We start from the raw sequence: 144,179 nt of genomic DNA on the forward strand, positions 1-144,179 counted from the left end.
AGTCTCCGGCGCTGCATTCGCTGTAAAGCAGCAACTCTACCGCTGCGCTACCGTGCCGCCCATCCTAAGGAACTGAGGTTGAATGAGCAAAAACTTAATTCAAAGTTAAGCAAGTGTTATTGAGGTTACATGATATCAAAGGTAAATCTGAACAAAGTCAATAAACATAATAAAGGAAATAAAAACACAAAGTGTTGGAGGAACTCAGTATCTGAAGAAGGCTCACCACGCAAAACGTAGTCTGTCCTTTCCCTCCACAGATACTGCCTGACCTGCTGAGTTCCTCCAGCACTTATTCACAAAATGCTGGAGTAACTCAGCAGGTCAGGCAGCATCTCAGGAGAGAAGGAATGGGTGACGTTTCGGGTCGAGACCCTTCTTCAGACTGATGTCAGGGGCTTTTGCTCGGGATTCCAACATCTGTAGTGCTTTGTGTCAAATATATTACTGTTGAGGTTTACCTGTGTGGCCACAAAGTAATGATGAAGGTTGTTGTTTTTAACCATCGACAAGAGGCAAGCTGAGGCGCTTTCAGGATTTTTGAAATGTGCACAGTTTCTCATTTGAAATCGTTGAGCTATCAATTTGGCGCCGTACAATTCTTTCCCAAGTGATTCCAACTCTTTCAGGACGCAACTAGAAAATTAAAAATAAATAAATATATATATATATATATATTATTCTTCGTGAATTACAAGACAACCAATAAACGGCAATAAAATCTTGAAAATGCACCCAATACAAAATTCCCCACACTCCATCCACATCCAATACAAAATTCCCCACACTCCATCCATCCACATCCAATACAATTCCCCACACACTCCATCCATCCACATCCAATACAATTCCCCACACACTCCATCCATCCATACCCAATACAAAATTCCCCACACACTCCATCCATCCATCCATCCATACCCAATACAAAATTCCCCACACACTCCATCCAACTTTAGCATGACATGGATGGATGGAGTGTGTGGGGAATTTTGTGTATTGGGTATGGATGGATGGAGTGTGTGGGGAATTTTGTATTGGGTATGGATGGATGGAGTGTGTGGGGAATTTTGTATTGGGTATGGATGGATGGAGTGTGTGGGGAATTTTGTATTGGGTATGGATGGATGGATGGAGTGTGTGGGGGATTTTGTATTGGGTATGGATGGATGGAGTGTGTGGGGAATTTTGTATTGGGTATGGGTGGATGGATGGAGTGTGTGGGGAATTTTGTATTGGGTATGGATGGATGGATGGAGTGTGTGGGGGATTTTGTATTGGGTATGGATGGATGGAGTGTGTGGGGAATTTTGTATTGGGTATGGATGGATGGATGGATGGATGGAGTGTGTGGGGAATTTTGTATTGGGTATGGGTGGATGGATGGATGGATGGATGGAGTGTGTGGGGGATTTTAGCAGCTAAAGTGATCTGCAATGAAGGAGACACTTACGACGTTGTGCACATCTGCACCTCCCCCATGAGGTACTTGGGCATCTGCTCCTTGATCTGGATCTTGTTCTTCAAGGCGGCCTGACAAAATGTCCCGTCCAGAAGCATCTGGAAAGGTTCTCGGAAGCCATAGTTGTGCTTGTAAAACGAAATAAGCTTCCTTGCGGCTTTCTGCCGTTTGATTTTCATTTCCCGCCGGTCAGGAAAACGACGTCGAGGGTTGTATTTGCGGGAAACAAATATAACGAGGAGACAGAGGCCGGGCGGGCGGCTCCAGTCGTGGATTTGTCGGGCCCAACACGCCTGGTGTGGGAGGGGAAGCGGAAGCGGAAGCTCACATCCACATCCAACCCGCCCCGGATCCGAGTGCAGCAGCACAACGTCTCCCCGCACAGCAACACAGCCACACAGGCACAAAAAGCTGCAGCAACTCAGTCGGGGACAGGCAGCATCTCTGCAGAGAAGAGAAGCAATGGGTCGAGACCCTTCTTCACACCGAGAGTCAGGGGGGGAGAGGGAAACGAGAGATCATAAGCCATGCATAGGAGCAGAATTAGGCCACGTGGCCCCTCAAGTCCACTCCACCATGGCTGATCTATCTCTCCCTCCTAACCCCATCCTCCTGCCTTCCCCTCATCACCCATCCTAATCAATCAATGAATTTCTATGGGATATGGGGAGAAGGCAGGCACGGGTTACTGATTGTGAACGATCAGCCATGATCACAACGAATGGCGGTGCTGGCTCGAAGGGCCAAATGGCCTCCTGCACCTATTTTCTATGTACCCCATTCCCCAAGCCGTACTAATCAGATATGGACAGTGATGTAGAGAGATAAAGAACAAATGATTGAAAGATATAGGCACAAAAAAGTGACGATGATAAAGGAAACAGGCCATAGTTAGCTGTGGGCGAGGTGAGACCGTTTCCCTCTCCACTGACTCTCAGTCTGAAGAAGGGCCTCGACCCCGAAATGAATCAACTATTCCTTCTCTCCACAGATGCTGCCCGACCCACTGAGCTGAGTTACTCCAGTTACTCAAGCCTTTAACTCTGAGGCTATGTGATGTCTAGTCCCAGGCTCTCCCACTAGTGGAAACATCCTCTCCACATCCACTCTATCCAAGCCTTTCACTATTTATTTAGGATTATGGGAAACGTGCATATTAGTTGTTAAGATCATATTTGCAAAGGTCTATCCGGCATTTTATTCTGCCTTTTATCTATTTACACAAGGAAAGGTGCATTTTATAGTGTGTAACTGCATCTGGCAGGTACAAACTCGAAGGACGATGATTATATTTCGTGAACATTTTGTTCATGACATCTGTAGAAGCCGCAAACACTATCTTGACAGGCTTGTGTGTAGGGAGGAACTGCAGATGTCGGTTTAAAGTGAGGGTAGACACAAGATAAGCGAGGGGACACACTTATAAAAGGACTGGACAAGCTAGATGCAGGAAAAATGTTCCCAATGTTGGGGGAGTCCAGAACCAGGGGCCACAGACTTAGAATAAAGGGGAGGCCAATTAAAACTGAGGTGAGAAGGAACTTTTTCACCCAGAGAGTTGTGAATTTGTGGAATTCTCTGCCACAGAGGGCAGTGGAGGCTGATTCACTGGATGAATTTAAAAGTGAGTTAGATAGAGCTCTAGGGGCTTCTCTCCAGAGATGCTGCCTGCCCCGCTGAGTTACTCCAGCACTTTGTGGGGAGAAGGAGCGGGTGGTGTTTGGGGCGGACACATTGTCGCGGCTCGCTGGGGCGGGGGACGCCGTTCCGCTGCCCGCTCCTTTCCGCTGCCTGTCTGGTGCAAGATGGCGGCGCGGAGAGAAGCAGGCGCGGCGGCTGCGGCGGCGACCACCACCCCCTCCACGACCACGACCACCACCACCCCCACCCCCACAACAGCGGCGGCAGCAGTGGCGGCAGCAGTGGCGGCATCAACAACAACTGCGGCGGCGGCGGCGGCGGCAGCAGCAGCGGCGGCGATTGACTCTCCCGTCAAACAGGTCCAGATCGACGGACTCGTAAGTAAAGTCGCGGAGGAGCCAACGTGCGCGAGTGGAAATGTGGTGAAAGCTCGGTGCCGGGCCGCGCACAGCCCGGGATAACCACGTATCAGGTGTTTGCGCGGTGATCAGCCAGAACCAGAGCCCGCGGTAACCGGGGGGCGACCGGGGGCGAGGGGGGGGGGGGCGTTAAAACAAGCCCCATGGGCCATGGTGGTCCTGGGCTCCGACCAAGCAGCGCGACGTCGGGGGCATGGAGCCTGGTGGCGGTGGTGGGAGGGGGCATGGAGCCGGGTGGCGGTGGTGGGAGGGGGCATGAAGCCGGGTGGCGGTGGTGGGAGGGGGCATGGAGCCGGGTGGTGGGAGGGGGCATGGAGCCGGGTGGTGGTGGTGGGAGGGGGCATGGAGCCGGGTGGCGGTGGTGGGAGGGGGCATGAAGCCGGGTGGTGGGAGGGGGCATGAAGCCGGGTGGTGGGAGGGGGCATGAAGCCGGGTGGTGGGAGGGGGCATGGAGCCGGGTGGTGGGAGGGGGCATGGAGCCGGGTGGTGGGAGGGGGCATGGAGCCGGGTGGTGGGAGGGGGCATGGAGCCGGGTGGTGGGAGGGGGCATGGAGCCGGGTGGTGGGAGGGGGCATGGAGCCGGGTGGTGGGAGGGGGCATGGAGCCGGGTGGTGGGAGGGGGCATGGAGCCGGGTGGTGGGAGGGGGCATGGAGCCGGGTGGTGGGAGGGGGCATGGAGCCGGGTGGTGGGAGGGGGCATGGAGCCGGGTGGTGGGAGGGGGCATGGAGCCGGGTGGTGGGAGGGGGCATGGAGCCGGGTGGTGGCGGTGGGAGCCGGGTGGTGGCGGTGGGAGCCGGGTGGTGGCGGTGGGAGCCGGGTGGTGGGAGGGGGCATGGAGCCGGGTGGTGGCGGTGGGAGCCGGGTGGCGGGAGGGGGCATGGAGCCAAGCGGTGGGAGGGGGCATGGAGCCGGGTGGTGGTGGCGGTGGGAGGGGGCATGGAGCCGGGTGGTGGTGGGAGGGGGCATGGAGCTGCGTGGTGGGCGGGGGCATGGAGCCGGGTGGTGCTGGTGGGAGGGGGCATGGAGCCGGGTGGTGGTGGTGGGAGGGGGCATGGGGCCGGGTGGTGGTGGTGGGAGGGGGCATGGAGCCGGGTGGTGGGAGGGGGTATGGAGCCGGGTGGTGGTGGCAGTGGGAGGGAGCATGGAGCCGGGTGATGGCGGTGGGAGCGGGTATGGAACTGGGTGGTGGGAGGGGGCATGGAGCCGGGTGGTAGCGGTGGGAGGGGGCATGGAGCTGGGTGGTGGTGGTGCGAGGCAGCATAGAGCCAGGTGGTGGCGGTGGGAGGGGGCATGGAGCTGGGCGGTGGTGGTGGTGGCGGTGGTGGGAAGGAGCCTGGAGGCGGGCGGGATCTGCCGACCTGCTCCCCATCCTGAAGTCGGACACGTGAGGCTTCGCTTCCGCCCCTGGCCTGGCAGCAGCGCCATCGCTCATCCCCTGTTGGTACCGCTCAGGGTAATTCAGAACACGCCAGTGTTAACAACGCAGGAAACGATGGGGAGTGGGGGCAGGGGTTAACCATTGGGTCCTCTCCACCTGCTCATCAATTCATCAAGATCATGGTTGATTTGTCTCAGCTCCATTTCCCAATGCGGTAACAAATTATTCTTAATATCCAGATCTCTCTTTTTCAATTCGTCGAGTACCGATTCCCTCCATGATATTAAATTGTAAAGATTCATCATCCTCTGAATGAAGAACTTTCACCTCACTGATTCCTAAATAGGCAAATCAGCCTCTGTAAAAATAAAATGGTATAAGATAGAATTAGTGTGAACGGTGATCAATGGTTGTGGTGGGCTGAAGGGCTTATTTCTATTCTGTATCTCTGAACTAAACTAATTATGAGAAACTGATTCATATTCTAGAATCATCAGCCAAAGAAAGTGTCCATCATTAGGTAGGGAGACCAAAGATGTACACAGAACTCCAGGAGCCATCTCACCATAATCTTATCATTGCATAAAATACCTTTGCTACTGAACTCAAATCTTTTTGTAATAAAGATCTTTCCCAATCACCTGCTGTAACTGCATGGTTAGTTTTCAATGACTTGTGTTCAGGCACACCAAACATTACCATTATCCAATTTCTCATCATTATTCTGTTTTATCAGTTTCATGTATCAAAGTTGATAACTACCATATTTTCCTGGGCCTCCTCCATTGTCAGAGTGAGGCCCAGTGTAAATTGGAGGAAAAGCACCTCATATTTTGCTTGGGCAGTTTACACCCCAGCGATATGAACATTGACTTCTCTAACTTCAGGTAGTCCCTGCTTTCCCTCTCTATCCACTCCCCTTCTCAGTTTTCCCACTAGTCTTCCTGTCTCCTACTACATCCTATATTTGTCCCACCCCCCTCCTCCTGACATCAGTCTGAAGAAGGGACTCGACCCGAAACGTCACCCATTCCTTCTCTCCTGAGATGCTGCCTGACCCGCTGAGTTACTCCAGCATTTTGTGTCTACCATATTTTCCTACCATATATTTCAAGTTACCTTGATGTTGCCGATTACCTAGATGTTGCCTGTATGAAGAGTCTTGACCTGAAACATCACCTATTCCTTTTTTCCCAGCGATGCTGAGCAATAAAACACAAAAACTCCAGTTTTTAATGTTTTATCCCCTTGAAGCCTTCATACTAACAATCTCTGCTAGTTTTGCACTATCAGTAAATTTGCAAGTGTGCCATTTGGGCCTTTCATCAAATTAATGATAGACTGAATAATTGAGGTATAAATATTGATCCCTACCAGAACCTGTCAATTATGGAGAGATCCCTCTATTCCCACATTATTCTTTCTATCCAATAACATCCCCAGTTCTGTTTGTTCTATCTTTATTGCTTAACCTCCTGTGTGGAACCTAACCATGAGCCTGGAATTCTAAACACACACCTCATCAACTTTTTTCTAAATAAACAAGAATGTTAGAAACATTGAACAGGCCAATCAACGTCTGTGGAAAGAAATAGATAATGTTTTAGGTTAAAGAACTGATTAAAGCTCTTCAACCTGAAACATTATTAACTCTCCTCTTTCCACTGGTTTTTGCCTCACCAGCTTAGTATTTCCAACATCAGCAGTTTAATTTTTTTTAATTTACATCTACTTGCTCCTCTTTATCGATTCTACTGAAAGATTAATCAGAGTAATCAAAATGATTTTGCTTGAATAAATTCATATTGATTTGGTTTAGTATTACAGTTATTGAAGGTATTGGTTACATCTTCGGCATTTTCTGTACCACTGACATTCAAGGAGTGGGTTCACTTCCTGTCAGTGGTGTTTCCATTCAGTTGATATTTCAACCAATTCTCATTACTAATTATGATTAGCAGGCTCAATTTTAAATAATCTTGACTGTCACTGATGTAATATATATGTTCAACATTGGTATGAATTGTTCAATATTTTTTTCCTCATTTATATTGGGGATGTTTGATTGAGAAATCTCATGTAAGCATCCAGCAATCCCAGGTCTGGAATTGCACAATCATACTGAAAGAAAACTAGGCTGAGACTGTCCATCCAGGAATCCCCACAATATGCAAATGATTACCCTATTCTTTTGGGATGGATATGAATTTGTGTCCCTGGGAAGAAAGGGTAGTATCCAACCTTTTGCTCACTGTGTTATCTTTCTGCCTTTCTCTACATATGCCTTATTTCTGGTCAGTACATAATACTTATGGAGTGTGGACATCATGCCACTTAGCACACAAAAACTGTTTTCTTATCTGAAGATACATATAGGCAGGTTTCCTATTGAGTCCATTTTGTGTCTCGGCACAATCCTATTAAACAGAATAATGAGCACATCTTTGGGATGTAGGAGGTAAACTGGAGCACCACATGGGTACCTGTACAGCCACAGGGAGAAAGTGTTAATTTGACAAAAATAGCACTGGAGGTCAAGATAAAACCCAAGGTGGTGGGACTGTAAGATGCCTGCATTGCCCACAGTATCGTCATCACCCTCACTGACAATGGAAATCTACTTTGTAAAATATTCAGTGAACTTTTCCACCTCTGACATGATGGGCTGTTGTCCTTTCAAGTAGTTTGGTTTGGCCAAAGACACTGCCATAGAATCATTGAGCACAGAAACCGACTGTTTAGCCCAACTTGACCATGCAGAACAAGATGCGCCATCTAAGCTGGTCGCATTTGACCCTAGTCTCTCTCAACCTTTCTAAGCCTTGTACTTGTCCAAGTGTCTTTTAAATGTTGTTATTGTACCTTCCTCAGTTATCTCCTCTGGCAGTTTATTTCCATATACCTGCCACCCTTTGAGTGTGAAAATTGCCCCTCAGGTCTTTCCCCTCTCACCTTAAACTAATGTCCTCTGGTTCTTGATTCCCTTACTCTGGGTAAAAGACTCCACGCTTTTGCCTTGTTAATTCCCCTCAGAATTTTAGAGACCTCAAAAAAATGACCCCTTGGCCTCTTGCACTCCAAGGAATAATGTCCTAGCTTGCTCAATCTCTTCCTATATCTATGGCACTTGAGTTCCAAAAATATCCTCGTAAATCTTCTCTGCACTCTTTCCAGCTTAATGATTGCCTTTCTAGAGCAGGTTGATTAAAAATGAACACAGTACTCCAAAGCGGTCTCTCAGTGCATATTTATTTGTTGGTTTGAAGATAGACACAAAAAGCTGGAGTAACTGAGCGGGTCACACAGCATCTCTGAAGAAAAGGAATAGGTGACACAGAGCTGGGTGGCACTGTGAGCTGCGAGGAGAATGCTATGAGGCTGCAGGGTGACTTGAATAAGTTGGGTGAGTGGGCAGATGCATGGCAGATGGATCAATGTGAGATTATCCACTTTGGTGGCAAGAACAGAAAGGCAGATTATTAGCTGAATAGTGTCAGATTAGGAAAAGGGGAGGTTTTACTTGGTGTGCTTGTACATCAGTCACTGAAAGTACAGCAGGCAGTGAAGAAAGCTTCACTGTCGGCCTTCATTGCGAGAGGATTTGAGTTTAGGAGCAAGGAGGTCCTACTGCAGTTGAACATGGCCCTGGTGAGACCGTACCTGGAGTATTGTGTGCAGTGGAGCATCCCGAGATGCTGCCCGATCTGCTGAGTTACTCCAGCATTTTGTGAATAAATCGTATTGTGTGCAGTGTTGGTCTCCTAATTTGAGGAAGGACATTATTGCTATTGAGGGAGTACAGCGTGGGTTCATCAAGTTAATTCCCGGGATGGCGGGACTGACATATGAAAGAATGTGTCGACTGGGCTTGTATTCACTGGAATTTAGAAGGATGAGAGGGGATCTGAGAGAAACATTCTTAAAGGATTGGACAGGCTAGATGCATGAAAAATGTTCCCGATGTTGGGGGAGTCCAGAACCAGGGGTCACAGTTTAAGAATAAGGGGTAGGGCATTTAGGACTGAGATGAAGAAAAACATTTTCACCCAGAGAGTTGTGAATATGTGGAATTCTCTGCCATAGAAGGCAGTGGAGGCCAATTGATGTTTTTAAGAGAGAGTTAGATTTAGATCTTGGGGGCTAAAGGAATCAATGGATATGGGGAGAAAGAAGGAACGGGGTACTGATTTTGGATGATCAGCCATGATCATATTGAATGGCGGTGCTGACTCGAAGGGCTGAATGGCCTACTCTTGCACCTATTTTCTATGTTTCTATGTGACGTTTTGTGTCGAGACGTCACCTATTCTGTTTCTACAGCGATGCTGTCTGACCCACTGAGTTACTCCAGCCTTTTGTGTCCATCTTCGGTTTAAACTAGCATCTGCAGTTCCTTCCTACACTTTATTTGTTGGGCTCTGTCTCTATCACAAAATTCATTTTAAAATGGCACTGTTTACATGCGGTACCAGTTGTTCCTGCAGGAATAATGTTGTAAGGGCTTTACGTATTTATTGTGTGATGTAGCATTTCAGCTTTCAGAGGAGAAGCAGTTAAAGCTCCTTGCTCTCAAAGATGAAAGAGCGGACCACAAACTTGCAAAATAACTGTCCTTTGAAATGCTGATAGGGGAGAGGGCCAGTGTATCTCTTTGAAGATGGCAGAAATTGTGAAAGATTGTGAAATTTGTGAAAGGAAAGTTTAACTTGACCAAGTTAAACTTCCCCTTCGCATTGACCCATCTCCCTTAGTGCTTTTGTTCCACTTGATCCAACAACACCTGAATACTCTCTTCCCAATGGTAACATAATTATGTTAATAGACAAATAATCTGGCAGCCTGGACAATAACCAGAAGAACAATGTTCAGATATCGCTTCAGCAACTGGAATGAATTGATTCCATTAATGTGGAGTTAAAGAAAAATAAGTTATCTGTATGTATACCAAGTTACTGGATTGTAAAATCCCACTTGGTTCATCAATATCGTGGGAAAGCAACCCACTGACTGGTCCGACCTGTATATGATTCCAGAGCCTGAACAATGGAGTTGACTCTTAGTACTTTCTCAAATGGCCTAGTATTCAGTTTAGAGATACAGGGCGGAAACAGGCCCTTTCAACCCACCGGGTCCGCACCGACCAGCGATTCCTGCACATTAACACTATCCTACACCCACTAGGGACAATTTTTACATTTACCAAGCCAATTAACCTACAAACCTGCACGTCTTTGGAGAGTGGGAGGAAACCGAAGATCTCGGAGTAAACTCACTCAGGTCACGGGGAGAACGTACAAACTTCGTACAGAGAGGACCCGTATTCGGGATGGAACCTGGGTCTCCCGGCGCTGCATTCGCTGTAAGGCAGCAACTCTACCTCTGCGCCACCGTGACGCCCTGCTGCGCCGCCGTGCCGCCCTGTTGTAATTCAGTTGTAATAAAGGCAATAATGAAACAATCAGAATAAAACTTGCATCAAAGTTGTGAACATAGACAAGATAAATGGTGACCGTGCCCATTTAATTCTGTACTGTCATTCTCACAAACACCTGGTGGCATGTTGAAGCTAGGAGAACTGTTTCTCAGAGTAGTAAAGCATGTTTAAAGATTCTTGCTTTTGAACTATTCCATTACTATCTCTGGGTATGACCCACTTAGGATAGTAGAACAGGGATAAATAGCAGAGAATAATGCTGCGAATACTGAACATTGACTCAAAGCAGGAGAGGCATAAAAACGGAAACAGCCTAACTCGTGTTTCAGCCTAACTCGTCCATGCCAACCAAAACGCCCCATGTAAGCTAGTCCCGTTTGCCTGCATTTGGCCCATAAGCCTCTAAACCTTTCCTATCCATGACAGACATGAAACATAAGTTGGGAAACCTGCTGATAAGTCAACGCGTGACCTTTCACCACCACACATGTTCACTCCATTCCTGCAGACTGTAACTCCAGGGTATGCCATCAGCAAGATGCAGTGCAGGAACTTCACAAGTTGCTTTGACAGAACTTCTCAAAGCTGTGACAACTTGTGTTAAAAGCAATAATGAAATAATCCTAATAAAACTATCTAGCAAGGTTATGGGTGGTGGTAAGAGCACTGCCTGCAAGTTTATCTCCACATGTGTATCACATGACTTGGAAATTACCACTGATTCTTCATCACTACATTTGGAAACGCGCCAATATGTCATTGTAGAGACTTTACCAGAAGGTTCACAGAGACAATTCTGCAAAATCTCCTGAAGGGCATGTGAGAGAAGCAATAAAGACTGGCCTTCTGTGGATAGATTAAAGAAAATAACTGCCCTTTTTACTGCCATTTTATTGTGTTTCTATTCTAGGTTGTCCTGAAGATCATTAAGCATTTCCAGGAGGAGGGGCAGGGGAATGAAGTGGTCCAAGGTGTACTTCTTGGACTTGTGGTGGATGATCGGCTTGAAATTACCAACTGTTTCCCCTTCCCTCAGCATACTGAGGAGGATGCTGACTTTGATGAAGGTAGGTTGTGGATGGTGCTGTCTTTGAGTATTTGAATTCCATTTCAAGTTCTTGCACACTGTGAATATCCTGGTTGTTGTCCAGCAGTCGATGTTCCAAATGAAAACTTCTGTTTAACTGTTACATTGCACAACACATTCTTTCAGTCACTGCAGATGAAAAGGCAGAACTTTCTGGACTTGTTCTTTTAATGTTACGGAGTCTTGTGCTTGTATCACATGATTGCACGATTTAACAGTCATTTATAGTGCACGGTTTTGGTCTCTATCTAGAAAGGACAAACTGGCATTATAGGCAATGTAAAAGGGTTAGATCCTGGGTTCAATCAACAGTTGTTCTATCATGAGTGTCTAAAGAAACTCGATTATTTTCTTTGGTTTCGAAGAATAGACAATAGACAATAGGTGCAGGAGGAGGCCATTCGGCCCTTCGAGCCAGCACCGCCATTCAATGTGATCATGGCTGATCATTCTCAATCAGTACCCTGTTCCTGCATTCTCCCCATACCCCCTTACTCCGCTATCCTTAAGAGCACTATCTAGCTCTCTCTTGAATGCATTCAGAGAATTGGCCTCCACTGCCTTCTGAGGCAGAGAATTCCACAGATTCACAACTCTCTGACTGAAAAAGTTTTTCCTCCTCTCAGTTCTAAATGGCCTACCCCTTATTCTTACACTGTGGCCCCTTGTTCTGGACTCCCCCCAACATTGGGAACATGTTTCCTGCCTCTAACGTGTCCAACCCCTTAATAATCTTATACGTTCCGATAAGATCTCCTCTCATCCTTCTAAATCATTGAAATGTGGCTTTGGGAGGCATGGAAGGGGAAATGTTGATATGTTCACACTGGTGGGGGAATCTTCAGCAAGGAGGCATAGTTACAAAATTAAGAGGCTGTCATTTCAAACTTGGGTGCATAGGAACCTCTGGTGATATCTGGAATTCACCACAGAATTTTAGAGGATACAGCATTAGGACCCTTTAAGATTGAAATAGATCAATTTTTGAAAAATCAGAGCATTAGGACAGTGGGGAAAAAAGACGAGACCTGAGGCAGATCAGCCATGGTCATAAGTGGGTCAGGTCTGAGGAGCCAAACAGTCTGCTACTTTGGTTTTTTAACGTTCTCGTCCTTGTTTATTTGTATAAAGTTTGCAGGTTGTTAAATTCACCCTATCGATATCCCTTATGATTTTATACACCCCTATAACATCACCCCATCAGCATGGGGATGTTGGACGGAAAGGCCTGTGTCTGTAATCTTTCACTCTTATCAGCCTCCAAAGAATAAAGTCTTAGCTTGCCCAACCACTCCCTATAGCTCAGGCCCTTGCGTCCTGGCAACATCCTAGTAAATCCGCTCTGCACTCTTTTCAGCTTTGTGGCATCGTTTTTAATAAAAGGGTGACCAAAACTAAATATAATACTTCACAACAAATGCATCACCAATGTCTTGTACAATAACACAACATCCCAACTTCTACACTCTGTTTTCTGACCTAGAAGGCCACCATGCCAAAAGCCTATCTACCTGTGGTATCACGTTCAGGGAACTCTGTATTTTTACTCCAAGAACCTTCTGCTCACCACCACTCCCCAGAGGCCTACCATTCACTGTGAATACCCTGTCCTGCTTTGACTTTCCAAAAAGCAACACTTTGTGCTATCTGAATTAAACTCCATTCGCCATTCGTTGGCCCACATGCCCAACTGATCAAGATCCACTGTATTTCTTGAATACCATCTTCACTGTAGATGACACCGTCCATTTTTGTCTCATCTGCAAACTTACTAATCATGCCGTTTATTTTCTCATCCAAATGTTTGATACGAATGACAAACAGCAATGGGCCCAGCATCGATCCCTGAGGCACACCGCTGTTCGCAGGCCTCCAGTTCGTTAAACAACCTGGCACCACCACCCTCTGTATTCTACCATGAAGCCAATTCTGTATCTAGTTAGACACAAAATGCTGGAGTAACTCAGCGGGACAGGCAGCATCTCTGGAGAGAAGGAATGGATGACGTTTTGGGTCAAGGCCCGAAACGTCACACATTCCTTCTCTCCAGAGATGCTGCCTGTCCCGCTGAGTTACTCCAGTATTTTGTGTCTACCTTCGATTTAAACCAACATCTGCAGTTCTTTCCAACACCCTCTGTAGCCAGTTAGTTAGCTCTCTCTGTGGATGCTTTGAAATCTAACCTTCTGCAGTTTATCATGCAGAACCTTAAAGGTATTGCTGAAGTCCATAGAGACGACATCTACGACCCTGCTCTCATCAACCTTCTTGGTTACTACTTGAAAAAGATAAATCAAATTCACGGAGCACGTTTCCCACATACAAACCCATGCTGACTATCCCTAATCACCCGGTCTTTCCAATATCATCCCACAGGGAGGCAATGCACCATCCTGGAGTCCTATTTGCTGCCACAGAATTCCTGCCTGAGCCATGATCTAATGCATCTCTAATCATTATAGCCCCATCTGACTTTACCCCAACCCTGCTCTGCTATGCCTCAGTGCAGTCCTGGTGCCACAGACCTAATTACTGCTGCTGCATTCCTCTGAACAATCCTCCACCCAAAAGTGAATGCTTGTTTTTAAAGGGAACTAGACCAATTGAGCCCATTGGGCCCAAACCTCTCTTGCATTGGTGTAGCACCCTCTCCTCCCCCCCTCCCTCCGCCCCCCCCCCCTCCCTCCCCCCCCCCTTTTACTCTACAAATTGAGAGGGAGAAGGGTAAATCGGAAGTGTCAGTATTACAGTATAGCAAAGGGGATTACAGAGGCATGAGGCAGGAGCTGGCCAGAATTGACTGGAAGGAGGCCCTCGCAGGGAAGATGGTGGAACAGCAATGGCAGGTATTCCTGGGAATAATGCAGAAGTTGCAGGATCAATTTATCCCAAAGAGGAGGAAAGATTCCAAGGGGAGTAAGAGACACCCGTGGCTGACAAGGGAAGTCAAGGACAGCATAAAAATAAAAGAGCAGAAGTACAACAAAGCAAAGAAGAGTGGGAAGCCAGAGGATTGGGACTCTTTTAAAGAGCAACAGAAGATGACTAAGAAGGCAATACGGGGAGAAAAGATGAGGTACGAGGGTAAACTAGCCAATAATATAAAGGAGGATAGTAAAAACTTTTTTAGGTATGTAAAGAGGAAAAAAATAGTCAAGGCAAATGTGGGCCCCTTGAAGACAGAAGCGGGAGAATTTATTATGGGAAACAAGGAAATGGCAGACGAGTTGAACCGGTACTTTGGATCTGTCTTCACTAAGGAAGATACAAGCAATCTCCCAGATGTTCTAGTGGGCAGAGATCCTAGGGTGAAGGAGGAACTGAAGGAAATCCACATTAGGCAGGAAATGGTGTTGGGTAGACTGATGGGACTGAAGGCTGATAAATCCCCAGGGCCTGATGGTCTGCATCCCAGAGTACTTAAGGAGGTGGCGCCAGAAATTGTGGACGCAATTCCAATGTTCTATAGATTCAGGATCAGTTCCTGTGGATTGGAGGGTAGCTAATGTTGTCCCACTTTTTAAGAAAGGGGAGAGAGAAAACGGGAAATTATAGACCAGTTAGTCTGACATCAGTGGTGGGGAAGATGCTGGAGTCGATTATAAAAGACGAAATTGCGGAGCATTTGGATAGTAGTAACAGGATTGTTCCGAGTCAGCATGGATTTACGAAGGGGAAATCATGCTTGACTAATCTTCTGGAATTCTTTGAGGATGTAACCAGGAAAATTGACAGGGGAGAGCCGGTGGATGTGGTGTACCTTGACTTTCAGAAAGCCTTTGACAAGGTTCCACGTAGGAGATTAGTGGGCAAAATTAGAGCACATGGTATTGGAGGTAGGGTACTGACATGGATAGAAAATTGGTTGACAGACAGAAAGCAAAGAGTGGGGATAAATGGGTCCCTTTCAGAATGGCAGGCAGTAACTAGTGGAGTACCGCAAGGCTCGGTGCTGGGACCGCAGCTATTTACAATATACATTAATGACTTGGATGAAGGGATTAAAAGTACCATTAGCAAATTTGCAGATGATACAAAGCTGGGTGGTAGTGTGAACTGTGAGGAAGATGCTATGAGGTTGCAGGGTGACTTGGACAGGTTGTATGAGTGGGCGGATGAATGGCAGATGCAGTTTAATGTAGATAAGTGTGAGGTTATCCATTTTGGTGGTAAGAATAGGAAGGCAGAGTATTATCTGAATGGTGTCAAGTTAGGAACAGGGGATGTACAACGAGATCTGGGTGTCCTAGTGCATCAGTCGCTGACAGGAAGCATGCAGGTACAGCAGGCAGTGAAGAAAGCCAATGGAATGTTGGCCTTCATAACAAGAGGAGTTGAGTATAGGAGCAAAGAGGTCCTTCTGCAGTTGTACAGGGCCCTAGTGAGACCGCACCTGGAATATTGTGTGCAGTTTTGGTCTCCAAATTTGAGGAAGGATATTCCTGAGGTAGGTTTACTAGGTTTACTAGGTTAATTCCCGGAATGGCGGGACTTTCATATGTTGAAAGACTGGAGCGACTAGGCTTATATGCACTGGAATTTAGAAGGATGAGAGGAGATCTTATCGAAACGTATAAGATTATTAAGGGGTTGGACACGTTAGAGGCAGGAACCATGTTCCTAATGTTGGGGGAGTCCAGAACAAGGGGCCACAGTTTAAGAATAAGGGGTAGGCCATTTAGAACTGAGATGAGGAAAAACTTTTTCAGTCAGAGAGTTGTGAATCTGTGGAATTCTCTGCCTCAGAAGGCAGTGGAGGCCAATTCTCTGAATGCATTCAAGAGAGAGCTAGATAGAGCTCTTAAGGATAGCGGAGTCAGGGGGTATGGGGAGAAGGCAGGAACGGGGTACTGATTGAGAATGATCAGCCATGATCACATTGAATGGTGGTGCTGGCTCGAAGGGCCGAATGGCCTCCTCCTGCACCTATTGTCTATAGCACAGCCTCGGACACAGCTGCTGCCAATAGACTGTCCCTTTTCTTCACCACTTTGGAGGAATCCGTCAGGGGTGGTAATGGCTGCTTTTTAAATCTACTGCGCTGCTGCTCCTTTCAGCTACTGGCTGAATTTTAATTATACTGCAAATACACTTGCTAGTTATGTTCCCTGCTCGTGTATGTTGCATGTACAGATGCATCCAAGAGAATTATAACATTAAAATAGCAGACCTGTAAACAATTTCATTATAAATGAAGGGTGTAAGCAAATAATGTGCCCCGCTGTTGGAATTGGTATAAAAAAAATTCTCTTCCTAAGGCTATGTTAGAGCAATATGGAGCTGCACCCTGATTAAAGTCAGTATATCACAGCATCCCCTTGAGAACTTAGTGAACTAATTCATATCAGTAGGTACTGTGGTTGTTATTTTTCCACCAATATGAGATGATGAATTTACAACTTCCAATGTTTGGTGTAGTCATATCACGTACTGCATTTCCATTGATGAAGAAGCAGTTTATCCCATTTACTGCATTGGTTAGTGATGTAGGATAATGTTTGGAGCTCTGAACTGCTTTATAGTGATGGAATCTACTCTAGAGCTATTGACCTATGTTTGTCACACTGGCACATTCCAGCTGTTCTGGAAAAGTCACCATTTGGTTCTGTCATCGTCAACGTTCATGAATATTCTTTAAAATTGAGCTATGTCTCCAACTGTTTTTTCAGTTCATGCATTCCCATTTCTAGATCCTTGGGGACATTGACAGTTTTTGGCGTGGGCTGCAATGTCATCTTGTTTGATAAATGTGGCACAGTGTCACAGTTGGTAGAGCTGCTGCCTCACCACACCAGAGACTCTGGTTTGATCCTGACCTTGTGTGCCGTGTGTGTGGAGTTTGCGTGTTCTCCATCCGGGTGCTCCAGTTTCCTCCCACATTCCAAAGACTTGCAGGATTATAGGTTCAAAAAGCTGGAGTAACTCAGGCAGCATTTCTGGAGAGAAGGAATGGGTGACGTTTCAGGTCAAGACGTCTGAAGAAGGGTCTCGACCCGAAACGTCACCCATTCCTTCTCTTCAGATATGCTGTCTGTCCCGCTGAGTTACTCCAGCTTTTTTGTGTCGATCATCAGTTTAAACCAGCATCTGCAGTTCCTTCCTACACAGGATTACAGATGCTCCTCGACTTACGATGCTTCGACTTACGATATTTCAACTTTACGATGGTGCAAAAGCGATACACATTTAGTAGAAACCGTACTTTGAATTTTGATCTTTTCCCGTGCTAGTGATATGTGTTTTTGACTTACAATATTTTTGATTTACAATGGGTTTATCAGAACGTAGCCCCATCGTAAGTCGAGGAGCACCTGTATAGGTTGATTGGTTTCTGTAAAATTGGCCCGAGTATTTAGGGAGTGGATGAGAATGTGGAATAACATAGAAGTAGTGTGAATCTTTAGTTGGCAAAATCTTTCAAATAATCGAAGGTGGAATGCTTGGCCTGTATGATTGTAGCATTCAATAAAATCATAGCTGGTCTTCTATTTCATTTCCAATTTGTTATACTACACTTGTGTCTCTTCATTCCCTTACTATAAGTAAAGTGTACAAACATGTATCAATATGGAATATAATCAGTGCGCCTGCCTCCATTTTCTCTTGGATATTGTAATCTAAAGAATCTTCCTGCTCTGGGTGAAGCAATTAATGCACAAATTGGCTAAATATTCAATCCTTATTTAAGACAATGGTTCTGGACATTCATTCTATCTGCATATTCTCAGATGTTCTTTCTGCAATGTAAAAACATGCTTGCCGTCTCATTTTTCCAGTTTTGATGACTGTTCCTTGACTAGAAGTGTTAACTCTGTTTCTCTCCCAAGTAATGCCACCTGGCCTGTCAACATTCTGTTTGAACATGATCTAAAAATGGCATTTGAATTGTAACTGTTTTATATAAACCTTTTGCAATAGTCTTTTTAAAAGTTTCCATTAATTTTAAGGAATGGGTAATTATAAATAAACGGGAGAAACATAGTTCTTGAGAATTCTGAGTGAATTATTTTGCTGCTCCGAGAGTCATTCAGGAACGACACCGAAGATTCGGCCCTACTCATCCTGGCCGACTAGTTATTACAGAAGAGTCCCATTTTAATGTTTTTGGCTCAAAATGTTTTCTTTTCATGTACCTGGTTTAATGCATTTTAAACATCGGCATTTTACCAGCCACTACAGCTTCTTCAGGCGGCTTGTTCCCTGTGTACACCATCCTTTGCATGAAGAAATTGCCCCTCAAATCTCTTTAAAATTCTCCCCCTCTCACCTTAAACCTATGCCCTTTTGTTTTGGCCTCTTATACCTTGGAAAAAGACTGCGACCATCACCGTATCTATGATTTGTATACCGCTGAGGTCACCACTCTGCCTTCTACACTCCAGGGAGAAAAGTTCCAGTCTATTCAGTCCCTCCCTTATAACTCAAGCTCTCGAGTCCTGGTGAATCTTTTCTGCATAGTTTCCAGCTTAATTATATTTTTACTATAGCAAGGTGATCAGAACTGCATGCAATGACCTAAATGTGGCCTCATTTACGTCTTGTACAATGGTAGCATGACATTTCATCTCCTATGCTCAGTGCCTTCTGATCAAGATATGTGTGCCAAATGTCATCTTCACCAACCTGGCTACCTGCATTGCTGCTTTCAAGGAACTGTACACCTGTCCCCCTACGTCTTTGCTATACATCACACTCCAGGGCCTTGCCATTTAATGTGAAAGACCTACCCTAGTTTGATTTGATAAAATGCATCACCTTGCACTTGTCAATGTTAAATTCCATCTGCCATTCCATGGCACACTTTCTTAGTTGATTGATATTGTTTTGTGAACTTAGCTTTCCTCATTGTCCATTATGCCATCCATTTTGGTGTCATTTGCATATTTATTAACCACATTAGCTACGTTGTCATCCAAATCGTTAATACGGTAAACTCGTTATCACGGGGGGGGGGTTGAAGGAATGGTGTCCGTTATTGCTGATTACCTTGTAAGGGTTTTCCCCATTGACATCATTGCCTGGGCACCGGGTTAGAATCCTGGAGCCCCGTTACTGAGAGACCAGTGGGACCTCCCTCACCACACAGAGTGCAGCGGCCCAAGAAGGCCGCTCGCTCCACACCACCCTGTCCAGCACAGCTGGAGAGCTGCAATAACTGCCGGCCTTGCTGCTAAGTCCCGCATTCAGAAATTGAGAGTAAAATGGGAGGTTTGGGGCATTGGGATGGCGGGGTGTGGAAATCCTGTCTCGCTCCAAGTGAAATTCCCACAACCAACTACCCAGGGTGAAAGGCCTTAAATGTTAACTCAGTTTCTCCTTCCAAAGACACTAACCTGCTGAGTGTAGTTTTTTGTTAACAGCTAAAAATGTTCTAAAAATTTATTACTGCAAGCTAAAACTACCAAAACCTGTTACATTGTTCAATAGAGTTAAGTATCGATCGAAGCATTTGCTTGTCAGTTTCAATTACCTCCACAGTGTATCTAGCAGCCTGTGTTCTTAGAGACAGTCTGCTATGACCAAAATCTGTTAAAAAGAACTGTAATAATGAGGATTGATTGTACAGATAACAAACAGTGCACGATCTCTGTGATATGCCACTGATCACAGGCCTCCAATCAGAAAAACCATTGTGCAGGACACCCCTGACTCCTTCACCTCAGCCATTTATAAATCTGGTTGGTTAGCTCACTCTAGATCTTTTTATGGTAGCCCACCATGTGGGACCATGTTAAAGATCTTGCTTAACTCCATGGAGCTGACATCAACCACCTTGCCCTCATCAATCCTTTTGAAGACTTCAAAAAGCATTATCACATTTGTGAGATTATTTCACACACACGCACACACACACACACACACACACACACACACACACGCAGAGAGACACACGCGCGCACGCACGCACTCACACACGCACACGCAGAGAGACACGCACACCCCTTGTCTATCCAAATGCTAGTAGGTCCTGACCCTCAGAATCCCCACCAGTAATGTATCCACCACTGGCATCGTGCTGACTGCCCTGTACTTCCCTGGTTTGTCTTTGGTCCCCTTCTTAAATAAAGGCACAACATTAGCCATCCGCCAGTCTTCTGGTGCCTTTGGTGCCTACTTACATGACGATGTAAGTATCTCTGCCAGGACCCAAATAGTTTCTTCCCTAGATGCCCACAATGTGTGAGGATGCATTTGGTCAGGTCCATCTTGCTATTCTTTAAGATTGCTGACACCTCATTTGTAATTTGGATATAGACCAACGCATCACTACTCATTTCCCCCAATTTCCTTGCTTCACTGATTATCTCAGTATGTACAGATGAGGTATTAATTTAACATCATGCTGGAGGAACTCAGTGAAACTCAGCATCTGTGGGAGGGGGCAAAGGAATTTATGGCATTTAGGTTGGAGACCATTCATCAGGACTGAGAGTGAGGAGGGATAGCCAGTATAAAGTGGAGAGGGAGAGGGGTGACACATGAGCCAGTAGGTGATAGGTGAACTGTGGAAGGGTGAAGGATGATGGTTGGATTAAGCCACAAAGGAGCTAGTTATCGATTTCAGGAAAGATGGTGGAGTACATGTCCCGATCATCATCAATGGTAGAAGCGATTGAGAACTTCAAGTTCCTTGCCGTTAATATTACCAGTGATCTGTCGTGGGCCAACCACATTGAAACAACAGCCACGAAGGCACACCACGCCTCTCCTTCCTTCGGACATTCAGGAAACTTGGCATGTCTTCAATGGCTCTTACAAATCTCTGCAGATGAACCATAGAAAGCTTGCTGTTTGGATACATCCCACCTTGGTTGGGAACAGCTCTGGCCAAGACCGTAGGAAATTCTAGAGTTCTGAATGTTGCCCAGTCCATCCGACAAACTAGACTCCCCACCATTGACTGCCTCTACACCACACTGCCTTTGAAAAGTAGCCAACATAATTAAAGACGTCCTACTCCTGTCATTCTTTCCCCTGTTCCCATCAGGCAGGAGATGTGGAGCTTGGAAGTGTGTGCCACCAGTCTAGGGACAATTTCTTTCCATCAGACTTCTGAATAGACCTTTAATAAGCTAGGGTGGTGACCAATTTTCCTCTATCTCATTGTGGGCATTGGACTTTATCGTTGGAATTCGTACACTGCAGTGCTGAGAACGACACCAATCAGCCAAAACATTATGACCACTGACAGGCGAAGTGAATAACATTGATTATGTTGTTACAATGGCACCTATTAAGGAGTGGGATATATTAGGCAGCAAGTGAACAGTCAGTTCTTGAAGTTGATGCAGGAGAAATGGGCAGGATTAAAGACCTGAGCGACTTTGACAAGGGCCAAATTGTTACGGCCAGACGACTGGGTCAGAGCATCTCTGAAATGGCAAGGCTTGTGGGGTGCTCCCGGTCAGCAGTGGTGAGTACCTACCGACAGTGGTCCGAGGAGGGTCAAACCACAAACCGGTGATAGGGTGTTGGGCGCCCAAGGCTCATCGATGTGCGAGGGCAACGAAGGCTATCCCGTCTGGTCCGAACCAACAGAAGGTCTACTGTGGCACGAGTCACATAAAATGTAAATGGTGGTCACGGGAGGAATGTGCCACAATACACAGTGCATCGCACCCTGCTGCGTATGGGGCTGCACACGGAGGACCAACAGCATATTAGGCAGGTGGTCATAATGTTTTGGCTCATCAGGTCATAATGTTTTGGCTGATATATTCTCCACTCTATATCTCCCCCCTTCTCTACCTGTAGTATTCTAGTTCAGCTTGATTGTATTTATGTATAGTATTATCTGATCTGATTGCACAGCATGCAAAACAAAGCTTTTCACTGTACATGTGACTATAATAAACCAGAATGGGGGAGTTGGAGCCAGCTGGGTGAAAGGCTAAAATATATAAGGAGTAAAAGAGCAGATGGAATCGGTTTGGACAAGGAGGGTTGAGGGGAGGAGTGGGTGAATGTGGAGGCTGTTGCTTTGGTGATAAGCAGGGACACCTCTCTACAATGTAATCTGCAAACAACACCACCAGTCACTCCAATCCCCCCTTCCCTCTATCTTCCCTTGCTTTGCTCCACCTTGACTCTCATCCATTTCCCCCCTTCCACCTATATTTCTTCGTCTGACTTACCTCTTCTATCCTTATTTCACACCTGTTGCCTTTTCATATCTGGCCTTCGTAGAACCATATGCCGATCAAAACCCCCCTTTATTGGTATCGCCTATCGCTCAACAGGCTTTGTCCTGCCATTCCTCGCTTCCAACTTTCTCCCCTGCACCCCCCACAATCAGCCTGAAGATGGTTCCCTATCCAAAACGTCACCTCTCCATTTTCTCCAGATATTGCCTGAGTTAGTCCAGCACTTTTGAGCTTTTTTGTCCCTTTTTTAGTTTTATTCATGGGCTCTAATTCAGATTTAGACTAATATAGTCAATTGGAGACATGAGGAACTGCCGATGCTAGTTTACAAAAAAAAGTCAAAGTGGTCCTTAGATGCTGGCTGACCTGCTGAGATACTTCAGCATTTTGTGCCTTTTTTTCCTAATATAGTAGATTGACAAGACTGCACTAAGGTATCGTGTGGAGGAGTTGGATATCTGTCAGTTTATTTTTCAAAAGTAATGACGACTCGATAGCCTTGCTGCTGTTATTAGAGTAAATATGGATTATTCAGTAAATAGTGCCTTTTCTCGCTCATCCTCGCGCTTCACTTTGTCATAAATATTTGTGTATCACCACCTCTAGTCAACTGAATTAAAAAAAAAAAAGATGTGCTGCATATACACCCCGTATTTATGGATAATTTCAGCTTCAAATTTCTTCCATAATGGACAGTTCAGAAGGTAAATGCAGTTTAAATATACTGCATTTCTTAGTCTGTACAAATGGATTCTGTTTGGACATAATTCAACACATCTTTGGTTTGTCTTTGGTAAAACCTTGCCTTTTAATCTTTCTTTTGTATTTCATCTGAAATTTTTATATCCAGCAATATTTATTTTGCAGTTATGACAAGCTGCAGGTGCATTGTGATGATTTTAACGTGTAACAAGATGTCTAATTTTGTTTTCTTTTGCAATCTGTTTATAAATATGTTTCGGTTGGCTATTGTTGCATTTTTCTGCTCATTTATATTTTGCATTTTCTTTTGTCTTTCAAATATTTTAGTTACATAAACTTAGCCATGAAGAGCTAGGTTCCACACTCTTTCACCTCAACCCCTACCCCCAACTTAGAATATTTCCTGCTCGTTAGAATACGTGATTGTTGGGAGTGATGAATTATCACTGTAAATTTTTGTCACTGCTTGTTTATTATCTTGTTTGCTAATATATTTACTCGCTTCACTTCAGCCAACTATATACACATTTCTTGAACCTTTATTTAAGTTTAACACTGTTGGTTCACACTCAGGTTCTCTCCAAGCTGATTGATTAATTCTGTCTTGGTCTGATCAATTTATCCTTGGGATTGGTTTACTCTGAGATCATTTATTAAACCTCCTTTCATTACACGCTTCACTTCAGCCTGTTCCCTGTTTTGGATCCATAACTTCATACCCAATGAAACTTTCTCAAAAGACCTCCATGGGTACCCATGATTAATGCACGACCCATTTTACATGTACCTTTCCTACAGCATGGCTACTGTTATGGCACCTCTATACCAGACCAACTACTGATTTCTTCCCTTGCTACTTTCTACTTGCCTTGACATCCTCTAAACCTAGATTCACTTAGACATCGCTCAGAACTATCACATCATGTTTTCTTTCCTGCCTGTCTTTCCTAAAAGTCAAGTATTATTGACTATTGAGTTCCCAGCTTTGACTTTATAATCTTTAAATAAATATATAAACACTAAGTAAATATACATGTAGTCAGACATAATATCACTGACGAGCTTTAATATACTAAAATATCCTGCACTCTTGTAGTTTTTCGATGTATTAACAGAGAAGACCAGAGGAGGTCAGTACACACTGTAAAAGTAGAATAGAAAACATCTGAAGATTTTCTCACAAAGCTCTCTTATTTAATTCTAATTCCTTACTTTGAAAAATATCATAAATAAAAGTCAATACGGTACTGCATAACTGATCATCTTTTTGCCTCATCTAAAAGCTGACATGCACTAAGATGGATACATACGTAATTGCCATGTGTGCTCAGATCAGATTCTACTGTAGCTCTTAAAGTTGTCACTTATGTTTAAAAAGACTGGTGCCTTGTTTGGATTCCTTTTCAACCTTGCAGTGTGCATTTGTCCTTTGCTAATGCAGCTTTGGTGCAAGTTTTGTTCTTTATAGAGCAGGTTTTTAATCATGCTTGATGTGTTGTAGCCTTTATAAAAAGCAGAATATGCAAAATTAGAATAAAATGATTTTATAGTCCGATTTTAAATTTATTTTGTTTTCTCCAACCGGATGTAGATTTAAATTCTGCAATTAAACTGTGCTAATCAATTAATATAAGCATGACAATTGATGAACCAGAATCTTTACAACAACATGTATGGAAAATATTCCAAAGGTCAAGAATTTTTCAGCCTATAATTTGGTTAATGCTTAAAAGCTGTAAAATTAGATCTTACATTGAGGAGTTTTGAATTGAACAGTGCTTGGTTATAATGGGACGAACAAATAACAAATGTCGTTTGCTTAACCATTTTGTATCGTTGTCCCTATTGTTAGTATTTGAAATCTTTTGTTAATTTTTAATTGTTTTTTGATTTTATCTTTTTCCATTAACTTGTCTTCCAAATGTGCAATGACCTCATGTTTTCATCCATCCTATGACTAAATTTTTAATTTTTTAATTACTTGTTTTGCCGGCCTGCCAATTTGCCAACTTTGTTTACTGCCAGCCAAATTGTAACTTGCCATAATCTAATTACCTGTCTTGTTTTCATTAATGAATTTTGCTCCCTCTATGTAGTAGCATTTTTGCAATTAAGAATCTTTACTGGAGTCAAATTATTCTGATGATAGAAAGCTTCACTTGTGCTTCTGCATTTTTTTTACTTCATTTAATTTCATGAAATTGGTTAGAAATGAAAATAATTCATCCCAGAAGTGCAATTCATGTGACTGCACTTAAATGCGTGTGCAAAACATTTTGTATAAATTATTTGTAAATGATCTGATCAAATGTTTTAAGTTTAGAATGTAGACCATGATTATTTGTGGTTGGTCAAATTAGGTTAATATGCATGTTAGAACAGTTGATGTCATCAGAATTAGGTCATAAATTAAGATCCATCAAAGGAAAATCCACACTTGTATTTTGATAGAATTAATAACTGTAGCGTCTTTGTATTTTGATAGAATTAATAACTATAGAATTAATAACTGTAGAGTAAGATTTCAATAGACAATAGGTGCAGGAATAGGCCATTCGGCCCTTCAAGCCAGCACCGCCATTCAATGTGATCATGGCTGATCATTCACAATCAGTACCCCGTTCCTGCCTTCTCCCCATACCCCCTGACTCCGCTATCTTTAAGAGCTCTATCTAGCTCTCTCTTGAAAGCATCCAGATAATTGGCCTCCACTGCCTTCTGCGGCAGAGAATTCCACAGATTTACAACTCTCTGACTGAAAAGGTTTTTCCTCATCTCCGTTCTAAATGGTCTACCCCTTATTCTTAAACTGTGGCACCTGGTTCTGGACTCCCCCAACATTGGGAACATGTTTCCTGTCTCTAATGTGTCGAATCCCTTAATAATCTTATATGTTTCAATAAGATCCCCTCTCATCCTTCTAAATTCCAGCGTATACAAGTCTAGTCTCTCCAGTCTTTCAACATACGACAGTCCCGCCATTCCGGGAATTAACCTAGTGAATCTACGCTGCACGCCCTCAATAGCAAGAGTATCCTTCCGCAAATTTGGAGACAAATAATGTTTCAATAACTAACATTATTTGTCCTCACCCAATATATTTTTGGGGGGTTTAATTTAGGGGTAATTTGGGGGTAATATTTGATTTTGACATTTGAGAGACAGACCCTTTGCAAATTTTGATGATTGTCATTCAATTTTGAATTCTTATTATTAATTTGTTTGAAGAGGTTTTTTGAGGATATTTTTAATTAGCAAAGATTGAAGTTACAATTGCTGAGAAAGTGTATTTCCATGTTTTACCTTGTTGGGAGGACTCATCTTGAATACCTTGTGCTACTTTAAAGCTTATAATTTGGCCCAATCAGGGCCCATAAGCTTGCAACTTCAAACTTGAACTTGTGGAAAGAAAAGCAAGAAAGACTTAATTTTTTTTACCCTTTTTATGGCTCTGGTTGTCCCAGTTATTGGAGTAATTTTGAACTGTGGTCTGCTTTATAATGCAGGACTCATGGCAGCCATTTTCTGCAGAGCAAAGTTTCACAAGCAGCAATGCTTTCATGACCAGATAATTTGCTTTTGTGATATTGATTGTTGGATACATATAGATCATGTACAAGGGATAACTTGATCTAATTTGAAAGACTGTGATAAAATAATTTGCTTGCATTTGAAAATGTGAATGGTAACTACCTGGATCGTGTAGCACTCCATTTGTACTTAGTTTGTGGAGTGGGCTTTGAACCTGCAATTTGTTAATTTGGAAATAAGAATGCTCTCAGTGATCTGACAATTGTGATATTTTTTAATGGAAGCTTTAAGCAGCTGAAATTAGTCGTGTTTTTATTGCAATACTTACTTAAAATCTTCCGGTCCTTTTGCTATTGGTCTCTGGATCGCCAGATATTCCAGCTCTCGCCCATTAAGTGCACCTGTGTTGATTACATTCTTGATTGATATTTAAGGCATTTGAATCAAACAAATATGTTTGGATTAGCATGTTTTAGAAATCAGAGGACATCGAGTAGAAAGACCCTCACAATATTCATCGATGTTGGATGTGAAGCGTGCCTAATCCAGAGTTACTGTAGAGATTCCTCAGAGCAGTGTCCTATGCTACCAACCAACTTCAGGTACTTCAAAAATCACATTCCTTTCATCCCAATGTTAGATGTACAATGGATGTTGTTGATTGCTTTTTCAACCCCTGAAAATTAACCTGCCTTCTTCTGGCAGGTGCCGCTCAACATTCAGGCGTGTGTTGATGATTGGAAAATAATATTAACAGCGCACAAGTGACCATCTCTAGTAAGAGAGAATTTAATAGCCAAACCACGATTGAAATTCACCCGCCACCACCAACACGGGAAAGGGGTTGGTGGGGTTTGGGTTTGCAGGGATTGACTTAATTAGCAAGAAACTGAAGTGGGCCAACCACACACATCCGTTGGCTGTGAGAGCAGGTCAGAGATAAGGTTTCACGTGGCAAGTGGCTTGCCTCTTGGCATGCAAAAACCTTTCCACTTGACAAGGCACAAGTCAGTAGTGTCATGGAAAACTCTTTGCCTGCATGAGTATTGGTCCAGGACAAGACAAGGGAATCAGCACTCTTCATGACAAATCGTCCCGCTCTATTGGCTCCATATCCACCCCAAGGATTCACACTGTTTTTTATTAAAACTGCCAGATTGCAGGTATTCGCAGAGGCTACTCCCAACAGCATTTTCCAAGCCTACATCTGGAAGGGCAAGGATACCAGATACATGGAAACAACTCCCTATGGGTTGCCCTCCAAGTTCCACAGTCTTGATGTAACAGTGTTGAATGTTGGCAGAGTTCCTACCTGACAGCATTTTGGAAGTGCCATCAAAAGGACCTCCTCAAATCAACAAGGTGAACTTCAACTATCACCTTGTATAGGAAGGAACGGCAGATGGTGGTTTAAACCGAAGATAGACACAAAAAACTGGAGTAACTCAGCTGGACAGGCAGCATCTCTGGAGTGATGGAATGGTTGATGTTTCCGGTCAAGACCTGCTGTGTTACTCCAGCTTGTTGTGTCTATGTTCAACTACCACCTTTTTGTTTACCCAATGCTCTATTTGAATACCTTCACTAAAAGGACTAGCAGTTTAACATAGTGGTCCACCATCACCTTCTTAAGAGTAATTAGAGATGATCAAATATTCCTTCCTTTCCAATGATGCCTACATGGAAAATTAAAAATGTACACTTTGTATTTGTGTTAGATAATTCCTAACCCCCCCCCCCCCCCCATAGTCTTTATTGTGAGGCCTTCAAACAAGAGGTAAACTTTGTACTTAAGTGTTTCGCTTGAATTGATTCCCATCTGGAATGTTCCAATACTATACAATACAATATCTTTATTGTCATTGTACAAGTACAATGAGATTAAGAATACCACTTCCATATCGATGCTATAAAATACACAAAACACGGCATAAACAAAAACAACTAAAGAAGGGGGAAAAAAAGAAACAAGGTAATGATGCAGTGCAACGATATTACCTTGGATATTCTGTGCATCAGAATTATGTGATGTGAGCGATGGGGATACTGGACTGCAAATTAAGGAGGTTCAAGATTGAGTTGTAGGACGGGTTGGTTTTAGGAATGACGATCCAGAAACCTTTTGGAGAGGAAGAAGTTGTAAACGAAGAGACCATCTTTAAGGATAGACGAGTTGAGTGAAGATTTTTAAGAAACTGGATTGAAGTAGTTTTAAAAATGAAATGGTGCATGTTATCATGGAACAGAAGTGTGCTTTAACAGGCATGGGGTCAATGAAGAACGAGGTGGATATCCAACAGCAGCGTATTTTTGACTGGGAATGGAAAGAGTTGAAAGGAACCTGAGGTAGATGGAGAGGCTGTAAAACAGATAAATATAAATCGGTCATTGATGAACGACGGTCAAATAAATGTATCCTGATCATAAACGTAATATGGAAGAAATGATATGAGGAATCTCATTTATGATCTGGGGTACTGTAGTGTTTTTTACATTTGTAAATGGGTAGATTCTATATTCAGCTAGAAGTAACATCAAAATGGTCAATAGTGATAAGAGCAAGATGGATTAGCAACACTTGCTTGACGGAAGATTGTCCTATGCCTGCAGACTGATTTATGACTAAGTGATCTCTATTCACTGGGAGACTGTATCTGTGGTCAATAACTAAGGATCATCTTCATGGTTCAGGATGATAATAGAGAGTGAGCTGTTGTTCAGACACCAATAAGGCCGAGTACTGCTTGAATACACAGACCTGCAAAGATGATCTGATTATGAATGGGAAGAAGACAATGTGCGAAAAACATTACGATTTTGGGTTAGGAACCTTGTTTGGACTGATTGGAATAGGGATGGTACAAAAGCTGGCAAGTGATAGGTGGATGCAAGTCAAGAGAGGTGTGATTGGCAGATGGTGGAGTTATTGACAATGGCTAGAGGTGTAAAGGTGTCGAAAGGGTCAGATAAGGAAAGAAGAGGGGGAGTGAATTGTAATGCCAGAGAGAGAGATAGGCGCGGGGGGGTGATGGAAGTGGAGAAATGGGGGGGGGGGGGGGGGGAATAAAAGAGAATTACATGCATAGGTTTGGGGTGGGGGAATAGGGTGGTTATTAATTGAAATTGGAGATTGGGTTCTAGGATACCCAAGCTGAATATGAGGTGCTGTTTTTCCAGTTTGCACGTGGCCTCACTCTGACAGTGGTGGAGTCCAAGGAAAGAGAGGTTGGTATGGGATAGGGAAGGGTAGTTTAAATGGTTAGCAACCGTAGCTCTAGCCAGTCTTGGTGGACAGAGTGCAAGTGTTCGGTGAAACAGTTGCTAGGTCTACAATTGGTCTCACTAATGTGGTCTCCGTTACATATTTCCCATTTTATCAACTCTCTTTCCCCTTCTCCCTGTCCTCTTCCACCCATATCCCCCCTCTGGCTTTGCATTTCTCGTCTTATCTGACATCCTTTTGCTCTAAAAGCCTCTATCACTTTCTTCATCTCCCAATTGACAATCCCCCCTCCCCATCCTCCCACTTCACCTGTATCCACCTATCACTTACCAGGCCATGTCCCAACCGCGCACCTCTTCCTGCTTTCTCATCCCATTCCAATCAGCCTGGAAAAAGTCCTGATCCAAAATGTGATCTGTCTATTCCTCCACAGTTGCTGCCTGGAATCCTCCAGCACAAGATTCCAGCATCTACTATTTCTTGTCTCTCCATTCTACACTGCACAGTTGTGCCCTCTCTAACTTGGATCCCCACACTTAACGTATATGGAGTTAGTGCAGGCAGAGAATTTTATTTTGTCCTTTATGTGTGCACAATTACAAGAACTTCACCAATTGTTTATAAATTTCGAAGATCTCTGTAAAGGCCAAAACTGAAGATGGTACTCCAGCAATCTCACCAAGATCATACACACCCAATATTACATAAAAGGACCAACATAAAAATAACATTTTATTTGCTTTTTATAATTGAATTGCAGATCCTAAACTCTTAATGACCTATTTAGCATAACTCACAGTTTGGTTTACCTCTTGCATTAAGAGATACGGCGTGGAAACAGGCTCTTCGGCCCACCGAGTCTGTGCCAACCATACACTAGCCTTATGTTACGCATTTGGGACAATTTACTATTTTTACTGAAGCCAATTAATGTACAAACTTGTATGTCTTTGGAGTGTGGGAGGAAACCAGAGTACACGGGTAAAACCCAGAGGGAGAACGTACTAACTCCGCACAGACAGCACCCATTGTCAGGATTGAACTGTAAGGCAGCAACTCTCCACTACGCCTCCGTGCCATTGCATTATATAACCATTGTACAATTACTTACGTGCCCAATACGTCTGGCTACCCAGCCTTGCCTTGCAGAGATACTTGACTAAATAAAATGTGGCTAAAAGAATGTGTACTGCAAAAGGTAAGCCCAGACAGCTAACTTGTTTGCAGAGATACTTGACTAAAGAAAATGTGGCTAGTTGCAAGAAGGTGATAATTGTCTTAACTGTGTACGTAGCCAGCAGCACCAACACTGGAATGTTACTTCTTTGATGTACAATGTAGAGCTAACTGATAAGAGAGACAAGCCAGGCTAGCTGGATATTGGGACCATGAAATTCTGGAATTTATTGAGGATGTAACTAGGAAAATTGACAGGGGAGAGCCGGTGGATGTAGTGTACCTGGACTTTCAGAAAGCCTTCGACAAGGTCCCACATAGGAGATTAGTGGGCAAAATTAGAGCACATGGTATTGGGGGTAGAATACTGACATGGATAGAAAATTGGTTGTCAGACAGAAAGCAAAGAGTGGGGATAAATTGGTCCCTTTCAGAATGGCAGGCAGTGACTAGTTGGGTTCCGCAAGGCTCGGTGCTGGGACCACAGCTATTTACAATATACATTAATGACTTGGATGAAGGAATTAAACATAACATTAGCAAATTTGTAGATGACAGAAAGCTGGGTGGCAGTGTGAACTGTGAGGAAGATGCTATGAGGTTGCAGGGTGACTTGGACACGTTGTGTGAGTGGGCGGATGCATGGCAGATGCAGTTTAATGTGGATAAATGTGAGGTTATCCACTTTGGTGGTAAGAACAGGAAGGCAGATTATTATCTGAATGGTGTCAAGTTAGGAAAAGGGGACGTACAACAAGATCTGGGTGTCCTAGTGCATCAGTCACTGAAAGGAAGCATGCAGGTACAGCAGGCAGTGAAGAAAGCCAATGGAATGTTGGCCTTCATAACAAAGAGGAGTTGAGTATAGGAGCAAAGAGGTCCTTCTGCAGTTGTACAGTGAGATCACACCTGGAGTATTGTATGCAGTTTTGGTCTCGAAACTTGAGGAAGGACATTCTTGCTATTGAAGTAGTGCAGCGTAGGTTCACGAGGTTAATTCCTGAAATGGCGGGACTGTCGTAGGTTGAAAGACTGGAGCGACTGGGCTTGTATACTCTGGAATTTAGAAGGATGAGAGGGGATCTTATTGAAACATATAAGATTATTAAGGGATTGGACATGCTGGAGGCAGGAAACATGTTCCCAATGTTTGGGTGTCCCGAACCAGGGGCCACAGTTTAAGAATAAGGGGTATGCCATTTAGAATGGAGATGAGGAAGAACCTTTTCACTCATAGAGTTGTGAAGCTGTGGAATTCTCTGCCTCAGTGGAGGCCAATTCTCTGGATACTTTCAAGAGAGAGTTAGATAGAGCTCTTATTGATAGCGGAGTCAGGGGGTATAGGTGAAGGCAGGAATGGGGTACTGATTGTGCATGATCAGCCATGATCACGGTGAATGGTGGTGCTGGCTCGAAGGGCCAAATGGCCTACTCCTGCACCGATTGTCTATTGACTAATGCCTTTATGTGTCTTCCCTGCCCTTCACTGGAAGTACCTGGCTATCAACTCATTGCTCTTTGATGTACAATGTTGAGCTAACTGATAAGAGAGCCAATCTCAGACTTGTCGGGAAGGTGCAAACTACAGCATATTGGAACCAGGACTAATGCCTTTAGGAATGTGTCTTTTTGATCTATACAGCATAAAACATCAGGTCCAGTCTTTGTTCTTTGGAGTGGGCACTTGGGACTGGCAAGTGTAGTGATATATTTGCTGCGGTCCTGCCATTTCCCGCCGGCTGATATAGTAAAGCCTGTGTTGGTTTACCTAACCCATTGCGTGTTGTCTGTTTTAAGAAGAAGCGAACTTTAACAACAATTACTTATTTACCCAATACGTCTGTTGCTTTTAGTACGATCTGCAGCTGCCAACTCAAAAAAATCTATCAAAATCTTTTGTGTCATTACAAAGTGGTTGTGAAAGCAGGTTAGAAGCCAATAAAATATTCAGTCCTCCAAATAATTTCTGAAAATTACAAATGGAGCGTCCTGCCATTGCCCCTGGAACTGATTTGCATCATCTGTTCCATTCATCCTATGTTACACTTTAGTCTTCCAAGTTTTAACTGACATTTATTCTTTGGGCATATAAACTTGTCAATTAGCTTGTTATTTTTGGAGCCATGGCATAACTTTGGATGTTCGTTGCAAGATTCAATTGGGTTTGATGGAATTTGGTATTTTCTTTTTCTCTCTGGTCTCTGTATTGTACTGAGATTTTTATTTGAACCTTCTGTTTTCTTTTTCTCCTGGAGGCTGGCAACTAATGGTTGCTGCATTGCTTTTACAGGCCTATTATCAATCGCTCGTAACATATACAATTGTACCTGCACAGCAGTGTGATGAAAATAGTGTGACTTGTGAATCTGGTTTCACACTGAATCCATTGAATGACGGATATATGATCCATTTATACAAATGGATCATTGTATAACTGAGGTTTCTTGATTTTTAGGTATAATTAATCATGTCTGATAAAATAAGTGGTAATATGGAGACTATTTATTTTAGTAGTGTGATTTAAAAGACACAGTACGAAAGGAAAAAAAGGTTAAAGTATAAGAGGGTATTCACAGCCTGGGGCTAGAACATGTTGACATCATTACCATCCACTGGTCCATCAACCTGAATTTAAGATGTAAACTAATTCGTGCCTGCTTGATCGCACCAGTACACTTGTAACATCCCTTTCCTGACTTCACTGAAGTTAACACTTTTTAATGAAAGCATCTTAATATTGGATATTCAGTGGGGAGAACAAATTAAAAAATCATAGATTAGCATGCGGAACTCCATTATACTTGCTTGGCGATGAATGTGTGCCTTTGCTGTCCAAAGTATCAATTTTGCTGTGTTGGGTTTACTGCTTTATCCTGTGCTATGTCACTTCAGTCCTTTAATATGAAAAAATAAATGCAAGAGGAAGTAGGTATTTCAAATTCCATCGTCTCCAGGTGTTTTTTGTTTTGTTCTGACCTTTTGTGACTCTTCATAAGTTATTTTTCAGAAGATGGCAGTGCACATTTTATTCATGACATGCTCCCTTTATTTAAAAAATGCTCTCCATTGGTGTTTTGCAGAGGCTGTACAGGGCAGTGTTAATTTTAGATACTGTTTCCACAACATATAGCTAAAATTCATCATAAGATTCATCATTGTCCTAAACTGTTAACTCTTTCTCTTCACATGTACCTGTTGACTATTTCCTTTGTTTTCTGTTTTGAAGAAGTTGCTTAAAGATCTCTGTGCCAATTGCATGCGTTGATGTTGATTTGTACCAGCATCTGCAGTTATTTTCTAACCTTTGTTTGGGTTGATATCGTCTGGGCTAAATTGATTGAAGAGCGGTTTTTGATATTTGGGATGTCCAGGATGGATTACCCAATTAGCATTTTTCAAATGCTTCATCTTATTCATTTGCTTGCTGGGTTCCACTGAAGACAGGCACAAAAAGCTGGAGTAACTCAGCGGGTCAGGCAGCATCTCTGGAGCAATGGAATAGGTGATGTTTCGGGTCCAGACCCTTCAGATAGATCCTGTTGTGTCTATCTTTGGTGTAAACCAGCATCTGCAGTTCCTTCCAACACGTGCAGGGTTCCATTGTTGTTCAGTTGTGCTTCCTCCAATCATCTACCTCTGTGCTGATCTCTCGGTTTTGCAAATAGAAGTGTTCTCCCAGCCCTGGTGTAATTATGATGGGAGACATTGTCTAAATGGAATGAATAGGGATGATAAATATTTTGGCCTTATGACAATGAAGGAGAGCTATTCAAATTTTAGCTGAGTTCCCTTATGCTCATGAGAACTTTTGATCATTGTTTCCCAGACTCCTGTACTAATCTAAAGTTTGGGCTGATGTCAGGTGGTCTGAGTGGTTTTAATACAATTTTCATGTAGGTTTGGTATACATAGGTGGCTTGCTATGCAATTTAAGAAGGTAGTTAAGAATGCTCTGTAGCCTTGTGGGTATGTAATTATTTTGGCCACAGTGAGACTATGATCAGAATATTATTTGCACTTGCCTAATGAACGAATGATAGATGTGCATTTAAAGTTCACCAGATTGATTCTTGATATGGGAAGAATTTCCTATGAGGACAGATTACAAATACTTTTTTCAGTACTGTCTGGAATAAAGAAGGATGAGAGGTGATCTGAGTTCTAATGATGCTCGATAGCATAGATGCTGAGGAAGAATTCCCTGTTTGCTATATTGGATTTGGGAGTAAAATAAGAGGTAGGCCATTCAGGTTCAATTGGTATCTTTTACTGTGGTAAATTTGTCAATCTATGCTGTATGGTTTCTTTGTGATAAGACCATAAGAAATGAAAACAAGAGTAGGCTATTTGATCCTTTCTGACTGCTTAACCATTCAGGACTGAGATAAGAAGAAATTGTTTCACTCAGAGGGTTGTGAATCTTTGAAATTATCTTCTCAAAATGAATGTGAGGTATTGTTGCCGAGTATATTCAAGCAGGCAGTTAATAGATTTTAGATGTTTTAGGAATTGAGGGATATGCAGTAAGTGCAGGAAAGTGGTGCTGAGGCAAAAGATCATTGTTATTACCTTGCAGGCATAAAGGGCTGAATGACCTACCCCTGCTTCTCATTCTAGAATGGAAACTGGCCCTTCAGATCAGCAAAACCATCAGGCAGAATTTTGCACTAATCCTACATTAGTTCAATTTTATTCTCTCCCATCAACTCCCCACAGATTCTACCACTCATCTGTACAATCGGGACAGTTTTGGAATGTGGGAGGAAACTGGAGCACTGAGGGAACCCAGGCAGTCACAGGGAGAATCACTTATTCCACGTAGATATCATTAGAGGTCAGGTTTGGTCAGGGCCGGTGGGTCACTCGACCTGTGAGGCAGCCGCTTCATTAGCTGTGTCATTATGTTGTTCTACCCTTGACCAACGCATAATTCATCATGACCATTTTTAGAGCTAGTTTAGTTAGCTCTCCCTGTTCCCAGGAATGACCCTGAACGCTAATTAAGGCGGTAGTATGGTCTCATGGCTTCCATTCTTGGCATGTTTTTTATGATTATTTAATTAATTGAATTTAAATTTTCTCAGTATTATGATGGGCTTCAAACTCCTGCCTCGAAATAATTGATTAAACTCAGAAGTACAGGTAATAGAATCAATATGATTGTATTCTGTAGCTGGTAACCTTAGTTTTTAAGTTTGTCAACTTGCAGCACATGTCAGAGTGACTTATTAAATAAATGTTTCCAGCTCTTAATATCCTCTTGCTTGCTACTAAACTATAAGTAACACAAAATTGCAATATATTAAGTTGGAACTATGAGACTCAAATATCGATTGAAAATTATCTGTTAGATTTTACATTAATTGTTTCCAAACCACTTGTGTTCAATATTGGCTGTAACTTTGACCAATTACTTCTTTTTAATTGCAAGAGTAAAAACAACCTAACAGATACGAGAATTACAGAGTAAGCCAGACAGATGTCAGATGAGGAATTCCTGTTGCTTTGTTGTAAACATGGGGATCCCTGAGATAAAACTCAGACGATCTGATCTCTCAGCTAATTTTAGTTGGCAAAAGCTTCTGTTATTATTTTTCCTTACACATCTTGAGCATGACAGTACTGAATAATAATTTTATTTTACTTGGATGGCAGCCGCTTAAAACACCTGCTGTTCTTGCTGTTCACATTCTGAACAGGTTATCTCTTCTAATTGGCACTAACCTTTGACCTGTGATGTCTGCTTGCAAGACCAAACCATCCATATCTGACAGGTTTTGTAGGGGCCTAATTATTTATCTATTTGCAGGCGTGTTTTCTTTTTCAACTGCAGCTGCCTTCCTTCAACAAGACACATTTTCATTGATTCCCTAGTCCATTCATGTAAAAAAGGCTATTTCTTTGTCTCTTCTCGAAGAGTGTGACTGAACTCCTGAATTTATTTACCAAAAATTAGTGTGCCGAATTTCTGCTGAGAACCCTTTTGGTAACTTAAAATCCTATATAAAAAAAAAAAAATCCATTCCTTTGCTAATTTTTCCAACCAGTATTGCCAACAAAACACAAAATGCTGGAAATATAGCAAGACAACATCTACAAAGGGAGAAAAAGATTTAATAATTGGGATTAACCAGACTGTAAGCTTTGGTAATGATTTATAACATTTTCTGATTTAATTACAAGTATCCAATATTCAGATTTTGTTTGGGATTACCCCCAAATAGTTTGAAACCTCTCCATCTCGGCCAAATATGCATGATGAATATTTATTTTTACTGTTGGGATCAAGGATAACTTTCTTCCATTGGTTTTGTGGCTTTGTGAGATGAATAGAGGGACAATGTGGGAACCTTAAACTCATTCCCAGATGGGACAGGAAATTCCTGATGGGATGGGTGGCTTACAAGGGGGCGTGCTCCTTCTGCCGTTTATGCACGGATTTTGTGTTCATCCTATTCATGGATTCACGTGCTTATTACTATCACAAATGTTGCGTTTTACTTTGAGTAGTTTTGCGCCTGGGCTCTCAGGAGTCAGTGGAGATATTGCATTTTTTTCAAGGAGGCTTTAAACACATATTTGCATCTTCCCAGCTCTCTGATGATCTGTCCCCATGAGAGAGCTTGTAAGGACTTTATTCCTTGGAGCGCAGGAGGCTGAGAGGTGATCTTAGAGGTGATTAAAATCATGATGGGAATAGATAGGGTGAATACAGTAGGAAAAAAACTGGAGATGCTGGTTAAAATCGAAGGTAGACACACAATGCTGAAGTAACTCAGCGGGTCATGCAGCATCTTGGGAGAGAAGGAATGGGTGACGTTTCGGGTCGAGACATAGAGCTCCTCGTCCACTCCTCCTATTTCCATGGGAAGGAGTCCTCATCACCCAGTGATGACCCCTTCTCGCGTTTCCTCCTGGATTCCCCCGGATGGCCTCTACCTTCATTAGACCTTTTCATTTCCAACTGCCAACGGGACATCAACCGCCTCAAATTTTCCACTCCCCTGACTTACTCTAACCTCTCCCCTCCTGAACGTACAGCCCTCTGCTCAATCTGCAGCAACCCCGACTTGATTATCAAAATCAGTCTGAAGAAGGGTCTCGACCCGAAACATCACCCATTCCTTCTCCCCTGATATGCTGCCTGACCCGCTGAGTTACTCCAGCATTGTGTGTCTATCGGGTGAATACAGTCATTTACCAAGAGTAGGGGAATGAAGAGTCCAAGAAGATAGGTTTAAGGTGGGAGGAGAAAGGAACCCGAGGGGCAGCTTTTTCACACAGAGAGGGGCGGGTAGATGGAATGAGCTCCCAGAGGAGGCAGTTGAGGCAGGTACTATAACACCATTTAAAAGACATTTGGACAGGTACATGGACAGGAAAGGTTTAGAGCAAACTAACGTAGATGCGGCATCTTGGTCAGTGTGGGCAGGTTTCTGTGCTGTTTGACTCTGACTCTAACAGAATGCCTATTTTTGGGGTCTGGTTTTGCGATCAATGTGGAATGCTCAATTGAGTTGATTGAGTGTAATCAGGGCCTCAGTAGGGGGCATTGCTTTGGGAGAGACTTCCATCAGGAGAAGAGATCAGTTTACTTTTTCTTCTAGTGCATTTGGAGGATTTTGCAATGTCTAAATTTAGTGCGCAGTCTAAATCTGTTTGATTAATTCACAATCTCGAGTTCGAACACTGCTCTCGTCCAACTGCTAAACTCTCCAACCTAACTTTACTGCATGGAAAATATGAAGTAAGAGGAAATGCAATTTTAACAATGTACATGTAGTTTAATTTCTGAATGCCCAGGAGTCGAATGGAAAATTGAGGGGGTGGAGTGGGGTGGGATTGGTGGGAATCATCTGCCGAACTTACTGCAAATCATGTTAGGCTGTCATATGACCCCAGACATGCTCATCTGATAGACCGAGTGAAATGCAAGTGGAAGAATGAAGACAGCAGCAAACTGTTGACGTGCTGTACTGACATATAGAATCACAAGTATTGGCACCTTTATTCCATGTGAATGAGGGGCAGGGGAAAGGGAAGAGACGTAGATTGCTGGATTTAGTAAAATCTCTTCCGCTCTCCCATCCCATGATTTTGCTATTTGTTTCCCCTGTCCAGTTTCTGCCCCAGCCCCATGACAGTTACTCGCTCCTTACTCCTCTCAACAAAAGCCTCCAGATTCAGGGACCGCTGTTATCAGACAACTGAGCCATCCTACCACAACCAGAGAGCAGTCCCGAACTACTATCCACCTCATTTGGAGACCCTCGGACTATCTTTGATCGGACTTTACTGGGCTTATCTGGACTAAACATTATCCCCATATCATGTATCTGTACACAGATGCTCCTCAACTTACGATGCTTCGACTTGCGATATTTTGACTTTACGATGGTGCAAACGCTGGGCAACGGCAGTGAGCCACAGCTCGCTTCCAGTCACGTGATCAGGTGCATTAAATGCATTTTCGACGTATGATATTTTCGGATTTCACCTGAAGGCCTTTCCCCCAGTAACCCCACCTTCCTCTTGCGCTGGTTCACCAGATCGTTTCAAACAGAATTGGCCATCCAGTTAAATCAATTGGAGTGTGCTGCATCCTCTAAAGTTTACTTGCATGTGAATATCATGTGGGCACAGAATTAGTCTCAGCTATGGTGCCTGTTGCTTTCAAATGTCTACTTGTTTAAACATGAAGTGTAATGGGTGTCTGCATGAACTATTGTCGGTCAATGTTTTGAGCAGAATAGAATGATCAGGTGTTGATTAGTGTTGACATTGGCAGAAATTGATATATTTTGAAAGCAGGCAGACAAGGTCTTATTTTTCAATATGTTCTGGCTTGGGGGGGATATAGGTGTAAAGAAATAACCCACAGGTACCTGCTAATGCTTAGCGCAAGTTAAATTTGCTACGTTTATACAAGACTTGAGCTAAATGTCGTATTCAAAAATGTTCCAAATGGGCAAGTAAATTACTGCACATCTGTGCTGCAGGTTCCATCTACTTTATTGTTAATGTTAATGTAATCCAGAAGGCTCAGGGTGATGGTTTGGCTTGAGGAAAAGCAGGATCTGTTCTTATGGTTTATTTTGTGAGACGATGGGTTTAGCTACTCTTTCATGATTTCTGTTAGTGTTGGCTATTTCCTCAGCTATTCTGGTAACGAGTGTGGAAATCAAACTTAACATTGCAGAAGATAATAAAAGGCTGATGCTTTTAGTAGTGCAATACCAAAGATATTTGCCAACAATGCTCTGTATTTTGGAGAAGAAATTTGCAGTATGTGAAAATTGAGGTTTTCCTTAAAGTGAGCAATTTTATTTGCTGTAGTAATGCTGAGTCACCTAAGGAGACATTGGCCCCGGTAGTATGGTCAGTATCGAACCTATGCTATTGATGTTGATTGTGTAGGTAACTCTCCATAAAGATTGAGCTGATTTTTGAATCATGCTCATATCCAGCAGCTGCAATTTCACCAAGCTGGTTAAACAATCATCATAGAACAATCTAAAAAAAAAAACAGGAACAAAAGCATCATCTTTAATATTTTAAACATTTAGTGGACATTAAAGATATGCTATATACATTTGGTTAAGGCAGGAGATGAAATATCAAACTTTAATACACGAGTAAATGTCATGGAGATTTTTATTTGAGCGGCTTACATGAATCTAGATTTTAGGCTGGAGAGTTTGTGAAGCAGCAATAATGTCTTGGGGCGCTATTATGAAACTCGGACCCCATGTAACAAGAGCATAGGATTTCAATAAATTTAGATAGGTCATAATACCATGTTCACATCTGTTCAAGAGATTTTCCTTGATTTCATATCATATCATATCATATATATACAGCCGGAAACAGGCCTTTTTGGCCCACCAAGTCCGTGCCGCCCAGCGATCCCCGTACATTAACACTATCCTACACCCACTAGGGACAATTTTTACATTTACCCAGCCAATTAACCTACATACCTGTTTTTTTTTAGAAAACAGCAAATAGTATATGTAGCCTTTGGGGTAAGGCTGAGATTTTGTCTGCAGCTTCTGGATTTCTAAGTTAAACTAAATGTGTGAAAATCCTGAAGCTAGTGTCAGGTTCACAGTGTAATGAAGAAAATGTCAATAGATTCATTACTGTACTGAAAGCAGGACAGATAAAATAGTTAATGTGAACGTAAAGTAAGAACATGGTAGAGGGGTGGGTTGGCAATTCCCAATTTAGAATCCTGGCAGCCTGATGCATGCAAAAACGAGGCTGTATGAGTTGTAGGAATGCAGAGATTTTGGGGCTGTTACAGGATTGGAGGGAATTATCGAGTTAGGGAGAGATAGGATCACAGGCACACCTGAAAGTAAGTGAATATTTTAATACCAGTGCCTTGTTTTGTAAAGGGTAATATGAATCTAGAAGAGGATCGTAAAAGTGGGAAACTTGAAGACATAGAAAAGTACAGATGCTCCCCGACTTACGATGCTTCGACTTACGATATTTTTGGTTTCCAATGGGTTTCTCGGAACGTAACCTCATCGTAAGTTGAGGAGCACCTGCAGTTGAAAGAACTGATCTCAAAATGGTCCTCTCAGGCTATAAGAAATGTAGTGACGTGCCAAAATACACAAGACAGAATCCAGATATCCATTCAAGCTGTTCACATGTTCTCTCGTTGGTGGAATAGCCCAATTGTTCACTTTGATAGAAGCATCAAGGACCAATGCTGTAAAACATACGGAAAGAAAGATATTTGAAAGAAAGGGTAAATTGTTCTGTAATATATAAAGTTAAACTGAACGTGTAATGTGCTCCTTTTATATTTAATAGATAAAATTAATAGATAAAATGTATAATTTATTTGTAATCGAATGAAACATTTAATTTTGTTTCCACTGCAATGTGCCTGTAGTCAGTGTGCGTGTGATTTGGGGGTGTTGCCATTTAGGAATTTGGGCTTTTGCTTCCTTTCTGGTAGATATTTTAGATATTAACTTCATTGTTAATCTATTGATTAATTGCTTCGGCACCACGTGTCATGCTACTGATGAACAATATGTCACAGGAGATTAGAATGAAAAAAAAGTAAAATTCCAAGCTAATATACTAACCGATGCAACATCATTAGCAAATGTTCATTATTTTAAATGTTTGTTTAATGGGAAGTTAGCCAGCCACACGTTTTTGGCAAGTTAACGACTTTTAATCAAGAATGTGGCAGAAGCAATGGAAGCTTTTTCAAACAATAGACTTCAGGTGTAAAAACAGTTCATGCTCAAGTTAAAATCCTAGTTCCCTCTGTTCATACATGGCCAAATGAAAACACAAGTTGAATGAATGGTTTGGTACAAAAAGATTATGAAAGGATAAACCTGAAAAAAAAGAATAGTTACCAAATCATTTGCTCCCTCTGAGCAAAGACAAGAAAACTATGGTGGTGTTTAGAAATCTACTTTTGAATTTATTGTGTTTTACTGAGTTTAAGTAGCAACATACTTTTTCCTTGCATTACTTGCTTCAAATTGTGCATATCTGCAAACTGAATGTGAAGTCATACCTTAACTATGCCTTTACGTTTTACTAAACACAGTGTCAAAGCAGACACTATTGCTGCCAAACAGGTTTTAATCCTAACGTGATGTGTGGAGTTTGCACTTATCCCGGGCATGTAAATTTTCCGCGGATTTCCATGTTTTTAAAATCCATTTTCCACGCTTTTTGCATGATTTCCGCGTTTTTCACTGTGCCAAAATCGCGTTTACCAACGGAGAAATCGGATCGGAAAAAAAATAGAACATAAACGATGTATAGACTTGTAATGAACTCTAGGGATCCGCTAGAGATCGCTAGGGGTTCCACGAGAAATCCCTCGCGGCCTGGAAGTCTCCCCGAAAATGTGGGACCTAGGCTGGACAAGGCAGCCAATCTCAACCTCATCGGGACTTCCACGGCCGATCGGTGGGTTGAATTTGCAACCTGCTGCCGGGGCTCTGGAACTCCAGCCCAGCTGGAGCCAGCACATCTATCCATATAGCCGACTTCTTTGGCTGGCTGGATAAACCAGCAAAGCTCTGGAACCAAGAGTGCCAGAAAATAGTGGTGGAACTGTAATGAGTAAATATTAAATTTAAGTGCAAGATTATATAACTAAATTAATTAAGACGGGGTTATCATATCATATCATATACATACAGCCGGAAACAGGCCTTTTCGGCCCTCCAAGTCCGTGCCGCCCAGTGATCCCCGTACATTAACACTATCCTACACCCACTAGGGACAATTTTTTTAATTTTTTTTTAAAAATATTTACCCAGCCAATTAACCTACATACCTGTACGTCTTTGGAGTGTGGGAGGAAACCGAAGATCTCGGAGTAAACCCACGCAGGTCACGGGGAGAACGTACAAACTCCTTACAGTGCAGCACCCGTAGTCAGGATCGAACCTGAGTCTCCGGCGCTGCATTCGCTGTAAAGCAGCAACTCTACAGCAGAAAAGCCAATTACCACCTTTTTGGACTGATTATCAATTAATGTGCGAATTTACTTCAAATTGTTATTAGTATCGAGATGGATTCTTAGAACAGCTTGTACTGGAGCCTACCAGGGAGAAGGCAATTCTGGATTTAGTGTTGTGTAATGATCCTGATCTGATAAGGGGACTAGAGGTAAAAGAGCCATTAGGAGGCAGTGATCACAACATGATAAGTTTTACTCTGCAAATGGAAAGGCAGAAGGGAAAATCGGAAGTGTCGGTATTACAGTATAGCAAAGGGGATTACAGAGGCATGAGGCGGGAGCTGGCCAAAATTGACTGGAAGGAGGCCCTAGCAGGGAAGACGGTAGAACAGCAATGGCAGGTATTCCTGGGAATAATGCAGAGGTTGCAGGATCAATTTATTCCAAAGAGGTGGAAAGACTCTAAGGGGAGTAAGAGACACCTGTGGCTGACAAGGGAAGTCAGGGACAGCATAAAAATTAAGGAGAGGAAGTATAACATAGCAAAGAAGAGTGGGAAGACAGAGGATTGGGACTCTTTTAAAGAGCAACAAAAGTTAACTAAAAAGGCAATAGGGGGAGAAAAGATGAGGTACGAGGGTAAACTAGCCAATAATATAAAGGAGGATAGCAAAAGTTTTTTTAGGTACGTGAAGAGGAAAAAAATAGTCAAGGCAAATGTGGGTCCCTTGAAGACAGAAGCGGGGGAATTTATTATGGGGAACAAAGAAATGGCAGACGAGTTAAACCGTTACTTTGGATCTGTCTTCACTGAGGAAGATACACACAATCTCCCAAATGTTCTAGGGGCCGGAGAACCTAGGGTGATGGAGGAACTGAAGGAAATCCACATTAGGCAGGAAATGGTTTTGGGTAGACTGATGGGACGGAAGGCTGATAAATCCCCAGGGCCTGATGGTCTGCATCCCAGGGTACTTAAGGAGGTGGCTCTAGAAATAGTGGAAGCATTGGAGATCATTTTTCAATGTTCTATAGATTCAGGATCAGTTCCTGTGGATTGGAGGATAGCAAATGTTATCCCACTTTTTAAGAAAGGAGGGAGAGAGAAAACGGGTAATTATAGACCAGTTAGTCTGACATCAGTGGTGGGGAAGATGCTGGAGTCAATTATAAAAGATGAAATTGCTGAGCATTTGGATAGCAGTAACAGGATCATTCCGAGTCAGCATGGATTTACGAAGGGGAAATCATGCTTGACAAATCTACTGGAATTTTTTGAGGATGTAACTAGGAAAATTGACAGGGGAGAGTCAGTGGATGTGGTATACCTCGACTTTCAGAAAGCCTTCGACAAGGTCCCACATAGGAGATTAGTGGGCAAAATTAGGGCACATGGTATTGGGGGTAGGGTACTGACATGGATAGAAAATTGGTTGACAGACAGAAAGCAAAGAGTGGGGATAAATGGGTCCCTTTCGGAATGGCAGGCAGTGACCAGTGGGGTACCGCAAGGTTCGGTGCTGGGACCCCAGCTATTTACGATATACATTAATGACTTAGACGAAGGGATTAAAAGTACCATTAGCAAATTTGCAGATGATACTAAGCTGGGGGGTAGTGTGAATTGTGAGGAAGATGCAATAAGGCTGCAGGGTGACTTGGACAGGTTGTGTGAGTGGGCGGATACATGGCAGATGCAGTTTAATGTAGATAAGTGTGAGGTTATTCACTTTGGAAGTAAGAATAGAAAGGCAGATTATTATCTGAATGGTGTCAAGTTAGGAGGAGGGGGAGTTCAACGAGATCTGGGTGTCCTAGTGCATCAGTCAATGAAAGGAAGCATGCAGGTACAGCAGGCAGTGAAGAAAGTCAATGGAATGTTGGCCTTCGTAACAAGAGGAGTTGAGTATAGGAGCAAAGAGGTCCTTCTACAGTTGTACCGGGCCCTGGTGAGACCGCACCTGGAGTACTGTGTGCAGTTTTGGTCTCCAAATTTGAGGAAGGATATTCTTGCTATGGAGGGCGTGCAGCGTAGGTTCACTAGGTTAATTCCCGGAATGGCGGGACTGTCGTATGTTGAAAGGCTGGAGCGATTGGGCTTGTATACACTGGAATTTAGAAGGATGAGGGGGGATCTTATTGAAACATATAAGATAATTAGGGGATTGGACACATTAGAGGCAGGAAACATGTTCCCAATGTTGGGGGAGTCCAGAACAAGGGGCCACAGTTTAAGAATAAGGGGTAGGCCATTTAGAACGGAGATGAGGAAGAACTTTTTCAGTCAGAGAGTGGTGAAGGTGTGGAATTCTCTGCCTCAGAAGGCAGTGGAGGCCAGTTCGTTGGATGCTTTCAAGAGAGAGCTGGATAGAGCTCTTAAGGATAGCGGAGTGAGGGTGTATGGGGAGAAGGCAGGAACGGGGTACTGATTGAGAGTGATCAGCCATGATCGCATTGAATGGCGGTGCTGGCTCGAAGGGCTGAATGACCTACTCCTGCACCTATTGTCTATTATACAGTGACATATTCACATTATTTTGTAATGCACTAAAAGAGGCTTGAAACTAGTAATTTTGTGTGTAAATCTTCAAAAATGTTCCAATTTTTTGACCCCTGCTGTAGGCCTCACGCAAGCGTTCGGCTCTTTTCCTCTTTTTATTTTTGACCTCGCTCACATGCCTGTTATCCCTTTTGGCGCGTGGGTTTTCTGTGGGTGCTCAAACTTCCTCTTGCATCCCAAAGATGTGTTAATATGTTAAAAGTCTACTGTAAATTGCCCTTAATATAGGAGGGTAGCAAAAGTCAAGAGTGTTTAATTATCATATGCACCCACAACAGAACAATGAAATTCCTATTTGAAGCAGCATAAAAGGCCCGTAAGTAGTAGACAATAGACAATAGACAATAGACAAAAGGTGCAGGAGGAGGCCATTCGGCCCTTCGAGCCAGCACCGCCATTCAATGTGATCATGGCTGATTATTCTCAATCAGTACCCCGTTCCTGCCTTCTCCCCATCCCCCCTGACTCCGCTATCCTTAAGAGCTCTATCCAGCTCTCCCTTGAATGCATTTAAGATAATACAGAATAAACAAAAATCCAATAAATTAATAACACCAATACTAATGCAAAAAACTCTGATGTCCATAGTGCAACCGAAGATGGTCCAGAGATCACAGTTCAGATAAGTGTTATGTGTTGTTCAGGAGCCTGATAGTGTTGGGAAGCTGTCCTGCTGGTCAAGGTTTTCATACTTCTATACCTGTTTTTACTGCCTCCTTTTGATTCCTTTGTTGAGGATGGCAGTACCTGTGATGGACTGGGCAGTGTCTAGCACTCTCTGTAATCTCCTTCATTCCTGCATGTTTGGGTTGCCGAATTTTATTTTTGCGTGCGCGTGTGTGTATATATGTGCATGTATATGCATAGGAACGAAGGATCTCGACCCGAAACGTCACCCACTCCTTCTCTCTAAAGATGCTGCCTATCCCGCTGAGTTACTCCAGCATTTTGTGTCTACCTTGTATGTATATGCATATGTGCATGCATAATATATTTGTGAATGTATATTATTTTTTCACAACAGAACTAAATAACTTAAAAAAATATATCTATTTTCCTTTTGGCTGTGGAATTTCCAACTGATAGGTGCGTGCACCTTTGAGTCCTTTTAAGAGAGAATTACATATTTAATTATTTAAACATCCAATTGTCCAAAATTAGAGCTTTTCCTCCCCCCTTATTAAATAAAATGGAGTCTTGGCTCCTATTAAACATTAAACAACATGAAAAGATACCGTGGAACAACTCAGCGGGTCAAATAAAATGTAGAACAATCAGTTTTACGCAAGGTTCCAGCATCTGCAGTTCCTTTTACCTCTGAAAGAAATGTTGCAATTATTTGACCTTTTTATGTACTGATTTTATGTGAAATCTCGTGCAGTTCTTAGCCATTGAATTACTTTATATCTGTGAGTAGAAGTAGAGATCATTATGCATCCAATAACGTCCCACAAATGGCATTCGGATAAAAGATTTGTTAAACTCCTCTGAAGAGCTTTATTGAGAAGCAATGCTGCTTATGACACCAGGAGCAGTATACTTTCCCTGAGCAGTGATGTGGGATGTTTTACCTAGTTGGTAAACAAGGGTCTCCGTCTCATAACTTATTGAAAATGTATCTAAATGTTATAGCAACCATTAGGTATTGTCCTAAATAAACAGACTAAATCATCTGCACCGATGCTACAAAGGGCTTTGACTTGTAATCTTTCTAACTTGCATGCAAGAGTTCAACCATTGTTTCAAGGTGATACTGCAGTCAACAATGTTGAATGCTGACATTGAATTCTGAATAAACGTTTTGTTTAGCTGCGTTTTCTTAAACATCTTAACTATTGTGTTCCCCTTTAACATCTTCAAAGTTTGAGGTGGGTGAATCAGACATATAGAAAAACTACTTTTGAAGTGTAAATAGAGAACAAAGGACAATCAAATAAGTTTGCTTAAAGAATGTTTTCTTCCCTCATTTTGTCAAAAAAATGCTTATCCTGCACATTAATTAGAAATGTTAAGGTTGCTTGGAGCTTGAGCTTGAACAATAGAAGTAAATTCTACATGGATTTGATGCAAAGCCTTCTGTTTAAAATCTTTGAGACGTGTCTTTTTTCAAATCTAATGGTTCAGTTATACAATGAAGGGAAATGAACATAATTTACTCCAAAACTCACATTGCTGACAGAAAAGTAAGCTTTGCAGCAGTGCCCTGCTGGGCATTGGCTCTCCGGGAGACCAGAGTTGTGCTGCTGCAAGGAATTTTCACTTCTCTGAAATCCCTAACTGCCTGGAGTTTTGATTTGCAGTCTTGCACTCAAACTTGCATCAGTGTTTTACTAATATCCTGCCAGTATCTAAAGTTAACCCATGACTTGCCTTTTATTATGTCCTTGTTAATTCTGTAAATTTCAGTATTGTAAAGGTACACACTTAGGAAAATCAGATTGCTGCAGATGTTGGAAATCGGCAATAAAAAACAGAATTGTGTTCTGGAGCAAGACTCAGCAGAAGCTCATTAACCTCAAATAATTGGATGTATGTTTCTAGTCTAAGTTAATAGGGTGGGTTTCGGGTTGTAGTAATTTATATGGACTTCCTTTGTAACTGCTTTGTTTTTCTGAAAAGTGGTGAACATATAAAGGTGATTTCCACCAATGTCGTTCTTGAATTTCTTTCAACTTCCTCATCATAAATTAGCAGTATTAGTTGCTTCTGAACGTGTAAAGACATGAACAACACCAACAAATGTTTGAGCACATTATCAAGAAAATATAATGACCATCACAATTGACTTAAATGTTTACGTGCATGTTTTCAATGGGGATAGTGATTACTGAGTTAATTACTTTTAAGTTCTCGTAGTCAGTGATCTTCGAAAGTGTGGCAATGTGCCTGTGATGCTACTGCAAGCAAGATTTTTATTGTACCTGTACTTCACCATGCTTGTGCATACAATAGCCTCAACGTGATCTCATAGGTATGTATTATTTTCATATATGAGCCACCAAAGGATCAATGAGGTAGTTGTATAAGTTAAAATCAAAATTTCCAATCATTATTTTAATTTTGATTTTATGAGCAAATAGGATGAGGATTTGAATGGAGATCAATACAAGGCTATCTCAAACATGGCTATATCTGTTAGTGATGCAATAGCAACAATGTGTTCATGTGGGATGACAAGATCAAGAGACTGATTGAGAAAATGGGTTGAGCAGGAGGGCAAAGAATTTGTTGAGTAGGGAGAGAGGTGAGTTGAGTTTTTGAAATTGCCCTGGATAAGAAATCAGTCAGTCCAGAGGGTGGGAGAGGAAAGCATTCCTGACATCTGAGATGGCAGTGGTAAATGACAATCTAAGTGGAAGATATGTGGGTGGAGGAATGAGGGTGGTAATCTGAGGAAGGGAAAGCCCCAGAGGAGCAGGGAGTACAAACTAAAGTATGCTTTACTGATGAAAATCACACTGACAACTGTGGGGGTGCTGTGGTGGACTGGTAAATGAATGCATTGGCTGGCGAAAAGCATATCTTTTATGAAAAGAGGTTACAGTTCTATCCAGATTTCTATCAGAGCCAAGGCACTCAAAATAATTTCATCAGCAGTTAAAGTAAGTTAAGACTTATGGGGTAGAAGCAGAGAGGGGTAGTGATAGTTGAGCAACAGGGCCATTGCTTTGGTGAGTTGCATGTAAAGGAGATGGACTAAATTAGGCTACCACATCTTTTTTAACTGAATAAGTGGATGAGAGAATAGTACAGGGCATTTGGAGACACTACTGTGAAGGCGGCAGTGATGAGAAATCTAATGGGTCTTCGTTGGATGTGTAGATGCACAGAGTAAGTTTATTTAAGAGGTTTGGGGGGAGTCAAGAAGGAGTAAAAGGTTAGGAGGAGGATATTGGGAAAGGTGAAGTGAAATAAGGTAAGGCATGGAAGCCATGGACGAGAAAAGCAGAGTAGAAAGTGGGCAAATATGCCAAGGGTGGTAGGCTTGTGCCTGAAATAGATGCAAAGTTATCTAGCCATAATTATTTCAGAATAATTCAGAGCACATATATCCTGGCACTGAATGGCAAATTGGGAGAAGAAAATAGGAAATTAAGAGTTAACTGTAAGATCTGTGATTGCACACTGATGTGGATAGGATTAAATCTATGTGGAATATTGAAAATGCAATGCCATCCTCCAGAGATTAGTGTGGCTGTTGAATGAAAGACAGCAAAAGAGTGAAGGGAATGGTGCCATATTGTTAATTCGAAGGAATGTGTGCCAACTCAGTGAGGGTAGGGAAGAGGGAGAGTGAAGAACAATGAGAAAAAAAATAAATGCACAGGAGTCCTGGATTTTGGCTTCAAAGTCAAGAGAAGGTCCGGACCTTTATTATCAGGGGATAGTGTTGTACTGCAGGTGAAGAAGGTTAATAGAGAACATTTGTGGATGTGGAATGCAAGGTCTTTTCTACTGTTTGGTTTCGTGAACAGGTCATCGATGGCTTGGAGGTTTCCCGCTGAGCATGTACAAATGTTCATCTGTCTGCTGCAGTTGATTACTTGGAATCGGGTACCATTTGTTTTTGTGTTCAGTTGCTGTAAATTGAACAGTTTTCCACTAGTTCTGAAGATTTGATCCACTCCGAATAGAGGCTTGATGTGTAGGGAAAAAACCCTGCAGATGCTAGTTTAAATCGAAGGTAAGAGGAGGAGAACTTCTTCAAAGTAGACATACTTTGAGGAGAATTCGCAGTGGAGCGGCAAGATGTGTAGGAATAAAAACTGCAGATGCTGGTTTAAATCGAAGATAGATCTTCAGTCTGTAGAAGGGACTTGACCCGAAACGTCACCCATTCCTTCTCTCCTGAGATGCTGCCTGATCCGCTGAGTTATTCCAGCATTGTGTGTCAACCTAATAGAGGCTTGTTCGAGGGAGATGTGGAATTGCAGCGAGGGAAAGTGAGGAGTGTGTTGGTGACAGTAGTGTTGGAACAGTGTTGCAGCCTTGTTTGACATGGGTCTTCACTGACAGTAGCTCTGTCGCAGGCCCATTGGTTAGGATTATCGTTTTTATGCCTTCATGAGGCAAATGCAAAATGTTGACAAATTTCTGTGAGCAGGCAAAATTCAGTAGAGTTCAGAATCTTTCCCAATTAAGAGAGTTAATGGGTTACATTGAGAAAAAACCTGAAGTTGCCAAGTGATGCAGTTCATGTACTTTTTTCATAGAATCATAGAAAGTAGGTGCAACAGTAGGCCATTGATTACAAGCCCAATTGATTCATTCTTTCATCATATGTCGGTCCCGCCATCCCGGAAATTAACCTGGTGAACCAGGAATAGACTCCTTCAATAGAAATAATGTCCTTCCTCAAATTAGGAGACCAAAACTGCACACAATACTCCAGATGTGGTCTCACCAGGGCCCTGTACAACTGCAGTAGGACCTCTTTGCTCCTATACTCAAATCCTCTCGCTATGAAGGCCAACATGCCATTATTCTTCACTGCCTGCTGTACTTGCATGTTTACTTTGAGTGACTGATGCACAAGGACACCCAGGTCTCGTTGCGCCTCCTCTTTTCCTAATCAGCCACCATTCAGATAATAATCTGCCTTTTTGTTCTTACCACCAAAGTGTGGATATTTATCCACATTATACTGCATCTGCCATGCATCTGCCCACTCACCCAACCTTTCCAAATCACCCTGCAGCTTCATAGCATCCTCCTCGCAGCTCACACTGCCACCCAGCTTTATGTCATCCGCAAACATGGAGATGTCACGTTTAATTCCTTTGTCTAAATCGTTAATATATATTGTAAATAACTGGGGTCCCAGCACTAAGCCTTGAGGCATCCTACTAGTCACTGCCTGGCATTCTGAAAAGGATCTGTTAATTCCTGCTCTTTGCTTCCTGCCTACAACCAGTTCTCTATCCGTGTCAATACCCTACCCCCAATACCATGTGCTCTAATTTTGCACAATCGCGTCTTGTTTTTGAACCCCACACTATATTTTGAGAGTAGCTCTTTGGCCATTTGGAGAATGGAGTTGTGGGGGAAATGGCAGTAACTAGCCCTGTGGATGACTGAAAGAAGATCGCTTTCTGGTTAACACAGTTGAACATCTCCATTCTTGAAGATGGTATTGATTGCGGCATCTCTGCTGCCTCGTGCTTTGACTCTCGCCCACATGTGAAAGAAGTACTGGGGTGCTCTTAAAACTTTCTCTTTGGCTATGCTTTTTATCATAGGCTCTCAGACTTCCTAGTTTGATATTGTTTCTGCTCGTGAAATGTCTTGTGATATGAATGTTGCTATAGAAATAGAAATTGTTGCATATCTAATTTGAAGATACTTTTTTAAACGAAGGACACTTAATCTGCTCATTTTTTTAGAGCTTAATCTTAACTATGCCATGGCTGCCTTTCCTCCAAGACTTTAAAAGTACTGACTGAATGAATCTCTAGCACTAGGTGGCAGTCTATTTCATAACATGCGGTATAAAATTGTTGGCCTCATAGTTAAGCTTAGTAGTTCTTAAACTTGGACTACTCCAGGAAATGTTTATAGTTCTCAAGTTATGTATCCAGTAAATGCATATATAATTTAGGATTTAGCTTGCTGCTAACCTTGCTTCCTTTATCTTCATCAGAATCAATGCACATAGAATGAAGCCAATTGGTGAAAAAAATCAAAGATGACAAGAGGAAAGACTTCTTTTTACAGTGGGCACTCCCAGTATGTAATGGAGGTAGTTCCAGTTGTGTTCAAAATGAACTGGATAAGAATCTGAAAGGAAAGAGAGCTTTGGCTATAGATATATGACAGAAGATGAACTAAACCAGCTGACAGGCCTCCTTCCCTGCTGTAACCCTTCTTTGATTTGTTAAAAGTTTCTTCTGGTTTGCTTGCATGTGCCTCTTAATGGAGTACATTGCTTATTTAATCTACATTAATTGTTTTAATTTTAATTATGTTTCCTTGGTTTTTGCTGATAAAGTGCTTTCTACAGCGTATCAGTAGAGGTTTATGAGAGTTGTTGGGAGTTTTAGGTGAAAAATGGATGACCCAGCACTTGCCAACACCAAAATCAACTTGCTTGAGTTTTGCCTTTTCAATCAATTAATATTTCTTTGTAATTTAATACTGCATTTCAAGTGTTTACATCATCTACTTTGTGTCATCTGCAAATTAGAATAAGTGGCATTTCATCATATCACTTGTCATTAGTGAGCACATCCTTCTAGAAACATACTTGTCACATGCGGCCAACTCGGGTGCCATTCAATTATCGCCGTTGTCTCTTGTTCCTCTGGCTTTTCAATAAATTGCCTTAAATCCCATGGCCACGAGCTTCAGCTAACAGACTCTAATGAAGGATGACATCAAATATTCTGACAGCCCAAAACAAAATAATATCTTTAAATATTCTCGCACCCAACACTTTAGTCACCAATTGCATGTATTCAATTGGACTCATCAAATCCACACTCTTTATGGAACAAAAAATGTTTAAGCTGTTCAGTCATTCCATCTGTGTCGGCTTTGATAATTTCCTGGGAACAGATCAGTTTTACTGGTTTATCATTCACTGGATTTCACCTACCACATTTCAAATGTGCCAGATCTATATACTATATTTTTATTCTAAAAGATCAAACCTTCATCAATTCTCTTTCATACTTTCTTTAAATGTTAGGATGGAAACTTCTGGCCCAGGAGATTTGTCACGCTTTAGTGCCATCCTTTTCTTAATCATATTGCTTATGCAAATTTTCCATTCCCATCTCTGATTCACTGTTTATATTCTTGGTATGTCTGGGACCATTTCCTACTTTTTTTTAATATTGACCAAGAAAATGATAAGAAATAGGAGGAATAGGCCATTCAGCTGTGTGGTTGATATTTTACCAGTAATACCTTTCTAAATACCTCAATTTCCTTAATATCTAAACGTTTATTGAATACACTCACTGACTGAACCTCTATGGGAGGGAACCACACATTAGGTGACAAATATTAACTGGCTGGAATGACAGACCCCATATTTTGAGATTATCGCTTCTGATTCTATACACATCAGTCAAGGGGATCATCAAGATTTTCCGCATTTCAAATGAGATCACCACTCATTCTTCTAAATCTAAGAATATAGTGCCAAGTCTAATTTACCTACGACAAATCTGCCACTCCAGGTGCAATTTGATGAAGTTCCCCTATGACAAGCATGTCCTTCCTCGTGGAGGAAGACCAGATATGCAAAGAATACCCCAGACACAGTCACACCCGTGCACTATATAAATGCAGCAAGGCAGCACTACTCCTGCTCAAATTCTCTTGCAATTCCATTTGCATTCCTCAATGCCCGTTATAAGTACAACATGTTAACTTTCAGCAATTTATGCACAGGGCCACATAGATCCCTCTGAAGGAAGCTTGTAACCTGCCCCCTTTTTTTTAAGCTTGATCTTAACTAGGCTGCCTTTTCTCTAACACCGTTCCAGGACATTTTCCCTGCCATTTCCTTGTTTCCCAATTTAAACTATCTCAGTCTGCAAGGAACCCAAGTTAACAGCTAATCTTTTCCTTTTCACACATCTATAGAGCCTTTGTAGTCTGATTTTAGTTTCTTGCTAGACTATTTATATTTTACTTTCCATATCAATGCTTTGGGCCTCCTTTACCGAGTTCTGAAATTTTCTCAGTCAAGCCGACTTTTTTTTGGCAACATATACCTTTCCTTTGATCTAAAACTTTCTTCAACTTTGCTTGATAGCCATGGCTCTTGGGTGTATTTTTTGACTTAAAGGAATGGATAATTACTTTCTCATTGTAAGTAATTTTAAAGCACGTCAGTTATTTTCTTTCACAATATTTGTTTTTCAGGGTGCCCAGTATTCAACCATTCATCTCTCCCGATTATCTGTAAACATCGTGCTGATTTTGATATCATTTGCAAGCCTCTATTCAAACTCAACACCTCATTTTCAGGCAGTCGTGTTTCTGGTTAGCACATGAACCACCCCCTCACCTGGGCTGAATGCACGGCACCCAACTAGCTCCCTATCCAGGCCAGTCCGCCATTCACCTGCCTCTGGGCCCAAAATGGCTCACTACCCTCCTGGTTACACTATAATGACATCATAGAGTACCAGAGCCTGAGAACCCTTATCTCCAGGTTCAAGAACAATTTCTTCCCATCGACCATCAGGCTCTTGAAACACACTGCGCAACCCAAACCACAACCCTACCTCAGCATCATACTATTGTGCACTTTGCATCATTTACACTATGTGCTCAGCTTACACTATTATGGTCTCGTTACCTGGTATTAAATTTACTGAATTCCCTAAAATAGATGGTACCATCGACAGTGAAGACAATTATCAAATTTTACAGTAGGATCTTAATCAGCTGGGCAAGTGGGCTGAGGAATGGCTCATGGAGTTTAGTGCAGATAATTGTGAGGTGTTGCATTTTGGGAAATCAGGCCAGGACCTTCACAGTGAATGGTAGGCCCCTGGGAAGTGTTGTAGAATAGAGAAATCTAGGAGTAAGGAACATAGTTTTCAGATAGTGGCATCAGAGGTGGATGGGGTGGTCAAGAAAGCTTTTGGTATATTGGCCTTCATCGCTCAGGGTAGATTTTAGATTTAGATTTAGAGATACAGCGCGGAAACAGGCCCTTTGGCCCACCGGGTCCGCGCTGCCCAGCGATCCCCGCACATTAACACTATCCTGCACACACTAGGGACAATTTATTTAAATTTGCCCAGCCAATTAACCTACATACCTGTACGTCTTTGGAGTGTGGGAGGAAACCGAAGATCTCGGAGAAAACCCACGCAGGTCAAGGGGAGAACGTACAAACTCCGTACAGACGGCGCCCGCAGTCAGGATCGAACCCGAGTCTCCGACGCTGCATTCGCTGTAAGGCAGCAATTCTACCGCTGCGCCACCGTATTGAATATAGACATTGGAACATTAAGTTACAGCTGTGCAAGACGTTGGCGAAGACACATTTGGAATAGTGTAGGAAAGAAAACTGCAGATGCTGGTTTAAATCGAAGGTAGACACAAGATGCTGAAGTAACTCAGCGGGTCAGTAACTCAGCGGGTCTGAAGAAGGGTCTCGACTCGAAATGTCACCCATTCCTTCTCTCCAGTGATGCTGCCTGACCTGCTGAGTTACTCCAGCATTTTGTGTCTGCCTTTGGAATACTGTGTTCAGTTTTGGATACCCTGCTGCAGGATGGATGTCCTTAAGCTGGAAAGAGTGCAGAGTTGATTTGCAAGGATTTTGCCACGACTCAAAGGCTTGAGCTACAGGGAAAGGTTGGACAGACTGGGACTTTATTCCTTGGCGTGGAATAGGCTGAGGAGATGATCTTTTAGAGGTGAATAAAATCATGAGAATAGATAGGGTGAATGCAGAGTCTTTTACCCAGGATAGGGGAATCAAGAATCAGAGGACATAGGTTTAAGGAGAGGGTTAATAGGAACTTAAGGAGAGATTTTTTTTCATCCAGAGGGTGGTAGATATGTGTAATGAGCCTCCAGAGGAGGTAGTTGACACAGAGAGCATAACAGCATTTCAAAAGACATTTGGACTGGTACATGTTTAGGTATAAAGGTTTTCAAATTACTTGCTGAAAATGTATGCTAATTTTCAATAATCTGTATGTACAAAAGGACATCCAGCTCTGAATACCTTTTCAATTTTTCTCCATTTAAAAATACTCCACCTTTTGATATCGGGTTACCCTTAACTACTGTGTCACATCTTGCTGTTCTTTGCATTTTCTGTCAATGCTCGTATGCACTAATGTTTCCTTGAAATGTATTATTTCTTTTATATGAACTATTTCATTAGATTTATCTTGTCTTTTATGTATTGAGTGATCCATGGCTCCCTTTTTAAGCAACTTGAGCTCTTGCCCTCGAGGGTATAAATGAGCTGTGTCTCACAAATTCCTTTTTCCATTGCTGCACTCCGGTCTACCCAGGAGGATATTTGCCCAATTTACTGCAAATAGTCTGTGTCTCATTGCAGAGATGTCAATTTATTCCAAAACTACAATTTATAGCTGCTTCACAATTCTCTCTTTCAAATACTAAACTGAACTGAATTCTTTTGTTTTCCAAGATTATATAATTATTTGACCAAGCCTACATTACTGACATTAGCAGAATGATATGACAGATAAACAAAGAGTGAAGGACTAAATAATGAGTAATTTAGATTTATTAAAGTAATGTAATTTTAATATTGTTTTAGTGGTTTGCTTTTTCATTTCTATTTTTTTTATTTTTAAACATTTAAAAATGAAAATACTTAAAAAATAATTTTATTTACCTTTTAAAACGTTGTGCTGCCAAATTATTGAAACAACTGGGATTAGAATATTTGAAGCCAATGAATAAAGATAATTTTGAATGAAGAATGCCTTGCAAATGTGGAAAAGGTGTATGCTCAATGCTTTCTGAAAAGCTAAGAGACTGCCATCTCATTGATGCAGGGCAGATTTCTTGCAGATTTTTGCACTACAACATATAAAAGCAAAAAAAAATCACTGAAGTCAGAATTGAAGGGGTGGATGGGTAAGGCAAATACATAAAGAATTGATTTGGCTGATACTTTCAAAAACAAACAAAACATATAAGGTTGAGAAATAGTTCAAGGTTTGATTGTAATCACGTATAGTCTTTTTGCTGACTGGATAGCACGCTACAAAAAAGCTTTTCCCTGTACCTCAGTACATCTGACAATAAATTAAACTACTACCAATCGCATCTCATGTAATAAAGGCTATGCGATCAGGCAACATGTCAGTTGAGATACTGAGGAACAATATTCCAGACTAGCTGCACCTCAATATAATCTACATTTTCACCAATAATCTATTCACTGGTGTCTATTTTGTAAATTGAGCATTTCATGCTTTTAATGTCTTATTATATTGGTGATCTCTTTTTAAGCGTGCTTTCTCAAGACAAATCTGTTTTGGAGCAGATCACAATATTAACCAGAAAGGTGGGGTGATATGGATTGCCTCTTGACATCAAGACAGTATTTGATCTTATGTAGTCAACAAGCTGTCCTGGTAAAACTGAAGTAAATAGGCGAGAAAGGGCAAAAGGACTGTGGTCCACTCCAGTCTTGGCTTCCTGTGCTCAGTGCTCAAATAAGTGGACTATTTGAGTGTATTTGTATATGAAGACATGTTCAGGTGGCTGATAGGTCCTGTCAAAGAATGCTATTCTCATCAGCCTGTAAATGATCAGTTTAACAGATTTTTATTAATTTTAAAAATTCAGACCTGACTCTTGAAATTTATGTTTGTGATTATAGTTCTTTTTGAAAAAAAATCCGATCTGATATCAGGCCTGTTTTAATGTATAAACATACACTTAGAATTTGTCAATTATCATTTATATTAAAATAAATATGCAAAATATTTTTCTGAATGTTATAATGTATTTTAATTAAACCAATGACTCTTGGTTTCTTAGTAATACTACTTCTCAATTACCTTGAGGCATTCTCCTTTCTAATGAGCCTTAGTAGCAAGTGTTGGAGTGTAGGAATCACAGTTAAAATTAGTTTTAATAATTTGTGGAAAGGGATTGCTAAAAATGGATCAGTTGTGGGTAACATGGGTAATTTTGTTCTCCATAACATAGAAACATAGAAAATAGGTGCAGGAGTAGGCCATTCGGCCCTTCGAGCCTGCACCGCCATTCAATATGATCATGGCTGATCATCCAGCTCAGTAGCCTGTACCTGCCTTCTCTCCATACCTCCTGATCCCTTTAGCAAAAAGGGCCACATCTAACTCCCTCTTAAATATAGCCAATGAACTGGCATCAACTACCTTCTGTGGCAGAGAATTCCACAGACTCACCACTCTCTGTGTGAAGAAATGTTTTCTCATCTCGGTCCTAAAAGACTTCCCCCTTATCCTTAAGCTGTGACCCCTGGTTCTGGACTCCCCCAACATCGGGAACAATCTTCCCACATCTAGCCTCTCCAACCCCTTAAGAATTTTATATGTTTCTATAAGATCCCCCCTCAGTCTTCTAAATTCCAGCGAGTACAAGCCCAGTCTATCCAGTCTTTCTTCATATGAAAGTCCCGCCATCCCAGGGATCAATCTGGTGAACCTTCTCTGTACTCCCTCTAAGGCAAGAACGTCTTTCCTCAGGTTAGGAGACCAAAACTGCACACAATGCTCCAGGTGCGGTCTCACCAAGGCCCTGTACAACTGCAGCAGAACCTCCCTGCTCCTAAACTCAAATCCTCTTGCTATGAATGCCAACATACCATTCGCTTTCTTCACTGCCTGCTGCACCTGCATGCTTGCTTTCAATGACTGGTGCACCATGACACCCAGGTCACGTTGCATCTCCTCTTCTCCTAATCGGTCACCATTCAGGTAATACTCTGCTTTCCTGTTCTTGCCGCCAAAGTGGATAACCTCACATTTATCCACATTATATTGCATCTGCCATGCATTTGCCCACTCGCCTAATCTATCCAAGTCACTCTGCAGCCTCCTAGCATCCTCCTCGCAGCTAACACTGCCACATCGACTGGTTCTCCCTTATCCACTCTACTAGTTACATCCTCGAAAAATTCCCTGATAACCCTGAGTACTGAGCTGTTATGGCTTCCTTACTGCCGCAAGTACCTTCCCACAAATTACTTATTGAGTATAATTCTTAGTTTCTTGGCCACCACTTCTGAATATGCAGATTTACTGAATTATTGGTCTAATATTCCACACACTCTTGTCCAAAGTATTCTGTTTGTTCTATTTCTCAGCAGCTGTCTATCCTTCAGGCCTTTTTGATGTGATTGAGTTAACTATTTATCCTTCAATGCCCCTCTGCTGCTGCCTGAACTTGTTGGGCAAAATTTCTGTGGCCCATTCTTACCTTTCCAGTTGTGGCCAGAGAATTGCCAGTAATGACTTCTCTTCCACCATTACCGTTTGTATATCCCAAGGATTTGCCCTCAGCCTCTCCACATCATTTGTTATTTTCGCATTACTCTCTTTAGTAATATCAACAGCATCAATTTCCACATGTAGATAAAATGAATCCAACTCTCTGTTCTATTGCCACAAATATTCTTCCTACCATCATCCCTTAATTATCACATTTTTTGGTGTCCAGTGTGATTGAGTAGAAGTATCCACCAATTAAAAACTGTAAAGACCAAAGCTATTATTTTTGCTAACTGTCATAGCTTAGTTTCCTTGGCCACTTGACTGCATTTGTTTCTTGTCATTTTGTCTGAAACTTCGTTATACTTTGAGGTAAGCTGCAGACTAACTATCTAACAACCAACAACCACCTAATTCCACTGCTGTCTCTGCTCATCTGCTGAAGTCCTCTTCCATGTTTTTTGGTCAATGCTTAATGATTATGACACACCTTCAGTGATTTCCATCCTTTCCTTGGAAGTGAAGTCATCCAGAACTTTGCTGTCCATGTCCTAACCTGTCTCCTGCCACACTTCCTTGGCACCTTTTGTGCTTACTAATGTGCATTGGCTCCCTGTTAAGTAATGTCTCTTTTTTTAGAATGCAGAATCTGGAAATCTGGGGGAAGGGGGAGGGGGGGGGGGGGAGAAACTGAATATTTGGGGAAATTAGGCAGCATCTGCGGAAGATGTAACAGATTACATTTCAACTCTGAAATTTGGTTGTCAAATAAAGAATTGCCAAATAATTGGCGAAGAATGGAATTGCTGACGAACTGGTGCTCAGCATTTATGTCTGAGGTTGGATGTGAGAAAGAACAAATTGTTACTCTGGTGAAAGTAGGAGATTCTCGTGCTGAAGAGTTAGGTTTGGTTTTGAAATAGGATTGTACTGATGTTGTAAACAGCCTGAGAGATGGAAAGCCTACTGATTACAAAAGATGATGTTGGACATGGATGGTCTCATCCATGACAAGCAATCAATAAAAGTGGACGGGAACAGAAAATATTTAAATTTATGAAAAATGTTATTGTTTTTTTTGTCTATTTTCTAGTTGCCAAAACGTGGGTTCGTTTCTTGCTGTATATAGTGTATGCTGTTGAATGGTGGGAAGGAGATAGTGGTGTGGAAATTGTGGTAGGATGCATACCGTTCTGGATGATTATATATGAAACATTAAAGTTAAATCTTGTGTCTTTTCAATAAATTCACGTCATTGTTCAGTCAGATGATTGTAGCATGCCCTTTTTTTCCTACGTTATTATTGTGTGACCGCACGTCAAGAGATGGTTGACTAAAATGTTTTCCAGCACACCGAGTTTGTGAAAACCACTGTATAATTGCAAGCTTTTCCCCCCTTTTTTGTAATTCAGTGTCTGCTCAAGGTACTTCCTGCAGTGGTTGCTCAATTGCGTATCTAAATGTGAATCATTTCCACTTCTGTTGTTTGCTTGACAGTGGCAAACTGATTGTTGAAGTCTCTCTCTGACACACTGATTGACCAAGAGTCATAGCTGGGTTTGAAGTGCTGGGTGCAGTAGCATGGTGCTTACATTGTTGGACCAATAATCCAGTGAAGTATTAAACCATACTGAGAATCCAAAGTTGAATTGTTTGTGATTCCATGATTTGCAATTATCTCCAATCAGGGGAAGAATTGACCAGGCTCCCTATTATCACCGAACAGACCTGAGGTCTGTTAATTTTGAACTGATGGATGGTCTGACGTTTTCTTTTGGTTTGCAGATTTCATGACTGAATGTCACCATTGTACAAGGTAATAGGCATCTTTGGCCTTGCGCCCTGGCAACAGTTACTGGTAGACAAAGGTTTTCCAAAAGAGCTGGACAAGAGAGGATGTGAATGGAAGCAAGTGACAAGCTTGTGATAGACTGCAGATTCACCACTCTGCAGATTCAGGCCGTCAAAAGCAGAGCTGTTGCCATAGCAGGCTGAGATGCATCATGTCAGAATATTTTCTGTCACACCTCTGTAAAAGTTGGAGAGAATCCTTGTTGACGTGCCAAATCTTCTTGGACACCAATTAAGTAAATATGCTGATGCACTTTTTTGATCACTGCATTAGTGTGTTAGGTTGCAAGTAATAATAGATGTCTCTTTTTGACATTAAGGGGTAGGCTGTTGTTCGGATGCTAAGGCACAAGGTTCCCGATCTCTTTCCTGTACTTCGGCTCGTCACTGTTCTTGATCCGGCCAACAACATGGTATTATTGGTGAACCTAAAGGTAAAGTTGGCACTGTAATTGTCCGCACACTCCTACAGGGAGTGGAACAGGGGAATGGCTGCTGCCAATGTTGAGGGGTCATGGTGAAGGAAATGTTATAACCAATTCTAATTACCTGAGATCTGCTGACCAGGAAACCCAATAGTCAATTACGGGTAGATACCTCAAGGCCATAGTCCAGGAGTTTAGAGATGAGCTTAATCTGTAATGGTGTTCAAGGCTGAGCTATGGTCAATGAAGAATATTCTGACTTATTGAATGGTTCAATGGTTTCTTTATTATCATGTGTACCAAGGTACAGCGAGATTCTTTTTTTGCATTACAGATCAATGAGATTATTGCCATACATAACTACAATACCTGGTTACCAAATAATGCAAAGAAACAGTCCGCTGAGTACATATGCAATAGTCGCCAGGTTTTTAGCCATGTCACAGCCATTGCCTCCAACTGGTCGTCCAATGAGCTGTTGTCCTTCTCGTTGCCCAGCCCACCTTCAGTCATTGTCACCCTCCGTGCACGAGGCTTGCGCCTCTTTCAGCTGACCTTGAAGGCGCGGTAGGTAAAACCGCCTGGTTCATCCTATTGTCCAGCATTTGTCACCTACTCCCTCCAGCTCCTCTCCATTTCTTGGTGTGTGGGGAGAGCAGGGGCCGAGCTCGGTGGTTTCCCTCTGCGGCAGGTGAGCTAGTCCTGCTGCCAGGGCATGCCCATGGCTCGCCAGCACCTTCTAAGGCACACGGCTCATATTACCAATGTGATCCAGAGCGAAATGTAGTGCAAGGGCGATGGTGTCCTCTCAGAGGTTTAACGGTACCTTGTCACATGTATTTTGCTTACAGCCCAGTGTAAATGTTCATGTACATAAATCTTGTACATAGGCAAACCACACTTGCATACAAGGGTGTAAGAATAGTAGATTACGCCGAGGCAGTACACAAGAGTAACTGCGTCTTCGGTGCCACCAGGTACCCTTCAAGATCAAAGTTGTAAAAACTGTACAATCCTAACTTGGCCATAAAGGCCCGTTGTCCTGGCAGCAGCATGAGTTGCAGGGGTCAGCCTGGCCAGGCAATGTTGTTGATGCGGGGGGGGCGATGTGCCGAGGTGGAACTTTGTCTGTTCATAAAAGGTATTGAGCTCCTCTGGTAGAGATGTGTCATTGTCAGAGATTATCGTAAGTTTGGTTTTATCAGAATCAGAATAACCTTTATTGTCATCCAAAAAAACAAGTCTTTTGGACGAAATTCCATTACAATAAGAACAATAAAAATAAGCAATAACACACACAATCACAAACCAACACAAAACAAAAAAAAAGAAAACTCCATCACAGTGAGTCTCCTCCAGTCACCTCCTCACTGTGATGGAAGGCCAGAATGTCTTTTTCTCTTCCCCTACATATTTCGTGATATGTATTTTTAAGTGTTTTAACAAATTTAAAAAAATGTTTATAAAGTAAAATTTATTAAAATATTTCGAAGTTAATGATTTCTGTGTGTCAATAAATGCCTGGGGTATTCTTAAACAGTTAAGAAGTTGTGACTTTTCTGGGCCAAAGCAAAATCCATCCTCGGCTTTGAAATCAGTCACATCCCTCTGCATCTGGGGATCGTGGTGAGCATTTCCTGGCATCAGGCCTATTGGAACATAATACAGTTCTTCAATAGATCAAAGAAAAAATTTAGTCAAATATAAAATTGATTGAAAGAATTGCACTTCAGCATTTTGATTTTTTTTCGATACAGGTGGTTCCATTTCCATTCCACAAATTGGATGGAACACGATTGATAATTAGGGGTCACTATTTGTGTTACGTGGGCCAAAATGGTTCTAATGTACTTTTGATTGGGAACTAGAGAACTATTTAAAAGTTACTCTGGAAAGTGTCAAGCAGAGAAATATCCGTCTTGCAAAAAAAATTGCGAGGGGGGGTGCGAGGGGGGGTGGGGGGGTCGTGAGTACTCAGACCATTGTATCTTAAGAACACAATCCTGTCATTTTCGTCACATCTTCATGGTCATTGAAATTGACAAGCAGTGGCCTCTATTGACACTCGGGCAATAAAGCATCATTAAACAATGTCTTTAGCAATTTTGGCTTGCATTAAGAAAAGTAAACTTATAGCTGTTAAAAAGACCATTATTTTTGAAACTCCTGCGGAAAAAAAAATGTTGTAATTGCAGGTCTGAAACATTTGAGACCCTTCTTTCCCCTTTGGCACAATTGTCTTTTATACTATGATTTTCCACAAATGAACCAACTATCCCGTTATAGCAAAACCACCTGTATGTTCTTTGGTATATTTTATTGCGGTTTTTACGTTTAGTGTGTATTGATGATTCTTAAGTTCAGATTATCATATCATATATATATACAGCCGGAAACAGGCCTTTTCGGCCCTCCAAGTCCGTGCCGCCCAGTGATCCCCGTACATTAACACTATCCTACACCCACTAGGGACAATTTTTACATTTACCCAGCCAATTAACCTACATACCTGTACGTCTTTGGAGTGTGGGAGGAAACTGAAGATCTCGGAGAAAACCCACGCAGGTCACGGGGAGAATGTACAAACTCCTTACAGTGCAGCACCCGTAGTCAGGATCGAACCTGAGTCTCCGGCGCTGCATTCGCTGTAAAGCAGCAACTCTACCGCTGCGCTACCGTGCCGCGGTAATGTTTCATTACATTGAAACAAATCAATTGGTTTTGGTAATGTTTTGGTATTGTTGGCGTGTCTGGAATCTCTTCTTAAACTAGTTTAACGTTAACTTTTTCTTCACGTTCACAACCACACATTTGTGCCGATATTGATTAGCGTTGCCTTGTTCCTGCAATAATTTCTCTCTCATCTGTGCTGTGCACGAACATTCCAGCTATTTTGCTTCAAGCCAAGGAAGATTAGGTTGAATAATTGACAATTTTGCATGAATTTGAGAATTATAGTAAAAGGTTACTTTGTATTTGTAGGTTTCCAGAGAGTTCCTTGGGTTGATTTAAAACAAGTTTTAATTCTGTGTACTTGAATTAAATGTGTTAAATTAAGGTTAGGGCTCTGAAGCTCAAAAAGGTGAACAACATAATCTGAACATTTTTATTTCCATTGGTTTAAAGTACCTAAACAAAATGGCTATTCTGTGAATGGCTATTCAGTTTTACAAAACACTATAAATAATGATGAAACTAAACATTACTGCCAAGTTATTATCAACAATGACCAGATGATGATAGTTACATTGTTAGTGAAGAAATTGTGTAAGCTAGATTCTGAAAATTGTAATTTACTATATTGGATATGTTGTTTGCCTTTAATAATCAAGGAGTCAGATTTTTAAACTATTCCAAGCAGTGCCACAAAAATAGGGAAATATTTTACCGGTACAATTATGGAGAAAATTAAAAGGCGTTGGAAAAGGTGATTGTTGGCTTTACTGAGATACTTTATTTTCATTGAATCTTGGATAAACTTGTTAAAAAGTCTGAAAAGGTGCTGTTTGATTTATCAGGGTCTAATTAGTTGAAAAGGTGTCCTGTATGAGTGGAAAAGTTTTAGAGTGCTTGTTTTAAGCTTGAAATAAATTTACAAAATGCGACCGCCAGTCCTGTCAATTATTCCTCCCCAGTGAAAAAGTGTAATGGGCCATTACTGATGCATTGTTCATATTTATATTTTATCTCTCTGTGAGGATGATAAATGATTTTGCACAATATTTAGCAAATTATTTTCCGAGATAATGAAGCTTGATGAATGGTGCTTTAACAATGTTCTGCTTCTGGCGATATGGTGAATACGATATAAAATTGATGCTGGAAATACTTAGTAAATCAGGCAACATCGGTGGAGAGAGAGAAACGGAGTTAACTTTTCAGAATTTTCCCTCCATCGTTCTTCAACTAAGTTAGATGCTACCTAATCTAACTTGCATTTGCAGAATTTTCTGTTTTTAAGATTCCCATCCTTTGTAAAATTTAACTTTTTTTTTAAAATTGCTACTTTTTGTAGGATGTTGAATATGTAACATGATTTATGATTATTGCCCGAGAAATCAACATAATCCAACTAGTCCAGATGAAGGGTCTTGACATGAAATGTCGGCTGTCCATTTCCTTCCACCTTTGCTGCCTGACCCATTGATTTCCTCTTATTTTTGCTCCCGATTCCAGCATCTGCAGTCTGTCGTGTCTTTACAAGAATAGTGCTCTTGTTTCTTTAACCATGCAGCCTAACCTTTTGGAACTGAGCATCAATTTTCCTGACACCACATCCTTTTTACCTTGGATTATGACAAACTGGCATGTCAAAAAGTTATTTGCCAGGCCATAATTGGCCTTTTGGTTCCACATATTGGACAAAATTATTTGCACTGCAGATCTGATGTTCTCCGATCTTGAAGCCGTTTGCCTCTTTCCACTTATCAGCAGCTCTTCTGACACTTTATCAGTGTCCAGTTCTAGATCCCAACATACTCCTTTTTATCGTGGATGCTCCGCTCCTTCTACACCCCGATTACATTTCATCTGTATGCTTCATCACTATCCTGGCCACTTATTGAGCCATGTGGATGATTCTCCAGTATTGAAATTCTCAATCTCCTCTTTCGTGCAGTTTTGCTGTACAGTGATGACATTCATGCCTATTCCTGCACTTTTCCTAAACCGAGAAGTTTTGTCATATTTTCATCCAATTTCCAGACCTCGCATAGTGCTTTTCAGACAACTAGTCTATCTTTGTTTCGGGGGAATAAGCTGTTGATCAATATCCAAAAAGGCCACACTGACCCTATTATTTTTCAAGAAGCATTGGTGGTTTCCCTTTATATTCATTTGTTATTCCCCAGCCTCCATATTCAGTGGATCACCTTTTCCCAACTCTACCGGCTTTGACATGGCCCTTCCACCCATTTATCTTGCCCTTTGTTTCTTCTTTCAGCATTCTGAAGGGTGCATTCTCATTGTGAGACCCTGACCACCCTTAAGCACGCAACCATATACCCATGCTAACAATCAGTACAAGTACCAGAGAGGCATGTTTATACTTTTTTTCATCCCTTCCTATCATCTTTGACCTTAACTGCTCCTTTTGGATGAAGAAAACATATTTTTTCTGTATTGATTCTGGGTGTATCTTCCTGGGCTGCTGCTTAAATCTTTGCTGCACCTGGCACAGTGATTTTCTTTTCTGTACTAAGCCTCCTACGTTGCTATAGGTAAGCTGGAGAAACAGTATCCTGTGTTTTGATCTACAGACTTCTAGATTTGGCTTTGGCTCAACAATTTCAGATCATTATCATTACTCTCTTATTTTTAGTAATGATTTTACTTTTGCCTTTTACACCTTATCTTATTTTTTTTATTTGCCCTGTTAACAATCTTTTTTGTCATTTAATCTCTCTTGGCTATTATATATTTTCCCTTTTGTACTTTCCTCAGATTCCCTGCCAATGTAATTGTTTAATTCCTGTTCTCACTCTTTCCAGTTCTAATGAAAGCTTATTAAACTAAAGCAATAAATGTGTTTCTCTTTTGAGATACTTCCTAACCTATGAAGTGTACATGCCTTGCTTTCCATTTGTTATAACAATACAGTGCACTTATCTGACCACTGTATAACAGCACTACTTATTCTTGTGACGACACAAGAAAGTGCCGATGCTGGAATCTTTAGCAAAATGTAGTGCTGGAGAAACTCAGCATGTCAGGTTCTCAGCATCTCAACTGATCAGTCAGAAGAAGGTTCCCGACCCAAATGGTTGTCTATCCCATTCTGTCCACAGATGCGGCCTTCGGCACTGTGTTCTTTCAGCACTTGGTTTTGTGCTCACTTACTCCTGCATGTTGTTTTGAGGGGGATGATACAGAAATCATTTCACATTCTGCTTCAGAGGCAGAGGTGATCTGAAATTTATTTGGTTCTCATCTGAATTATTATGGCTGGTGAATGAATTCAAATTATCCACATTGTTTTATTTATTTTACATGTAGGTTATAATTGTGACCAGTCCATTTAATGTTTAATTATTACTCATTCTATACCGGCCATGTATGTTTCCAGGTAGAATAGGGGGAGTATAAATATAGTGAGGCTGCTACTGCCACACCAAAAGGAATTCAAATCAGAAATGGGCAAGAGTGGTGGACTGGAATCTATTCAAGACATTTTAAAATGTAATTAGCAACAAAAACCAGAACTGCTGAATGAACTCAGCCAGGTGAGCAACATGTATGGAGAGACAGTGTCAGGTTTGCGATCTTTCCTCAGAAATCAGGGTAGCAAAGTAACACAGCGCCACAGACCCGGGTTCGATCAAAACCTCGTGTGCTGTCTGTGTGTATGGAGTTTGCACATTCTCCCCATGACCACGAGGGTTTGCATGCATCCGGTTTCATGCATCCCACAGAACTGTGGGTTATAGGTTAATTGGCCCATATAAATTGCCCCCAGTGTGTTGGGCATGGATTGGAAAGTGGGATAACATAGAACTAGTGTGAACAGGTGATCGATGGTCAATGTGGACAGTGTTTCCATGCTGTACCACTAAAACTAGGAACTGGGGGGAAAATGGATGGTTTACAGTTTTCAAAGCAGAGCTTGGGGTAGGAGTGAGGTGGAAGACAAAGTGTTGTATGGGGATGGGGTTAGACAGATCAGGTGATAATGAGCATGAGTATTAACCCTGAGCAAAGCATTTTTTTAAATGGGGGTGGGAAAGGAGCATGGACATTATGATGTGAAACAATGAAAGAACGGGTTAACTGCTCTTATTTTAGCTTGTTATCGTGCTTATGTTCCTTTCTCGCCCCAATTATTTTGTCTGGCTACTTCTACCTTCATTCACTGTTTCTGATCCTCTCTGACCACATTTAATTACCAAATATTGATGAACTCACATTTTTCTTTGAGCATTCAGGTTTGTAATTACAGCTAATTCATATGCGTGATCATCATCTCTGATGAGGTCTTGCCAGATTTCCATAATCTAGAGACTGGTTTACACTATTTTCACAAAAGTCCCTTCCTTTTTTTGTTCATGTTCCCTTTCTCCGAGCTTCTGGATAATTCAATTCCTGGATCAATGAAGTTCTCTTCCAGCCACATCTAAACTCTATTCCCGTTTAAATTTATCCTTTTTTTTGAGATGTGGGCACAGCTGGCAGGCCAGTTTTATTATTGACTCCTAATTGTCTATAAAATAGAGTGAAGCGGCATCGTCTTGACCGATGAAGGGGTTCTCACAATGTTGTATTGGGGATTTCAGGGTTTAGAAACTATGAAGAATTGGGTATATATTTCTGACAAAGGATGGTGTGAAAGAGAGAGGAGCCTCTAGGTGGAGATATTCTCATGTAGCCTTGCTCTCGGTTATAGAAATGGTTTGGGAGGTGCTGTGATAAGGAGCCAAGATTAACTGCAATGCACTATTTAGATTTTGCGCACAACAGCTGAGGTGTGATGGTCATGTAGATATATATTTAGGGTGGTGGTTGGGATTCAGTCAAGCAAGTTGTTCTGAACGGTGTTTGATTTCTGGAACGGTGTTTGATTTGGAGCTGTACTCGTCTAGTTAAATAGAGTATTCTGTCATGTTCTTGACGTGATACAGACGGTGGAAAGGTTTTGGGTGAATTATTCATGCAGGATACCCAGCCTGTGACCTCCTCTTGTTGCCCTGTATTTATATGGCTAGCGGATGTTCGTGATGGTTCTGCCTTGAATATCAAGGATAGGGAATTAGACTCTGTTTTTGGAGATGGATGTCACCTGGCATTTTTGAGGTGTGAATGTTACTTGCCACTTTTTAAACAATGCTTCAATGTTGACATGGGACGACAGATCTGGAATCTGGAGCAGAAAAATTGTAGCAGAAACTCAGTGCGTCAGCCAACATCTGTGGAGGGAAATGGATGGTGAGCACTTCTAATCCGGAGCTTCAACTAGACTCCCCTTCTCTAGCCTGACTTGCAGCTATCAGCAAACATCCCCACTTCTGATCTTGCAATGGAAGGAAGGCCGTCCTAGAAGCAACTGCTGATGGATCTTGTGAAGTCCTGCAGGAGTATTGTGGAATGACAGCAACCATTATCCTTTTGTGAAGTATTGACTCCAGCTATAGATCTGATTTCATCTGATGGCTACCAATTTCATTTATACCAGGGTAGTAGATACTACATTCAGTCAAAGGCTGCCCTGAAATCTAGGGGACCCATTTCTTGCCTCATCTCTGGAACTCTGCTCTTTAGTCCATATTCTAAGTGTGGTGAAGTTTGGGGCCAAGTAACCCAAAAACTAAATTCTGCACTGGTGTGCAGGTTATAATTGAGTGTGTTTGATTTGATAGCACTGCCATTAATGACTTCCATTGATTGAGGTAGACTTTTTAAGCAATAATTGAGCAGATTGGAATTGTCCTGCTTTTTGTGAAAGGACATCGAGGGACATTTTTCCACATTGTAGCTTGTAAATGTACTGGAGCAGTTTGGATAAAGACACGGATAGTTGTGGGGTGCAGGTATTCAGTACTCCAGCAGGCGTGTCATCTCATCCTGTAACCTTTGTTGTCATCACTGCTCCCAGCCATTTCATGATATCACTTGGAATGAATAGAAATGGGTGGAGACTTGCTTTTACATGATCTTGGGAGGAAGCCAAAATGGATAATCCACTTGGCATATTTGACTGAACATAGCTACATATATTTTGGTCTTTAAACATACAGATGCTAGGCATTCCCTTCATTGGGGATGGGAAATGTTCTTTAAACCTCCGCCACCTCTATTTAGCTGTTAAATTATCCACCACCATTCATGATTAAACATGGCAGAACTGCAGCGTTTTGATCTCATTTGCTAGTTGTGGGATCACCTAGTTCTGTTTGCATATTGTTTTATTGTTCAGCAAACACGTTGCAACCTTATTAATAATAGAAACAGAACATTTTGGAAACACTCATCAGGGACTTTACAGAACACCAGAACAAAGGGGCTTGGGTCTGAAACTGAACAGTTTTTCTTTCCACAGATACTTTTTCACCTTGTGACTTGTATTTTTACTTTTGGAATGAAACTCCGGGCTACTCTTCTGTACTTTTTGAAGCAACATTGAAATCCTGGCTTGATGGTATTAGTGAAGTGAAGGATATGGCAGGACAAGAGGCTATAGATTGTGTGGTGTGTGTTTCACTGCAGCTGTGTGGTCCACAGCACGACATGGCGCTTCACTTGAGTGAATCCTATTAAACATGATTTTCGTGCTACACGGGATAATAGATGGTGTTCTGGAAAAGGGTGTTTAGTCTCCATGTGCAAGTGGTCACTCTCTCCAATGTTATATAGAAAGACATTTGCAAGTAATATATTGACGGGAACAAGAGCAAGTAGATTTATCACTGCAGATCAGTGCCTTCTCTATTTATTTATGTCCTGGAATATTTTAATCTTCCAGCTCAGAGCTCCAGTGCATCATCCTTCCTTTCCTTTGCCCGTCTTTAGTAAAAGAGCTTTCATCAGCATGAGCCATCTCTCGGCTCAATGAGGAATGACTGCAGTGATAAGTTATCTGGGAATGAAGACCTTGGTTGTGCGCACATGTCTGTCAGGAGTGTTTTAGATTTATCAATCTGCAGAAGAAAATGTATCACTGCTCTAGAATATTATGTAGAGGTGCACTGTACTAGACATGACACTAAATTGCAGAAGGTCTGAGCTCTTCAAAGTTATAATCACGATAAGCTGAAGTAAAAATGTAACCAGAACTCCTTCCCACCATTCAAGTGTAAAAAATGTTAAATGCATCAAACTTATAAAGATTAATTAAAAATGTAAGAGTTGACTTTTAAAATGTTGTTTATGTTCTCTCAAATATATTCATTATGCATCAGAAACAGCTAATCATTTTCCTGACCTGATGAAAATATTTGAATTCATGTTTTTGATTACATATATGAAAATAGAATCTATCTGCAGAGCCCTAACATCATTTAATGCAATGCAAGTGTCCTTGCCAACTAGTATAGACTAGAATATTTTAATAAGCATGACAGCCTCTTGGCGTTACTAAGAACAAAGAGAATTTTTAATATTTCTTTGTGGCTATTATAATTTTGTTGGTTGAGTTAAGCTAAATATAACCGGCAGGCATGTGGATGATATCTCATCTCCATCCTTAAAATGCACCCTTAATTTCAGATAATGTTGAAAACATTCTTGCTGCTACTTTTTTATTTATCCACCTTTTATTCAACTATCGAAAAGGTGATTAAAAGCAGCCAAAATGGCTCACCGTTGGTACAAAGATTTCAATGAAGCTTAATGAGCATGAGAAATAGTTGTTTCCATTCATTTTATCGGAGGACAAACACTCTCCCCTTTCAAGTTTGCAGTGAATATTCTGAGCTGTTTTGACATGAAGATAAAGTATTGTTGATTAGTGTTGTCATTATTGTGACAGTTTGAGATGATTTGAGAGTATCATATAATCATACTCCACGTTGGGGTTTTGGCTCAAAAGTGATTTTTATTTTCCCCTGCAGCATATTGGCACAATGTTTTAAATGGGATTAATGAAAACCTTGTGATTGATTTTCATCCCTGTAGGTAGTGGCTAGCACCTCCTTTCCTGGCGTGTCCGAATTAGCTATTTGCCATTTGGGGAGTTACAGATGTGATGCCACGTGTTATCATATTGGTTTATGACTCCCTTTCTAATGTGCTTGTGCATTTTCTAAATTGTAGCCATAAAGGTGCTTTGTCAGCCGTGTTGGCCAGACTTTAGGAAACAGCTATTCCCATGCAATATGAGCCTGTTCCGGGGGAAGATCTGGCTAATGGAAACTGACCCATAGACGAGAAAGCTGCTGCCGTCTACTTCTCATCAATCTCCTTTACTTTACTTTGTTCCCGGCTACTTTTCCCACTCTTCACTACTGTTGCTATGTATCAGGATTTTCTGCCTAAACTTCCAATGTAGTGTAGTGGGTCTGGACGCAGTAGGAATCAGGCAAGATGCCAGCTAGGTCTTAACAGTAATTTAATGCAGCAACAGAACATCCACACTCTCTTCAATCTCAAGCACCAGTTATCTCTCCAGCCCCTTCAGGCAAACCCCGTAGCACTAGTCCCTTCCCCAGCCCTGTCCAACCCGTGCCGAGGGGGATGGTCCAGGGAGTGGCCTAATCCCCAGGTACCGCCCTAATCCCCAGGTACCGCCCTAATCCCCAGGTACCGCCACAGTACCTTGATTCTTTGACGGGGCACAGAATCAAGAGGCAGAAGTATAATTGAAGGGAAATGCAAGCAAAAGAGTGATGGATTAAAGAATCCAGTCGTAACATAGAAAAATAGGTGCAGGAGTAGGCCATTCGGCCCTTTGAGCCAGTACCGCCATTCAATACGATCATGGCTGATCAGTACACTGTTCCTGCTTTTTCCCCATATTCCTTGATTCCTTTAGCCCTAAGGGGGAAATCTAACTCTCTCTTGAAAACATCCAGTCAATTGGCCTCCACTGCCTTCTATTCCACAGGTTCACAATTCTCCGGGTGAAGAAGTTTTTCCTCATCTCAGTCCTAAATGGCCTACCCCTTAAACTGTGACCCCTGGTTCTGGACTTCCCCAACACCGGGAACATTTTTCCTGCAACTAGCATGTCCAATCCTTTCAGAATTGTATATGTTTCTATAAGAGCCCCTCTCATCCTTGTAAATTCCAATGAATACAAGTCCAGTCGACCCATTCTTTCATCCAATGTCAGTCCCGCCATCCCGGGAATTAACCCGGTGAACCTGTGCTGCACTCCCTCGATAGCAAGAATGTCCTTCCTCAAATTAGGAGTCCAAAACTGCACACAGTACTCCAGATGCGGTCTCACCAGGGCCCTGTTTAACTGCAGTAGGACCTGCTTGCTCCTAAACTCAAATCTTCTCGCAATGAAGGGGTGTACCTACGTGCTTACTTTCAGTGACTGATGTACCAGCACACCCAGGACTCTTTCAACCTCCCCTTTTCCTAATCTGACACCATTCAGATAATAATCTGCCTTCCACCGAGGTCTCCTGCACTAGTTTTATCCCCTTCCTTTCCGCCTCTAACCGTTGCACCTCTTGTACTCTTAAGTGTTTATGCCATTACAAACTGAACGTGCAGAACTGTTGAATTAGTTTGAGTAGCACCATACCTTGCAGATAAAAATTCTTACTCCAACAGTTAAAAGCATTTGGACAAAGGCATCAGCGTTGTATCATGGTTGAAAATATTCAACCATGTCAAATATGCAACCATAGAGTGCAGTGGGCACTCCTAAGGACCTTCTACAACACGGTGGTTGCATCGGCCATTTTCTATGGAGTGGTCTGCTGGAGCAGCAGCATCTCAGCGGCGGAAGGGAAGAGACTTGACAAGCTGGTCAGGAAGGCCAGCTCTGTCCTGGGTTGCCCCCTCGACTCAGTGCAGGTGGTGGGAGAGAGGAGGATGATGGCAAAGTTAACATCGCTGCTGGACAACGACTCCCACCCCTCTTCCATTATAGATGAGGCTCTCACTAGGGTCTCTTCTACATCCCGTAGCTCCGCTCTTGCTCCCCCTCCCCCCACTCGCAACAAGGACAGAATCCCCCTCGTTCTCACCTTCCACCCCACCAGCCAGCGGATCCAACAAATCATCCACCAACATTTCCGTCACCTACAACGAGACCCCACCACTGGCCATATCTTCCCATCCCCTCCCCTCTCTGCGTTCCGCAGAGAACGTTCCCTCCGCAACTCCCTGGTCCACTCGTCCCTTCCTACCCAAACCACCTCAACCCCGGGCACTTTCCCCTGCAACCGCACGAGATGCAACACCTGTCCCTTTACCTCCCCCCTCAACTCCATCCAAGGACCCAAACAGTCTTTCCAGGTGAGACAGAGGTTCACCTGCACCTCCTCCAACCTCATCTATTGCATCCGCTGCTCCAGATGTCAAATTATTTACATCGGCGAAACCAAACGCAGGCTTGGCGATCGCTTCGCTCAACACCTGCACTCGGTCCGCATTGGCCCAACTGGTCTCCCGGTGGCCGAGCACTTCAACTCCCCCTCCCATTCCCAGTCTGGCCTTTCTGTCATGGGCCTCCTCCAGTGCCATAGTGAGGCCCACCGGAAATTGGAGGAACAGCACCTCATATTTCGCCTGGGCAGCTTGCAGCCCAGTGGTATGAACATCGACTTCTCCAACTTTAGATAACTCTTCTGTCCCTCTCTTCCCCTCCTCTTTCCCAGATCTCCCTCTATCTTCCTGTCTCCACCTATATCCTTCCTTTGTCCCGCCCTCCTGACATCAGTCTGAAGAAGGGTCTCGACCCGAAACGTCACCCATTCCTTCTCTCCTGAGATGCTGCCTGAGCTGCTGAGTTACTCCAGCATTTTGTGAATAAATACCTTCGATTTGTACCAGCATCTGCAGTTATTTTCTTATATTATCCCACCCCATGCAGGACACTGTCACTGCACTGAGTAGCTCCTTCAGTGACAGACTCCTTCACCCCAAGAGCGTGAAGGAGAGATATAGGAGGTCCTTCCTTCCCGTTGCTGTGAGACTGCACAACCAGCACTGCTCCCAGCAGACGAGTCAACAATAACAGCTAAGAACACACAGAAAACCGATGACAATTTATGTATCTTTTATTTATAATGAATGATCTCTTGCTCTCTTGCTATAACACTGTAAATTTCCCCAGTGTGGGACGAATAAAGGGATATATTATATTATTATTATGATACAGGTATCAAGCACTTTGATGTTTTTCTGCAGTGAATTTGCATTAGCCCTGAAGGTATGTTTGGTGACATTTCATGGCTGAATTTCTTTCCTGAAGGCAGTATTGGCATCAGACGTACAACCTTTGCTGACCCCAACCCACCCTGGGGACACTACCCGCACTAACATGACGGTCGCAATCCATGTTTGCAGCTGCATGGCTCTTTGAGTCTTGTGGATGTGGTATCCTTTCACCATTGTACCTGGTGTGATGGGCTGCAAGCAGCAGAGAGAAGGCCGTGTGCACGGCGGATCAGCTCAACAGCTTGTGCTCTCAGAGGCTTTTTAAAAAACGATTTCCAAGTGTCACTGATCATACCTGAAACTGGCTGGAAAAGTAATTCTAAAAAATGAAGTTTACCATTTTTTAAATTTGTTCACTTTAAAACACACAAAATAGATTTAATTTTTTTTTAGATTTAGAGATACAGCGCGGAAACAGGCCCTTCGGCCCACCGGGTCCGCGCCGCCCAGCGATCCCCACACATTAACACTATCCTACACACACTAGGGACAATTTTTACATTTTATCCAGTCAATTAACCTACATACCTGTACATCTTTGGAGTGTGGGAGGAAACCGAAGATCTCGGAGAAAACCCACGCAGGTCACGGGGAGAACGTACAAACTCTGTACAGACGGCGCCCGTAGTCAGGATCGAACCTGAGTCTCCGGCACTGCATTCGCTGTAAGGCAGCAACTCTACCGCTGCTCCACCGTGCTGTTAAATGGCTGTTAATTAAAAAATTTAAAACAAATATTAAAATATAGCAAAATAACCTGCCAGTATTTCTCAAAAATGAAGTCTGGTGGTCCCATTCAGCCATGGCTGGTGACTAACCCAAGGGAATTGTTTGTGGCAATGGGGCACATCAATAGGCCTGGACTCCAGGTGGGTTCAGCAGGCGCTGAAGAATGTACCACTGATCTCTACACACCTGTCAACTTGCCGTCAGTGTGTCCCAACACTTTACATGGTGATTGGAATGTAACCTTTTGGTTTGCTGAATCTTTCCTATTCTAGAGTTAATTGTTTACGAGCAAGTCAACGAAAAAGGATTGTCGATATTTAATAACACTTTAAAATGTATTTCCTCTGCACTGCATTCCAACCCCCCTCCATCCACTCATTTTGATGTTGACAGGGTTTTGCATTTCTTAAACTTGCAAAATTGTCAATCAATGATTCCATTGCTGTAAGTATCTGATTTTTTTTGTGCAAGAAAAAGCAGCATTATCTGCATGCAACGAAATGCATAGATTATAGCTACAATGAGCAGAATGAATTGGATGCTGCCAAAAAAGTGCCTTCATTTTGTCAACTCATGCCACCATCTCCATTTATCTCTTTCACCATGGCTTATTAAAGGACCAGTCACCATATGGCAAAAATTTTCTCTGCTTATAGTTCCTTTCTTTAAAAATACCCAGCTTTGTAATTCAGTTTTATGGTGCCTCTTTCCACTCGGGTGTATTTGTACCTTTAAGTTTGAGGAGATGTCTTGATGTTCTTTAAAATGGGTAAAAATGGTTCATAATCTGTACCCATTGTTTAGGTGTGAAGTGCTGAAGGTGAAATGTGTATGTTTTATAGACCAGTAGTATAAGAAAATAACTGCAGATGCTGGTACAAATCGATTTATTCACAAAATGCTGGAGTAACTCAGCAGGTCAGGCAGCATCTCGGGAGAGAAGGAATGGGTGACGTTTCGGGTCGAGACCCTTCTTCAGTCTGAAGAAGGGTCTCGACCCGAAACGTCACCCATTCCTTCTCTCCCGAGATGCTGCCTGACCTGCTGAGTTACTCCAGCATTTTGTGAATAAATGTTTTATAGACCAGTTTTGTTTGCAGTAAAAGATTGATTACTCTGAAAGATAGATTAAAAATGTGATCAGAATAGAATTCTTTGATTTATTTTGATTTTGGCTACAATTTTACTGGTCATCAAATGAGACTGTTTGTTTTTCAAATATCATTTCAATAGAGAAAATGTATTAATAAGAATTCTTATATTCAGCCCAATTCCAGCTAGTCAGGGTCTGGAATTTGCACTGGAATTTGCACTATCTGGATGAAGATAGTGATATTAGACTGGTTTAATCTTTATTCGTGGACCTTCCGGCTTCCAGTATAATTAATTTGCAATTGTAAAGAGATCCTAATGATGTTTGGTAGACACACAATGCTGGAGTAACTCAGCAGGACAGGCAGCATCTCTGGAGAGAAGGAATGGGTGACGTTTCGGGTCGAAACCCTTCTGCAACATTTTGTGTCTCCCTTCGACTTAAACCAGCATCTGCAATTCTTTCCTACTCCTAATGATGTTTGGAGTCTTGTTTGACCATCGCAAAGCTATCAAGGATGCCAAAAGGGAATTCCGGACCAAGCTAGACTCCCAAGATAACCACACTGATACCCATCAATTGTGACATGGCTTGCATACTATAAAATGCTACAAAGTAAAGCTGGGCAGTATCACCAGCAACTTGTCCCTTGCCGATGAGCTCAATGCATTCTATACAGGAGGTCGGTGGAAAGACGTCATCAGCCTCGGATGCACCTGTACCCACAGTCACCAGCATATGTAAGATTGGCCTTCCCGAGCATGAATCCCGGATAGGGTCCCTTCAGCCACATCTTCAGGTCGTGCATGAACCAGCAGACAGGACATCTTTATCCTTTCCCTACTCCATTCTAAGATTCCTACATGCCTCAAGAAGACCACTATCATCCCATTGCCAAAGTAAACAAGTTGCTGGTGATACTGCCCAGCTTTTTGGTAGGACAAATCAAAATAGGACGTACAGGGTAAATGGTAGGGAATTGAGGAATGCAGTGGAACAGAGGGATCTGGGAATAACTGCATTGTTCCCTGAAGGTGGAATCTCATGTGGATAGGGTGGTGAAGAAGGCGTTTGGTATGCTTGCCTTTATAAATCAGAGCATCGAGTATAGAAGTTGGGATGTAATGTTGAAATTGTACAGGGCATTGGTGAGGCCAAATCTGGAGTATGGTGTGCAGTTCTGGTCGCCAAATTATAGGAAGGATGTCGACAAAATGGAGAGGGTACAGAGGAGATTTACTAGAATGTTGCCTGGGTTTCAGCACTTAGGCTACAGAGAGAGGTTGAACAGGTTGGGTCTTTATTCTTTGGAGCGTAGAAGGTTGAGGGGGGACTTGATAGAGGTTTTTAAAATTTTGAGAGGGACGGACAGAGTTGACGTGGGTAGGCTTTTCCCTTTGAGAGTGGGGAAGATTCCAACAAGGGGACATAGCTTCAGAATTGAGGGACAAAGGTTTAGGGGTAACATGAGGGGGAACTTCTTTACTCAGAGGGTTGTGGCTGTATGGAATGGGCGTGGTGGAGGCTGGCTCGATTTTATTATTTAAGAGTAAATTGGATAGGTATATGGATAGGAGGGGATTGGAGGGTTATGGTCTGAGTGCAGGTAGATGAGACTAGGTCAGGGAGAATGGTCGGCGTGGACTGGTAGGGCCGGACAGGCCTGTTTCCATGCTGTAGTTGTTATATGTTATATGTTATATGTTAAAGCAAGGCAGCTTAATGACCACCGTCCAGTGTGCCTGACATCCCCGATCATGAGCTCCTGCGAGAGGCTGGTTGTGACACTTCATGATAGTCATCCAGACAGCCTTGATCCACTGCAGATTGCCTACCATCGCAACAGGTCCACGGCAGACGCCATCTCCCTAGCCTACACTCGTAGCTGGTACATCTAGATAACAAGTACACCTATGTCAGATTTATGCTTATTGACTATAGCTCTGCCTTTCACACCATAATCCCAACTAAACTAATCTCCAAACAGATGGATCGAGGAATCAGCATGCTTGCCCTGCACCTGGATCCTCGACTTTATGACCCATACACCACAATCAGTGAGGATAGGTGACAACACCTCCTCCACAATAATTCTCCACACTGATGCCCCTCAAGGACTCAATCTGACTGCTCCCTTTCCATTCACAACTGTGTGACCAAATTCAGCTCTGACTCCAAATCTTCAAGTTTGCAGATAACATCATTGTCGGATCTTGGACAATGACGAAGAGGAGTTCAGGAAGGATACAGCGAGCTTAATAATACGGTGTCATGGCAGCAACTCTCCCTCAATGTCAGAAGGAGCTATTCATTGACTTCAGCAAGCAAGGGGGTGTACATGTCCCGATCAACATCAATGGTGCTGAAGTGGAAATGGTCGAGAGCTTCAAGGACCAAAGTGTAAATGGGCCATTTCTAGTCACGCATTACAGGTATAGTGTATATATTATGACATATATGTCGAAGTTTATCAAGTGGAATTTTTATATTGTGAGGCCACACACGTGACCAGTCATATTTGGCCTCTGACCCTAAAAAAACATTGTCAGCATAACATATAAAAATTTCACTTGATAAACTTCGACATATACAAGTCATATATACAGTACAAAACAATATACCTGTAATGCTTTCAGAATTAGAAGAGATGTATTCCACAGATTCTCACATTTGTGGTCACACACGTGACTAAAAATGGCCTAAATGTCACTAACAATTTGTCCTGTGCTAATCACATTGAAGCTACGGCCAAGAAAGCACACCAATGCCACTACTTCCTCAGGAGACCAAGAAAATTTTCTAAGTCTCCCAACAGCTCTTACCGACTTCTGCAGATGCACTGTAGAAAGCAGACTATAGGGTTGCATCACATCTTGGTTTCGGAATATCGCTGTCCAGGACCGCAAGAAACTGCGGAGAGGCGTGGACATAACCCAGTCTATCACAGATCAAATTCCCCACCATTGATGCTATCCTCACTTTATGCTGCCTCACGAAAGTAGCCAACATAATCTTGGACCTTTTTAACCCCAGTCACACCCTTTTTTCCATCGCCCCCATTGGGCAGAAGATATAAAAGCGTGTCAGCACCGACCACCAGACTCTGTCATCAGGCTACTGAATGGTCAGCCCATAAGTTAGGTGGTAGTCCCAATCTACCTCATTGCAGGCCTTGGCCTTTGTCTTTGTAACTAATACTATAAGACTGTATTCTTCACTCTGGTTATTTTTCTCTTTGCACTACCTGTTGTACTTGTGCGTGGCTCGATTGTACCAATGTACAGTGTGACTTGATTTAACTGGATAGCATGCAGACAAAAGCTTTTCACTGTTTCTCGGTACATGTGACATATCTGGTGAACACTTAAAGTAGTAGTTGTTTTTGGATCTATGGAAGTGTAATCATATCATATATCAAATACATACAGCCGGAAACAGGTCTTTTCGGCCCACCAAGTCCGTGCCGCCCAGCGATCCCCGTACATTAACACTATCCTACACCCACTAGGGACAATTTTTACATTTACCCAGCCAATTAACCTACATACCTGTACGTCTTTGGAGTGTGGGAGGAAACCGAAGATCTCGGAGGAAACCCACGCAGGTCACGGGGAGAACGTACAAACTCCTTACAGTGCAGCACCTGTAGTCAGGATCGAACCTGAGTCTCCGGCGCTGCATTCGCTGTAAAGCAGCAACTCTACCGCTGCGCTACCGTGCCGCTTTTTGCTTTGTACCTTGGAGTTCTCTAGATGCTTCTACGCCAAGAGATGTATTTCCAGCTGGAAGCCACAGAAGATTGCATTGAGATTTGAGTGGAAGTTATGTTTGATGTCATCTTTGAGTCAACAGCTTTGTGTAATTTTAAGTCTGGAAAGTGCCTGGACACCTCTGTGGCATTTTAGACTTTTTGTAAACAATATTCTAAGTAAATAGGATAAAATTGACACCTTGTTTTCTTTGTTCAGCCAAGTAATGGTTATCATTGTGAAATAAGTTGTACATGTGTCAAAGGCATGTGAAATTGTTGTCATTAAAATGTTTGCATTTTTGTTCAATTTCAGTTGTCTACCGGGCCTTTTTAATAAATCATATTAATAGTTATCAGACTACTAAATGGTTGGTCCCTTAAGTTAGAGAGTAGTGGTAAAATCTTGATTTTAATGTTAACCATTTGAGATATGATGACCTTTTTGTACTAAACAGTAGTATCATCCAATGAAAATTATACTTCAAAAAAAGAACCTTTATTAAATCCCTATGAGTATTTAAACGGCAGCCATAAAATAAACTTTTAGTAGCTAGTGGTTTTGGTTGGTTAGTATTTTTCTGTTCTACATTAGGAAACGTCAACTTTGCATGTATATGCACACAATCTGTAAGCCAAGGGCTAAATTCGGGGATAATTATTAAACAATTGCTTTCAAGTTAAGATGTAAAAGGAGAAAACACTTCCTCACCGAGATAAGAGCTTAAAGCTATAAAAAAAAATTCTCGTGGAGTATGACATTTTTTCTTGCAAAGCATTCAACAAAGCATAAAATCATAAAAGATATTTGTGGAAACCAGTTAATACAGTTTAAGAATTAGAAATTCATAATTTCTTTCTGTTTTTGTTTTGCAGTTCAGTACCAAATGGAAATGATGAGAAGCTTGCGTCATGTTAATATTGACCACCTCCATGTTGGCTGGTATCAGTCAACTTACTATGGTTCTTTCGTCAGCCGAGCTCTTTTGGACTCCCAGTTTAGTTACCAACATGCAATAGAAGAGTCTGTGGTCCTCATCTACGGTCAGTGACGCTTTCCTACTCATTTCTTCTCCTGTACTGTTTACCTGGCAGTGCTGCCTAGCAGGCCCTCTCGGTAAATACCAACCCAGTGTCTGCCTCAGCCTAGCAGCAGCGCAGTCTAGACAGAGTTTCCTTCTTTCTGTTTATTTTTCTTGCTATCAGAGCCCTGATGTGTACATTCTGGAATGCTGAAGTTGCTGCCTCATTTTTTTTCTCATTCCTCTTCCCCCTTGTTGATGGCGGGTGGAATGGGACCAGATGTCTAACAAAAACTGATTGCTTAAGTCTGGCTCAGTACGTGACCTTACAGTTATGACACATTTTGCCAGATTTTGCCTCTGACAGCCGCTCACAAAACATTGACTGTTCCGAGCACAAAGATTTTCTTCTTTCTGACCATTTAGTAGTGTTTCCTTTACTTGCTAAACCAGATGTTCTGTGCAGTATCATAGCTGTAGGTAAAACATCTTTATTGCCTTCCCCAAGCTCGCTATTTGCCATAGCTGGCAGGCTGTTACAAAGTTTCCAACCGAGAAGTAAATGTTACATCCTGAATATCTGTCAGAAAAAATACTAATGAACACGATTAATCTTTGAGTAGGACAAAAATTGTTTCAGTATGTTAACAATCGGATTACAACAGAGAAGCTGTTAAAATATACTTGCACTCATTGGAAATTCTATGTAATGATTTAACATTCCCTCCCGAATTTTCCATTTGAAACAAATTTTCATTTTCGTTTCTTTTCGTGTGCTACTTTATTTTTTCTGTCTATTTTCAGTTTTCCATTTAATTGAAAATAATTTTGCCTGCAAATTTACTAACATTTAATGTGGAAGTAGAGGCCATTTACCTTGAAGTTATTATAATAGAACTGCTAGTAACCGCAGCTCCATTTTATCAAAAGAAACTCATTTGTTTACTGTCTTTCAACAGTAAAACTGAGATTTCATGTAATAAATTAGTAACAAACTGAACATAAACAGATACGTAAAGATTTATATTGTTGATCTTGAGAGATTCATACCTAACTTAAATCTATGTTAGGAAAGTGGCAGAGTGCACATATGTCCCAGTGCAATTTGCCCTGGAACAACAGAAGCAATAGCTATCATATTTGCATTTTTTATACTGAAAACCTCCAAAAGGGAAGCTGGAGTTCCCATATATTATTCTACCTCCCTAACAGTTTCTTGTCTGCCTCTATTTAAAGAATGGCTGAAATTGCTGCTTGAACTAGAGACAAATTTGTTACAGAACATAATAGTGTACATTATATTTTTAACCGTTTGGTAGTCTTTGGCATTACTTTTCTTTTGGGGGCACTAATATCACATTCAAATAACAAATTCTTCTTCGTCTGATTTGGTATGATTGAATATATTTTCAAGCTCTATTTATTTTGCCCCAATAATGTGCCTCATACTGTCCTCTGAGAGAAGAAAAAGTTTTCCATTTTTCTCCCGTATGTAGATGCTTGAGAATCAGGTTCTCTTTACCAATTCAGAGGTTTAATTCTCAAAGGAAGTTTTTTTCCGGATCTATTTCAATTTCGTAATTCCAGAGAATTTCTGGAGTTTGACTTATCTTACTAGGAATATAAAATATTGCCCATGGATGGTTAGTATTCTGTGAGTAAGCCAAAACATCATATTCCATCAGTGCAAAAGCACTCAATATGGACAGAAGCTTATTTTTCCTACTAGACACAGGGGATTCACTGTATCAGGGCAAAGATTCCTTATTTGCAGCAGCAGATCCATAGAAAAATGTCAGGCCACTACATATGCTGCCTGTATGTGGTATGCAAACAATGGGTTTCTACAGTGCTTACACAATGGCGGCCTGTTTTCAATACAGATTCAATGCCTTTACAAAAAACGTTCTCTTGCTATATGTTGGGTCAGCCAGGCTGCTGCTTCAGATACCTGTATTTGTTGGGTTTCTTGCAAAAAGAAGATTACATCAATGTTGATGCAGTTCGTTTTTCACAATGATATTTCTGCAGTAACAAGGCATTATTTATCTGTAAAATATTAGTGGCATTAAGAATGAGCTTATTCTTTCTCACCTTGATGTTTCCAGATCCAATTAAAACTGCACAGGGCTCTCTTTCACTGAAAGCTTATAGACTGACTCCAAAATTAATGGAAGTTTGTAAAGAGAAAGATTTCACTCCTGAAGGGTAAGTAATCACATTTGTTCTAGAGCCTTTAAATTCATCCAGCCATTCCTGTCAGATTTACTCAGTACATAATGCAATATGTTGCAGTTGGCTATCTTAAAAGTGGTCCTCAAATCTGAGAACTCTGCCTATGTGTGGTGCAGTTGTGGCATCTATTTTCTTAACTTATGGGTTGTGTTGCTCTTTGAGTTTTTCTCCAGTCTGGATTAGATTCAGACTGTGCACACAACACAATTTAAACGACATGTTATTATGGACATTCACACGTGGTGGGGTTTAGAGGGTTGAGGAGCATACTTAGGAAGAAAATCAAGAGGACAAAAAGGGCATGATAGCCCTGGCAGGTAAGATTAAAGAGAATCCAAAGAAATTTCAAAAGTACATTAAGGGAAAAAGGGTAACTAGAGAGAGAATTTGTGATGCCACATTTAGAGTATTGTGTTCAGTTTTGGTCACTTTGCCTAATGAAAGATGCCATTAAGCTGAAAAGACTACAGAGGAGATTTGCAAGGATTTTGCCGGGACTCAAATGCCTGAGTTAATGGGAGAGGTTGGGCAGGCTAGGACTTTATTCCTTAGAATGCAGGACTCTGAGGAATCCGAAAGGGGTGTATGAAATCATGAGGGGAAGAGATAGGGTGAATGCACGGCATCCCTATCCCAGGGTAGGGAATCGAGAACTTGAGGGCATAGGTTTAAGGTGAGAGAGGAAAGATTTAACAGGTGGTGCTGCTGACTGAAATGCGACGATGCTTATTAATTCCAAGTAATCTGTCTGGAAGAGATGCAAGTAGGAAATTATTGAGGATGGAGGAAAAAATAGACCAGTTCTAGGATTGTGTGAAGCAGAGCATGAGTTAATATTGTGTGTTATTGTGAATTTAATGATTTCAGATAATCTTCTTTCTGTTTTTTTGCTGTGTATCCCCCAGGATTCCGTTTTGTTTCAGATTTCCAACAACTTGTTTCTTTGTCTCTGCTTTAATTTCACTCTTTTCTCTTCATCTTCTCCAGACAGATCACTGGAATGAATAAGCCTCATGACCCTCCTTACCTGACACCTCCAGTTGCACCATTTTCTCGTAGACTCCACCAATCACAAAAAATCCCTTGTTTATTCTCACCTCTTCTGAAGAAAGGACTTCAGAATTGAAGGATTGAAACCTGAACTTTTTCTCTCTCAACAGACCCTACCTTTCCTTCTCAATATTTTCTGCACTTTGTGTTTTTGTTTTAATATATATTTTGTGCTATTTTTGCTCTGTTTGCATCTTCAAGCACTAATAACTTATCCTCTATTTCAATCTTGTTAATTTATTTATCCAATTTCTCTTTCGGTGCACTTATACTAATTGCCTCAAGCACTTCATGTAGATGTCCATCTGTCCCATTTATCATGTTGCATGAAGACACTTTTCCTGACTGATTTATTGGATTGGTTAGTGATCATCTAGTATTTATGCCTACCAGAATTAAATATTCTCACACAAGAAAACTTCACCAGCTATCCCATTGATATATAATTTAGGAATACTTCTCCGAAGTCAACTTTTTTAAAGAACCAGATCATACACTGTTCAGTTCTTTCTGATGGATATGCCGCCATTTTATTCTGGTGTGGGTGATGTTTATTTGCACTTTACTTTTGCACTGGGTCCCACACTAGTTTGAGAAGAAAAAAAAGACTGCAACCTCATTAAAGTACTAGGGAGCCCTGCATTATCAAAGGTGCAGTTTTTCCAGATAGGATGTTAAGTTAACACTATCTACTGATTCAAGTAGATGCTAAAGGTTTTAAAGCACTAATTGTTGGAGTTAAGGAGCTTACCCGCATTGTAATTACCAGAGAAAAGTGCTATTCCTTGTAACTTTCAATTGATCAACTTTGCTGAGAGTTAATCTGATCATGATCAAGTTAGTGTTTGTGGGAACTATTTGTATGCCCCTTTCCTCCATCATTACAGCAATTATTCTTTAATAAACTACTTTGCAAAGTTAAAGATAGTATTTAGGTGCAACTCTGCTGTTTTTCTCTATTGCTTTTGTATACTTTTTGTGTGCCTATAAATTTAACTTTAACTAACCTTAATTTTCTTGTACTTAGTGAGAAAAAATGATGTTCAAGGTCAACAATAGCATTTGGATGTAGAAATTCAAATCATTATACATAGTCATGGAGGCACACAGCAGAAAGACAGACCCTTGGCCCAACTCATGCATGCTAACCAATTTGACTAACTTCTAGAGATGCTGCTTGACCTACCACTTTACTTTAGCACTTTGTGTGTTTTATTTTAGTTGGCTAACAAGATTGTCCCAAAGATAGACACAAAAAGCTGGAGTAACTCAGTGGGACAGGCAGCATCTCTGGATAGAAGGAATGGGTGACCTTTTGGGTCGAGACCCTTCTTCAGACGGATAATCTAGGGAGAGGGAGATGCGGAGATATGCAAGGGTAAAGAGTGTGAAAACGAGACAGCAAAAGAGATGAGGTTCAAGGAAAATTTAGAATAAATCATCGTTAGCTAGGAGAAGGTGACAACAATGCAAACAGAGATAAAATGTAATTTGGGACAGTCAGACTGGTTGAAGAACTGGGAATGGGGAGGGACGGAGAGAGAGGGAAAGCAAGGGTTACGAAGTTAGAGCAGTCAATATTCATATCGCTGGGGTGTAAGCTGCCCAAGCGAAATATGAGGTGCTTTTCCTCCATTTAGCGCCAGGCCTCACTGATAATGGTGGAGGCCCAGGACAGAAAGGTCGATGTGGAAATATGAAGGGGAGTTAAGTGTTTAGCAACTGGCAGATCAGGTATGTTCAGGCGGACTGAGCGGAGGTCATCAGCGAAACGATCTGCCGAGCCTGTGCTTGGTCTCGCCTATATATAGGAATCCACAGCTGGAACAGTAGATGAGGTTGGAGGAGGTGCAAGTGAATCTCTGCCTCACCTGAAAAGACTGTCGGGGTCTTTGGACAGAGTTGAGGGAGGAGGTATAGGGACAGGTGTTGCATCTCCTACGGTTGTAGGAAGAAGGTACCTGGGGAGGGGGTGGTATGGGTGGGAAGGGACGAGTTAACCAGGGAGTTGTGGAGGGAACGGTCTCTGCGGAAAGCTAGTGATGGGATCCCGTTGGAGGTGGCAAAAATGTTGGAGGATTACGTGCTGTATGCGACGGCTGATGGGGTGGAAGGTGAGGACTAGGGAGACTCAGTCTCTGGTACGACTGGGGGGAGGGGGAGCAAGAGTGGAGCTGAGGGATATCGAGGAGACTCTAGTGAGGGCCTCATCTATGATGGAAGAGGGGAACCCCCATTCCCTAAAGAATGAGGACATCTCGGATGTCCTGGTATGGAACACCTCATCTTGGTCGAAGATGTGGCATGGACGGAGGAATTGGGAGTAGGGGATAGAGTCTTTGCATGAGGCAGGTTGAGAAGAAGTGCAATCTAGATAGCTGTGGGAGTCAGTAGGTCAGCAGATTGTCCCTCTTGTCTACGTGTCGCTCATATCGCCCCATACCTAAAAGCAAAAAGTAGAATTCATAAAGGAGCATATATCATTGTCACTTGTTAAGAATGTTGATATGTCAAGAGAACGGAATACTTCTCAAGGATGAAGAAAACTTGAGGCGGCACGGTAGCGCAGCGGTAGAGTTGCTGCTTTACAGCGAATGCAGCGCCGGAGACTCAGGTTCGATCCTGACTACGGGTGCTGCACTGTAAGGAGTTTGTACGTTCTCCCCGTGACCTGCGTGGGTTTTCTCCGAGATCTTCGGTTTCCTCCCACACTCCAAAGACGTACAGGTATGTAGGTTAATTGGCTGGGTAAATGTAAAAATTGTCCCTAGTGGGTGTAGGATAGTGTTAATGTACGGGGATCACTGGGCGGCACGGACTTGGAGGGCCGAAAAGGCCTGTTTCCGGCTGTATATATATGATATGATGATATGATGAATGTAAACACACAATAATTTTCTGGCATCCCACTAGTCTCTAAGATGCTATCGGGAAACATGAGGGCAAAAAATGGAGCTATGATACAAGGAACTGCAGATACAGGTTTAGAAAAAGGACAAAGTGCTGAAGTAACTCAGAGGGTCATGCAGTATCTCTGGAGAACATGGATAGGTGACGTTACGGGTTGGGACCTTTCTTCAGACTGATTGTAGGTGGGGTGAAGAAAACTGGAAACGAGGCAGGAACAGACAAAGCATGGCAGGTACTAGCTTGATGCAGGTGGGGGGGAGGGAGGTGGTTGACAGGTAGATGGTGAACAAAGGCCAGTGATGAAAAGACAGAAGTTGTGAGACAAAAGGATTTAAGAGTTGCAAATTGTGAAGCTTGAGGAAGAAATGGAGGGGAGGGGAGAAATAGAGTGAGGTCCTGGAAGGGCACAAAGGGAGGGTTGGGGAAAACAGTGAAGATGGGGAGGAGGGTTTGGAGGAAGGAAAAGGGAAGGGTTACTAACATTGGGGAATTCAATGTTCGTACCATTGGTTTGTGAACTACCCAAGTGGAATATGGAGTTTTTTCCCCTCCAGTTTGTATGTGTGGCCTCACTCTGGCAATGGAGGAGGACCAGGGTGTCAGGGATTACGGGGTTAAGAGGCAAAGATAGATCAGCCATGATTGGATGGCTGAGTAGACTTGATGGGCCGAATGGCCTATTTCTGCTCCTATCACTGAACTTATGAGGCCAGAAAAGTCAGTATGGGAATGGGAAGACAAGTTAACATGGTTAGCAATCAAGAGATCCGGACCAAGTGCAAATGTTAGGCGAAACGGAGGCAGAAGTGGTGTATGTGAACCTCTGTCTCACCTGGAAGGACTACTGAGGTCCCTGGATGGAGGTCAGGGAGAAGGTCTGCGGACAGGTGTTGCATCTCTTGCTGTTGCAGGGGAACGTACCTGGGGAGGGGATGCTTTAGGTGGGAAGGGATAAGTGAGCCAAGAAGTTGCGGAGGAAGCAGTATCTGTTGAAGGGCGTGGGTATGGGAGATGTTACTGGTGGTGATTTCACATTGGAGGTGTTAGAAATGTCGGAGGATGATGTGTTGGATGTGGAGGCTGGTGGGGTGAAATGTGAAGAATAGGTAATCTTTAACCTTGTTCAATCTGGGACGAGGAGGAGCGAGAGCATAACTATGGGACACAGAGGAGATGCAGGTGAAGGATCCATCTATGACAGCAGGGGAAGCCACGTTTACTAAAGAACGAGGACACCTGAGATGCTTTGGAGTGGAAAGTCTCATCTTAGGAGCAGAAGCGGTGAAGACGGAGAAATTGAGAGTAGGAGATAGCAGCTTTGTAAGAGACAGGGTGGGATGAAGTGAAGTCCAGATAACTGGGAGACCGCAGGTTTATAGTAGACATCAATCAATAGTCTGTTCCTTGTGATGGAGACCGAGAGATGAAGAAAGATGAGAGAGGAGTCAGAATTGTCCAAGTGAATTTGTGGGCAGAGTGGAATTTGTTGTGATTAGACACTCTATATCAAGTGGTCACTTAAGTATTCTGTTACATAATTTGTATTTCAGAATGCATTAGGCGTTTATTAGTCTGAAGAAGGGTCTTGACCCGAAACATCACCCATTCCTTCTCTCCAGAGATGCTGCCTGTCCCGCTGAGTTACTCCAGCATTTTGTGCCTACCTTCGATCATCTGCAGTTCTTTCCTACACATTAAGTGTTTATGGGCCTGGACAAAACATTAAACAACCTGTAACAGTGATTCCCAAAATGACACGGCAGCCTATTGTTTATAATATTGAGGCAATTTCATTACAAAAAGTTCACAGGAAAGCTTAAAGTTGTTAACAACAGTAATTAAAACAATAACTTCCCTGCTATGGGACTATTTCATGTAGATATATAAACAACATATCATCTTCATGAATTTATTTGAATGATAACAATTAGTAAATAGGTAAAGGGAATTCTACCAAAACTTTGATACCCCCTTTGCTTGGTTTTAAGATCCATCCATCAGTATATTTTGTTTCAGAAGGTTACAAGATAGCTTACAATTCAAGTCTTTAAGTGACATGATATTCGAAGGAATTAAGCCCTGTGACTGAAGGTTTTTGGAAATAAAAAGGAAGGTTCATTGTTGAATTTATGTAAGATGCTAATTGGGACACAATTGGACTATTGTCTGAGTTCCAGGCACACTCATGGATGGATCTTAAAACCAAGCAAAGGCAGTATCGGAGTTTTGACAGAATGATGGCATGAATGAGAGGTTATAATTAAGAACAGACGCTCATTGAATTGGGTCCCTTCATGGCAGGATAAGACCAATGTTTGCAAAATTGAGAGGTTTTGTCATGAGATTATTTCAATTGTCAGGGTACCTGATAATATGAACATAGACCATAATCTGCAATAAAGCAGAAGCTAAATTTTTTTTTTCCAGAATCATTACTAAAATTTGTGCAGTTTCGAAGGGCCTGTTTCCGGGCTCTGTCTCTATGGCTGGTTTGTATAGAAGTTTATATGGGGCAATATTTGTTTCCATCAGTGGAGGGAGCTCTTGTGTTTTTGTAGTTCTCACAGCACCTGTAGAGTTTAAGCCTTGGTAATGCCACTGCATCGGAGATCATTCTGCCCATAGAGGTCTACACCAACTTAGTGCAGAGCACAAATTCTGATTCCATCACCCCTAGTGGAAGTATGTGTTCTGAATTTTTTCACATTCCTCTTCGTACTTTATGGAAAACAAATTAAATCTGTACATGTTATACCTTGAATCATAAGTTGATTTATAAGTGATAGGTGCAGAATTAGGTCTTTTGTCCCATCAAGTCTACTCCGCCATTCATTCAAGGCTGATCTATCTTTCCTTCTCAACCCTATTTTCCTACCTTCTCCCCTTAACCCCTGACATCAGTCCTAATCAAGAATCTCTCAATCTCCACCTTAAAAATATCCATTGACTTGGCCTCCACAGCATCCTGTGGCAATGAGTTCCACAGATTCATCACCCTCTGACTAAAGACATTCCCCCTCATCTCCTTTCTAAAGGTATGTCCTTTTATTCTGAGGCTATGGCCTCTGGTCCTCGGGTCTGTCTCTATGGCTGGTTTGTATAGAAGTCCCAAGCACGTTTCAGGAAGTCCCCTACCATGTTATTGTTTGATGTCATTGGCTTAATTAAAGTTCCTAGTTGTTATAGGCTTAATTATAATCACCACTTTACTGTCTGCACATTTCAAAATTCGTTACAGGTTTGCTCCTCTGTCTTCTCATTATTTTTTGGCCTCTTAAAATACGTTAGAAAACATGATAGCTCCCTCTTGCTTAACTTTGTAAATTGTTTCTTTATGACTTCTCATTGAATGTTTCTCTTTTCAGCAATAAATTCTGCACATCTTTTTTATCCCCCCTCTGTACCATAGACTATTAAGTGCCCAGTTCTATCACCATAGCTGTGTTTTGATTTGTGACCACTATATTATATTGATATCAGTATATACACAATATTATAGTGAACAGACACCAAAATATTAGTGTACAAAGCAGTGGTGATTCCAAAGCTCTTGTATGCATCAGAAACCTGGACAACATATCACCGCCATCTGAAAACACTTGAAAAGTTCCATCAACGATGTCTTCGAAGCAGCTTAAATATCAGCTGGGAAGACAGAAGAACCAACGTCAGCGTGCTGAATGAAGCGAAAACATCAAGCGTCGAAGCCTTCGTCATCAAGAACCAACTAAGATGGAGCAGTCATGTTGTTCGGATGGAAGACGAGTGTCTACCAAAGCAAACCTTCTACTCCCAGCGTAAAGAAGGCAAACATAAAAGAGGCCGACAAAAGAAGAGATTCAAAAACGCCTTAAAAGCCAACATGAAGAAATGTGAAATTGACATTGAAAATTGGGAAACCAATGCCCAGGACAGGAACCTCTGGTGAACCATCATCCAAAAAGGGACAGCGACCTTCGAAGCCAACAGATGCGTGGAATTAGAAGAAAAGAGAAGTAAACGGAAAGAGAGGCAGCAACAACCAAAGCCCGATCTGCCATTTGGAATTACCTGCCCTGAATGCCAAAGAACTTTCAAAGCCAGGATTGGACTCATAAGCCACCAACCTGAGAGTTCATAAAAACAACGGAACAAAGACCATCATCCTCGACTTCGAGGGATAGCCACGACGAAGTGCCCAGTTCTGTCATCTTAGCTGTGTTTTAATTTGTGACCACTATATTATATTTCCACAAAGCTATTTCTATTTTCAGTCACCAATCTAATTTGTCACATTTGGAACGCCTGCATGCAAACATTCTAAACTTGTTTTTGAAATTCCTTCTGGTTTTTCTTGGTCTACCCTCATTTACTCTATTTCCTCCTCTACTATAATTTAACACTCCTAGAGTGCACCTTGTTGTTCTGTGAGTCTCAGGACCACACACTGGAGTTAGAGGCATAGTACTAAATGAGTACTTAGCATCGATATTCATCAAGGAGAAGGACACGGAGGATAGTGAATCAGCGTGTGATATACTAGTCCCACTTGCCTGAGCCTGACCCATAATCCATTTAAACCTTTCCTACCCATGTACCAAATGGCTTTTAATTGTTTTTGTACATATCTCTTTCTTCGCGGGTTGTTCCATATACCCACCACCCTTTGTATGAAAATGGCTTCTCGGGTTCCTATTAAATCATTCCCCTCTCACGTATGGCCTCCAGTTCTAGATTCCTTACACTGGTAAAAAGACTGCATTCACTGTCTACTCCTCATGATTTTACACACCTCGATAAAGTCATCCTACAGCCTCATTTGCTTCAAAGATTAAAGTTCTAGACTGCTGAACCTCTCTTTATAATTTCAGGCCTTCGAGTCCTGGCAACATCCTTGTAAATCTCTCCTGGACTTTTGCCAGCTTAATGACATCTTCCCTAGAGCAAGGTGACCAAAACTGAACACAATACTCCAAGATGTCCTCATTCTTCAGGAAACGGGGCTTCCCCTCCATTATAGATGAGGCTCTCACTAGGGTCTCTTCTACATCCCGCAGCTCCGCTCTTGCTCCCCCTCCCCCCACTCGCAACAAGGACAGAATCCCCCTCGTTCTCACCTTCCACCCCACCAGCCAGCGGATCCAACAAATCATCCGCCAACATTTCCGTCACCTACAACGGGACCCCACCACTGGCCATATCTTCCCATCCCCTCCCCTCTCTGCGTTCCGCAGAGACCGTTCCCCCCATAACTCCCTGGTCCACTCGTCCCTTCCTACTCAAACCACCCCATCCCCGGGCACTTTCCCCTGCAACCGCACAAGATGCAACACCTGTCCCTTTACCTCCCCCCTCAACTCCATCCAAGGACCCAAACAGTCTTTCCAGGTGAGACAAAGGTTCACCTGCACCTCCTCCAACCTCATCTATTGCATCCGCTGCTCTAGATGTCAACTTATTTACATCGGCGAAACCAAATGCAGGCTCGGCGATCGCTTCGCTCAACACCTGCGCTCGGTCCGCATTGACCAAGCTGACCTCCCGGTGGCCGAGCACTTCAACTTCCCCTCCCATTCCCAGTCTGACCTTTCTGTCATGGGCCTCCTCCAGTGCCATAGTGAGGCCCACCAGAAATTGGAGGAACAGCGCCTCATATTTCGCCTGGGCAGCTTGCAGCCCAGTGGCATGAACATCGACTTCTCCAACTTTAGATAGTTCCTCTGTCCCTCTCTTCCCCTCCTCCTTCCCAGATCTCCTTCTATCTTCCTGTCTCCACCTATATCCTTCCTTTGTCCCACCCCCCTGACATCAGTCTGAAGAAGGGTTTCGACCCGAAACGTCACCCATTCCTTCTTTCCCGAGATGCTGCCTGACCTGCTGAGTTACTCCAGCATTTTGTGAATAAATACCTTCGATTTGTACCAGCATCTGCAGTTATTTTCTTACAATACTCCAAGTGTGTCCTCACAAACATCTTGTACATCTACAACATAACATCCCAACTTCTAACCCAATTTGCAAACTGATGAAGGCTGGTGTGCCAAAAACGTTCTTCTTCCTGCGACGCCACTTTAAAGGAGCTATATATGTGTAATGCTAAATCACTCTGCTCTATAACACTCCCCAGTGCCCTGCGGTTCACTGAAGATCCTACCCTGTTTTGAATTTCCAAAATGCAACACCTCACACTTAACTGAAGCAAACTCCATTTGCCATTCTTCAGCCCATTTTTCTCCACAATAATTCTAAGGAATGGTTGAGAGTTTCAAGTTCCTTGGTGATAATATTTCCAATGATCTGTCGTAGACCAAACACATTGATGCAACGGTCAAGAAGGTACAGCAAAACCTTTGCTTCCTGAGGTGATTGAGGAAATTCGGCATGTCTCCAATGACTCGTACAAATTTCTTCAGATGCACCATAGAATGTACACTGACAGGTTGCATCACAGCTTGATTTGCAAACAGCTCTGCCCAAGAGCACAAGAAATTGCAGAGTGATGTAGATGTAGTCCAATCCATCGAACAGACCAAACTTCCTGCCATTTACACTTCACCTCAATCTACAATTCACGCTGCCTCGGAAAAGCAGCCAACATAAAGTCTTTTCCCACCCTGATCATTCAACTTTTTCCCTGCTCCTCTCTGGCAGAAGTTACCGGAGCTTGAAAGCTTGTAGCACCAGATTCAGGAACAGCTTCCTCCCCGCTGTTATGAGGCTTCTGAATGGCCCTTCCATAACCTAGGGCAGAGTCGATGCACCTCTGCCGTATTGAGGAGTTTGTCTTTGGAACTGATGTGCTAGAATGCTGAGGACTATATTCTGGACTCCATACCTACCCATTTACTCAATCTATGTACTTGAACTTGACCGATTGTGTTTATCTGTCGGAAAGAACTGCAGATGCTGGTTTAAATCGAAGATAGACACAAAATGCTGGAGTAACTCAGAGGGACAGGCAGCATCTCTGGAGAGAAGGAATGGGAGTTGTATTTATGTATGGTTAATCTGATTTGTTTGGATCGCATGCAATAATAAACCTAAACCAGCTGATCAAGATACCACTGTAACTCTTGAAAACATTCACTATCTACAATACCACAACGTATCTTCAAACTTGCCTTCCTTGTACATTTTCATCCAAATCATTGATATAGATGATCAATGGGTACAGCACCAACTTGAGGTACACCACTTAGTCCGAAAAACACCCTCCAACCGTCAACTTCAGTCTCCTACCATCAAACCAATTATGGATCCAATGAATACCTCTCCCTAGACCCCATGCAATCTCACCTTCCAGAGCAGCCTACCATGTGGAACCTTGTTAAACGCCTTGCTGAAGTCTGTGCAGGCTATGTCTGTGGCCCTGTCCTCATAAACCTTGGTTACTTCAAAACACTCTTGTGAGACATTATCTCCCATGCTCAAAACCATCCCTGTCTATCCAAATGCTTGTATATCGTATCCTTCAGAAACTTTTTTACCACAAATGTTAGGCTTACTGCTCTTTAGTTCCCAGATATTTATTTCCGGCCCTTCTTAAACAGAGGCACATCACTAGCCAGACTTCCAGCACTTCACCCGAGTCTAACAATAATTCATGTATTTCAGACAAAGCTCCCTCAATTTCTTCTCTAGCTTGCCACAGTGTCTATATATACCTGATCATGCCTGGCAGATTTCTCTACCTTCATATATTTTGGGACATCCAACACTTCCTCTACTGTAAATACAAACACCGTCATTAACTTTCCCAAGTTCCCTAGTCTTCATATCTTTCCCGACTGTTCATCTCGCTTAGTGCCCATCTCCATTAATTCTCTTCAAGTTGTCACCAGTGTATCTCTCCTCAAGCTTAATAAAGATAGGTTGAAAAATAAGTTGTGAAGAGGTCAGCAGCCTACAAGTTAACGGAAGGGCCAAGGTTTAACAAATAGAACATACTATGGGGAAATACGAAATTATTAGTTTTGGAAAAAGTAAAATATTGTTCATTTATATTGGGCATCGGTGGGGTCATCTCTTGAGGAACTTTGTACTTTATTGCTCTTAATTGAGGAAGAATGTTAAGCGTGTGAACAGTTCCGATGAAGTTTACACGAAACTAGCACCTAGAGCGAGTGGGTTTGTTTCATGAGAAAAGGTTGGGCAAGCTCGGCTCATGTCTGCTGGAGTTCAGTGCAGTGAGAGGGGATTTGGTTGAAATGTATAAGATCCTGAAGGATCTTGACAGGTGGAAGTGGAAAGGATGTTTCCTCGAGGGGGAAATCTCTAAAAGTAAAGGATTGCACCTCAAACGGTCGGGATTTTTTTTTTTCTTTCAGGTTCTTGTGCCTTTGGAACTCTTTTTCACAGGATAGTGGAAGCAAACTGAATATTTAATGGCAGAGTTCGATAGATACTTCATAAGTAAGAGAGTGAAAGGTTACCATGGATGTTGAAGCCACAATCAATCAGCCATGATTTTGTTGAATGGCCAGCATGATCAAAGGCCTGTGGCCTACTCCTGCTCCTAATTATATGTTCCTAACTGAAATCTTGAAATAGCCTGAATAAAAAGAGATGTCCGTGGTCAGATTGGATGTCAATAAAATGTGATGCAGCTTTATAAATCCATGTGAACCAACGTATTACTGATTCGTTTGGACCTTATTGCTGTATAAAAGCCCACTTCCAGTTAATGTTTAAAATGTTATTTACCTTTATGAAGTCATTTGGAAGCGTTACTAATCTTAATATTACTTCGTCTCTATCACCTAGAATAAAGAAAGCACTCATTACTTCCGAGAATATGTTTGAAGAAGTGCCCATTATTATCAAGAATTCTCACCTTGTCAATGTTCTGCTTTGGGAACTAGAAGAAAAGTCAAGTGTGTCTGAAAAGCAAGAACTTCTCAATTTGGCTAGTGGGTAAGTGTTGTTGGTTTAATATTATTATATTATGAAAGTTAGTTTTGCTTTTGTAAAAAAAGTGTAAGAATTGACAACTTGTGCGGCAATGGTGTCGGTTCATGTCATGAGGTAACGCTTGTTCAGTCACTGAAGGTGAAAGTGCTCATCAATATTTCTGCAATTTCTTAACTAATCTTGCTGTAATAGTTTTGCAGCAACAGTTGTTAGCTGAAACAAACTAGCATCAGCTATTAGCATATACATGGGATTTGGCACACATTATTTTTACTTGTGAAACTTTCACAATTGTTGCTCCACGTAAGGATTTCATGAATTATTTATTTTTCACATGGACAATTCTTAATATGAAATCCCAAAGGTACTTTGGGCGGCACGGTGGCGCAGCAGTAGAGTTGCTGCCTTACAGCGAATGTAGCGCCGGAGACTGAGGTTCGATCCTGACTACGGGCGCCGTCTGTACGGAGTTTTGTACGTTCTCCCCGTGACCTGCGTGGGTTTTCTCCGAGATCTTTGGTTTCCTCCCACACTCCAAAGACGTACAGGTTTGTAGGTTAATTGGCTGGGCAAATGTAAAAATTGTCCCTAGTGGGTGTAAGATAGTGTTAGTGTGCGGGAATCGCTGGGCGGCGCGGACACGGTGGGTCGAAGGGCCTGTTTCTGCGCTGTATATCAAAATCTAAAATCTAAATCTAACTGTTATTAGGTAATCACCCAGACTCTATTTGCAGCATCCAGCAACAGTATTACATAGAAACATAGAAAATAGGTGCAGGAGGAGGCCATTTGGCCCTTTGAGCCAGCACCGCCATTCATTGTGATCATGGCTGATCATCCACAATCAGTAACCCGTGCCTGCCTTCTCCCCATATCCCTTGATTCCACTAGCCCCTAGAGCTCTATCTAACTCTCTTTTAAATTCTTCCAGTGAATTGGCCTTCACTGACTTCTGTGGCAGAGAATTCCACAGATTCACAACTCTGGGTGAAAAAGTTACTTCTCACCTCGGTTTTAAATGGCCTTCCCTTTATTCTTAGACTGTGTCCCCTGGTTCTGGACTCCCCCAACATTGGGAACATTTTTCCTGCATCTAGCTTGTCTAGTCCTTTTATAATTTTATACATCTCTATAAAATACCCTCTCATCCTTCTAAACTCCAGTGAATCCAAGCCCAGTCTTTCCAATCTTTCCTCATATGACAGTCCCTCTATCCCAGGGATTAACCTCGTGAACCTACGCTGCACTGCCTCAATAGCAAGGACGTCCTTCCTCAAATTAGGAGACCAAAACTGCACACAATATTCCAGATGTGGTCTCACCAGGGCCCTATACAAATGCAGAAGGACTTCTTTGCTCCTATACTCAAATCCTCTCGTTGTGAAGGCCAATATGACATTAGCGTTCTTCACTGCCTGCTGTACCTGCACGCTTACTTTCAGTGACTGGTGTACAAGGACACCAAGGTCTCGTTGCACTTCCCCTTTACCTAATCTGATACCATTGAGATAATAATCTGCCTCCTTATTTTTGCTGCCAAAGTGGATAACCTCACATTTATCTATATTATACTGCATCTGCCATGGATCTGCCCACTCACTCAACCTGTCCAAGTTACCCTGCAACCTCCTAACATCCTCTTCGCAGTTCACACTGCCACCCAGCTTTGTGTCATCCGCAAACTTGCTAGTGTTACTTCTAATTCCATCATCCAAATCATTAATATATATTGTAAATAGTTGCGGCCCCAGCACCGAGCCCTGTGGCACTTCATTCCATAGAAATGGAAACTGAACGTAATTCTGCTAGCACAGTTGTGGCAGCAAAATCCTTATCTTTGTTGCATTTTTTACAGCAAAATAGACAATAACCCAAAGAAATCTGACTAACACTCTGCAGTGCTTTCCCAAAGATCTTTTCTGCTAACTGCAACAGTTAAACATTCCTGTCTTTTGTCAAAGTCCCTTTCATTCGAGTAAAAAATACAAAATATATAATACAAAAGGAAATGACGATGACTCATGACAAAAATTAAGGACAGTATGATACTCGAAGATGAATTGTATAAAATAGCCAAACAAAATAGCAAATCTATTGGGAGCGGTCCAGATTTTAGCAGAAGACAAAAATTTATGAAGAGGGTAAAAATTAAGAATGAGAAGAAACGTGCGTATGGATTTTAAAAGCGTCCTCAGGTATGCCTTCAATGCAAAATGAGGGAAATTTTACTCTAAAATAAGTAATATAAATTGAAAATGTTTGAAACTCTCAGTATATCCAGGAGTATCTTTTGAAAAAGAAACAAAATTAATGTTTCGGCCAATAACATCGTTCATTGGATTTGGAAAAGTGAGAACACAAATTAGCTTTAAATTGAAGTGAGATTGGCGATGAGGAGAATGAATAGGATGAAGGGGATATCTCTGATAGGGTGCGGTCTATTTTTCTCTACTTTTCACTGAACCATCCAGTTGATTGATTGATGAGAGCAGTTATAAAGAAAAGACCAGGGATATTTCAAAAGCCCTGAAATACCGATCCGAGTTTTTGCTCTGACTTAAAATCAACTGACCATGCACTGTGGACAGCAAAGTTAATGTTTTGGTAATAGTGAGTTAATATTACAGGTAAACACCCAAATATCAGTTTGAGAGAAAATGGTGGGGTTCAGTATAAAGGATGAGATAACCGAACATTTGGACAAAATCTATGAATTTCTGAAATTAAAATTGTGTTTAGCAGACAGGAATTTTATATTGGATAGGTTGGGTGAGTGGGCAGATGCGTGGCATGATATAGATAAATGTGAGGTTATCCACTTTGGTGGCAAAAACAGGAAGGCAGATTATATGATATTGGGCATTTTAACAAGAGGATTTGAGGACTGAGATGAGTATAAATTCCTAACTGCTTTATCTCTATGTCACCTATTGTGAGCACTCTCACAGGCTTTCACATTTCCTAAAATGTTTTATTCTCCTAACGAGGAAACATCCTTATGACTTCCATCCTATCGAGACACCTTCTGAACCTTTGTTTCAGTCAACACTTCTCATTTTTCTAAATTCTAGCTAAATACACGTGACACTTCTCTTGTGAGATAACACAGCCATTCCAGGTATCAGTCTAGGAAACCGTCAACAAACTTTTGCAACACATTTACATCCATTCTTAAATATGGATAACAATATTTACATCCACAGTAGCACTGCTGTAGAGCTGCTGCTTGACAGCGTCAGAGACTCTGAGTCGAGCCTGACCTCGGTGCTGTCTGTTCTCCCTCTGACTGGCTCGGTTTTCTCCAAGTGCTCCGGTTTCCTCCCACATTCTAAAGACGCGCAGGTTTGTAGGTTTGTTTTGGAGATTACCCCTAGAGTGTAGAATGCAAAAGTGGGATAACATGGAGCTCGTGTGTGGGTGATCAATGGTCGGCGTGGTCTCGGTGGACCAAAGGGCCTGTTTCCACACCGTATCTCTAAACTCAAAATAATGTCCTGCTATTTCTTAATAAATTACGCAAATGTAGAAAGTGGAAATGTGGAACTGCAGATGCTGGTTTACAAAAAAAAAGGACACAGTGCTGGGGTAACTCAACAGGTCTGGCAGCATCTCTGGAGAACATGGATAGATGATGTTTCACACAGTGCTGGGGTAACTCAACAGGTCTGGCAGCATCTCTGGAGAACATGGATAGATGATGTTTCACACAGTGCTGGGGTAACTCAACAGGTCTGGCAGCATCTCTGGAGAACATGGATAGGTGACGTTTCACACAGTGCTGGGGTAACTCAACAGGTCTGGCAGCATCTCTGGAGAACATGGATAGGTGACGTTTCACACAGTGCTGGGGTAACTCAACAGGTCTGACAGCATCTCTGGAGAATAGGGATAGATGACTTTTGCGGGTTGGGGCTCTTCTTCATTCCTGACCTGAAACATCACCTATCCATGTTCTCCAGAGATGCTGCCTGATCCGCTGTTAATCCAGCACTTTGTGTCTTTTTTAAACACAAATATAGGCTCTAGATATCTCTTCTTGTACCCCTTTAAGAATTGTGTATTCATTTGTCCCCTTATTTTTTCCAAAGAAAACATAACAGCATAACACTTTATTTTTCTCGGTATTAAATTTCTTCTGCCACCAATCTGCCCATTTTCACTAGGTTGCCAATGTCTTGTAGTCTTTTACTATCCTGACTGCAGTTCACCCTCTAATTCCAAGGCCTCCAATCATAAATTATATACAGCACTCACGTTTTTCCTTGTTCTTCATATTGTACTTGAGTTTGGCATGATTGTGTATATGATAGCAAGCAAAACAAAGCTTTTCGCTCTATTTTGGTACACATGACAATAATAAATATAAATCTGACGTGTACATGCTTCTATTAGGCTTTATTTTACTCTGGGACTTTCATTTTCCTACCCTTCTCATGGAATAGGTCATAACTGAAACATCTCCACATTAAATGCCTCTTACTTGACAATTAAAATGTTGTTTGCTGAGCTCTGGTTCCATTTTATTGACATTGCTATGTACCCTACAGATACTAGTTGCACTTGGCTTGGCTAATTTCCCAGAGGCACGTCTGTGTTCCTCAATGTTCTCTTGAACAAATGTTGGAAACCCATCAGCCTTTTGCCCCCTCCATTATTGCTGCCATACCTGTATTTGGATGGTTAGTGTCCCATCATCACAGGCATGTGAATTTTCCGCGTTTCTGCGGATTTCCGTGTTTTTAACATCCATTTTCCGTGCTTTTTGCATGGTTTCCGCGTTTTTCACTTTGCCAAATAAACGGAGAAATTGGATTTTTAAAAAAACCGATGTATAGACTTGTAATGAACACTAGGGTTCCGTTAGACGTCGCTAGGGGTTCCGCGAAAAATCTCCCGCGCCCTGGAAGTCTCCCCAAAAAATGTGGCACCTAGGCTGGTCAAGGCAGCCAATCTCGACCTCATCGGGACTTCCACGGCCAATTTGTCAATTCGGCTGCTAGAGGTCACTAGGGGTTCCCTGGGAAATCCCCCCCGCGCGCACTGGAAGTCTCCCCGAAATTGTGGCATCTAGGCTGGGCAAGGCAGCCAATCTCGACCTCATCGGGACTTGCACGTCCGATCGGTGGGTTGAATTTGCAACCTGCGGCCGGGGCTCCGGAACTCCAGCCCAGCTGGAGCCAGCACATCTATCCCCATAGCCGACTTCCTTGGCCGGCTGGATAAACCAGCAAAGACCTGGAAACAAGAGTGCCAGAAAATCAGTGGTGGAACTGTAATGAGTAAATATTAAAATTAAGTGCAAGATTATATAACTAAATTAATTAAGACAGGGTTAAAATATAAAACACAGCAGAAAAGCCAATTTTGGGCTGATTATCAATTAATGTGTGAATTTACTTCAAAATGTTATTAGTATACAGTGACATATTCACATTATTTTGTAATGTCTGTTTTTACTTTGAAATGCACTAAAAGAGGCTTGAAACTGGTAATTTTGTGTGTAAATTTTCAAAACCTTTCAAATTTTTTGACCCCCGTTGTACGCCTTGCGCAAGTGCTCGGCACTTTTCCTGTTTTTTTACCTCACTCACACGCCTGGCATCACTTCTCCATAGCTTTTACCCACTGCAAATGTACTCCTCTCTGTCCTTCCCAGTGATTGGCAGTCCAGTATGGTCCCAGTAGATAATTGTAGCTTTGTTGTTCCTTAACCCTAATTGGAGATTGTTTCACCATATAATCTCTTTCATATTTTCCTTAATCCAAGCTGTCGCCCAGCCTGGCTATGGCTATGTTTCTTTCCTGCCCTATGTTTCCTGAACACCATGTATCCAAGAATAGTTTGGACTCATTTGTCTTTTATTTCTAGCCAAGTTTCTGTTATTGGCATAACATGGTTAATAGTTTCTGCGCCTCGCCAACCTTGTTTGAAATGCTTCTTAGGATCATAATGTGTGATTGTAAATACATCTTAGACCACCTTGCGCTTCCTTTAGTCTGGATGTACCTAAAAACCTGATGCGATTCATCTCGGCTTCTTTCTGAGGTCCCCACCATCACAGAAGCCAGTCTCCAAGCCAGTTCAATTGACTCCACATGATATCAAGAAATTGCTGAGTGCACCAGATCTAGCAAAGGCTATGGAACCGGCCAACGCCCTAGTTGTAGTGCTACAGACCTCCCTCCAGGATCAGCTATGGCTCTAGCCAAAATATTCTAGTACAGTTATAACACCGGCATTTACCCATCGCTATGGGTTATTGTCCAGGTATATAATGTTCACAAAAACCAGGACCAATTCAACCTTGCTGATTATTACCCAATATTAATTATCGGCAAAATGATGGCGGCTCTCTTCGAAGGTGATGTTAAATGACATTTGCTCTCGCACTACCTTATCAAGGACTAGTGCCGATAGCGCTAGATAGAGCTCTAAGGGCTAGTGGAATCAAGGGTTATGGGGAGAATGCAGGCACAGGTTACTGATTGTGGATGATCACCCATGATCACAATGAATGGCAGTGATGGCTCGAAGGGCCAAATGGCCTCCTCCTGCACCTATTTTCTATGTAATCTATGACAATAAATGCTGGCCTTGCCAATAGTGCTCAGATCCCAAAAATGAATACATTTCATCTAATGGCTTTTATCGATCCCATCTTTTCCATGTATTTTGTTTCCCCTTTCCCCTTGCTGTGTCCAACATCCTGCTAAATCCTCCATTGCACTAGCAAACTACCTATGAGGGCATCTACTGCACCATCTTCCCAGCCATACATGTGCTATACCTCTATTTCCATACTCACACACATGCAGCAGGAGTATTCCAGAGATTGCCATATTTGAGGTCCTGCTTCTTAATCTCTATCCGATGTACACATTTCACACTCCAAATCAAGAGATTACACAACATTTTCCCTCTCTCCTAGATGCTGCCTTACCTGCTGAGTTACTCCAGCATTTTGTGATACCTTCGATTTGTACCAGCATCTGCAGTTATTTTCCTACACAACATTTTGAGGTGTTTTTTTGGTGGGAATTGAGTGGGTTTCTTTACAAGTTGAATTGATGTGAGGACAATTTTCTGGAGAATGTGGCGGCACGGTGGCGCAGCGGTAGAGTTGCTGCCTTACAGCGAATGCAGTGCCGGAGACTCAGGTTCGATCCTGACTACGGGCGCCGTCTGTACGGAGTTTGTACGTTCTTCCCGTGACCCGCGTGGGTTTTCTCCGAGATCTTCGGTTTCCTCCCACACTCCAAAGACGTACAGATATGTAGGTTAATTGACTGGGTAAATGTAAAACATTGTCCCTAGTGTGTGTAGGATAGTGTTAATGTGCGGGGATCGCTGGGCGGCACGGACTCGGTGGGCCGAAGGGCCTGTTTCCGCGCTGTATCTCTAAATCTAAAATCAAATAAGAAAGTGGATTTTAAGTGTTGTTTCATTTTTGTGCAGTAATTTATTGGTGCATTTTAAGAATTTTTATCTGGTCACTAAAATATTTTTTGTAGGGGCAAGGATGTTTGATTTTGAAAGAAAAACTTTGAATATATTCACACAATGGCTTTATTTAGTTCATGGAAGAATTGTCAGAATTGTGGGAGGAGTTGAGGAGGGACAGGTAACATTTACAAAGGAATTTGATGGAGATGTGTTCATTACTATGGTGTATTATATGAGCGTGCACATTGTTCATATGGCAGACAATTGTCTTTACCAAACAGTGATTCATTCTAAAATGTTCAAGAATGTGTGGGTCCGAGAAGAAGCTTTGTGCAGTAACTACTTCATAGTTAAGTTACAGATCCAGATTTAAATTGTCCTATTGCCAGGTTGCAGGTAAAGTAATGTGCAATGATTTTGTAGCTCCTGGTCCTACATTGTTGTGTTATCATAAGACCCATGTTTCAAAAATGAAGTCATGCAAGTTCTGAAACATGAAAATCTGTAAAAGTCCAAGAAAAATAATCTACAGCTTTCTCATTGGATTTTTGTGCACATTTCCACAGAATTCTGCTTCTCTGGATGGAAAATGCCCATTGCTACTAGCTTTGCAGCTAACAAAAACAGGTCTATGAAGGATGCCATCTCCCTTGCACTATATTCAGCTCTGTATCATCTTGACAATAAGAACACATATATTGGAATGCTATTCATTGATGACAGTTCAGTTTGATTTGAGAATGAAAAATATTTTGTGTGGTGAATGATACCTATGTCTTATAGAAATCATCTAGAGAAGAACCTCCAGCTTTTAATGGACAGAGTGGATGAAATGAGCCAAGATATTATTAAGTATAATACTTACATGAGGAACGTAAGTAAGCAGCAGCAACAGAAACAGCAAGTAAGTAAAATCAAAGCTACGACTTCTTGCATTGGCAAAGTTTAGAAGAGATACCATTAGTCTGCTATCACACTACAAAATGTAGGCACAGACTTTACAGCAGCCCATGATTATGTCATGGTGGTTATTCTAAACTGGGAAAAATGAATCACGCCCTTTGGATTTCATACTTTTAAAATCTCTTTAAAGAAAAACATCCCTTTTGTTCGCCTAGTATTTTTCTTTCCTTGTTTTTTTTTCTTGTTCTTTTTCAGCACTGAGTGCTCTGTTGGCTTCCTTTCCTCCCTCAGGGAAAGGCCAGTTTTCTTTCATTTGCTGAGTCAAAGCTGAGGTATTTGGCAATCATTTGAAAGTTGTCTATGTTGAATCTATGAATATTTTGCATCTTTAGATGCATTTATGGACTTCTTTATATTAACTTGAAATAAGCATACTTTACATGCACTATTTTCCCATGGCGTGTCAATAAAATGCATGCATTGCAATTTAGAAATAAAACTCATTTTTAAAGTTCCAATTGTTCCCCTTCTAAATTTAAACTCTGTAATTCATAGGTTTATTTTTGTAATACATCCGTTACATATTACAAGGAGTGAGGTTTTTCATTTGAGATTTTGTCAATCTATATAGTTTTTTTTCCCACCTTGAGGCATTGTTCCATAGAAAGGATTTGGACAAGTATGATACTTGGATAGCTTACAAAGCAAAAGTGCATATCTGCTGGTTTTTTTAAAAAAAGCAGATGTTTACAGTTTATTTGGTGGACATGGTGAATCAGGGTCTTCAAAGGCCAATTGCAATGAGCACCATGTTGGCTTGGCACAGTAAAAAACTTATAATAATAATAATAATAATAATCATTTATTTTATATAGCGCCTTATCAGGTGCTCAAAGCGCTTTACATAAACAATCAAACATAAAAACAAACAGACAAACTATCCTAACGGAGAAGCGGCGAATAAACAACGCCAGCGTCCTCTCACGTCAGGGTCCGGCAGTAGAGAACAAAAAGCACAGGACACACAGATACAATTTTTACACATTTTTTACACAAACAGCCATCACAGTGATTGCTCTAGGCACACCCTCACTGTGATGGAAGGCAAAGTCTTATCTCCTCCTGATTTCTTCTCCCGTGGTGCCACGAGGTGATCGAGGCTCCCAACTTTTTGAAGCCCCCACTGGGCGATGGAAAGTCCCAGGGCCGAGCCGAGCAGGCCGATGACGGTCCTGAGCCCCCACCGGGCGATGGTAGGTCCCAGGGCCGAGCCGAGCAGGCCGATGAAGGTCCTGAGCCCCCACCGGGCGATGGTAAGTCCCAGGGCCGAGCCAAGCAGGCCGATGAAAGTCTTGAGCCCCCACCGGGCGATGGAAAGTGCTGCGGCCGAGCCACGCAGGGCGATGAAGGGCCTGCGGGCGGGTCGATCATACCTCGCACTTCGGGGCGGTTGAAGCTGCTACGGCTGGAGCTCCCGAAAGCCGGTCGCTAGCCAGGGACCTGCGAACTCCCGATGTTGCGGTCTGCAGGGCCCACGGCCGAAGCCTCCGAGATGGTAAGTCCAGGCCCTGCGACCGGAGTTTTCAAGGTCGATCCCAGCTGGAGGCTGCCGACTCCACGATGTTAGGCCGTAGCGCGAACGGAGATACGACACGGTAAAGGTCGCATCTCCGTTGAGGAGGAGATTTGAATAAAGGTTTCCCCCAACCACCCCCCCACATACACAGAGTTAAAAATAAAATAAAACGTACAATTAAACGATGACAGACAAAAAACAAAAAAAAAGACAGAGAGACTGCCGGTGAGCCGCAGCTGCAGAACACAGCCACGCCCCTTTGTCATTAGTTATCCCTTATCATGTGCATTCAGCAGTGATTCTCTAGCATTGACTCTCCGCTTTGCTTCTGAGCATCAAAATAAGAAAGTGATGATCCCCACAAATAAAGTAAGATTTTTGAACAAGATGCTGTTTTGAATGCCTTTTGCTGGGTTCAGGCAGTTAGTCATAATTGCCTACGTCAAGGCTGGCAATAATTTGGTAAACTGAAGTGTGTAGCGTGCTTAATTTTGTTGTTCAATGCAGAAGCAGATTGCACAGGTCGAATGAAATGAGTTTCATTGGAACTTAGTTTGTAAAGTCACTTGCCATCTGAGAAATGAAATGGTTTAAGAATGCTTATATGGGTTAATTTTAGTCATGTTTTTTCTTGGCCATTTGAATAGATTGAAAAGATCAACACATACCAAATTTTCGAACCCAAATCGTGTGACAAGATTGAAATATTTGAAATAATCATAATATAGTTGTATAAGGGACAAATTACTTGTCAACTTCTGAAAGTGATCAATACCATTCAACCGAATATTATTTTTTAACTAGGGTCCTCATTCGTAATTTAAGGGCAGTTAACACAGTCAGCCATCATAAGTTGTCAGTGGCAGAGGGAAGCATGATCAGGCACGATAACTTTGATTTCTACAGGCTGCAACAAAGTGACTGCGCATTGCTGATATCAAAGATCTTTGTGGTATGGATTTCCTTTACCCCACATTGATAACTGGTGTTCAGTCACAGTGAACTCATCAAGCAGGCAGCAGATTGAAATATTCTTACAGGCGACAAACCCTGGAAGTAAAAGTGTGCTTTGACTGAATTAAAACCGTTTACAGATAGTGGACATTAAAAAAGAAGCCAAAGAGTTCTGTATCATTTTTCACCTGTTGTTTAGTTTAAATCTGGAATAGTGAAATAAATCTGTGGGAATTATACTCTGTCATCTTATAAGATACAGTGGAGTTACTAAGTGGCTGTTATACCTTTGTAAAGCCATTTGAACACTCAATACCATTTCATCAGCAAAGTTGAATGTTTTCAGCACCAATTTGGTATGTAAACAGTTGAGTTTATCATTGGTTTGTTGCTACTAATTACCCATGGGAAGACTTTAAAATCAAACCCTGTTGAAGAGGTCATGTCCTTGACATAATACCTATATTTGGGTGTTTAGCTGTGCACATGCTTACTCAAATTGCTGTCAGATTTCTCCATTGAGATGATGTGCAACAAGAGATCCACTGTTAGTCTCCGCACAAATTCCAGGCTCATCTATATTTCCTTATAGATAAAAGCATGGAAAGGTGATAATGAATGTTTTTCTTCCTTTTTAATTGCCAGCCTTGCCACGCAAAAGATGAAAGGGATTATCCGTCGCAGTTATCTGAAATCCTTGACTTGAGAACATGGTTTTTGTTTTGCAGTATCTTCACAGACGGCAGCTGGAAAATACCCAACGGCAGAGCAGAGGAGAGACACCGTTGCCAGAAGAGGACCCCAGCAAGTTATTCAAACCACCTCAACCACCACCAAGACTGGAAACACTGCTTGTTGCAGGTTAGAGATTGATATGAGAAGGAAAAGAGCAGCCTGAGTATTGAACAGTTCCATGTCAACGTGGTACAGTTAGGTCCACAGTGAGGCTCTTGTATTCTCCCCAAACTCAAGAGGTTCGGTGAAAATGCTTTGCACAAAATGCTGTTCATCTGTTCAATCTAGGGGTTCTCTCCAGTATTTTGTTTTTTGTTTCAGTAGAGCACCCTCATTTTTACATTCATCTCATAAGCCATTCTGATAAATCATTGGGCCAAAACTTGATGGGCATGGACACCAGTTCCTTTGGAAACCTCTGACGTCCATCCATTCAAAGAGAAGCAAGTTTTGAATGTATGCAGGCACCCAGAGTCCAGTGTTTACTAAACAATGTAAGGTGCTGAAGCTGTCACGATGTACATTTTTTGCTGGGTTCTGTATGGAGTCCAATGGAGGAACCCAGTCTTGTGGGAAATCCTCAACATCACACCAAGGGATTCACTGCACAGTCTGAAGAAGGGTCTCGACCCGAAACGTCACCCATCCCTTCTATCAGAGATGCTGCCTGTCCCGCTGCGTTACTCCAGCATTTTGTTTCTATCTTCACCACTTAGAATCTATGTTTGGTTGTAGGTGGAAAACTCCTTGATTCCAATGGATGTCCAAGGCCTATGGATTTGGAAGTAAAGGATCAAGTGAATCATCTTTAAATCTTTTTATTTATTTATTTATTTTTCTATTTTACATTTTTTTACAGTCCTAGTTTTTAAATTATTTACTCTAGTTTAAATCGTTTTTAATTTTGCATTACCGTAGACATTTGAAACTCTCCAAATTACTTATAGCTTTGTAAGTAGACAAACCTATGCTCCAGCTTTCCCTGCTGTCAAACCCTGTTGGGCATTCTGGGGGAAGCCTCAGTTCTCCCGTTTAGTTCGTAAATAGATGGCGTGGAAAACCAGCAAGATCAATTGCCCACATCTGTAAGTGCAGACATACATGGATCACTAGCAGTGATTCCACGCAGCTAAGCCCAAATTGAACACTAGTTGGCTCAATGCCATTTGGTTGTGAATTAGGGTCAGTTTTGTGCTACATTCTTGAGTTTAGTGTGAGCTGCATTGACGTGGTTCATTGTAGCTTCTCATGCAATCCTTAACGCTGGAAGGGAAAGGAGACTCTCATTTCGTCACTTGTGGCTTGCCTTAAGACCAAGGTTCCAAAAATAGTGTAGAAGTAATCTGTTATTTAAGCACGTTATATTAGAAGTTTAACAACAGTGCAACTGGAAGAAATCATGTGTTGGCATAACTGTTGTTAAATGTTTTCTGAGGAATTAAAAGTGGTGTGTTTTTATTAATAAGGTTTGATCAGGTTTGAGTGCTTCTCTTTGCATCACTGTATCTCTAAATTATGAGTGTTTCTGACAGTCTTTCACACAGCAACCATTAATCACACAACATGGAAACAAACCCTTTGACTCAACTTGTCCATGCCAACCAAGATCCCCCATCTAAGCTAGTCTCATTTACCTGCAATTGGCCCTCTAAACCTGTCCTAACCATGTACCAGTCTAAGTGTCTTTTAAGTGCCTCAACTGCGTACTCTGGTAACCCTGGTAGAGTGAAAAAGCTGCCCCGCAGGTTCACATTAAGAAAAACAATATTATTATTTTTTTCCAGTTTTCCTAACTGTGAGATACGTGTACATTAAGTAGTTCTCTGCAAGCTAATATTTCTGAAAGTCCCATAAGAAATAATTTTGATTTTAAATTAAAGTATTTATCTTAAGTACTCTCCTCCAACCCAACATGTCTTTTGTACTCTGAATAATTATTATGCTTCAAGGAACCAATTGATTTAAAGAAAACTGTCATCTCAAAGTCAGCTGTTTTAACATTTAATGTTTCTGAGCCAAAAAAACAGTGCTGGAGGAACTAAGTGAGTCAGGCAACATTTGTGGGTAGAAAGGAATTGTTGATGTTTTGGGTCAAGACTCTGCAGCAGGACTGAGAGCGGAGAGGGAAGATGGTGACTGAGAGAGGAGAGAGGAAGAGAGAGGTGAACGAGGTCAATAAGTAGTAGGTGGATCGAGCCAGAGGTGAAGGATGATGAGAAGATTGATCCAGGAAGGGGAGAGGTGGAATTTGGTGGAAAGTGGGTTATATGTGGAAGCAGACAAGGATAAAAAGCAGACACAGTGCTGAAGTTACTCAGCAGATCAGGCAGCATCTCTGAGAAGAGTCCTGACCCGAAAACGGTTCCTATCCATGTTCTCCAGAGATGCTGCTTGACCAAATAAGCTACTCTAGCATGTTAGCTTTCTTGCTAAGCCAGCATATGTAGTTGCTTGTGTCTAAATAAGGAAAAAAGGCAGATGGAGTTAGGTGGGGGTAGGGGAGGGTGAAGGTAGAGCCAGGTGGTGAAGGATGCAGAGTGGGGACATGATGGCTACCAGCCCTGGAAACTGAGAACAGTTGAAAGAGAAATGAAAGGCAGATGGGAAGAGGATCCAGTAGATGAAATGTGTGGAAAATGGAATCAGGAAAGAGAGCAGGGCTTGGAGGTTGAAGGAGGAGTTTGGGAAAGGAAACAAAATGGGAGAACCAGAGGTAGATTGGAAGGTGTGAAAGAGGGGAATAGCTTATACAATGCATCACTCTGCAGTGGAGAATAATGATCTCTGCCCCGTGTCATCTTGCACATGGATCACTACTATGGATTATATTTAGAATTCAAACTCATCTGGATAACAGGATAAATGAGGAAAAGAGGGATGCATGCTGATTTCTAAAAATGTGCATCTGTGAAAGAAATATCTTTCCCCATGCCCAACTCTTGTACCTTCAGTTAACATTTAGATATTCGGTTTTGCAGGCCCTTTCGTTGTTGGGCTTCGCTTGTCTCGTTTTTATGGTTTGGTCTCAATTTAGCATGAATCAGTTACATGAGGCAAGATTTTTGTGTAATTTCTTTGCATGGATATTATGGCTATTATGTCAATGCTCCTCCACTCACAATAACCTTTGGTTGACTCCAGTGACTGCCCAGGCTTATCCGTATCTATTATTCCAGTTATCCGGAATTTACCTTTGATGAGTAATTTACAATTCTGCACATTTATTTTAAATTTATTTGTCATTAATAAAGCAGTCGTTTACCTCTTATCTCCTACCATTTTTTGTTTGCTCTTCCCAAATTCCACCGCATGTCATTTGTTGTACTGCATTCCTTCAGTAGTACCACCCCATCCCATAGAATATGTGCGCAGAGACGAAATAGGTTGAAGTCATGGGAACTTGGTGTTACATACGGAGCAAAAGAACAAAGGAAAATTCCATTGTAATTGCGTTTTCCCCTCAATAACCAAGTTGTAGAAAATAAATTCTTGAATAATGCTTTCACTCTCTTTTGCTATTATCATTTTTGTATTTGTTCCCATATCAATACACATATTATAAATCTGGCTCTAAAGAACGTGTTGCCGAGATAGATGGTTGAGGCAGACACTGTAGTGACATTTTAAGAGACTTTTGGATGGGCACATGGATATGCAGGGAATGGAGGAATATGAATTATGTGTGGCTAGATAAGAGATGGTCTTGGCATCATGTTTGGCACAGACATTGTGGGCCGAATGGCCTGTTCCTATACTGTACTGGTCTGTTTTCTAAAGAGTTTGAGAATAATTTATTTTGTTGCCCGTCAAAAAATGAAGACAGGTATGGTAGAATAAATGATGATCAAACCATGTTCTGGCCTTCCTCCTCCTCCATGCCCAATTGTTCTGGATATTTCCTTTGAATTCATGTCGAGATTTGACTTCTTCTTTCGTGTCCATCATTCAAATGTTACATCACTGTCATCGTCCGTCCTGGGAAGGGCGCAAGCTTCCGGCGACATTCAGCGGGAGCCTCACTTGTACAATAGACGATGGTGGTAGCAGAATTAGCTCAGAACACTTCCAGTTTCCAGCCCCGCGACGTGGACGCTTCTGCTATGGGGCCGTGATTTGACTAAGAATGCTTTAAAAATGAACGTGGCCTGGACTATTTTGCACTCCTTGACACATTGGAACAAAATGGGATAATTAGCAGAAACCATGTTATTGGTTACTTTCAAAATTATAGATGTAGATACTTTAGCTCTGCTCTACAAGACCAGCCTAAAAAGGAGGGGGAAGGAAAGATCATACCAGATTTTGAAACATAATTAGAAATAATTTACAATTAATCCATAGTGGACTAAGTTGGGGAAGTGTGCACATTATTGATTAAAGGGGGCAGAGAATGGAAAGCTGTAAGGCCTGAAACACTAATATCCCCTTGAACAGTTGTGTTTTACAAAGTTCTGCTTTGGCAGTGTTGCTGCTGCTGTTCATCAATAATTAGTGAAATTTAATCAGCAAAGCCCATTGTGTTTAAAGTCCAAATTTCATCTCATTAAATTGTGCTTTGGAGTCTTTGTTTAAATGAGTATCACCACTTGGCATGTACTTTGCCAAACACATATCACATGATGGATAAGCAACAAGACATTGCCTATTTGAGACAGAGACTGTTGCAGTCATACATTCTTGTGGTTACACCAGCATGGAATTGCAGAGAAAATTATAAGTTTGCAAAAAAGCTGCTTTTATGAAAGTGTTATAAAAAAAGCCTTGATGTTGATCATGTACGGATGTGGCTACTACTGTGATTAAACAAAAGGGTTTGTATTTTATCCCATAAGATTTGGTTACGTTGCGTGCAAGCATTACAAGCAAAATAAATACAAAAAGGGGGAAAATAGTAAATATTGACCAAAGAAAATTGCATTTTTCTATGCGGTACATCATTGTCCTTTGAATTGTGAGTTGCTATTTTCACGTTGCATTTTTGATTACCAAGTTCTCGGAAGCTAAATATTTTCTTTCTCCTTTTCACCACTTTACAGGACAAATCAGTGCCTATTGCCAGCAGATCAAGGAGTTCACATCACAGAGCATGGGCAAATTATTCATGGCTGAAGCTCTTCAAGGCCATAACAGCTGAAATCTCAGTTGGAAATGCTGTAGCTCAACGTGGTTTCCAGATCCAACAAAATGCCATTCTGAAAAGCTGCCTTGTCTATAAAGCCTGTTCTGTGCATCCAAAACACAGTGGAGGTTTAGTTGCCCCCAGTTTGTACGAATGCAATGAAAATAAATAAATGAATTTGATGATCACATTAGTCCTTGTGTTTATTCCATCTTGAATAGAAACATAGACATAGAAACATATAAAATAGGTGCAGGAGTAGGCCATTCGGTCTTTCGAGCCTGCACCGCCATTCAATATGATCATGGCTGATCATCCAGCTCAGTAGCCTGTACCTGCCTTCTCTCCATACCCCCCTGATCCCTTTAGCAAAAAGGGCCACATCTAACTCCCTCTTAAATATAGCCAATGAACTGGCCTCAACTACCTTCTGTGGCAGAGAATTCCACAGACTCACCACTCTCTGTGTGAAGAAATGTTTTCTCATCTCGGTCCTAAAAGACTTCCCCCTTATCCTTAAGCTGTGACCCCTGGTTCTGGACTCCCCCAACATCGGGAACAATCTTCCCGCATCTAGCCTCTCCAACCCCTTAAGAATTTTATATGTTTCTATAAGATCCCCCTCAGTCTTCTAAATTCCAGCGAGTACAAGCCCAATACCTTAATTGTCCGTAAGACAGCTAATAGTTGATTAAAATTTCAGTAAATTATATATTAACTATCTTACAATGATTCAGCGATCTTAAAAATAAGTTTGAAGTAGTTTGACTATTATTCAATCCCTTTTATTAAATAATGATTTCTTTTCAGCATGGCCTAGCTACAGCAGAAACTAAGAAAATTATCTGAAATATTTAAAAATTATCCCTCCCTTTTAATTATTTATTTTAGTTCTGTGTGTTAGTGTCCTCACCAAGCCTTGCAGTTAAGCAGTTTTAGGGATGGGTTACCTTTTCTGCTACCAGTATTGCTGTATAAACTAGGCCAACATATGTGTGGCGATCATGGTTATTTTTGTAATTACTTTTAATTGCTATCTCTTGTAACGCAAATGATTATGCACCTTAATAGAATATTTGATGTCACTTATACCACATTTTATGGGGAAATAAAAGGTTTTAAAATTGCAATGAGGTAGGTCAGCTCAGAGGATGTTGCTGCAATGCTGATTACACAAAAGGATTTGCATTGTGTTTGGAATTATAACATTTTATGAATGAAAACTAAATATTGCTGGATCTTTTGAGATTGAAACAGAATTCATTTTTCCAAGAAGTGATTCTTCATCAGAACAGGTTCAATGACCAACCTGAAGAGTTGCCCCTTTTTCTCTCTTTCTTGATGCTGTTTGATCTGCTGAATATTTGCAGAATTATCTGCTTCTGGTTTTGAGCATCCACACCTCAGTGGCAACAAATATTCAGGTTTTGTCTTGAGTTGGCGGTATGCCAGACGCACCACTAGCCCTTTAATTTTCTGCTTCATTTTACCTGTGACTAATGTTAAAGTTGTGCCACTGGAAATCATACATTGCAACATATATATTATGAACTCTAGCTATAATTTATTTTCATCCTTAATACATCATAAAAATATAATCTGGCTTGATAAAATGAGAAAACAAAATGCTGTGGAGTATGAATGAAAATAGCATAATGTTCAAAGCAAGGTATCCCAATAGCATAATGTTCAAAGCAAGGTATCCCATCCTACTTCTGTATCATATTAAGTTGCAGGTAGACAAAATGCTGGAGTAACTCAGCAGGTCAGGCAGCATATCTGGAGAGAAGGAATGGGTGACGTTTCGGGTCCAGACCCTTCTTCGGACTGAAGCAGTCAAGAAGGGTCTCAACCCGAAACGTCACCCATTCCTTCTCTCCTGAGATGCTGCCTGGCCCGCTGAGTTACTCCAGCATTTTGTGTTTACCTTTGATTTAAACCATCATCTGCAGTTTTCTTTCCTACACATTTTAAGTTGCAGAATCAGTTTCAATGCCCCTGCAGCAAATGAAGGTCCGCCTCATCATTTAACCACAAATACCAAGAAAAACAAATCTTTTGCACTTTTTATTCAAAGAATCAAAGGAAATCCTTCCAGGAAAGGATATAAAGGATCACTCCGGCATTATTCTGAGATGAGTGAGGGTAAGCTCTCTGCATTCGGACAACATTTTAAAAATTCCATTTGGGGTCGTAACCAGCAGATTGGAAAGTCTTGCCATGGTAGGTCGATGTGCCAAAATTATGAGCAGAAAGCTGAGCTGGCTGATGATTTGACTCCCATCAGGGCAGGTTAATGGCTTGTTGCCAGCCACCGGAGATCCACCAAATCAACACACTGACCTTGGAGCTTGGGTTATAGAGTTAAGGAACCAATAGACAATAGGTGCAGGAGTAGGCCATTCGGCCCTTCGAGCCAGCACCGCCATTCAATGTGATCATGGCTGATCATTCTCAATCAGTACCCCGTTCCTGCCTTCTCCCCATATCCTTCTCCCCATAACCAAAAGGGGATATTTGGCTTAATCCCCTTTACTTGTTAAATTTCTTTAGTTTTCCTTTTCCACAGTAACCATATTAAGGTGACACACTGCCATTGTAATCAATGAAGACATCTGAGGTAGTAACGTTTTAGAACATGAACAGTACGGCAAGCTCGTTGGCCTCTTGAAACCCACTCTGCCATTCAACCAAAACATAACTAATCCAGTTTTGTCTTCAACATCACTGTTCCACTCTCCCATCATCGCTTGAACTTCTTGTAGTTTAAATGTCCATCTCCACATTGAATATATTCATTGATTCTGCCTTCACAGCCCTCTGGCAGATAATTCCAGAGATTCACAATCTGCTGAGAGACTTCTAGAAACTGCAGTTAAGCGAATCTTCCTCTCTCCATCTACCCCGTCAGTCTCAGAATCTTATGTTTCACATCTCATTTATCAATATTCCAGTGATTATAACCTCAACGTGTTCAATCTTTCTACATACACCATACACAGGTATGTAGGTTAATTGGCTGGGTAAATGTAAAAATTGTCCCTAGTGGGTGTAGGATAGTGTTAATGTACGGGGATCACTGGGCGGCACGGACTTGGAGGGCCGAAAAGGCCTGTTTCCGGCTGTATATATATGATGATATGATGATGATCCCCTTCATACTCTTGAGTCAAGCTAGTGTTTTATCCTTTTTTTTTAGATCTCTAGTTGTTTCAGAATCAAATTCTGCCAGTAATCCCTTGTACTTGATGGGCTCTATCGTGTTAGCTATTACCAGCAGTTCTCACCTGTACCATTGGTATTCAGCCTTTCTAATTGATTTGTGCACAGGTGCTCTGAATTAGCGAAACCTCAGAATAGTCAACAGATTCAAGTCATAAGTGATAGGAGCAGAATTACGTCATTCGGCCCATCAATTCTACTCCACCATTCAATCATGGCTGATCCATCTCTCCCTCCTAACCTCATTCTCCTGGCTTCACCCATAACTCCTGATACCCATACTTATCAAGAATCTACCTATCTCTGCCTTAAACATATCCATTGACTTGGCCTCCACAGCCTTCTGTGGCAAAGAATTCCACAGATTCACCACCCTCTGACTAAATAAATTCCTCCTCATCTCCTTAAAGGAATGTCCTTTAATTCTGAGGCTATGACCTCTAATCCTAGACTCTCCCACCAGTGGAAACATCCTCTCCACATCCACTCTATCCAAGCCTTTCATGATTCGATAAGTTTCAATGAGGTCCCCCCTCACCCTTTTAAACTCGAGTACAGGCCCAGTGCCGTCAAACGCTCATTCCTGGGGTAATTCTTGTAAACCTCTGGATCCTCTCCAAAGCCGGCACATCCTTCACCATCCATTACCATCTGAACAGAAATATATAATAATCATCCAAACTAAAATTGTCACCCTTGGTCATCATCTCAAAGTCCAATCCTTAGCTACTCTACCTGACTGATGATTGGGGCTAGTAACAGTTTTCTTCTGCATGGGTCTTGCTTCACCTTAAAGGAAAATCATCATGCACAAGATCAATTTAGATCAAGATCACATTACGTCCATTATGATTTTCTTGATCTGTATACCTGAGCAACAAATATTGAGTCCGTATCCAAGATTGAACTTGGGAACTGAGCATTTGTAGCTCAGATTTGCGGGTCGAGATAATCATAATGGATGTGATTTGTTCTAAAATGATCTTGTGCCAGAGACACGATTTCTCTTTGAGGTGATGGAAGGCCCGTACTGAAGAAAGCTGTTACTAACCCCAATTATCAGTGACAGAATCATCTGTCAGTGGAAAGAACAAAATACTGGGTGGCTCTCTGATGGCTGTTAACGTTAATGGAATCTCACTTTGAAGAGATTTTCTCTGATTATATCCAGAAGCAGCTGGAGAATCCTGGGTGAGATGGTTGAAGCCTGGTTCATGGCAATCAATCCTGGCCACGGCAGCATTGCTTGTTCAGTCAACCCTTCGAGGTTAAATGTTTGTTCTTGACAGATGGCCGAGGCAGGGCTGTGCCCCAACCAGCCATCAAAGATTAACACCACCTTGATCAAGGAAAAGGGAAGGGATGGGAAAGGGTGGAAGAGTGGAGTGTTTACAGCAGGATGGGGCATCTGACTTTTAATTTAGAAATTTTGACACTACACATAATATCAGTACAGGCTGCCTATTTTCCATTGATAAGCATCCAGTCCTCAGCTCAATAAATGGGTGACCATATCCTGGAGACATTTGAGATGGGTCCCTGGTCCTGCAAAGAGCAGAATCCGTGACCCATCTTGCTATTGACCGCTGAGTGAAACAAAATCTGCCCAAGCCAGGAAAATGCAGGAACTAACCCAGGTAAACAAACTGCCCATGGCAACAAGCTGTATCCACAACATGTCTTCAATTTGAAGCAATTTACACAACCTCTTTGGCATCTGACAGAACAGGCATCAATTCATTGGCAATCTCACTATCATGTTTGTACCTGGGTTAAGTTTTGGATGAAATGTGTAGGAAGGAACTGCAGATGCTGGTTTATACCGAAGGTAGACACAAGATGCTGGAGTAATGCAGAGGGACAGGCAGCATCTCTGGAGAGAAGGAATGGGTGACGTTCAGGTCGAGCCAGTTCTTCAGACTGAGAGTCAGGGGAGAGGGAGACACAGAGATACGGAGGTGTAAGGTGTGAAAATGAGACATCAACGGGATGTGGATCAAGGAAAATGTAGAATAGATCATTGTTAGCTAGGAGAAGATGACAACGAAGAGTACAGAGATAAAATTAAATCAGTGGGACAGTCAGACTGATCGGAGAACTAGGAAAGGGGAGAGATGGAGAGTGGGAAAGCAAGGGTTCCTTGAAGTTGGAGAAGTCAATGTTCATACCGCTGGGATGTAAGCTGCCCAAGCGAAATATCAGGTGCTGTTCCTCCATTTTGCACTGGGCCTTACTCTGACAATGGAGCAGGTCTATGTTAAGTTTTGGACCTTGTGTCTGTACCACAGTGCTATTACCATCTCTGTGACATTCCCCATCACTTACCCCTGCTTCAACTCATCTGCCTCTGTTTCTGCAAACATGACTGTAAAAGTGTACTCTTAGATAGCCAATCATTCCATTTTCTCTTAACCTGAAGACATCCAAAATTTTGCAGTCCATGTTTTAACTTGCACCAAATCCATTCACCTGTGTTTGTTAACCTGTAGACATAAGGAACTGCAGATGCTGGAATCTTGCACAGAACATAAACTGTTAGCTGTGTTGGTTTCTCGTTAAATAATGCCTCAGTATTAAAATTCTTGATTCCATTCCCTTGCTTTGTATCCCTTGAACTCTCCTCCAACCTGATATCTAAGATATCAGTATTCCTCTCGGTACAGCTTGTTCAAGCTGAAAGCTAATTTCTTTCCATTCCCATTCTGATCTTTCAGTCATGGGCTGCCTCCATTGCAGAGTGAGGCCAAGCTCATTCTAAAGGAACAGCCTTTCACATTCTGCTTGGATAGCTTACAACCTAACACTATGAACCAACATCTTTGATTAGGTCTTTTGGACTGGAGCGACTGGGCTTGTATACTCTGGAATTTAGAAGGATGAGAGGGGAACAAATTCTCCAATTTTAAGTAACTGACCAACAAATATCTCCCCCACTGTCCCCTCTATTCCCTATGGCCCACCTGGATGCCTACTCATTTCTCCCTCAACCCTACTCCAGTCCCCTTCCACCTACTCCCCTTCATTTTGGCTTCATATTTCATGCCTCTTAACCATAATCGCACTCATACTTTATTAGCCAAGTATGTTTTGCAACAGAGGAGGAATTTCATTTGCCATACTGTCATACCAATAAAAAGCAACAGAACACACAAAATACATTTTAACATGAACATCCACCACAGTGACCACTCCACATTTCTCACTGTGATGGAAGGCAAAAAACAGTTCAATCTCTTCCCTTCTTTGTCCTCCAGCGGTCGGGGGCTTCTAACCTTCCGTTGACGGGACTATCTTGACTCCCGTAGCCGGCGGTGGACCTTCCTCGTCGGGGCGATCAAACTCCTGCATCGAGGGGGGGGATCTCAGCCCCCCCGTGCCGGCCGATCTACCCCGGGTCGGGGCTTGTCGAACCTCAACCCGAGACTGCGAGCTCCTCGATGTTAAAGTCCGCAGGCCGCGGTAGAAGCATCGATCCAGGCAAGGGATCGGCTCCGATGGTAAGTCCACGCCCCGCGGTGAGGCTCAAAGTCAGTCCCGAGCAAGGCCACCAGCTCCATGATGTTAGGCCGCAGAGCGACCAGAGATAGAATCCGGAAAACAATCGCATCTCCGGCAAGGTAAGAGATTGAAAAAGGTTTCCCCCTTCTCTCATGAGAACCAACATCTTTGATTAGGTCTTTTGGACTGGAGCGACTGAGCTTGTATACTCTGGAATTTAGAAGGATGAGAGGGGATCTTATTGAAACATATAAGATTATTAAGGGATTGGACACGCTAGAGGCAGGAAACATGTTCCCAATGTTGGGGGAGTCCCGAACCAGGGGCCACAGTTGAAGAATAAGGGGTAGGCCATTTAGAACGGAGATGTGGTAAAACTTTTTCACTCAGAGAGTTGTGAAGCTGTGGAACTCTCTGCCTCAGAAGGCAGTGGAGGCCAATTCCCTGGATGCTTTGAAGTGAGAGTTAGATAGAGCTCTTAATGATAGCAGAGTCAAGGGATATGGGGAGAAGCAGGAACGGGCTACTGATTGTGGATGATCAGCCATGATCACGGTGAATGGCGGTGCTGGCTCGAAGGGCCGAATGGCCTCCTCCTGCACCTATTGTCTATTGTCTATTTTTGCTCATTTGTTCCGACATCTCCTTATGTGGCTGCTGTCATTCTTTTTGTTTGACAGCAGTCCTCTGATATAGGTTTTATTTCCGCTAGAATGCAAGTTCAGTGTAAAGAAGTTTTTTACATCTGCAAATAATTAAAAGAGGAAAAGTAATAATAATCTATATGTAAGCAGTCCTTATCTCTGTAATAATAATACTCACTGGCCATGTAACTAGAAATTGATGTGTTTTGACATCTGGCATTGTGTTCACAGCCATATAATGCAATGCAGGTTCTTTTTAACCTCTAAGGACTCGAGATAAGAGGATTTCATTGAGATCTTTCATCTTTCAGTGGAAGGGAAATCTTTGGCAGAACATCCCTTGAATCTGTAGTTTATGCTGGGTGCCAGACACATCAAACTTCCACAAAGCCTTTAATCTTATTCTCTGGTTTTAATCTTAGATTGGATGAATTAATAAAATACTTCTTCAGATCTATGGCTAGCTCAGAATGAAGATGTTTTCATCATGTGTGTTACAATTTTCATCCTTAAATTAGTGAAATTATAGTCATGCTAAGTGTGTTAATTGATGCATTTTGTTGAAAGAATGATGTGAGGTTTTATGTATAATTTCAGACATCTTTCAATAGAGCACGGTGCTGTCCGAAATTATCAATGACCACAAGAGGATCTTTGTTATCACACTATACAAAACTCGAAAATACTCCAGGATGTGTAGCAAAGAAAACTGCAAATGCTGGTTTAAATGGAAGGTAGACACAAAATGCTGGAGTAATTCAACGGGCCAGGTAGCATCTCAGGAGGGAAGGAATGGGTGACGTTTCGAGTCGAGACCCCTCTTCAGACTTCAGATTTCAGACAGACTGTCTGAAGAAGGGATTTGACCCGAGACGTCACCCATTCCTTCTCTCCTGAGATGCTACCTGACCCGTTGAGTTACTCCAGCATTTTGTGTCTACCTTCGAAAATACTCCAGTCTGGTAAGGTACAATCTGTGAATTTCTCATTTCAGATTGTCATTGTATGCAGATATATCTCACGTTATTATGATTCTGAACAAATCCATTATTCTGAAATTAGAGGGTTCTGTTTACTATCCAAAATGAAGGAGGACTCTTTGTGGTCTACGCTTCCAAACCTCCGGAGTCTCCCATTTCTGATCAATGAATATAATTTTGGCAGTGTAAAGGTATAATGCCTTTTACTCCCACTTTACCATGCCTTAAGAGGGGCCAATGCAATTGTAATTGATCAGGTCTCAGAATCAGCTTACAACCCACAAGCCACAGTTGGCAAATGTACTGTCAAAAAAATTATATCTCTTCAACCAAATATTGTTGGTGCCTGTAAAATTTAAAAAGGCAATTGTCCAGTAGAATCCAGTATTCTTTTTAGTTTACTGAGTTGAAAGAGTCTTTAAAACTGCCCAAAATGGCATGAAGAATACTTGTAATTTGATATCATTTGCTAAAATACCCAGGTGGTTGTTGCACTAATTTGGTTGTGTTATCATTTTAACCTTTCATCCATATATATTTATTTTTATCACCCCCTCTGGTGTACTGTAGGAGAAGCATTAAAAAACATTGGTAGACACAGAATCTGGAGTAAAGGGCCCACTTTGGTGATTTTTTAGGCGACTGCCGGCGACTGTCAAAGTCGTAGCAGATCGCCAAAATTTTCTTTTACCCGACGACAATGACCACGACAATGACCACGACAATGCCGAGTCAGGTCGAGAATACACCGTCTTCGGAAACATCGCAAAATTCCCACGCTGTCCATGCTTCTCCGGCGTCCTAATTTTCGCGGAAATCACTGACAAGTCGGTAAGTACTTGAGAGTTTTGAAATATAACATCTTGCCCGGGTTACTTGAAAACCAAGCTTCACGGTAACAAGGCATAAACTGGATTGACTTCCAGTTTACTAATAGCAGTATTAAGAAATTTAATTTAAAAAGTGGTTAAATGGATTTGTGTGAAAAGTGTGTGGGCATTCTTTGAAAATGTACGGGAGATGCATATCTGGTTTCTGGGTTGCATATCTGGGTTTGGAGCCCACTTTAAATGTGATCCCTGATGGCCATAAACATCGCAAAAATTCCCACGCTTACCTGACCGTCAAACTGTCGCCTCCACTCTACCTGTCAAATGTCCTGACGGTAAATCAATTGGTTAAACACAAGCATTTTATGGTATCTTGAAATGACTTTACTTATTTTAATATTATGTGCTTCTAAATGCATCTGTGACAACCTAGCAAACCTGGGGACAGCATGCGACAGCGCCCGCAATAAGCAACGATACCTGGCGACAAGCCAGCTGTCGCCGAGAAATTTCACTCCGGTTGATTTCTCAGCGACGCGCCGAGATCCACTACGATTCTTGGAAGACTCCTCATGATCATGCCCGCGACACCCCGGCAAACTGTCAGTGACAGCCTAGTCACCGGCAGTCGCCTTAAAATCGCCTAAAGTGGCACAGGGCCTTTTCTCAGCGGGACAGGCAGCATCTCTGGAGAGAAGGAATGGGTGACGTTCCGGATCGAGACCCTTCCAACAAGGGTCCCGACCCCAAAACATCACCCATTCCTTCTCTCCAGAGATGCTGCCTGTCCCGCTGAGTTACTCCAGCATTTTGTGTCTACCTTCGATTTAAACCAGCATCTGCAGTTCCTTCCTACACATTAAAAAACATTATCTATTATGAGAATCACAAATTGGCATGAGTCATTGCTCTTGGGAGTTTCTGTGAGAATAAACGACTTTAGCTTTGCCCTCCAGAATTTGAATGCTAACTGAACTCATCTCTTCAGAGGATCATTTGGCAAACTTGGTGTAGCTGAATTATGTGCATGAGATGTTATTTCCATCTTGCTAAATTAATTGGTTACCGGCAGGGTAACTGTGAGTACACATTTCTTAATTGCCATTTGCTAACACATGCTGCCTATGTCAAGTGAGAACAGTACTGAACTTGTTTGTGATAATCACTACAACCAAATAACTTGCTGAAACTTGCCATCTGGGCACGCACATGAAGAATGGTTAGTTGGTTGACTGAACTATATAATTAGTTCATGCCTTCAGGAGAAGAGAAAGAACGTAAATGCCTCTTTCCTGTTCACTGGCTGGTGACATAATTTTGTATTTGTACAGTACTCTTTAGATAAAGGATATCTTTGAAAGCATTTACCTGTTAAAAGATATACCAGTAAGATACACCAGTTTTTGATTTGTGACCAAGATAGATTAGGTGCAGGAAATAGACCCAGAGAAAAATGAGATGACCTTGAGGGCTTGATGTCTATATTTAATGTGACTAAAATCCCCCACCTGCCCTGGATTATATTATTCATTTCAGCGAATCTTTTATCATCTCGTTTTTTTAGCACCTTCTGATTTCTCCAGATCTTCAGTTTAATTAAGTTTGACCTATTTTTCTTTTGTAACTTTAAGCCAAATTTGTAGAGCATATTCTTTCTTCCCTATTCTTTTCCTTTTTAATTCTTGGTAACTTTGTTCCCCCTGAATTCCCCCCGAGCATTACTCCTGGCCCTCTCCTAAACTGTTCCCCGAAAATAATGCAAGTGTATCCTTTGTTTGAACTTACAACTTCTTTTCATAAACACTCTGAATATGGAATAAAGAAACATAGAAACATAGAAAATAAGTGCAAGAGGAGGCCATTCGGCCCTTCGAACCATTCAAAGCAGCATGATAGGAAATAATCATTCAGACAAGTAAGACACAAAAAAATGGAGTAACTCAGCGGGACAGGCAGCATCTCTGAAGAGAAGGAATGGGTGACGTTTCGGGTCGACCTGAAACATCACCCATTCCTTCACTCCAGAGATGCTGCCCTGTCCCGCTGAGTTACTCCAGCGTCTTGTGTCTACGGTTTAAACCAGCATCTGCAGTTCCTTCCTACACATTCAGACCAGTAAACCAGTTTTGTTCAGTTATTGTTTAATTGTCATTAGAAGCTGCATCCCTTTAATCTAATGATATTCCAATCAAATGCTTATGTGTAAAACAGATAGAAATATATTACCCTCACCTTCAATGGTCTACTCCCTTTTCTCAATTGACCTGAAAATGATCTGCTTCTTGTGTTTATATATTTTCTCCCTGAAAGTTGCAATTGAGTTTGCTTTGTCCTTCGTTTCACACATTGCCCACAGCAGTAGCTTACTGCATTTGATGATGTTCATGTGCCTTGAACGTGACATTTGACCCTCCTCTGACCTTGTGCTTTCTGCAAGGTAAAGAGTGCCAGGTTCCTTGCTCTCCCGACAGAAGCAGAATCTTTTATTCCCCATACCAACCTTGCCAAGTTTACCACACAATACAATAGAACTTTATTTATTCCAGGAAGGAAATTGGCCTTCCAACAATCATAAAACACAACAAGATACATGAAACATGAAATCAAAGAGACGAGTGGAAAGGCCAGGATTGCGGATGTGCAAGAGCTGGGGGGGGTGGGGGGGGGGGGGGGAGGGGGGGAGTCCATCTCAACCTCAGTCTACCCCATGACAGAAGGCGGAGGAGTTAGAAACATAGAAACATAGAAAATAGGTGCAGGAGGAGGCCATTCGGCCCTTCGAGCCAGCACCGCCATTCATTGTGATCATGGCTGATCATCCACAATCAGTAACCCGTGCCTGCCTTCTCCCCATATCCCTTGATTCCACTAGCCCCTAGAGCTCTATCTGACTCTCTCTTAAATCCAGTGCCTCCACTGCCCTCTGCGGCAGAGAAATCCACAAATGACAACTCTCTGGGTGAAAAAATTCCTTCTCACCTCAGTTTTAAATGGCCTCCCCTTTATTCTAAGCCTGTGGTCCCTAGTTCTGGACTCCCCCAACATTGGAAACATTTTTCCTGCATCTAGCTTGTCCAGTCCTTTTATAATTTTATATGTTTCTATAAGAACCCCTCTCATCCTTCTAAACCCCAGTGAATACAAGCCTAGTCTTTTCAATCTTTCCTCATATGTCAGTCCCTCCATCCCAGGGATCAATCTCGTGAACCTACGCTGCACTGCCTCAATTACAAGGATGTCCTTCCTCAAATTAGCAGACCAAAACTGTACACAATACTCCAGATGTGGTCTTACCAGGACCCTATACAACTGCAGAAGAACCTCTTTACTCCTATACTGAAATCCTCTCGTTATGAAGGCCAACATGCCATTAGCAAGTTGTACAGTTTGATAGCCACAGGGAAGAAGGATCTCATGTGGCGTTCTGTGCTGCATCTTGGTGGGACCAGTCTGTGGCTGAAGGTGCTCCTCAGGTTGACCAGTGTGTCATGGAGGGGGTGAGCTGTATTGTCCAGGATGCTCCGCAGTTTGAGGAGCATCCTCCCCTCCAAGACCACCTCCCGTGAATCCAACTCCACCCCTAGGACAGAGCCAGCCTTCCTGATGAGCTTGTTAATCCTGTTGTCGTCCATGACCTTTGCCCTGCTACCCAAGCACACTGCACCCTAAGATCTGGACAAGCTTCTTAGTGTTCTGCCCCGAATTGATTAATATATTTCAGCTGAGATTCAACTGCTATTTTAGGCTTTGGGACATTTTATATTCCCTGCTTTGCGTTAAAATCCCTTGTGCTGTAAAATTATTGTTTCACCATGTTTCTCCATCCTGATATTAGCACCAGGCCCAGTATTTATTAGATTTTGGTGTCATCTTTAAATTTGAAATTACAACCAACTAGGTTTGCCAACTGTCCCGTATTAGCCGAGACATCCCGTATTTTGGGCTAAATTGATTTGTCCCGTATGGGACCGCCCTTGTCCCGTATTAGGCTTAGATGGCGATGTAGGTCCGGACACTGTAGCCCCGACAACTGTAGGCCCGGACACTGTAGGCCCGGACACTGTAGGCCCGGACACTGTAGGCCCAGACACTGTAGGCCCAGACACTGTAGGCCCGGACACTAGAGCCCGGGGGCCGCTGTAGTCCTGGACAGTGTAGACCCGGGTGCCACCTAACCGAGTTTACGTAGCAACCCGCTTCCCGGCCCGGGCGGCCACCATTGGTGGAGCGGGAGCACGTGGCCGCTGGCTGTGTGAGGTCACGTGGGGCGCGGGGCGGTGACGTCACCCTTTGTCCCTTATTTGGGAGTGAGGATGTTGGCACCCCTACAACCAACATACCCGTGGCAAAGACATGCACGTGTAAAAATATCCACCCCTTGGACAGTACTCCTCTGTACTTCCTTCTAATTTGAAAAATAACCATTCATTAATGAGTGTAAGAAAATAACTGCAGATGCTGGTACAAATCAAAGGTATTTATTTCACAAAATGCTGGAGTAACTCAGCAGGTCAGGCAGCATCTCAGGAGAGAAGGAATGGGCGGCGTTTCGGGTCGAGACCTTTCAGACTGATTCATTAATGATATCTGCTTTCTATCGCTTTGCTGTTTTTATAAGGATATACTGTAAGAAACAGCTACAGAAGGAGGCCAGGCAGCCCCTTGAGCTTGCTCTGCCATTCAGTAAGATTATGGCTGTTCCAATTCTTGGCCACGATGACACTTCCCTGCTCTATCCCCAGCATCAATGACTGCCTTGTCATTTGGATATCTGTTATCAGGAAGGTCATTGTACTGTCCCTTTAATACTTTGTCAATTTAATGCTTAGCCTTCAATTTTATAATATTACGATAACTTCGTCAAGTACGCTTTGAATGTTTGTACATAGCAACTGCATCTAGCCTCACTATTACTTCATCAAAGAGATCCTAGCAGGAATGACGGTAGAACAGCAATGGCAGGAATTTCTGGGCATAATCCCGAAGATGCAGGATCATTTCATTCCAAAGAGGAAGAAAGATTCTAAGGGGAGTAAGAGGCAACCGTGGCTGACAAGGGAAGTTAGAGATGGAATAAAGCTAAAAGAAAAGTTGTATAAGATAGCAAAGAATAGTGGGAAGCCAGAGGAGTGGGCAACTTTCAAAGTACAACAGAAGACAGCAAAAAGGGCAATATGGGCTGAAAAGATGAGGTACGAAGCGAAGCTTGCCAAGAATATAAAGAAGGACAGTAAAAGCTTCTTTAGGTATGTTAAGAGAAAAAGATTAGTAAAGATAAATGTGGGTCCCTTGAAGGCAGAAACTGGTGAAATTATGATGGATAACAAGGACATGGCGGAAGAGTTGATCAGGTACTTTGGATCTGTCTTCACTAAGGAAGCCACAAACAATCTCCCAGATGTATTAGTGGACAGAGGATCAAGGGAGACAGAGGAAATGAAATAAATTTGTATTAGGCGAGTAATAGTATTGGGTAGACTGATGGGACTGAAGGCTGATAAATCCCCAGGGCCTGATGGTCTGCATCCCAGGGTACTCAGGGAGGTGGCTCAAGAAATCATGGACACATTAGTGATTATTTTCCAATGTTTAATAAATTCAGGATCAGTTCCTGTGGATTGGAGGGTAGCTAATGTTATTCCACTTTTCAAGAAAGGAGCGAGAGAGAAAACGGGGAATTATAGACCAGTTAGCCTGACATCGGTGGTGGGGAAGATGCTGGAGTCAATTATTAAAGAGGTAATAATGGCGCATTTGGAGAGCGGTAAAAGGACTGGTCCAAGTCAGCATGGATTTATGAAGGGGAAATCCTGCTTGACTAATCTTCTGAAATATTTTGAGGATGTGACAAGTAAAATGGATGAAGGGGAGCCAGTGGATGTAGTGTATCTAGACTTTCAGAAAGCCTTTGATAAGGTCCCACACGGGAGGTTGGTGAGAAAAATTAGAGCACATGATATTGGGGGTAGGGTATTGACATGGATAGAGAATTGGTTGGCAGACAGGAAGTAAAGAGTAGGAATAAACGGGTCCTTTTCAGAATGGCAGGCAGTGGCGAGTGGAGTGCCACAAGGCTCGGTGTTGGGGCCGCAACTATTTACAATATATATTAATGATTTGGATGATGGAATTAGAAGTAACACTAGCAAGTTTGCAGATGACACAAAGCTGGGTGGCAGTGTGAACTGCGAAGAGGATGTTAGGAGGTTGCAGGGTGACTTGGACAGGTTGAGTGAGTGGACAGATGCATGGCAGATGAATATAGATAAATATAGATAATATAAATATAGAATATATGAATATAGATAATATAGATAAATGTGAGGATATCCATTTTGGCGGCAAAAATAAGGAGGCAGATTATTATCTCCATGGTGTCATGTTAGGTAAGGGGGAAGTGCAACGAGACCTTGGTGTCCTTGTACACCAGTCACTGAAGGTACAGCAGGCAGTGAAGAAAGCTAATGGCATGTTGGCCTTCATAACGAGAGGATTTAAGTAAAGGAGCAAAGAAGTCCTGCAGTTGTATAGGGCCCTGGTGAGACCACATCTAGAGTATTGCGTGCAGTTTTGGTCTCCAAATTTGAGGAAGGACGTCCTTGCTATTGAGGCAGTGCAGCGTAGGTTCACGAGGTTAATCCCTGGGATGGAGGGACTGTCATATGAGGAAAGATTGGAAAGACTGGGCTTGTATTCACTGGAGTTTAGAAGGATGAGAGGGGATCTTATAGAGACGTATAAAATCATAAAAGGACTAGACAAGAAAAAATGTTCCCAATGTTGGGGGAGTCCAGAACCAGGGCCCACAGTCTAAGAATAAAGGGGAGGCCATTTAAAACTGAGGTGAGAAGAAACTTTTTCATCCAGAGAGTTGTGAATTTGTGGAATTCTCTGCCACAGAGGGCAGTGGAGGACAATTCACTGGATGAATTTAAAAGAGAGTTAAGGGCCTGTCCCACTTTGGCGATTTTTTATGCAACTGTCAAAGTCGTAGCAGATCGCCGAAAAAATTAACGCCAATGTCCACGACAATGACCATGACAATGCCCGCGACAAGCTAAGGCAACCGACCACATAGGCGACGGCAAGCTGACGACAACCGGCGACTCAGTCTTCACTACCTAGGACGTCCACTACGACAGGGACCACGGCAAGCAAGACAACCAACGAAAACCTGCACTTATGTGGAGGTGTCACAAGCACAACTCACACGTGAACAAACCGACAGCAAGGTCCGTCCAGTGACATTTCTAAGTATATTTTGCATTAGTTTGAAGTGTCCGTTTCAAAAAAAAGATTTTGGCATGCATTTATTCATCTTTCATTGGAATATATTGTTTTTGAGTAAATTTTTCGGTGATTTAAAACCAAATAGCTGTCGGAATTTATTGACTTTCTAAGTACTTTATCATGACACATCATTCACAGATTCTAGCCGCATTCATTTTGATCATTAAAATCAAATGCTGACACACGCGCTGCACTATGAGAACTCTTTTCATTCATTCATTTAGATCAATGAGGCAAACACATACACAGGCATTTCACTATGTTTATTAAAGGCCAAAGCTCACACATAGACAGACACTACTAACACAAAGATAAACGGAGTTTTACTGCTATGCTGTTTGTAGGGGGTATGCACACCTGGCTACAAGGACAGCAAGGTCCGGCCAGACCATTTCACACATCACTGTCCTTTATGGCCAGGTGTGCATACCTCCTACAAACAGCAAACAGCTGCTGCAAGTATGAATTTCATTGTTGCTTTTTTATGATGTAAAAGCAAGACAGTCTTGACTCTCCGGCCTCTCTTAAATTCTCCCCCCTCAGCACAACCTGGAATAAAATATCTAGTGGATTGTGGCAAAAGACAACATTTGAAAATGGACTCATCAGCTTAAGTTAAATAACCTGTTTACACGTACATCATTACTGACTCAGCACTTGAAGACCTGGGTTTTGATGATTTTGTTTAAGCAAATACCTCAGCAATATCCATTAGCTCCAGTGCCACTGTGATCTAACTTGTGTTATATCATAACTTGACCCTTATGTGGATCATAGACTGGTGTATTTTTTGATCGCTTCTTGCAAAGGCAGGGACGAGGTACTGATTGAGAATGATCAGCCATGATCACGTTGAATGGCGGTGCTGGCTCGAAGGGCTGAATGGCCTCCTCCTGCACCTATTGTCTATTGTCTATTGTCTAAAGCTGTATTAGTGACATGGCCTACTGTTGAATAATGAGTAGAATGTTACAAAAACAGTTATGTCTTATTTTTCAAGCTCAAACATCCTTTGCATCTATTCTCCATACATGTTCGCCCTGGTTTAAGAATGCCTAACTAAAGAAATAAGTGGGTTGTTTTTTTTCTAAGAAATTGCCGAGTTTTTAAAAATTGTTGATGCTAAAACTGCAATTTAAGTTTCGAACTTGAACTGAGTGGGAGGATGCAGAAGATGATCCACCGGGCCTTTCTGCAGACCAAGATCTTGAGTCAGAACGTCCAGCATATGAGCGAGCATTAGGGAGACTGGCGGGATGGGTTTACTGGCTGCCATGGGGCTGCAGGCATCTTCTGCTGGATGGTGATATGGCATATCTGCTCTCCTTCTCTCCCCACCTCGCCATCTGGTTGCAATGGTGGAGAAAGGCTGGATCGAGCCCTGAACTGGGAGCGTTGAGTCAGTGAGGCCAGCTGGTGGCCACTGAGGCCATGCCTGCTCACTCTAATGCACCAAATATTTCTGTGATCCTCTCCCGCAACGCATTTGATCACTTCTACGTTACCAACAGTTCTCTTGAATGGAATCTCCTGTTGTAATCTGGGAACTGCCTTCATTGACTAAAGACACATGGGAAGTGGATCAATAAGGAAGGTGCAATGGGATAGAGGCAGGTAGTGTGTGGACAAGAACATGGGCAGATGGACTGTGATAGGAGATATATGAAGTGTTTGCTTTGGTATGAAGAACAAACCAAAATACATTTAAAAGAGATATAGGGTAATAACTTGTGTGAACCACAAATTTAGTTTGAAGTACACCAAACAAACGTGTAGACAACCAACCATGGAAGAACTTAGCAGGTCAAACGGTGCATCAACATTATGGATCGAGATCCTGCATCCTAAAATGTCGACACATCCTTTTTGTCTCCATGGATGCTGTTTGACCTGGTGAGTTCTTCCAGCAGATAGACACAAAATGCTGGAGTATCCCAACGGATCAGGCGACATCCCGAAAGAAAAGGAATAGGTGATGTTTCGGGTCGAGACCCTTCATCAGACATCAGGGTCTGATGAAGGGTCTCGACCCAAAATATCACCTATTCCTTTCCCCCAGGGATGTTGCCAGACCCGTTGGGTTACTCCAGCATTTTGTGTCTATCTTCAGTGTAAACCGGCATCTGCAGTTCCTACTTACCCACGAGTTCTTCCAGTGGTTTATTTCTTTCTGCAGAATGCTGCATATGCAGTCTCTTGTGTCTCCAACATTAGCTCTTAGATTGAGGAGTTTGGAGTAAAAGAAAATAGAAGCCTTCCTACAGCCTGAAATAATTGTCAAATCTCATGAAAGATAGAATAGTCCCAGAAGCAGCTAAATGAAAGCTTACAGAATTGAATTTTGGGATGAGAGTGTTGGCTTATTAGGAACGAATGAGTGAGCACTATGGAGCTGAATAATGAAATGTGATCTCATTGAAGAATACAACGTTCTGATGGGTTTTGACAGTTTTGTTGTGGATCCTGGTAAGTTGACACCTTGTTTGTGGACATGCGGTCTTACAAGTAGGGGACAAGGTATCGGATAAAGGATCAGACATTTGCGATGGAGATCAAGAAGAATTTCTTCTCTGGGAGCTGTGGATTGTTGGAATTTGGAGCTATGAATGATCAGTCTGAGCTTTTTTAAGACTGAGGTTGAGGGAGTGCCCTGGGAATGTTTTAAATGTAATTTTCATGAACGGGCATTATTGGCAAATCCAGCATTTTACTTCCTATATCTAAATGGTCCTGACATGGCTTTCTTGGCCCTCTCAGAGGGCATTTAGGGGGCGTGGCTGTGTTCTGCAGCTGCGGCTCACCGGCAGTCTCTCTGTTTTTTTTTTGTTGTTGTCATTGTCGTTGTTAAATGTACGTTTTGTTTTATTTTTAATTCTGTGTATGTAGGGGGGTGGTGGGGGGGTTGGGGGAAATCTTTTTTTCAAATCTCCTCCTCAACGGAGATGCGACCTTTACCGTGTCGTATCTCCGTTCGCGCAACAGCCTAACATCGTGGAGTCGGCGGCCTCCAGCTGGGATCGACCTCAAAGACTCCGGTCACAGGGCCTGGACTTACCATCTCGGAGGCTTCGGCCGTGGGCCCTGCAGACCGCAACATCGGGAGTTCGCAGGTCCCTGGCTGGCGACCGGCTTTTGGGAGCTCCAGCCGTAGCAGCTTCGACCGCCCCGAAGCGCGAGGTTTGATCGACCCGCCCGCAGTGGCTCGGCCGCAGCACTTTCCATCGCCCGGTGGGGGCTCAGGACATTCATCGGCCTGCTCGGCTCGGCCCTGGGACTTTCCATCGCCCGGTGGGGGCTCAGGACTTTCATCGGCCTGCTCGGCTCGGCCCTGGGACTTTCCATCGCCCGGTGGGGGCTTCAAAAAGTTGGGAGCCTCGATCACCTCGTGGCACCACGGGAGAAGAATGAGGAGGAGATAAGACTTTGCCTTCCATCACAGTGAGGGTATGCCTAGAGCAATCACTGTGATGGCTGTTTGTGTAAAAAATTATATCTGTGTGTCTTGTGCTTTTTATACTGCCGGACCCTGACGTGAGAGGACGCTGGCGTTGAGTATTCGCCGCTTTTCCGTCAGGATAGTTTGTCTGTTTGTTTCTATGTTAATTGTTTTTGTAAAGCGCTTTGAGCATGTGATAAGGCGCTATATAAAATAAATATATTATTATTATTATTATTTAAGAGTGGTGAATCTGGAGTTATGTGTGTTGACAAGGATATTTATTGAACACTTAGACAATGACGACTATTGCAACTAAAAATTTACACACTGCGTGTTGAAATGTGTTTCAATGTGTTTCATCCAGTATGTGTTACATACAGAGGGCGTGCAGCGTAGGTTTACTAGGTTAATTCCCGGAATGGCGGGCTGTCATATGTTGAAAGACTGGATCGACTAGGCTTGTATACACTGGAATTTAGAAGGATGAGAGGAGATCTTATCGAAACGTATAAGATTATTAAGGGGTTGGACACGTTAGAGGCAGGAAACATGTTCCCAATGTTGGGGGAGTCCAGAACAAAGGGCCACAGTTTAAGAATAAGGGGTAGGCGATTTAGAACTGAGATGAGGAAAAACTTTTTCAGTCAGAGAGTTGTGAATCTGTGGAATTCTCTGCCTCAGAAGGCAGTGGAGGCCAAGTCTCTGAACGCATTCAAGAGAGAGCTAGATATTGCTCTTAAGGATAGCGGAGTCAGGGGGTATGGGGAGAAGGCAGGAACGGGGTACTGATTGAGAATGATCAGCCATGATCACATTGAATGGCGGTGCTGGCTCGAAGGGCCGAATGGCCTCCTCCTGCACCTATTGTCTATTGTCTATTGTCTATTGAAAGAGAAACCACTCACGGTTGGGACAAAATACTTCCAGAAGACCGTTAATGTGTGATGTTTGAAGAAAAACAAGGTCCACTGTTGTAAACTAAGTATCTTTTATAATGGTCTTTCTATTTAAAAAAAATGACATAACTAAATCATGATGAGAGATATAACAATTGGAGTGTAGGAAAGAACTGCAGATGCTGGTTCAAATGGAAGATAGATACAAAATGCTGGAGTAACACAGCGGGACAGGCAGCATTTCTGGAGAGAAGGAATGGGTGACGTTTCGGGTCGAGACCCTTCTTCAGACTGATGTCAGGGGGGCGGGACAAAGGACAGTCTGAAGAAGGGATTCGATCCGAAACATCACCCATTCCTTCTCTTCAGAGATGCTGCCTGTCCCGCTGAGTTACTCCAGCATTTTGTGTCTATTACAATTGGATATACCCAGCTGCAGTTTCAAAATGTTTTGCTATTTGCCATGTCATACACGTGTGTCAAGATACATGCGTGTGTCTACATAATGTGTAAAAACTTATTTCTTCCAATTTAAAAAAAAGTGAGATTTAATATATCATGCACTTAAAACATGGATGACAGAAGGGAATAAGGCTTCCAGCCATGATTTATATTAACATCCTTTATTAATTGTTCCGTGGACCAGATTATACTTGTTTCTTGGGTAATCTACAGTCATTAAATGCCTGTGGTTAGCAACATGAAAGTAAGATTCCATTATCAGTGGATGTGCAAGGAAGACCATTTCAGTTGAACCATACCACATGTACAAACTGATAAAGTGTGCTGGGTTCAATTCATTTTTAATTTATTTCCCTTTTTGGAAATAAAAACAAACAAAATATCATTTTACAATTTAAATTGTTAAAATTGCATCGACTGTTGTGCAGAATTTCTAAACTTGAGCAAAGTACTGGAGGCAGTGTGAAAGATTTCCTCTCTCAGTATTTTTTTTCTTGCAGATGATAAATCTTAACAATGTGACTGTACATATTGTTCTCTTTCACACAGCAGTTGAATAAAGAAAGACTTGGTGTTATCATAAAATATTAATAGAAATATTATTAAAACTATTATATTCAGAAGAAGATCAGAATATATGCTCTTAAATAAATTCATTTTTAAACCAAGTTGTTTTTATGTCATTTTCTGTCACAGTTCAAATCATCCCCAAATTTACAAGAGCAAAACTGAGATTGATATTCAAAATCCTCTTATGATTAAAATTGGTTTGCAGAACTCTGGCACATGCCTCGAACTGGTGGTAGGCTTTACAAATATATGTGTACTAGATGGGTGTGGACCTGTTGGGTCCACATTTCTCCCGCGGGCCCAGCAACCTTCCAGCAACTGACGATCCATGGACCCATTGCCAGGCAGGGAGTGTCCCCCGGGGCGGTGGGCGAGCGAGGGGGGACAGGGAAGGGGAGAGGGAGCCACTCACCTCGGCCCCGTGCGGCCAGCACTGCTGCCAGAGCAAGCCATGGACCCGAAACCTCTCCTGCAGCTCGGCGGCCAATGGCGGCAGCAGCCATCTTGTTGTACTCACTGCCACCACGCTGCACCACGGGAGGAAGGTCAGGCGCGGGGCATTCCGGGACTGGCGCCGGTCCTCCCGCTGGGGGGGGGGGGGGGGGGTGCATTTATTAAAGTTTATTAGGTGAATTGTTTTTAAAAAGTAACAAAAGTTGATTTATTGAGACCGTGGGGGAATGGTGAGTAGGGTGGGCCTAAAGTTGTCGTGCTATTGTGTAGCGTTTTGGCTGTCTTTCCAGAACAAATATATCTACAAACACATAAACACATTAAACACACAAACCCCCATACAAGATGAGAATTTTAGTAATATATAGATATATATATATGTATATATAGAAGGATGAGAGGGGATCTTATCGAAACGTATAAGATTATTAAAGGGTTGGACACGGTAGAGGCAGGAAACATGTTCCCAATGTTGGGGGAGTCCAGAACAAGGGGCCACAGTTTAAGAATAAGGGGTAGGCCATTTAGAATTGAGATGAGGAAAAACGTTTTCAGTCAGAGAGTTGTGAATCTGTGGAATTCACTGCCTCAGAAGGCAGTGGAGGCCAGTTCTCTGAATGCAATTAAGAGAGAGCTAGATAGAGCTCTTAAGGATAGTGGAGTCAGGGGGTATGGGGAGAAGGCAGGAATGGGGTACTGATTGAGAATGATAAGCCATGATCACATTGAATGGCGGTGCTGGCTCGAAGGGCCGAATGGCCTCCTCCTGCACCTATTGTCCATTGTCTATTAAAAGAAATTAAAAATAAGATATATGCTAGCCTTCTTAAATGTTCTTGGTGTATGATTGCCCATGTACTCGAGTCTTTCCATTAATATTTAGTCGCATTTCGGGAACATCAAGTTCAGAATATTAATTGAGATTTTTTTTAAACAGGAAGTAGATTTGAGGTAATGAAGAAAGATCTCGGTGTGTTTATTTTTGCTCCATAAATTGTGACAAACCCCCGTCAGTAGAATAGAAGCAGATCTTGAAAGTGACTTTCGAAAATGGGAATTGGCTAAATATCCAAAAGAAAAATATTTCCAAGGCTGGGTCATGGGGCTAATGAGATAGTTCTTTTAAAGAACTGTCATTGATGTGATGAGCCAAATGGCTTCCTTCTGTCCTCCTTCATTCTGATTTGTTGGACTTTGCCATCTGTGGCAAGCACCTCTCGCTGTGTGCTTGTAGAAGTTGAACACATACATCATCTACATCATCAGCTGTTTACCATTTCCCCTGAAAAGCATCTGTGGATCAGTTGAGTGTGTCCCTTGTTGAATAGCAAGCTCACAAGACTGTTCTGACAAAATGATTTTAAACCTTGACCCTTGAAGTTGCATTGCACCACTTGATTGCAAAGTAGGTTTCCAAATGACAGGAATAATCCAACATTCGTATGCTTGCTTCCATTGGTCGGGCATTGCGTAAAAGAGTCAGGAAGTGATGATGCAGCTTTATAGGACTTTGGGTAGGCTGTATTTGGAGTATTGCGTGCACTTAGACAATAGGCAATCTTTCCAAAGGGCTGCTGAATTGGATTGCTCTCTGGAGAGCTGATGTGGATACACGTGATGGGGTTAAAAGTGTTTCTTCTCACTACACAACAATGTACTAAATAATGCTCTTATTTATTTTGAAGGCAAAGCTTTTTGAATGGTGAGAGGATATGTTTTTTTAGGTATTCGGAGTGTGATCTGACAGAAGGGGTGCTTTGCTGTGTCAATTAGAATACCTGCACAGCAAAGATGCATGGGCCATTATGAACTACACCCTTCCTGGGGTCATCTGTTGCCGGCCCTGATTTGTCCTGGCCTTTCCTCTCCTCCATTCCCCCTCCCCCCCCCCCCCCCCCCACTTCTATCCTTCAGTCTGAAGAAGGGTCTCGGCCTAGAACATCACCTATTCCGTTTAGTTTAGTTTAGAGATACAGCGCGGAAACGGGCCCCACTGGGTCCGCGCCGACCAGCGATCCCCGCACATTAACACTATCCTACACACACTAGAGACAATCTTATTATATATACCAAGCCGACTAACCTGCATACCTGTACATCTTTGGAGTGTGGGAGGAAACCGAAGATCTCGGAGAAAACCCACGCAGGTCACGGGGAGAACGTATAAACTCCGTACAGACGGCACCCGTAGTCGGGATGGAACCCGGGTCTCTGGCGCTGCATTTGGTGTAAGGCAGCAACTCTACCGCTGTGCCACCGTGCCGCTCTCCAGCGATACAGTACATATGGATTTTGGATTATTCCTGCATTGGGTTACTGGAGCATTTTGTGTTTATCTTCGGTACAATCCAATCTGCGGTTTCTTCCTAGACAGGCGAGAAACATTGTTGGAGGGGATGCCACTCTTCCCCCTTACCCCTTCTCCCCCAGTCCCACGGTTTTCACCTTTAGCTCTTGGTCAAGGTAAATGTAAACTCCCACAATACGTCTGCCTTTGCCATGCAAGAAAGAGTTTACCATGTTTTGTTTTTAAACTCGTGCGAAAATTTGGAATGGCATCACAATGCAATTATCTTATGAACATTTGACACAACATTATAACCACAGGGTAAACAGTACTTTGAAAGGAAGCAATTAATGTATGTGAATAGTGGAGCCAATCACCTCAACCTGACTTGTATGGACTTGCTTCTACAATGTGCCTTGCGAGTGGTTTATGCCTAATGGTGATTGATAATCATGTTAAAATATCACTCCTTGTGAGTGAAATTCCACTAATTGTTCACACGTCCGGTGTGAATTTCAACAATTTTTTTTTTGACTTTGAATACATTGCAACAAAACTTCAAAAACAGTCTCGTCTATTTATAATGTTTTGCGGTATATTCATGCGTCACAACTGGTAACATGCAGAGCGTTCAAAGCAGGAGGGTTTTTGTACAATTGGATACCATGACAACGGATGTTGGCTGGAAGCAACTATAACAAGGGCTGAAACGTACGTAACTAACCTTGGTTGTTCCGAATGCGGAAAGAATTGGATATGCAAGCAGTGCAAGTACATAATCAATATATATTATGTAACCTCATGATTTGGCACGGGCTCGATTCACCACTTGATGGGCCGTGAACAAGTGAAACAGATGCAGTCATGCATGCGTCATTTGGATCCTGCATCAATCTTTGGATTAATATCTAATATTGGAAGTTTGTAAATATCGCTTCATTATTTACAAGAGAAGGAAAAATAAAATGGACATGCTAGGAATTTGCAGAGATCTTCAATGAGCGTCTGTAACGAGGAATGACGTAACTCCTCATGTGCCGTCTGAGTGGTCTCGCCCTGGATGGGAAAAGTTGAATAGCAACCTGCACCGTTACCATTCTATCATTGCAAATTTGAGAACTTCAAATCGGTTGAACTTGCTCATCTGTTCCCCTCTGATGGCCGATGGAGAGGTCTGGTGCCAGTTGCAGATAGGATCACCAACTGTCCTGTAGTAGTCGGGACATCCTGTATTTTGGGCTAAATTGATTTGTCCCGTATTAGGCCCGGGGAGCGCTGTAGGCCCAGACGCTGTAGGCCCAGTCGCTGTAGGCCTGGGGGGGCGCTGTAGGCCCAGACGCTGTAGGCCTGGGGGGCGCTGTAGGCCCAGACGCTGTAGGCCCAGACGCTGTAGGCCCAGACGCTGTAGGCCCAGTCGCTGTAGGCCTGGGGGGGGCGCTGTAGGCCCAGACGCTGTAAGCCCGGGGGGCGCTGTAGGCCCAGACGCTGTAGGCCCAGACGCTGTAGGCCTGGGGGGGCGCTGTAGGCCCAGACGCTGTAAGCCCGGGGGGCGCTGTAGGCCCAGACGCTGTAGGCCCAGACGCTGTAGGCCCGGGGGGCGCTGTAGGCCCAGACGTTGTAGGCCCAGACGCTGTAGACCCAGACGCTGTAGGCCCGGGGGGCGCTGTAGGCCCAGACGCTGTAGGCCCAGACGCTGTAGGCCTGGGGGGTGCTGTAGGCCCAGACGCTGTAGGCCTGGGGGGACGCTGTAGGCCCAGACGCTGTAGGCCCGGGGGGCGCTGTAGGCCCAGACGCTGTAGGCCCGGGCAGTTTAGGTCCCGACACTCTAGGTTTCCGACATTTTAGCTCCGGACAGTGTAGGCCCGGGTGCTACCTAATGGAGGTTGCGTAGCAACCCACCTCCCGGCCAGGGAGGCTGCCATTGGTGGAGCGGGAGCACGTGGCCGCTGGCTGGGTGAGGTCATGTGGTGCGCGGGGCAGTGACGTCACCTTGTCCCATATTTTGGAGTAAGATAGTTGGCACTCCTAGTTGCAGCAATCCTAACACACAGGCTGATGTGACAATAGACAATAGACTAGACAATAATAGGTGTAGGAGTAGGCCATTCGGCCCTTCGAGCCAGCACCGCCATTCACCGTGATCATGGCTGATCATGCACAATCAGTACCCCGTTCCTGCCTTCTCCCCATATCCCTTGACTATGCTATCATTAAGAGCTCCATCTAGCTCTCTCTTGAAAGCATCCAGAGAATTGGCCTCCACTGCCTTCTGAGGCAGAGAATTCCACAGCTTCACAACTCTCTGACGTTTCCATGGTCTGAAATTTATGCCCATGATTAGATTAAAGATAATATTCCTTCCACTGAAGGAGGGAAAGGCCGTATTTCCGATGTGGATTTGAATTGAGCCAATGAATCATAGAGTCACACAACATGGAAACAGGCCCATCACCAACCAACATGTCCCAGCTACACTAGTCCCACGCTATCCACTAAGGGGAAGTTGTGATCTGAGCCTTAAGTGTTCAGTAAGGAGGTGTTAGTCTTCTATGGTGTAGACATCTCAAGAGCCAAGAATGTTTCATTGTCAAATGCACTGGAAATGAAAAATTGAAATTCTTGCTGCAGCTTTGCAGGCACATTAAACACAACAAATAAATACACAATTTAGGGTAGCGCAGCGGTAGAGTTGCTGCCTTACAGCGAATGCAGTGCCGGAGACCCGGGTTCCATCCCCACTACGGATTCTTGTCCGTGCGGAGTTTGAACGTTCTCCCCATGACCTGCGTGTGTTTTCTCCGAGATCTTCGGTTTCCTCCCACACTCCACAGACGTACAGGTTTGTAGGTTAATTGGCTGAGTAGAAACTGTGTAGGTTTTGCCCTCGTTTTTCTTGCCAAAATGCAGCACCTCGCTTTTGTCTGAATTAAAAATCTATCTGCTGTGGCTAAGGATCCCATGTAATTAAAGATGATCACCAATTTTAGTGTCATCTGCAAATTAACTAACCATGCCTCCATTCACGTCCAAATCCATTCATATAAATAATGAACAAGAGTGGACCCAGCACCGATCTCTGAGGTGCACCACTGGTTACAAACCTCCATTCTTTACCACTGCCCCCGGCCGCCAACTGTCAAATCAATTTTGAATCCAATTGACCAGCTTGCCCTAGATCCCATGTGATCTAAGCTTGTAAACCTTCTCCCATGTGGTATCTTGTCCAATGCCTTACTAATGTGGACTCGGATGAAGGGATTAAAAGTACCATTAGCAAATTTGCAGATGATACAAAGCTGGGTGGCAGTGTGAACTGTGAGGAAGATGCTATGAGGTTACAGGGTGACTTGGACAGGTTGTGTGAGTGGGCAGATGCATGGCAGATGCAGTTTAATGTGGATAAGTGTGAGGTTATCCACTTTGGTGGTAAGAATAGGAAGGCAGAGTACTATCTGAATGGTGTCAAGTTAGGAACAGGGGACGTACAACGAGATCTGGGTGTCCTAGTGCATCAGTCACTGAAAGGAAGCATGCAGGTACAGCAGGCAGTGAAGAAAGCCATTGGAATGTTGGCCTTCATAACAAGAGGAGTTGAGTATAGGGGCAAAGAGGTCCTTCTGCAGTTGTACAGGGCCCTAGTGAGACCGCACCTGGAGTACTGTGTGCAGTTTTGGTCTCCAAATTTGAGGAAGGATATTCTTGCTATTGAGGGCGTGCAGCGTAGGTTTACTAGGTTAATTCCCGGAATGGCGGGACTGTCATATGTTGAAAGACTGGAGCGACTAGGCTTGTATACACTGGAATTTAGAAGGATGAGAGGGGATCTTATCGAAACGTATAAGATTATTAAGGGGTTGGACACGTTAGAGGCAGGGAACATGTTCCCAATGTTGGGGGAGTCCAGAACAAGGGGCCACAGGGATCAGCCATGATCGCATTGAATGGCGGTGCTGGCTCGAAGGGCTGAATGGCCTACTCCTGCACCTATTGTCTATTGTCTATTGTCATAATAAGGGGTAGGCCATTTAGAACTGAGATGAGGAAAAACTTTTTCAGTCAGAGAGTTGTAAATCTGTGGAATTCTCTGCCTCAGAAGGCAGTGGAGGCCAGTTCTCTGAATGCATTCAAGAGAGAGCTAGATAGAGCTCTTAAGGATAGCGGAGTCAGGGGATATGGGGAGAAGGCAGGAACGGGGTGCTGATTGAGAGTGATCAGCCATGATCACATTGAATGGCGGTGCTGGCTCGAAGGGAAGATATTGAACTTTTGTTTCGCCTTCCATCACAGTGAGGAATGTGGAGGAGTCACTGTGGGGGATGTTCATGTTAAAATGTGTTGTGTGTGCTGTTGCTTTTTATTGTTTTGACTGTATGGCAAATGAATTTCCTCGTATGTTGCAAAACACACTTGGCTAGTAAAGTATGATTGTGATAGTGAACGTCGCTGGTGATAAGTTTCCACCCTGCATACAAAGTCCCCATCTGGGAAGCAGAGGCCAGAATGGGGATTAGTTTGGTTGAGTGGGTCGCGAGGTGCTTGGTGGCAGTAGGTCGGCCTGAGGTGCCGTGGCCATACCTGACAGCGGGCCTGGCAACCTGACACCGTGGAGCTGGCAACCTGCCCGGAGAGGGAGTCGCCGAGCCCGGCCGCTGGAGAGGAGGGTTTCGGAACAGAGGGCCGCTGAGTGGACTGGTGGTGGGAGGCAGTGCGGTGCACCTGGATGGTGCGGTGGGCCACTGGAGGCCTGGCAGCAGCCTAGGGCTCGGCTGGACCGGGCGGCGATCTAAATTGCCGAGCTCATGGACCGGATGCAGCCCGCAGCTACACTTAACTACAATTGGGACTTGAAAATTGCACCCAATCTGGTGACTGTATACTTTCTCAAGTGTACCACTGCGATACACTTGTACTCTATCTGCTACAGGACTGGACTGCATCGAAGGTGTATCTAA

At 42.5% G+C, this 144,179-nt stretch overlaps 2 protein-coding genes across 2 annotated transcripts in view; one reads left to right on the top strand and one right to left on the bottom strand.

Annotated features, from left to right (window-relative positions):
• The window catches only part of utp23 (UTP23 small subunit processome component), an 8,648-nt gene extending 6,887 nt beyond the window's left edge, over window positions 1-1,761 (bottom strand). The window contains exons 1-2 of the mRNA XM_078398474.1: window positions 1,454-1,761; window positions 462-636 (exon numbers count right to left, since the gene is read on the bottom strand). Of these exons, the coding sequence (XP_078254600.1) occupies window positions 462-636; window positions 1,454-1,641 (363 nt within the window). The 5' untranslated portion in view covers window positions 1,642-1,761. The remainder of the gene's footprint in view (window positions 1-461; window positions 637-1,453) is intronic.
• A 1,471-nt stretch (window positions 1,762-3,232) lies between these two features.
• LOC144592552 (eukaryotic translation initiation factor 3 subunit H-like) lies at window positions 3,233-114,842 on the top strand. Its single transcript, XM_078397134.1, has 8 exons — window positions 3,233-3,480; window positions 11,246-11,402; window positions 82,696-82,863; window positions 84,950-85,049; window positions 97,779-97,928; window positions 106,153-106,273; window positions 109,531-109,663; window positions 114,574-114,842. Exons 1-8 carry the CDS (start codon window positions 3,268-3,270, stop codon window positions 114,669-114,671), a joined length of 1,140 nt encoding a protein of 379 aa, XP_078253260.1. The 5' UTR covers window positions 3,233-3,267; the 3' UTR covers window positions 114,672-114,842.
• The last annotated feature ends 29,337 nt before the right edge of the window (window positions 114,843-144,179 follow it).

Source organism: Rhinoraja longicauda, chromosome 4 (assembly GCF_053455715.1).
Source record: "Rhinoraja longicauda isolate Sanriku21f chromosome 4, sRhiLon1.1, whole genome shotgun sequence".
Classification (NCBI taxonomy): domain Eukaryota; kingdom Metazoa; phylum Chordata; class Chondrichthyes; order Rajiformes; family Arhynchobatidae; genus Rhinoraja; species Rhinoraja longicauda.

What these genes read in the sequence shown, in the direction of transcription:
- LOC144592552 (XM_078397134.1), top strand. Translation starts at nt 3,268, where the DNA reads ATGGCGGCGCGGAGAGAAGCAGGCGCGGCGGCTGCGGCGGCGACCACC. An exon ending in AAAGATTTCACTCCTGAAGG is followed by an intron (nt 85,050 to 97,778) that starts GTAAGTAATCAC and finishes TCTATCACCTAG; the next exon opens with AATAAAGAAAGCACTCATTA. An exon ending in AGCAGCAACAGAAACAGCAA is followed by an intron (nt 106,274 to 109,530) that starts GTAAGTAAAATC and finishes TTTGTTTTGCAG; the next exon opens with TATCTTCACAGACGGCAGCT.